Here is a 127,111-nt window from a genome sequence, read left to right on the forward strand (position 1 = left end):
GAGAAATGCACACAGCCTGTATTCAGAAACTGAGCCTTTAAACCAGCCATCAGGACTTCCTGTCACTTTGTGGTGTCACAACAAAGCAGTCACACCTGGACAACACCATCCATCAACAACTTTGCAGGATGTGGTTTCTCTGAGTGTTTTATTCCGAAATCTGCTGTTTTTTTTATTGGATCAGTCAGAAAACAGTCAACCAATCAGAAGAGAGGCTCAAAGGCTCTTCTTTTCTGATTGGCTGACAGCAACCTGTTAAGTAAAACACTAAGATGGTTTTCATTTCTTAAAACTACAAACATGTCTTTGGATCAATACTTCAGATAGATAATGTTTAAAACATGGGAATTTAAATCATTTGTATGTTGTTTTTAGCTTTTAACTCATTTCTTTTTTCATTTTCTATCGTCTCTCAACACAAAAAGTTTCATCCCCAGTTTACTGAGCTCTGAAGGACGAGTGCAGGTCACACATTTCATCGGTCCAATCAGTCTGTCAGACACCACTGATCCTCCTCTCCTCTGACTAAACTCATTTAGCTATTGACTATCGAAGGTAAGTCCTTATTAGCCTCTTTTATTAACCACTAATTATGCTTCAGACAGCATCCAGCTGTTGGCACGCTGCAGCTGTCCCCCCAGTTAGCGTCCGGGGCTGTTTATGTGAGTGTGTGTGGGGTGGGGTGGGGTGGGGGGGATTAAATGAGCTTGTTTGTCACCTGAGGGGGAGCTGACATGAAAACGTGCAGCTGAGAGTTTTCAGCTTGTCTCCTCATCAGTTTGTGCTCGGGGTGAGCGGTCGGAGCAGGACGACATCCCAACTGGATCTGAACTTAAAAAGAGAGGAGCAGTGTTTTTGTTTCCCCCGGCTTTGGGTTTTGGAGCGCACAACAGCGAGAGAGCAAAGTCCCGAGGCTGAGTCACTCTCTCCTCTTGGTTACGCCGCTTTGTGTTTTTGTTTGGATCCATGTGCGTCTCAAATTATACACCTGACCCTCCTCTTTTCCCCTGCAAAACGCACACCAGCGTTTGATGTGAGGCTCATTTAAGCTCTGACTGACCGGCACATGTTTTCTACATGACACAGCACAGGAAACCTCTTCCTGCTTCGCAAATCCAAAATTCCACCTCTGGCTTACAAGTCTAGCAGAAAATAACTTCTACAGCGAGCTGGTGAGCGGAAAACAACCACAAGCATCACGTATGTCGGCGTAATTTCAGTAAACTGCCCCCTCCTTTCTCTAAATCGGCTCTAAATTCGTCACCACCACCACCCAGCATGCTGTCTGTCTGTCTGTCTGCAGAGGAGCAGCCAGGTCTGCTCTGTTCATCACCCACCTGGTTAGCAGCAGCAGCAGCAGCAGCAGCACCCTCCCCCCCAAAATCACTAAAAAAAAACACCCACTAGTCTGCTCGCCACAGCAGGCTGCCAGGCCGCGGGCTGGGCCACAGGATGGAGAGGTGGAGGGAGGGAAGGAGGGAGGGGAGAGTGTTTGTTGGTGTTGATTAGAGGATCAGAGCCTCTAATGATGCCAGGTGGCAGTGGGAGGGCAGTCTCTTGACTCCGGTCCAAAGGCTTCGATTTGGAGGTGTGTGGCACACTTGGAAGTGCACACACACACACACACACACACATACACACACACACACACACATACACACACACCTACTGGTGAAGTGCATGGTGGGGAAGCTCCTCTGAAAGTCTAAGATACCTTTGATTGATTCAGTGATTGGCAGATTTCTCTTCAAGCAGCAGTTGCCCAGACTGCTGCGACAACGTTCAACTCTCATCCAAATGTTTCTGGAGGAAACTTTATACCACTACAGGCCACTAACCACTCCAGACAGACACACAGTTACACATTTTTTCTTTTTCTTCAGGCTATTTTAACATATAGCCTAGGCTAGTGTTGCAAAAAAAACGACGTAGACCCACAACCATACTGCTGCAACATGGACCCAAAAAAAGCAGCAGACAGACCAATAAAACACAGACTCTGTGATGCAAATGCAGTTGCACAATAACGCCATACCACTGCTAAACACACACTGGTCCAAAACCCCCACAAGAACATACTGTAATCTCAACATGCATATTTTTTTCCAACAGCAGGTATATCAGCCTGACGTTAAAAGATGTTGACAGCTGGAAATTTAAAATGTTAAAAATATCTTACCTTTAAGATGCAGGCCAGATGTTCCAACTGGTTATAATAATCCAAACAGGGGTTGTGGAAATAAGGTGCATCAAGGTGAGTTGTGTCTCTTTTTCTCTCTGGGTCTTCATGATGTGCAGCCATGTTGGTTTGGACGTTTCCCTCTGATGCGTCTTCATGTGACCAAAACACACAACCTGACCACTGTCCGCCAGGTAACGACGCCACTCCCGTTCACGTCTGAGAAAATCTTTCACAAAACATAAACTAAAACAAACTGTGATACTTTTTTTCTACCGTGATTTAAATTTTAAACTACTGGTAGCCTACGTATTGTATCAGTTAGCTTTCAATGCTACAACAGCAGGGAATCCCAGCTAGAAGTTGACATGACAACGCCCGCCCTACGAGGCCTCTGATTGGCTAGTAATCGCTGGTGGCGTTAATCGGATTGGTTAGTTAGGTAGGCACGAAGACTGACTGACAGCCGTTAGAGTTCAGATGCTTTTAACCTGCTTTAACGTGACATTTGGCCCCAGTTGAGCATTATTGAAAGTTTCGATCGAGAAAAAAAACAAAAAAAGCTCCATAGTCATAGCTTAGCCTACTTATCCTCCCTGTGTACTCCTCCATTTTGGCTCTTTCCCGCTTGGCTCCGCGCCAACTCAGCTGTGATTGCTCAACGTATCGCGGGATCTAGGTGGGACAACATCGGACTTTTTCCAAATCCAATCATTTACAGTGGCTCAGAGCTCCCTAAACTGCTCCCGGGGACTACTGCACGTCATCTAAAGCAAGTATACAACATTTTCAACATATTTATAAGTCCGAAAAGCTGGAAAAGCAACAGGTCCCCTGTGAACGGTCGTGAAACGCCGTGAAATCTCGCGAGAGTTTGTTGCGGCGACTGAACGCGCAGGCCACAAATGTTTTTGTCATGATATTTGGTTTATTTACGGCTCCGATATTAATTTTTGTGACTGTTGATCAAAGGCATGTGTTATAATCTAAAGGGGCGGGGCTGTGGCAAGATGCAGGAAGTGGTTTGAAATGTAGGAATCATCTTTATGTCCTCATGAAAACAACTCATTCTTTCTTCATAAAAGGAAAAGAGAAATGCTGTCCCTCAATTCCTTGCCACAAACAACATAAACAACCACACTGTGAAAAGAGTTTATTTACTGCAATAACCCTGCAGGAGAAATGTAAAAAAAAAAATCCCTTTGGCTTTTTATTAATGGATATTAATTTTTGTGACTGTTGATCAAAGGCATGCGTTATAATCTAAAGGGGCGGGGCTGTGGCAAGATACAGGAAGTGGTTTGAAATGTACAATCTTCTTTCCACAAATGGTTATCTTATCATTTATATCGTATGTCCTCCAGTATGAAAACACTCAAATCTTTCTTTATAAAAGGAAAAGAGAGCTGTTCCTCAATTCCTTACCACAAACAACATAAACAACCACACTGTGAAAAGAGTTTATTTACTGCAATAACCCTGCAGGAGGAATGTAAAAAAAACCACAAAAAAAACCCTTTGGCTTTTTATTAAGCGTGCAAAAATGTAAAATTGGTTTTTAGTTGATTCTTTTAATTCTCATTTTGACCCCAAGAGGCTAAAGTGCATTAGCACCTCAGTAATAAATAGGTCTAGAAACATTCATATTTTCTTCCAGGTGATTTTTAATTTCTCCAGACACATTAAGAAAATAAACCCAGCGAAAGAGAAGCCTGAAAAAAAATGTTCTCACTTGCCTCTCCGGGCTTCACAGATGAAAAAAAACAACTTCCGTAGTGAACAATTCAACGAGAAGAGTAAAGTTTCCAACAATAAATGAATCATGAATGAATAATTACTGGAGTTGAGAAGAGGCAGCTTCTTTCAAAGACTTTCTCCTATAATTAGTACCAGTTCAGATGGTTCGTTTTCCTAGGAAAATAAGTAGGAAATTATTACGACATTACAGATCCATAAAATAAATCAGGCTTTTTTTTCTTTCTTTCTGCAGTGTTTCATCCATCAACGTGTCTGACGGCTGCTCACTGCGCTATAGCTGTTTTCTATGTATTTCTTTATTAGCAAACCTCAGTGTAACACGTTTTTGTCAAAGGTGCTGTAGTGTTTTCCTTCTTCATTTTTCTGTGTACATTAAGACGGAGCTACTCCTGACATTTATATGTGAGAAGTCGACTGTTGAGTAAAGGTTAATTTGTCAAAAAAATATCATTAGTGGCAGGTCATACTTTCATCTTTCCATCTAAAAGTCAAAGTAGCTGCGGATGAAAAAGGTTAATTCCATCATAAAGCAGTGGAATAAAGTCTGAACTGGTGTACAGCTCATGCGGTAGTGTGTGGTCCCCGCTTTTCCCTCAAGCTGAGGAGATTCAGGTGGCACAGAGTCTCCATTCAGCTTTAAAAAACGACCGTCCGCCGGGTCCGAGTTGGACTGCGAACAGGAAAGACACAGCGAGCGAGCGAGCGAGGGGACCTGAGGCACGTGGCCGAGCTCCACATTGTATAAATCCACACCACTTTTATGGGCTCCATCAGGGTAGAGATCTAAATCTGGGTTAACAAGCATAGCTTACCACTAAAAGCCCAGGGCACCAGAAAAGAGAGAAAAAAGTTTTCTTTCTGAAATTCATTTCCCATAAATCATCTGGATTCGGTCTTTGAAGTGGCTTTCGTAGACGTTGGACAGGAAGTGTTGGGATTAGAGCTTTTTTTCCAACCTGGGGAGTAGGAGAAGAGGAAGGTGAGGAATCAAGCAGGAGAGGAGAGGAGAGGAGAGGAGAGGAGAGGAGAGGAGAGGAGAGGAGAGGAGAGGAGAGAGGAAGCCACGGTTCCTCTATTGTGATGCTGAGTGCAAGTGATAATCCACACATAAATAGAAACTCAGAACAAAAAGGAAACACAGCATGAAGAAGAATATGTGCTAAGCCTTATTTGGACTCTCATTGTTCGCTGCTTGTCATCTTCTGTGGATTGAGGAGAGGAGGAGAGGGGAGGAGGAGAGGAGAGGAGAGGAGGGGAGGAGTGCCGATGGGCAGGCACTCCGCCAAATGCAAATATTGTGGAATAAACGGTGCTAAAGCTCAACTGTGCCACTTCGCACCTAAGCCTGTGTTGAATTAACACCGTTATCATAAACAAAACATTATGTTAGTGTGGAAGTGGGCTGAGCGTCGGCAGATGGTTAAGAGCATTAGGGAGATACCTGCCAGCGGGCGCTTCTTCACCCCCGGTTCAGGCCTATTAGAATTCACAGGCGAGTCGTGGCTGCAACAGCACCGTGGCATATGGCCCAGTAAATATTGACTGATATTTTAATTACCCCCCTTGCATAATCTAATAATTAATCACAAAACATTACAGTTTCACCTTTTTCTCTCTGCTGCACCGACACAAAGGTGCAGAGCGTCAGGATGCCTCTTCTCTGTGGAGGCACCGTCACACATCCTGTTGTAATATTAAAGGTATTTGTTCTTTTTTTATTTATTAATATTATTAGTATTATTGTAACTGGTTGATATTTTAAGCAGGATGTTCTTGTTGCATCAGGATGAGACTTTTTTAAAGGTTCTGTAAAGGGTCGACATTTCCACTAGATGTCATGCAACACAACAGGAAGTGTTGCCAAGGACACAATTAGACTTAGACTTAGAAATACTTTATTGAGCCCAAAGGAAATTGAAGTAAATTCAAATAAATTTATTTTAATCATTATTAATTCAAATAAAGTGACGTACGTACAAGGCTAGGGGGCGCTGTGGTTCAAAGCTTCTTGACTTCTTGGGGTTGGACAATAAGCTGAGTTTGCTTAGTTTATTAGAACGTCAATATCACATAATTGACATATTATTGCTAAAATGAACTGTTGGCTTAGCATTATTCTTTAGCCAGGTCCGTCACTTTTTTGTGTCCCCCAGAAACACGGCTAACATTATCGTAGTTGCTTATTAATCAAAAATTCCTCAGGAAAACTTAATGCATGCATCATTTTCTACGCTTTCTGGGTAATTTTGGACAGATTAAAAGTTACTTTAGCTAAAGCAGCTCTGCAGACGTAAAGGTGTTATACAATGTGCAGTATAATCAGCTAATGGGAGCGGATATCAGACCAGAAACACTCAACAACTCAACTCAGCGTTAATATTCCAGACTGCTGCAGCAGATGAGGTGAAGATGAGGCTTCGCTCTTCATCTGTTGCTTATGGCTACGTCCAAGAATAAAGGAGAGTTGGGAGGAGATTAGAGTAACAGAGCTGGAGATGTGATCGATCACAGTTGAATGGGAGCCCAATTTTTTTTTTTTTTTTTTTTAACTTGGCTTTTATTCAAACTGGCAAAATATAAAACAATGTGTGAACAAATCTTTTATAAACATTATCAACCGCAAAGAGAGTGAGTTCTTTAACGTGGAACAAAAAATGCGGATTTAATGTTTTTGGAAAGAATCACATATACTCTATAAGATAAACACGATTTGTTTGGGGATGATACATAGATTTTAGAACAACCACATCTGTATTTTGACTTTTCTATTTGTGTATCAGCTAAAATTCAATAGATATATTGTTTAAAAAGCAGTTAATACAACAATCCAAAGGCTCAAATTGTTTAAAATGCAGAAACACATCACTTCTTCATCTATTTCTACATCTATTTCCAACTGAACCTTAAATAATGAGCACATGTTCATCTACCTGTGACTCTCTACACGTGTCACATATGAACAGGTAAATAAAAGTAGACTAGTAGCCTAAAAGTAAAGTTGGTTTATATAATCAGTAGAGTGTAGCTACAGGTGGCAGAGGAACTCTTTTCCTCTTTATTCTCTGGTCCACTAATTTTATTAAATGTGCTCGTACACCCTGAACTTCACTGCACGACTGTTTAACTGTGTTTTATGTGACACATTAAATTTTACAAGGAGGATTATTTAAATTATTTGAACCAAGTAATAACATTTCCCATCTCAGGAAATCGATGAAGAAAAGAAGAAAAGGCTTCTTTTTTTTCTTCTTTCTTTAATGCACTTTTCAACACTGCTGTAACAAAGTGATGCAGGTGTGTGTATAAGTGTGTGTGAGTGTGTTAGTGGAACATTTAGCCAATCAGGAGAAGAGGAGAGGAAGAGGAAGTCAAACACACACAGATCTGCTGCTCTTTGTTGTTTGTACGTCTGACCTTTCTGTTCTATTCTTGCAGCGCTTTCATTACATATCTGTGTATGTGTGTGTGTTTGTGTGTGTGTGTGTTAACAGATTGTTCTGCACAGGTGTGTGTTTGTATGTGTGTGTGTGTGTGTGTGTGTGTGTGTGTGTGTGTGTGTCATGGTGTTTTTGCATTCATGCCTTTGCATACTCTAAAAGGATTGTATCAAAAGAAAAGCTGGTTGGAGCTCGACACAGAAACTGGGCTCGGAGTCAAAAACGGGTTCAGAGATGCTGCACACACCTTACAGTTTGTGTGTGTGTATGTGTGTGTGTGTGTTGTGTGTATGTGTGCGTATGTGTGTATATGCTGTATGTGTGCGCGGCAGGGAAGTGAACGTCCTACTGTCTTCCTGGAGACAGAGAGAGTGGAGGGATGTTGGGAGAGGATTAGGGGAGGAGGAGAAGAGTTGGAGCTGCTTTGCACTGAGTGGGTGTGGAGGAGGGGAGAGAGGGGGAGAGAAGGGAGAGGGGAGAGGGGGGGGGGGCAGATACGCACCGTGTCGCACATCAAACTCCTCGCAGGCCAGAGGAGTTCAGTTCAGAGGAGGCATGTGTAACAGAATAATCCAGCACGGGCGCCGCATCCAACAACTTAGCATGCAAGAGAGGGCGAGCAGATGAGAAACAGCGAGAACCACGCAGCTCCTTGCCAACCTCCCTCTCTCCCTCTTTCCTCCCCCCTTCTCCTCCTCCTCTCTCCTCCTCCCTCTCTCCGCCGCCGCCGCTGCTGTTGGAGGGCAGGCTGTCAGCGAGGCTGTTAAAATGTTGAGCAACACTCGAGCAACAGTTGGATGGACAGAAACCTGCTGTGTATATTGTTCTACTGTGATTGCATGAAATTCCCCTCTAATTGCTCTTGTTCCTCAGCGCAGGCCAAAGGCTGATATTGAGAACATCTGAGAGCTTTCAGTGCTAGTGTGTGTGTGTATAAATGTGTGTGTGTGTGTGTCTAAATGTGTGTGTGAGGAGTTGGAGTGCGGCCTGGAAAAAGAGGCCGTGAGGTTTAACAGGTTGGATGGATGATTATAGCTTTCACCTGTGTGTGTGTGTTTAACTGCGTATATGTGTGCGACTTCACACAGGTAATTGAGCTTTTTAACCCTCCTGTTGTCCTCCTGGGTCAAGGAAGGAAGGAAGGATGAAGGGAAGGAAGGAAGGAAGGAAGGAAGGAAGGAAGGACAAAGGGAAAGATGGAAGGAAAGAAGGAAGGAAAAAAGGAAGGTAGCCTAAAACAGAAGGAGGGAGGGAACAGATTGGGTTAATTGGGTCAAAAAGGAAGGAAGGACAAAGGGAAGGAAGGAAGGAAGAAAGAAAGGGAGAGAAAAAGGAAGGAAAGAAAGATGGAGGGAGGGAAAAAGGAAGGAAAGAAAGATGGAGGGAGGGAACAGATTTGTTCAATGAAGGAAGAAAATGGAAGGAAGGGAACAGGTAAATTGGAAAAGAGGAAGAAAGTAAGCACAAAGGGAAGGAACGAAGGAGGGGAATAAGGATTGTGGAAAGAAGGAAGGGGAAAAGGAAGGAAAGAAAGATTCAGGGAGGGAGCAGATTCGTTCAAGGAAGGAAGAAGGGAAAGATGGAAGGGAAAAAGGAAGGAAAGAAAGATGGAGGGAGGGAACAGATCAGGTCAATTGGATCAAAAGAGGAAGGAAGGAAGGACGAAGGGGAGAAAGGAAGGAAGGAAGGGAATAAGGATTGTGGAAAGTAGGAAGGATGGGGGAGGGGAACATAAGGACAACAGGAGGGTCAAACCATCTGTAATCTTCTTGAGCTCACAGGCTTCAAACACCCCGAGGACGGAGGTGGAAACAGCAGCAACACCATCAACCAGCAACGTAAATGAGCAGTTCAGGTTCCAGAGAGACAGTGGGAATTTACATTTACTTGTCTCGTTTCCTGGCGGTGGCGGCAGCAGCAGTGGCGGTAGTGGCGGTAGTGGTGGGTCAGACCGGGGTCGACCTGCAGACGTCCTGCCAACACGGGAGCAGCCAGAGACACTTTGTTCCTTTACTGTTTCTTTCCACAGACACAGACAGAGATCACTGATGTAATTAATACAATTTCACTTCCATTTACTTCACTCTGGAGCCTCCATCACAGGTAGCTCCACTCACTCACTCAGTCCAGAGCCGCAGAGCTGTAACCGGATTAGTAACACCTGCTCTTCCCACCATGACAAAACCAAACTGTCTGCTTTGGGAGGAGGAGGAGGGAAAAAAACAACCTATAAATCAGATTCAATCAACTTTTATTCTCTCAACATGTTTTTTTTTTATTCCTTCCTGAGCAGGTGCAGCAGGCGTCCGGTCGGCAACAGAAATGAGATTTCAGAACTTTCTGCTTCAGGATTTATCTGAACTTTGCATCTTTCAGGTAAATGACGTCAGCATCAGCCCTGTTTGTACCGACTGACCTTCGATCTTTATCTTCATTCATACTGTTGATAGATGCTAGATTTTGTACTTTAATATGATCTGTACATGTTGCATAATTGACAATCAAGTTCATTTTGACTCTTGACTGAACTGCTGCTTTGTTTTGGTTTTGATCAAATACAGATTTGTTCTGTTTCATTCATACAGGAGAGATTAACACTAACCCACACTGAGGTTTTTATAAAGAGACATCATCATGATGTAAAAAAGCAGAAAGAATAGAAACATAATTCAGTTTAACATCTAAGACAAAGTTTATTTTTCTCTGCTTCATGTGTCTACTGTGACTCCAGACTGTTGATGGGTTTGAACCACAGGAGAAGAAAGTGGTTGATGTGTTAATTTGTCTTCAGAGAACTTGAACAAACAGTGTGTGTGTTTTCAGTGTTACTGATTCTGACTCTGATCTGAAATGACTGAAACATGACTGAGTGGAGCTGATGTTCTCCGTCTGCAGAAGTTGATGTTACACTGCCCTCTACTGGCTGACGGAAGTATTCACCATACAGACACTACTTATTTTAATCAGTAATTTATCAAATTGTATCCTTATTTTATTATAATTCAATACCATTTACATCTGCAATTTTATCTTTGTCTTGCTTTTTGCTTGTTACATGTGGTTTCTCTCTTGTGCTGCATTTCCTGAATGAAAAGTGCAGCACAAATAAAGTTTATTACCAACATGATTCAGTAGTTGAAAGCTGTGTAAATGAATTGGCACATTAAACTGTTCATTAAATAGAGACAAAAACCAGGCGACAGCAGGTTTCCACATATCCAACGTTCAGGGTTTATTTCTCTAACATCTCATCATATCACAAAAGTCTTCAAAATGCAGACTATGATCTGTATATAAACTGTACACAAAGCAAGGCACTATACACTGTGGGACTTTTAAAAATCACATTACATTTCACCATCGCTGCGTCTCTGCCTCTAATCCATCCAACCTGTTTTCCTTCCTCATTTCTTTCTCTATCTGTAAATATTAAACGACACTAAAGAAAAACTGTGGATGGCGAACGGTGAAATTGTACAGATCCAATCCAGTTCTGTATTTATCAACATATGACACAAACAAACCTCCTCAACGTTCATCATTTTACACTTTATTTATTTGTAGTTCAGTGAATATTTGTGAAGCTTTTAAAAAAAAAAATCCTATGTAGATTTGATATAAATATAAATTATCTGAACTGCATTAACATACATACATTACAAGAGTAGCAGAGAGTGGAGTGCAGCAGAGTGTGGACCAGTCTGAGCCACCGTTGTTGTCCTGTGTATTGTACATTATGTACAGAATGTGCAGCTCCATTAACACGGTCGCTCAGGTGCATCCGCCCACGTCCGACGCCAACACAACACGAAGATCTGGAGGAAATCTACGGCACGAGAAGCCGCCGCCGCCTCATCCACCGAGCGACGACTTCTAACAAACTCTTCTCGTCCGTCGTCGTCTCTTTCTTCTGTTCATTAACTCCAGATGGGGAGAAGCTGCACTTGAAGCCTCTGGGGCGTCCGGGCGTTAACAAAACAAAAAAAAAACGAAACAAAACAAAACATCCGTCCAAGTCCGTCTCAGAAAAGTCCTTTAGCTTTCTTCACGTTCACCTGTTTCCAGACGGGCAAACTCCCATAATCCTCTCTGCTCATCTCCAGGGCTTTCTGTGATGAAAAACAAACAATCAGCGTGAAGCACAAAAAAACGACCAAACCAGACTCAGTTCATCACACAAAAACCTCAAACCCACAAACTCCTGCAGCAGCTACGGTGAAGGATGAGAACACACTCATGCATCGGTGAGATTAAAAACACAAACACCTTTTTTTTATCACTGCAGTAAAAATTCTTTCTGCATCTCAAGTTTGATCATGGACTCATTTCTCCAGGTGTGAGTGCAGCGTCCACACCGACGCTCAGACTGGGAGTGAGCAGCATGCCGAGCAAAAAGACGACGTTTTTATAGATTCTTTCTTTTCTATAGTGAGTGAAGATGCTGTGCAACCAGTTCTGGGTCATCCATGCTCAGCTCAGACCACTCACCTTCCCATAAGCCCCCACACCCTGGAAGGAAGGGTGGAAGGAAGGAATAAAGTCGATGAGTTGACAGAGAGACGAGAGGACAGAGAGAAGACGGACGGACACAATGAAGGTGGAAAAGCAAAAGAAGGAGAAGAACAAACTGAACAGAGAGAATCTCGGAGCTCTGGTGCCAAAAAATACTCATTACTGCAACAACTGCATATCAATCCACTGCAGAAAATAGTCCCTAAACATTCATGATGCTTTTAAAGGGATAGTTCCACATTTTGGCAAATTATCCTATCGCCATAATCCCTATAGTCATAGCAGTAGGTTCATTACCTTTAATTAACGGTGCATGTTGTTTTGAGATCAGCGGGGCAGAAACGTGAGCTGCTCAGTGATCAAACTCATCAAATACACAATCCAACAACTCCAAAACGCTCTGGTGGACAAGTTGTGACCTGCACTTTCACCATGCTAGGAAATAATACAGTAATAATGTAACATTACGAGACAGAGTTGTTTTAGAGGCAAATGCAGCCGGAACTACATTCCAGACACGGCTGCTGGGCGGAGGGATTTCAAAAGCGCAAGTAGTTCCAAGTATTTGCTTCATGTGTCATAATGTTACATAATTATACATGATTATCTCTGAACTCTGAAATGCACCAATAATTAAAGGTGATGAACCTACTGCTATGACTGTAGGGATCATGGTGATAGGAGAACTTGCCAAAATGTTGAACTATCCCTTTAAAGAGTCACATCTCTAGTAGGAAGAAGTGAGTTTAAAGCTGTGACAGACGGAAAGGAAGGAAAGTCTGAGGCTGTCGACGAACATGTTGATGATATTTAGTTAATAATCTGCTCGTCAAAGTTTAAATAACAACGTTTTATCTGCAGCTTCAGGTTCTGTGGTGCAAGAAATTTGACTAAACTAAAGCTACACAATAAAATATTAAGTGAAGTGAATATCTATAATTAAAAAGAAAGAAAAGGTCAAATCATGGCATCTGGGAAAATTCAGAACCATTATCTCTTTATTATTTAGTTTCTATATGTTTTGTTTCTATTCATGTTTCTCTGGGCTCCTCTCACCTCAAAGTCGTCGTCCGTCAGGTAGACCTCGAGGCGAAGCGGGTCGACTCCCTCGGGCAGCGGCCGGGCCAGGAGGTCCGCCAGCGGGTAGGTGGTCTTACAGAGCCGCGCCAAGACGTCCTCCACCAGGATGATCTGGTTACACACCTCAGCCTCCTGACACACACACACACACACACAGATCAGAGATACTGCATGTATGACTAACGATGCAAAAAGGACCCAGAGAGTTGGAGATTAAGTAACAAATCTAATTAAGAAAATCAATGCGGGGTAATGGCCTCCACGGTGAGTGCATGTGTGCTTCATATCAGATGGTGTGTAGCAGCAGCAGCAGGCGGCGATCAGATCGACCCTCTCACCCGCTCGGTGATCTCAGCGATGTCCTCTCTGTGCTCCCAGCTGGGGAACATGTTGGTGAAGGTGAGCGGCTCCAGACCGGCGTGGATCAGGTACGACTTGGGAGGCTTCTTCTCGTTCTTCTCTGATGATGCAATAAAACACAGCAGCAGCAGCAGAAGGTGTTGAAGAAGAAGTGAGTCAGGATTTCATTTAAAGTGAAGTAAGGTTTTGGTTCTGCACATTCGCCAGTCTTTACCTCTGCAGTACTGCAGCACCGTCTCCATGGCGCACTTCCTGTCCGAGTCCCAGCGGATCCGGGCCGAGCCGGTGCTCTCGCTGTCCTGAGGCCACCAGCCCTGCCACAGGTAGACCTCATGGTGGTTGTCCACCAGGAACAGGCCTGGGCACACGAGAGACAGATCAAATGAGACAAATCCAGAGTCTGTTCAGCCATTTTTTTTATTTCACCATTTCATAAACTGAATATGTTTGTGTTCTGGACAGAATTAGCTGATGATATAAGGAACTGTCAGTCGTAGCCCTGGTGTGAGTGAAGATATGAACATACAGTGTTACAGGTTAAAAAGGATGAAATGCCTGAAAAAGTTTGTTTTTGAAAACATTTTAGCAGAACAACCGACTAAAACCCCTCGTTTTTCACTAGTTAACACTTTTAATTTGTTCAATTCAGTTCAGTTTTTATTCATATCCCGAGGGAAATTGGATTTGCAGCAAGCATTACAAACACAAGACAAAAAAACAGCATCCAAGACATCGACATGTCACTAGCCACAACATGCAGTAATACATTAAAAAAACAGTATGAATAATAAAAACATACTACTACTACTAATAAATTACCGTTGATGATAATAATACATAATGCTCTGCGCATAGTAAGAATGTAAACAGTCTACACAATGCATTAAAGTGCATAGTGCTGCAAAAATTGAAAAAAATAAAAAAATAAAATAAACAACACTTAAGTGCATTTAAGTGCAGAGGCCCGAGAGAATAGGCAAGCCTAGCCCAGGAGATTAAGGAGATTGTTGATTTTGTCTCACATTTGACCTCAAGATCTCACTACTACTCAGTATATCACATACAAATTAATATATTTTATGTTAAAATGAATGTTCTGCCCTTTAACGAGTGAAGTGGCCTATTTATCAAAACAACTCCTGTGTTTGTCCTTTAAAATTAAAACCAGGGTATTAAAAGGGTGTAGACGTGTGTGTGTGTGTGTGTGTGTGTGTGTGTGTGTGTGTGTGTGTGTGTGTGTGTGTGTGTGTGTGTGTGTGTGTGTGTGTGTGTGTGTGTGTGTGTGTGTGTGTGTGTACCCGGCTGTGAGGCTGCATACAGGTCCTCCTGCAGGAAGGGCATTGAGTTGACCTTCTTGGGGTCTCTGGCCGGGTACAGGAACTCCACGGCGGTGAACTCCCCCGAGCTGCTGCTCAGCTGGTAGAGCCGCGGCGTGAAGTTGAACCTGCCTGGATCTGAGGGTCAGACACACACACAAACACGTAAAACTGCTGCTGCACCACTCACACTCAGGTTTCATCTTCAGGTTTCACTCCTCCATCTTCATGCTCACCTTGCAGCATGCAGTCGTACGCCTTCCTGTCCCTCCTCCCCAGGGCTTCCCAGAATCCCGTGGGCTCCGCTCCCTCGTCACACTCCCTGATGGTCACCTTGCTGCTGCTGTGGAGGCCGGTCTCCAGAGGACAGCTGCACACACACACACACACACACACACACACAGAGTCACCAACGTTGTTTCACATCATCGTTTCTTCTTCGTCGGCTGCACTCTCCCCCACTTTGAATGAACTTTATAGCTCCCGCTGTCTCACAAAGGCAAAAAAAGATCCTCAAAAGACACAACACATCCTGGTCACTGGTCTGTTTGAGCTACTCCCCTCTGGCAGGAGATACAGGTTCAATCAAAACCACTACAAACAGATTAAAGAACAGTTTTTACCCTAAAGCACTAATTGCACTTAATGCTGAGTAAGGCTGTGGATGGTTCATGCCATGTGATGCAATGTTTTTATGAACTTTGCACTGCAGGAGATCCACTTTCAATTTCGTTGTTGTGAAAATGCCAATGACAATAAAAGTATCTATCTATCTATCTATCTATCTATCTATCTATCTATCTATCTATCTATCTATCTATCTATCTATCTACACTGCAAAAACTCAAAATCTTACCAAGAATATTTGTCTCATTTCTAGTCAAAATGTCATTTCTAGTCAAAATAAATCTGATTATACTTAAAATAAGACTCATCACATTTAAAAAGTAGCTTGTTTTTAGACACTTTTTACTTTTTTCAAGCAGAATTTCCACTTAGAATAAGTAGAAAAATCTGACAGTGGAGTAAGTTTTTCTTCCTTATTACAAGCACAAAAAATTTGCTTTCACTGGCAGATTTTTCTACTTATTTCAAGTGAAAATTTGTTTGAAACAAGTGAAAATGATGTAAAAACAAGTAAATTTTTAGGTGATGAGTCTTTTTTAAATTAGTTTTGACTAGAAATTAGACATTTTGACAAGAAATAAGACAAATATTCTTGGTAAGATTTTGAGTTTTTGCAGTGTTATCTTCATCATTGGTTTAAAATCAGAGTGTCGTTTCCACTCACTGCTCTTTGATCTTGTTGGCGGCGGTGCGTGCGACGTCCCGCGTGTGCGTCTGTGTCTTGCAGCCGTGCCACAGGTAGATGAGCGACTGGCTGACGCTCAGCAGCACCATGGAGACTCTGGAGCGCAGGCTGCTGCAGTGACAGGCCACCTCCAGCAGGAGGCCCTCCACCTCCACCTCCCCACGCACACAGTACAGACGCCAGTCGTCTGGACAGAGAAAACAACAGGAAACAACTTTTACAAAACAAATCAAGACAAAAATCCACACAACGTTTCATATTTTCTATGATTCTGGATAAACAGGGACGTAACCCGGGACTATTTTGAGTGGCGAAGGGATACGACTGTGAGCAGGTGGTTCTACACTGCAAAAACTCAAATATCTTACCAAGAATATTTGTCTTATTTCTAGTCAAAATGTCATTTCTAGTCAAAACAAATCTCATTCTACTTAAAATAAGACTCATCACATTTAAAAAGTAGCTTGTTTTTAGACAGAAAAATCTGATAGTGGAGCAAGTTTTTCTTCCTTATGACGAGCACAAAAAACTTGCTTTCACTGGCAGATTTTTCTACTTATTTCAAGTGAAAATTTTGATTGAAACAAGTGAAAATGATCTAAAAACAAGTTAATATTTAGGTGATGAGTCTTATTTTAAGTGGAAAGAGATTAGTTTGACTAGACATGAGACATTTTGACAAGAAATAAGACAAATATTCTTGGAAAGATTTTGAGTTTTTGCAATGTTCTTGTGTGTTGACTAGGGATGTCACAATTATAGATTTTCTTTGTACGATTATTGTCAGAGAAATAATCACGGTATTACGATTATTACGCATTAATTAATTTCACAACATATGAATGGGTAAAATCAAATACAGTCAAAATATAATTACATTACAAATTTTTACACTAAATATTTTAAGTATCTACTATTCATATGTAACCAATTATTAATCCTCCAGGGGAAGTGTTTTAAATATTCAAATCATTAATTGTCATCTATACCAAATGTTTAAGTTTATTTTAATTGTTTGTTTTTTATCACAAATGAGATGCTAACATTTAAATTTCTACCATGTTACGTTAGGTAAATTGACCAATATTTCTTACATTTACCTTAACTTTTGTGCAAATCTGCCTCTGTGTTTCCAAAATAATCTTTTTTGGAAAGTGACGGTATTTAAGAATCTTTACGATTAATTAATTGTGGCGTTTAATACCGCGATTAATTGTGAAAACAAGTAACTGTGACATCCCTAGTGTTGACAGTTTGAGTCGTTATCTTTTCTTACTCTGAGAGTTTTCCTCCTCCTCCTCTCTCTTCCCTGAGTGGACGACCATCCCTCCTCTGAAGCACTGTAGGAAACATGGCGGCTCTTTGCCCTGCTGCACCTGAACCTGCAGGAGGAGGAGGAGGAGGAAGAGGAGGGAGAGGAGTTAGAGAGAGAAAACACACACAAACACACACTGAAAAAACCCAAAATCTTTCCAAGAATATTTGTCTTATTTCTTGTCAAAATGTCTCATTTCTAGTCAAACTAATCTCTTTCCACTTTAAACAAGACTCATCACCTAAAAATTAACTTGTTTTTAGATCATTTTCACTTGTTTCAAACTAATTTTCACTTGAAATAAGTAGAAAAATCTGCCAGTGAAAGCAAGTTTTTTGTGCTTGTAATAAGAAAGAAAAACTTGCTCCACTATCAGATTTTTCTACTTATTTCAAGTGAAAATCTGCTTGAAAGAAGTAAAAAGTGTCTAAAACTAGGCTACTTTTTATGTGATGATTCTTATTTTAAGTAGAATGAGATTGTTTCGACTGGAAATAAGACAAATGTTCTTGGTAAGAGTTTGAGTTTTTGCAGTGTATACACACAGTGTAAAAACAAGCAGCACCTGAGCTCCTCGCTCTTCGTCCAGCTCCACCGTCATCAGCGCCGACGTTCCCTTCTCGCTCACGGTGGAGTTGCGTCCCTGCCAGAAGAAGTAGCAGCACTTCTCCTTCCCCGCTCCGGCCGTCCTCTGCTGCTCCGGGTTCTGTCTCTTCCCCACTGACACACAAATGATGCAAATTATATGATGCATGTTGCAGCCATGTTTGATAGAAGCAGAGTGTGACTTCGTTGTGTGAGACCGACCTGCGGCGCTGACCATGTACTTCCACTTCACCACGTAGGTGTCTCCCTCGTGGAACTGTCCGATGCTCTGGCGCGGCAGCCGGCTGTAGTCGAACTCCAGGATGTGCCAGACCTCGGCGGCCAGCGTGCTGACCTCGTAGCTGCGCCAGTCCTCCGCCTCCACCAGGCCGTAGCCGCGCCCCACGTTCAGCCCGTCCAGCTTGGTGCAGACCGCCGCCTGGTGCAGCGGCAGCATCAGGGAGGCGTCGTAGGCCCGGGGCGGATCGGCGCCGGAGGAGGACGACGACTGGTCCTGAGTCAGCGACAGAAAGATGAGTTAAATCCGCTCTGACAGCAGTAAGACTTAAAGGGATAGTTCGCTTTTTAACTCACAGTAATCATGTGCACATGCCATTTTGGCTTCTCTTAATATATGTAATCATGTGACAGTGTCTCTCCCTCCTTTTTAAAATCTTATTTTAGACCTTGCTGCTCTTATTCATTGACACAAGTTTCTAACGGGTTGTGCAATATTGTGTTATTGTGTATTTTTGTGCATGATGTGTGTTTGTGGTCTTGTGTTGTCTTCGGCTGCTGGTAACATTGTAATTTCCTGCGAAGGATTAATAAAGTATCTTTAACTTAACTTCACTCAAAATTGAAATTTCACTCATTATCTACTCACCCTCATGTGGACTAAGGGCTGAGAGAAGTTTCAGAGTCCTCCGTGGCTTCTCTGAGTTACAGCGGGGCTCCATGCAGCACTGCATGTCCATATGACGGTATCGAACGGAGCTCACTTTTCTTCGTCCAAAAAGACACACCAAAAAACATCCAAATAGCTCCATAGTGCTCGTCTGTAATGTCCGTCTTGTATTGAAGCCCCGACATGAGAAATTGTTCCAAAAAAAATTAAATAAGTCTATATTTTAAGCTTGTTTGTAGCGGAAGCTCCCAGTGTCTCAGTTCACTGCTTTGCCTGTGTCTGTGCAAATCTCGCACAATTTGCACAGACAGCCAGTTCACGGCTCCGCAAATCCCGCAAAATTCTGGCAGAGCAACACTGGGAGCTTCTGCTACAAACAAGCTTAAAATATAGACTTATTTAATTTTTTTCGGAACAATTTCTCATGTCGGGGCTTCAATACAAGAGGGACATTACATACGAGCAGCATGGAGGTATTTGGATGTTTTTTGGTGTGTCTTTTTGTTACGAAGACAGTTGGTATCCATTTGCAACCGTTATATGGACATGCACTGCTACGCCGAGACCCCCTGTAACTCAGAGAAGCCACGGAGGACTCTGAAACTTCTCCCAGCCCTTAGTCCACATGAGGGGGAGGAGATAATGAGTGAAATTTGAATTTTGGGTGAACTATAACTTTAACGCGATTAAAACAGGTCGACTGTTTACCTTCTGGTCAGCGACCTGGTCGTTGGTGGTTCTGGTGGGACTGGGAGTTTTCCTGGAGTCGCTCCAGTCCAGAAACTTCTCTTTGAACAGAGTCGTTTCATTGTGTTGAGTCAGGCGACCGAACACGGCCCAGTCCGGTCGACCCTGACCTTTCCTACCGGAGGAGACGATACAACAACTCTTAATACAATAACAATAATCACTAATACTAAGACCATCAAGTCAAAACTAAACCACAATCTATTTGTTGATTCAGCAGCTTCTTCACCTGCTGATTCAGTTCCTCATTTATTCATCAATCCAAGTGTATTTCTATGTAGTTTTTTATTCTTTTATCATTATAAAAGGTGCAATTAATTAAGTGCTCTGGATTTACTTAAAATTAATTATATGATATATTAACATCCTGATTCTGCAAATATGACAAATTGCACTGAAGATTTTACAAACCTTATGAAACTGACAAACCTCTACCATCTCATATTTCAACATTAGATACAAACACAATGCTGCAGCTGTTGCTTTCTAATATTTTTGCAACATTAAGATCTTCTGTATTTACCAGGAATTTTTAAACATTTGAACCTTTTATGTCTTTGTTTACTATTTCAAAGACACCTTTTGAATAAAATTGTGTGTGTTTCCATACTTGGGTATGAGCTGGTTACACTCTCCGGGGTCCAGCGGGTTGATGTCACAGTTTGTGTAGTCGAAGGTGCCGTTCCACAGGTGCTTGGCGAGTTGAAACGCCACCTTCCTCTGCGCCAGCGTCACCTCCTTCCCGTGCCAAATGTACATCTCACTGCCGAAGTCGAACACCAAAACCTGCAGGAGAGAGGCATGTGAGTGTGTGTTTTCTGTCTTTTCTAATGACCACCACTGGGGGGAACCAAAGTTAAACATTTTAAAGTGCTGCTTCATTTACATCTTGATGTGTTTGTGTATTTGTATAAATGACTGGACTGCAGGGAGCAGCTTCAGCTCGTCTCACCTCTTTGGGGTTGAGGAGGGAACATCGAGGCATCTTGGCCCAAAAATCGTCATCGGGGACGAGTTTATCGTCCATCAGACGGTAAATACAGTTGGTCTCCACGATGGCGCCTTCGTACAGCTCGTCTTCATCTGGAGTTCCTGCAGCTGCACACGAAGAGGGCGAAGGTCATCAGTGCAGTAACTTTTCATATCTTTTATTATAAATGATCTCCACTAGTAATGGTACATATTTTAAAGTTGAATGGCCCTCGCCATCTAACAGGCGTGATAGACACTGGATTTTACTTATTTTTAAAGCTCTCACTGGCCTCTTACCATCCCATATTAACTCTTTAGTATCTTTTAATGCAAGTCTCTATCATACACGGTGAAAGGACTGGCTCACACTGCAGGTTCCCTCTGTTAATACTGAATTTGGAAAGTCCAGTTTTTCTTACTGTTGCACCTGCAACCTGGAACAATCTGCAAAACCATCTGAAACTTACCTCACTTTTATCAGTAGGACAGTTTAAATCCACAACTGCATCTTATTTTACCTCCAACTGCTCCTTCTCTGTTTTCAATTTATCTTTGTCACTTTACTTTTTGTTATTTCGGATTTCGGATATGCTTGTATGCTTCAAACGTTTTGTGTTATGTCTTGTCCTCAAATGCTTTGTCTTTTGTCTCGGCTACAGTATATTGCAAATTAGGTTGCTCCTCAATATATTTCTGAGTTTAAATAAAGGTTATAATAATAATAATAATAATAATAATAATAATAATAATAATAATAATAATAATAATAATAAAAATCAGTATTTATTATGTGTTATATCTTTATTCCCCTTGTTTAAAATGTGCAGCATCTCATTTATAGGCGACTCTGAGCTGCAGGGAAACACTCACACTGATAAGTCGCCTGTCCTCCCAGAATCTTCCAGAACTCCTTGGAGGCGTGGCTGTTGGTGCCGACGCCTTCCTCCACCACCTGGACGTAGTTCGCCCGACAGCCCAGGTCTCTCTTGCTCTGGATGAAGTTGGCCAACTCTGACGCCTGAAGGAGGAACGATATTATGCAAAAAAGTGAATTTAGATGAAATCAAAGGAGGAAAACGTTGGTTCAATGCTCCTGAAGATACAAAGAAGAGTTTGTTTAAAGTTTCATAATGAACTGAACTACGCTGTCAGTGTTTGTCAGATCGAGGTCAAAGCTCTGCTCAGTCAATCACAGGTCAGCAGGCGGTCTGAGTCTGGGCTTTGAACAATAGCCTCGTTTCCTACACACACACACACACACACACACACACACACACACACACACACACACACACACACACACACACACACACACACACACACACACACACACACACACACACACACACACACACACACACACACACACACACACACACACACACACACACACACACACACACCGTTTCACTCTGTCCTCTCTTTCTTTCCCTTTACTTCCTCTCTCTGCCGTGTTTACATCCTGCACGTGAAGCTCAACAACATCCTCCTCCTCCTCCTCCTCCTCCTCCTCCTCCTCCTCCTCCTCCTCCTCCTCCTCCTCCTCCTCCTCCTCCTCCGTTTCTCTCCGTGTTAAGCTCAAACCGACCTTGTTCCTCTCGATGACGTTGGCGAACTCTCCGGTCCAGACGAAGCAGTGATGCGGCGCGATGAGCAGGAAGCAGTCGCCGCTGTTCAGAGACGACGCTCTGGGCTCCACCAGCCGGGTCTGGACGTGACGTCGGCCTGGACAAACACACACACACATTTTTAAAAACAAAATGAAGACCTACCTTTTTAGTCTGGTGTTTAATGGGATTGTATTATTTGAAAGGGATAGTTCAACATTTTGGCAAATTGGCCCATTGCCATAATCCCTAAAGTCATAGCAGTAGGTTTGTTACCTTTAATTGTCGGTGCAAGCTATTTTAAGAACGGCGGAGCAGAGCCGTGAGCTGCTCAGAGCTACGCTACGGAGGCTCATTATGGGATTTCTTGGTTTCCCTCATCAAACTCATCAAATACACAATCCAACAACTCCACAACGCTCTGGTGGACAAGTTGTGACCTGCACATTCACCACGCTATGAGATAATAACACAACGTTACCAGACAGAGTTGTTTTAGAGGGAAATGCAGAGACTGCTTGCCTAAAAAACTGCCCCCGACGGGAACGTGCATCAGCGGTTTTGCATGGATTTACCTCTAAAACAATGGCAATGGGCCAATTTGCTAAAATGTTGAACTATCCCTTTAAGATTTATAGCACTATTCATTGTTTTATTAGCTCTAAACTTTGATTTTGTGCAGTACTTCCATTTTTAGTCCTTTGAATTATTAGTCTATTTCACCTATTTACATATTTTATTTTATTTTATTCTCTTCAACTATTTTTTGTTAGTTTTTATCCACTCTGTATTCCCCACTGCAAAGTACAAATTGTCGAGTGTAAGATAGCGTTTCCTCAGTATTTTAATTTCTATTTGTGTAAGTGTCCTCTTTGTTTTTATTTTTATCATGTAAAGCGCTTTGAGCTGCTTCCTGGATGAAAAGTGCTCTTACAAATAATGAAGTTTGGTTTGAGTTTGATCCACCCGACCCTGATTATCACTGTCAGTGTGTCTCGGTCGTCATGGCTGCAGTCACCTTTTGACCCCTGCACATGTGTGTGTTCATGCATCTCCCACACACGACACGCGGGGGGCCGTTCGGGGGGGCCGCTGACCGACTCTGACCAGTTTGACCTGTTGACAAAGTGTTTCCCCCCCGTGTGGTGGATTTGCTGTGGATTACACACCGTGGGGTTTGGAGGAGCGGATCAGCCCAGGATAGCGTGAGGTGACCCGGGGAGAGTGATTTAGAGCCACAGCTGTCACCAGCCGGCCCGTGGAGGAGGAGGAGGAGGAGGAGGAGGAGGAGGAGGAGGTGCCGCCACACCGAAATAGACCGACTCTCGTCTCCTATTATAGATATCCTCCAGAACGGAGAGGAGGAGGAGAGAGGACGGCATCCTCCACCGCTCCGTGTCAAACACTCACCAGTTGTTTTTCCATCCACTCGAGAGACTGAGTGAGAGATTTATCTCCTCGGCGTGACGTCGCACATGACTCCACAACACAAAGGAGTTTAATTTAACAGATGAGGAGAAGGTGGACAGACGTTTTTTTTTTTTACTTTTCTGCTCAAATAAACTGAAACATTAAGTTTATGGTTGTTCAGAGAGAGAGGGGGATTAAACAGAGGATTTTAAGAGAAACTGTTTCTTGGATTTGAGTGTTATTTCTCACTGTTGTTCAACTTCCTGCTCTTCCTCCTTTTACCATGTTTTCTTTCTTAAACCAGGTTAAATTAAGAATAAAGCTTCATTAGGTCCTGGGTTCAGATGCATCAACATTAAATAAATAGACTTTAATTTAATGTCTAATGTGTGGATGCCAATCTGTGTGCAGAGGCCGACAGGTGCATCATGAATTTACTGAATGTGGACAAATCATTTGCAAAAAAAAAGAAACATTTTAGTGAAAAAACATAATAATTTAAATAATCAAACAATATATTTATGTTATATGGTGAGAAAAAGGCCCCATATCTTACACTGCTTTGTTGTGACATCACAAAGTCACAGGAAGTCCTGCCACTACAAAAACTCAAATATCTCACCAAGAATATTTGTCTTATTTCTAGTCAAAATGTCATTTCTAGTAAAAACAAATCTCATTATACTTAAAATAAGACTCATTACATAAAAAGTAGCTTGTTTTTAGACACTTTTTACTTCTTTCAAGCATATTTCACTTGAAATAAGTAGAAAAATCTGACTTCCTTATTCCAAGCACAAAAACCCTGCTTTCTTTTTTTCTACATATTTCAAGTGAAAATTAATTTGAAACAAGTGAAAATGATCTAAAAACAAGTTAATTTTTAGGTGATGAGTCTTATTTAAAGTGGAAAGAGATTAGTTTTGACTAGAAATGAGACATTTTGACAAGACACTAGACAAATATTCTTGGAAAGATTTTGAGTTTTTGCAGTTCAGGTGTTTTTTTTACAGTAAAGCTCAGTTTCTGAATACATGGAGCTTTAATATAATCGTGTGCAGGTGAAGACGCCTCTGTTGGACTGACCTTTGACCTGCAGCAGCATGAGCTTCTTGTACGGCACGGCGCTGTTGTTGGACATCTGCTCGGAGATGTTGACGCTGCGCAGGTTCACGCTGCTGAAGTTCTCCTTGCTGGCGAGTCCGGCCAGCGCCACCTCGGAGAAACCCGAGTTCTTATTCACTGCAGAGGAACAGAAGCAGCGACGGGTCAGAGAAAACAAAACAGCAACTCGTCGTCGGCCACTGGACGACAGCTACAGATTCCCCCAGAGACAGAGACAGACAGATGTTATTTCTGTCAGAGCAGCCGGAGGAGGAAACTTCATGACTTTGACTCTGCAGCTTCTTCCTGACATCACTCTCACCACGTGCACTCTGAGAGTCTCAGTTCTGTTCTGCACAATAACAGGAAGCTGAGTCCAGCTCCAGATGTGGGTCAGACACAGACCCGGAGCATCTGGAGCACAAAGAGTCTATTTATATTTATAACCTGATCAGTGATGCTGAGTTTAGAGTCTGAGTATTGTATTGTATTTATGACTATTCATCTTAGTTTTAGTTCCCAAACATCTTCAATTTCTTTGATTTATTTATATAATCCTTATTTTATTCCCATATTTTCAAAATGTTTTATCTGTTTCTATTGTTTTCATTTTTCATTTACTTTATCTCCTTATTTTATTTCTCTTAAATTCAACTGCTCTGATCTGTTCCTTCCTTCCTTTCTTTATGTTGTTTTGGTGCTTAAACCTCCTTTTTTAAATTACTTTTAACTCCTTTGATTGTTTACTGTACATCAGTGGTTCTCAAACTTTTTTACACCAAAGACCCCTAAATGACACAAATTAGACCACGGACCCCCATTGGACAACATTTTTAAGCAAACTCCAGAAACACACAAATATTTGAGCGAAGAATGTTACTCTTTTAGTCAATGTACGTTCAAATGAGGGCAAATGGCGTGAATTTTGGTAAATATTATAGAGAAATTTCTGGATTTTTTAAATTTATTTACAATTTCTAGACCAAACATTTCTAGAACAAGTGGTAAAAATTCGCCCAAAAAATATATTTTTAGAAAATTCTAGAAAAAAAGTGGTAAGACAATTCTAACTTCTTAATAAAGTTTTTTTTTTTTTAATTCTAGAAAACATGGTAGAAATGTCTTTAAAAAAGAAATAGAAAATAATAATGAAAAAAAAAAAAAGGAACATTTCTCAAAAAACTTTAAAAATTCTAGGGGAACCACTGGTTTACATCATTTATGTTACTGGTCTCAGTCAGTTTTGTTGGGTTCTGGTGTTCTTAGATGTTTATATGTGACTGTTACGTCCAAGCACTTTGTAAACCCTTGTTTTTTAAAAGTGCTACTGTATCAAAAAAGGAAGGAAAGGCTGTTTATGGTTCCACAGCTCATCATGAGGAGGCAGAGATGTTTCTGTGTTTCTGCTGCATGACATCGATGAAAGCTCAGTTATTTTCCACGTTGAGCCACTTTTCACAGCATGAAGAGGAAAACAAGATCACAGAGACACAGTCACTGCACATTCCCTTTGGACTGGATATGACTGGTTATTGATTATTGAGAAGAATTTGCACTCCACTTAATCCACTTAAAAGAAATTACAATGTGCAAATCTCAGCGTGTAACATCTTGGTCTCACTCACTCTTCTCCGCCTTCATCCTCTTGCTCTCCAGCAGACCGATGTTCAGCCTCTGCTCCGTGTACTCGTGTCTGATGTCCTGTCTGGCCGCCAGCATCTTCAGCGGGTTCCTGGACGCCTGGACGTTACGCGTCGGCCGCACCGCTCGCTTGTGCTGCACCATCTCCGAGGTCAACCTGACAGGAGAGCAGAGGTCACAGGGTCAACAGGGAGGAGTCTCGTCTCATCTCTGATACAGATGGAGGAGGTTAAAGGGATAGTAGCATTTTTTTAAAGTGGGGTTGTACGATCTACAAATAGCCCCTAAGTACTTTAATTGCAGTAGAAGACTCTCTGCTGCCCAGAGATTTACAACATACATTGTTGTGAATGGACCCAAAGAAACGGCCTATTTTCGTGGCCTAAAATAGGTTTTACGTGAAAAAAAATACACAGTTCCATTGTTCGCTGTAATATAATTTTTTCCAGCCCTTCAAAGTGCAGGAAAAACACAGTTTTTATTTGGAACAATGGAACTGTGTATTTTTTTTCAGGTAAAACCTCTTTTAGGCCACAAAAATAGGCCGTTTCTTTGGGTCCATTCACAACAATGTATGTTGTAAATCTCTGGGCAGGGCTATTATGGGCTGGTGTTGCTAACGGGAGGAGTGTAGAGAGTCTTCTACTGCAATTAAAGTACTTAGGGGCTATTTGTAGATCATACAACCCCACTTTAAAAAAATGCTGCTATCCCTTTAAAAAAAAAAAACGAGGTCTGGCAGTGAGATCTTACTTTGGCAGTTGGGGACCGAAGATGGCGTCGAAGTCGTCGTCGATCTCCAGCCTGTTGGTGACGGACGGCAGCTCGTCCACCTGACGGTAGAACTTGGAGAAGGTTTCGTCCTCGAGGGTCATCACCTCCTTCACCTTCTTCTCCGTCACGGTGATGGTCGCCTCAGGCAGCCCGTACACTGGGAGGAGGAGGGGGAGGAGACGAGACACGTCAGAGTTTATGACATATAAGAGAAAAACTTAGAGACTTAGAGATACTTGATTGATCTTTACTAAAGTATCCAGTAGCGCAATAACATAACACATAACACATAAAAGAGATAAAAATAAAAAAAACACATTATATACATCTAGACAAATTTCTGCTACCCTTTGGGGCAGACAATAAAGTATCTATCTATCTATCTATCTATCTATCTATCTATCTATCTAATGTTATGAGATAAAATGCTGTATTAGAATAAATAGAAACTGAAAAAAGTGTTGATATAAAAGAAAATAAACACTTTAAAGGTCCTGTATGCTTCACTGTGTTGTTGTGACATCACAAATTAATTAATGAGGAACATTTCCTATAACGTTAAATGTTTTAAAAATAGCCACTGCCATCTGAACAAGTGTGGACAAGAGACAAAGTTGTGACTCTTTAGATTATTCACTTCACAACTTCACACTGCCTGGTTTATAAACTAATTATTTTTCTGTTTCAAGAGAGAGAAATAATTTATTGTTTGTGACAAGTCATGAGCAAGACATTTAATCTGTGCACGGCTTTAATTCAAACTTTGATGTGATGTGTTCACATGTGTTATTTACGTAAATCTCTCTGTCATCAGCAGAAATCAACCAGAACAGACACAAACAGTAAAAATGCAGCACTAATAGACGGACTAATCTCTCTTCTCTAAGTCCAGTGTCCTTCAGTTCATTGATTCATTGATGTATCCACTTTGGTCTCAGTTTAACATCAGATAAGAATGAGATGCTCTTGTGTGAATCTATATTTAATTACACACTGATAATAATACTGTGTCGCCATCTTTCATGTTATCGAACATGAGTGTGACAGCTCTGATTTACTGTCAGGGGTAGACAATAAGGGAAATTTGCCAAAGCCCCTCTGGCCCAGTGGCTTTTGAAGATCACTGGCCCCACCATTCTAACCACTGGCCCAGGACAATAGGTATCGATCCCCATATTAACGAAAAACAACATATCCCAGCCAATTCCTGCGGTCTCGCCATCGAGGCTGGAACTTTCTGATACCATTACTAGTCAATTTCCAACATTCTTGATACTTATTCAATACCACGATCTTGTAGTTTCTTGAGATTTTGGGGGATTATTTTGTTATATGTATTTTAGTGATTATGTATGAGTTGGTATATTTGTGTTTAATTTTTGTATGTTGTTATTTATTTGAGTCTGATGTAAAGGATTTATATCCTGTATCAGATATTTTTCATTCAATTTCATTAAAGAAGGTCAAAAAAAGTGCTTTTAAATTCATCAGGCTACTTTATTTAATAAATAAATAACTGTTTCACATATTTAGCCTCCACTGTGGTTTAACAATGAAGTAAAAACAGAGTTAAAATGGTAAATATGCCTCAACACAAACATGAAGTTATGTAGTCATTACTTTTATCCTCCAAGTAGTTCAGTGATATAACTGTTGTTCTCATTCATTCACGTTTAGGCTGTTTCCACAGATTGGTGCAAAACTGACTCATTGTTTCATTTTCAGCTCAGTTTTGCGTTTACACACGTTTTTTTGTTGTTGTTATTATGGTCTAAATGTCACGTGACGTGCCACCGCTGTGGCGCACACCGAACAGCTGGCGCCCCAGCACGAGCTCTGGCCCGTGTGTAACGTTCGCCTCGGTCCCGACAGGACTCGACCCGACGCGCTGAGGAGGAGGGAAGTTTCATGGTTAAGAAAAAGGTTTTTATCGGTTCTTGTGACGACCTTCTATCAGCAGCAGTGAGTGAGCTGGAGCTGCAGCTGCAGCTGCTTGCAGATGGTGCTGACGTGCCAGGGCACAGCGCTGGCTGCGCACAGAAAGTAGATGTCTCTGTCGTTGATCGGGTCGGGATCTCTTAGCACTAATTACCGAGACGATTTGACAGTTATCATTTCAAACCACAGGGATTTAATGTGAAATTAGATTTATTTATTTACTTGTTATATTTTTTTCAAGGCATTATTTTCACTGGCCCCACCGGGCCAGTGTTTGGAGCGTTCTGGTGGCCCTGACGGTTTGAAAAGTACGTCCGGGCCATTTATATTGTCGACCCCTGACTGTAAAAGGACCGACCTTTACTGTTGAGCTTTCCCAGGAACGACTCCAGGTTATCCAACTTCCTGTCCGACTCCAGGTTCAGATCTGGTACGGCCTTGATCTCTGCACACACACACAAACACACACACAGCTGTTAGAGTCATACATTTACATCAGGTTTGACTCTAACATAAATCTCAGGCTGTTTATAGTCATTGATGTCGATGTTGGCATTCCACCAATGACTGAGCAGCACGATGTAACAGTCACAATGACGTTTAATGTGAACACGATCACAATCACAGGCACTGGTACAGTACGACTTCTCTTTCTGCATATTCAGACTCATGCACATTGATCTACATGAGTCTACACAGCTTTGTGGTTCAGCTTCTATCAGGCTTTGTGGCCTAATAGAAATCTCACTAGCGCCGATGATGTCGGTGGTTTTGGTGAAAATGGTGAAAAATAAAAAAAAACACAGAGAAAAAGTAGAGAAACACCTTCGATATCAGACTCCTCCTCCTCCTCGTCTTTTGAAAGAGAAGCAGAGTGAATCAGTTACACGTGAGGCAATTTAAAAGAAATAAAATACAAAAAAACTTGTGAATTTAACACCTCAACTTAACAACTCAGATTATACAACAAAAGGAATCCAGGAATCCAGCTGAGGGTCTAACGAAGTCATGTCGTTAAGTCTAAATCAGATTGGCTCTAAACTCTAAATGAACTAAACGGCTCTACGTGATAACAGGTGATCGACGCGTCAAAGAGACTTAAAATAGAGCGTGTGTTGTGTGTTGTAGAAGAGAGAGAGAAACAACAGAGCCGACCTTCCTGCGGTTTGGAGATCGCCACGCTGCCGCTGTTCTTCGGTTTGGACAGAACCGGAGACTGGAGCGCCGTGGGCGAGGCCAGACCTGAGGGGGAGGGGCAGAGATTCAGATACATGGTCACAATGTGGTGGGTCCTCACAGCAAATCTTTCCAAGAATATTTGTCTCATTTCTAGTCAAAACTAATCTCTTTCCACTTAAAATAAGACTCGTCACATTAAAAAGTAGCTTGTTTTTAGAGACTTTTTACTTCTTTCAAGCATATTTTCACTTGAAATAAGTAGAAAAATCTGCCAGTGAAAGCAGGTTTTTTGTGCTCGTAATAAGGAAGAAAAACTTGCTCCACTATCAGATTTTTCTACTTATTTCAAGTGAAAATATGCTTGAAAGAAGTAAAAAGTGTCTAAAAACAAGCTACTTTTTATGTGATGAGTCTTATTTTAGGTAGAATGAGATTTGTTTTGACTAGAAATTAAATTTTGACTAGAAATAAGACAAATAGTCTTGGTAAGATTTTGAGTTTTTGCAGTGATGTTATATAGAGTCACATCTGCTAATAGATAAAACTACAGGAGCCTGGAGGAGCCAAAATCAAAGCCTGGTGCCTCTTTACCACCTGTTAACTTCCCCCATAAACCTACATTAATTGATATTTAATACAGCAATTCTAGGTTGCTATAAAAATAAATTATAATGTGGCAAATGGTTGTTTAGCTGCAGCAACATAAGAGTCCTGTTCTGTTTCTAAAACAACCCTTGGTGACTTGTGTGTGTGGAGCAGGTTGGTGCACAGGGAGCTTTTCTTGGCGAGAAATCGCCGCCCGCTGAGGCCAAGAAAAAGAAACTGACACTGAATTAAAAAAACACTGAAGTTGTAGTTGTAAAACCACAGAGAGCTGCTGAGACGCTGAAAAAACTTCCACAGAGCTCAGGAGAAGTCAAAGTCAAGTCATTGCTCCTTTTAAGAGTGAAATCTTACATATTCTAGCTATTTAAACTATTAATTACATTAAAATACACAGAAATGATTAACGACAAACAGCAGCGGCCGAGGAGTTTTGCAGCTAAACAGTGATAAACTGTGGCTGGGACTTGTTATAAGGAATTTGCAATAATCCAGATTTATGTAAATATATATAAACCCATTAAACCAGTTCCTGCCTGCAGCTCCTGCAGCTGGTGTGTGTACAGTATGTGTGTGTGTGTGTGTGTGTGTGTGTGTGTGTGTGTGTGTGTGTGTGTGTGTGTGTGTGTGTGTGTGTTGAGTTTGTCCTCTGACCTTTCTTCACCATGCGCGCGGCCACCGTGAACTGGGTGGAGTCGTTGGCGGCTCCGTGGCCTTTGGTCTTCCAGGCCTCCTCCTGGGCCACGATCAGCTGCTTCCTCTCCTGGATGGACATGTGAGCTTCGATCCGCTGGCTCTCCATCTCCGCCTCCGCCATCCTCTGAGAACAGAGAGAAAGAGAGAGAAGGAGGAGAAAGAGGAGAAAGAGGAAGAGGAGGAGACGATGAAAACTGGAGGAAAAGTTCAGGGAAATAAATCCACCATCAGGATATATTGTGATCAATTTAATCCAGGATCCACGATGTGAGTAGGCGATGGAGTAAACGTATACACACACACACACACACACACACATTCAGCAGACCACAGTTCACACACACACAACGTAGCCAAGCCAAACAAGGACACAAGAGGAAGGAACATGAAGCACAGTCATCCTACACTACAGTGACACTGTCGGATGCACATGACTGTCAACTTTTAAATGCATTTCAGCGTCTCATGAATAAATTCTTCCTTTTTGCAACTCATTTGCTCAGTGTTTGTTTGTGCAAAAGCTGCTACCCTAAAGGAGCAGGAGCAGGAGGGGGAGTTTGGGGTAATGGGGGGTGGGTTGGGGGGTGTGGGATCGGGTATTTTTGCAATAGCAGAAGCATTTGCATAGTTGACAGGACAGGATCGAGTCACCTTCCGTCTCCAGGGGTGTTTCTCATCCACCTGCATGGGTCTGGGAGATCTGGTGGCCTTCACAACCAGAGGAGGGTAAGAGAGGAAGAGGATCAAGAGGTAAGGATGGAGTAGAAATAATAATTTTAAAAAAAACAAGACAGCAGCTGTGCAAATCCACAAGCTAGAAGCTGCAGGGGCAAAGTGAAGAAGCTGTGGGACGAGGCGGGGCAGCAGGAGGAGCATAATTGTGCTTTTGTAAATTAGCAAAAATGAAAGATGATGATATAAAACTGTGAAATTTGCTCCATGTAGGTGGTGTTTTGCAGAGTTAACATCAAATAATAAAATCTGCCAGTTACAATAGTGAGCTACACTGCAAAAACTCAAAATCTTTACAAGGATATTTGTCTTATTTCTTGTCAAAATGTCTAATTTCTAGTCAAAACTTATCTCTTTCCACTCAAAATAAGACTCATCACCTAAAAATTATGATCATTTTCACTTGTTTCAAACACATTTTCACTTGAAATAAGTAGAAAAATCTGCCAGTGAAAGCAAGTTTTTTGTGCTCGTAATAAGAAAGAAAAACTTGCTCCACTATCAGATTTTTCTACTTATTTCAAGTGAAAATATGCTTGAAAGAAGTAAAAAGTGTCTAAAAAGAAGCTACTTTTTGATGTGATGAGTCTTATTTTAGGTATAATTAGATTTGTTTTGACTAGATATGACATTTTGACTAGAAATAGGACAAATATTCTTGGTAAGATTTTGAGTTTTTGCAGTGTATGTGTGATTTGTGCATGGATTTGGTGTGTGTGTGTAGGGAGCGGGGCAAAGCGATGCAGGCAGGAAGCTCAGGTGCAGGCAGCATCGTACCTGACTGGCCGAGTCATCGGGGGAAGAGGTTTGGAAATGAGGCTCAGAGGCAGCAGAGAAAGTAGAAGCAAAGACTGGATCCTGTATCATAGACCCGCAGATAGGAGGGGACACACACACACACACACACACACACACACACACACACACACAAAAAGACACACAAAGACACACACACACACACACAAAGACACACACACACACACACACACACTATCAGGAAAGTCTGATGAAAGAACATGTCAGGTTTTCAGTCTGAACCGGGGGAGAGGAGTTGGAGAGACGTGGGTGTCGACCAGCAGCAGGGTCTCATCAAAGACACCATTCAGTTTTAATAACCCAAGTGTAATGTCCATTGTTTTTGAAGTCTGACACATACGAGGGAGTGAAAAGTCAAGATGAACTCGGCTGTGCTGCTCCCATTTCAGTTATTTTTTTTTATTTTTTTTATCTAGTTCCCAGCAACAAAAAGCACTCAAATACCTCGTCCAAAACAAGAGGGCTCCAGACTAACTTTTTTTTTACTAAGAGCACAGTGACCCCTAAATTAAAATTTAAGGAGCACAAGCCGAAGATTTAGGGGCAAAAAGCAAATATTCACATTTCCTTTTCATGATTCATGATCCTCATACACCTTCGTCTGACACCTGTGACAGATTTTAAAAAAAAACAACAGCAAATTTACTGGCTGCACAAGTGCAAGTAGATGAAAGATTTACTTGCACTGGCTCAAATTTTAGGGACAAAAGCCCCATTTATTTAATCTAAATCTTATTGTCATAACATAATAAATAGACCCTGACATGTGTCTCATTTGAGGAAAGCAAAACTACTGTAGCTCCAGGTTATTTAGCAGCTAAATGATCCACTATGTTCATTATTAGCTCTCTGTTAGCTAACGTATTTGACTTATTTGAGATAAGTAATTCGTTTATTTTTCAACATAGTGTCTTCCTCTTACCATTTAAAAATATTAATTCTGTCTTTAGCTCAATTTAATTTGTCCACTAGTATTACTCTAATCATGTGCTCGCTAGCTGTTAGCTCGCTGTTAGCCAACTTAGCTAATTGAGGCTATTGGTATTTGTCACTCTACTTTCCACTCTTAGCTAGTTAATTACAGTATTACTAGTTAATTATTAATTTATTCATATTTTTTATTTTTAATGTGTGTTCTTTCTATTCATTTTTACTTTTATCTCTTAGCTATTTAGCCGCTAAATGCTCCAATATGTTCAATAGATTGGCTAACAGTTTTTAGCTAATCTGATTTTCTAATCTGTTTTTCTCACCAACAAAGACCAAGTAGACTCTGTTTTAATAAATCATCATGTCTAATATGTGTGTCAAACTGGCTGTGGTGACTGAGGGTTAGAGGAGCAAAGTTTGTGCCTGGAAAGTCGCCAGTTTGATTCCCACACTGGCAGGAATAACGCCCTCATCAATACCGCTGCTAATGCCCTTAATCCACCTGCTGTGTGGATGTGAAACTGTCCTGAATGAATAAAAGGTTTAGGAACAAACTCTTCTTCATGCCATGATTAAACCATGCGGTTACAGAACAAACCTCAATTAGATTTCACACACACACACACACACACAGCTCAGATTACCATTAAATATCTGTGGCAATTATACAATAATGGATCAACACGGAAAACATCTGGGAGGCTGCAGTGATCACATGTGAGGAGAATTAGAGAAGAACACGCCATGAACACATAAACGCCACCAACTGTGAATATAAAGGGAAACACCCACAAACACACACACAAGCCACCACCACCATTAACACCACGTGCACACAGACACACACACACACACACACACACACATAACAATGGTGTTTTTATCAAGACAGTGTGTTAAGACAGTTTTAGATCACTAATCCAATTCAAATGCACTTGATAAATACCACCACAGTGTGTGTATGCGTGTGTGTGTGTGTGTGTGTGATTCTGGCCTTGAACAGCGGCCTTACCCACAGCTGGTCGGACATGGCCAACTCATCGATCATCATCATCATCTCTTCTTCATCATCATCCTACAGACAAGTAACCGCAGGTGAGAAGGGACATGTTTCCTAAAGTCTGTGGTGTCCCAAGCAGATAAACCAAAACCTCCCTAAAAGAGCCTTTTTTAAACTTTTTGGTAAGACTTTACTTGACACCTATCTCTATAACGAATTACAGTATAACCATAATGAGTTGTAATGCAATTATAACTCATTACAATACATAAAGGAGCGTTTAAAAAAAAATTGGTAACACTTTACTTGACGCCTAGCTCTATAACGCATTATAACCATGTACGACTATAGTTATAAACACTCATAAATGATTCATCAATGGTTCATTAATAAAGTATATCAGCAGAGTCTTATCAGTGTGCGGTGGCCGTCTTTTTCTATTGACTCATAAATGATCATTAAGATTTATAACAATAATCAAAACACAGTATAAAGCATTTTATCATGACTTATAAGGTCGGGTATTATAATACGTTAAAATTGTTAGTAACTCGCTGACAATGCCCACATCGATAATACATTATAAATATAGTTATAATGTGTTATAATTGGCTTATTAACATATATAACTATCATTATAAACACTCATTAATCATCATAAGGCTTTATAACAGGGTTATTATGATACTTGGCCTTATAAGTCATGATAAAATGCTTTATAGTGTGTTATGATTATTGTTATAAAGCATTATGATCATTTATGAGTGTTTATACCTATAGTTATACATGGTTATAATGTGTTATAGAGATAGGCGTCAAGTAATTTTTTTTTTTTTTTTAAATGCTCCTTTATGTATTTAGTGTCACGACTTGTGCTTTGTATTTGTGACATCTTTAGCTCTGCTTTAATCCACAACAGGAACAGAACTGAACTGTGTCGACTGGGTCGGATGAAAACACGTCCGTCCTGGTCTCCATTAGTGATCTCATGAAAAGTATTCATTTTTCCTGATTAAATTAAAACGTCATGTGTTTTGTTGAGGGAAAAAAAAAAAAAAAAACATAATTCAAAAAGGGCAACAGAGCAGATCGAGGCAAAGCAAAACGCTCTTCCTGACCTTCGACGACCTGAAACCAGAGTTTGGGACAAACAGCTGAACAAACCCTGATAAGCAGCTGGAAACAAAAACAGCTGTGGTGAATAAATCTAAACAGAGAGGTGCATGTACCGTCCACCACCACCTGACCCCACCTGAACTCCACCCCGCCCTTCAAAAACAAAAACACAGCGATGAGGTCGACACAGAAACACACTCAACGTGCAGAAGAAGAAATGAAATTTATTTTTAAAGTTAAAGTGAAGGACATGCAGGAAGAGACAAAGGCAAACAGAAGAATGAATGAAAGGTTACATGCAACATGCAGTTTGAAGCCATGCATGAGAATAAAACACAGAGGCTACACTGGTTACACTGGACACAACGGATATAAGACTTTTACATTTCAATATTTGTGTATAATTTAGGCAAAATCAGAGTTTTAAATTCTGATTTACTGACTCTAATTATTCTGATCTGATAACAAAATACTGATATTCAAGAGAAAACCAAGTACGAACAGTTTGTATTTGTGTAGAAGTCAGAAGCTGCCACTATTAGAATAAAATAATTGAATCAACTGTAAATTAAATTCACATGCTGGGTAAATGTCATGGACGAATGAATCTTAAATTATGATTAAAATCACATTGTCCACATTTGCCCAGTCACAATTTATTATAATATTAACTTATAAAAAGTTATATTAAAAAAAAATTAAAATTTGGAAATAAACACATCAAAATGTAATACATTTGTAATATCTTTAAATTTAAAATCATTGTTTTCATTATTTTTTGTGCATTTAAACCCATTACAGCAGTGGTGATCTCAGAATCTATTAATTTTCCTTTGCAAAAGTTATTTTTATTTATTAATTTTCATTCATTTACTTACTTTCGACTTATTATTTCCTTAAACTGTCATATCAATGGCACTTAAAATTAAATATTTGATATTTTTTACTATATTTTATTTATGTTCAATGAAATTTCCATGAAATGACTTTAATATTGATTGAATTATTTCATGAAACAGTGGCAGCCATGACTGTTTAAGTCTATGGAATAAGAAGAGTGTGTACCATGAGAACAGATGAGTGAATGACCCACATGCTACAGATAGAAACATGCAAGAAAAAAACAGAAGAAAGAGACAAAGACACAAACACGGACGATACACAACCTCTCTGTTTAGAGATATTCTCCTCGACTGTTACTGTACCACGGGTTTATTTATTTAACAGCTCTGAGCCGCGATGCAGCTTCACTCACGTCAGAAGAACGAGATAAAAGACGGACGAGGATCTGACTTCAGAGGGCCACACAGGAAATACTCCAAATCAATTAACTGAAACTTCAATGGCCGTTTCATCCGTGATGCATTCAAGTGTCATGGGCTTATAAAGTGATGAGTGACAGTTAAAGAGCGAGCTGCTTCCTGAAGGAGTTGATGTGTTTGAAGTTACTTGATGAAGCACCATGATGGGACTCTGAATGAGTGAGACACTTTGATTCTTTTAATGTGACATAATCCGTCCGTCAGAGGTGCAGAGTGTGCAGGTCAGGTGGTTACCTTCTTCTTCAGGCTCTGCTCCATCTCCAAGAGCTCAGCGTGCTGCTGCTCGTCGCCGCCCACAGCCGCCGCCTTCGCCACATCCTGCTTCTTATTGATCCTGTTCCTCCAGTCCTGCTCGCCGCTCTTCTTCAGCAAGGCCACTCTAAAGGGAACACAGCGAGGAAACGTTAAATCGAGTGAAATCAAAAAAACTAAAGGCGGTTTCTAGTTTTGTATTTTTATCGTGGAGCCAACATGAACTTCCCTGCACGGAAAATAAAGTTTATTCTGCTTGTACACTGCAAAAACTCAAAATATCTTACCAAGAATATTTGTCTTATTTCTAGTCAAAACAGATCTCATTATACTTAAAATAAGACTCATCACATTAAAAAGTAGCTTGTTTTTAGACACTTTTTACTTCTTTCAAGCAGATTTTCACTTGAAATAAGTAGAAAAATCTGATAGTGGAGCAAGTTTTATTACAAGCACAAAAAACCTGCTTTCACTGGCAGATTTTTCTACTTATTTCAAGCGATAATTTGTTTAAAACAAGTGAAAATGATCTAAAAACAAGTTCATTTTTAGGTGGTGAGTCTTATCTAAAGTGGAAAGAGGTTAGTTTTGACCAGAAATGAGACATTTTGACAAGAAATAAGACAAATATTCTTGGTAAGATCTTGAGTTTTTGCAGTGTAGAAACGTGAAGAGCAGTTTGATGCCGCTCTGATGTCTGATGTCTTATGTATAGTTGTGAGGGTTTTCTACAGCGGGAACGAGAATAAAGAGTCGGTTATTGCGCCGGCGTGCAGCAGACGATCTGTGAGGGAGGGGCTCGGGGTGTTGGCGGTGCCCTCTGCCCCTCGGACAGCACAACTGCCCCCACTGTGACGTCCTGTTCTGCCCCGGGGGGCTTTTCACACACATGAAAGTAACAGTGGAGAGATGTCAACAGCTGCAACTGGGAGAGAGATTTTTTTTTTTAAAGAAAGAAAGAAAGAAACGCTCTGAAACGGAAACAACATAAAACTAGACACACAAACTCTCTCTCACGTAGGTTTACACGTAATTCCATTATGTCATCAATCAATCTGCAGTGTGGTCGGTGTGAGCGGAGCTGCCTGTGATGTAACTGGACTTATGTAATAGTGAAAGAATCCGATACGGAGCTTCAGTTACAAGTTCATTCAGGAAAATACAAACAAAAAACACAATAATATGAATAACACTGAACAATATATTCATTTATTTCCAACACTTTTTGTTTTTAGTGTGAATGCTAGTACTTATTTTTCTGTTTGTACATTACTGTATGTCATCTTTATTGTTCTATTTATGCTTAAACTTTTATTTCTTATACTGCTGATCGATGTTCTTTATTCTCTTAGTGTTTTTATTTCTCTTTTACATATGTATAGCATTATTTGAGAACTTTTCATTCATTTTTTAAAAACTCTTTAGTATTTTAACTATTGATATTTGTGCATTAGTCTGTAAAACTAAGTCCATATTTGATTTTTCATTCAGTCGCTTGCAAAGAACTTTAAATTACATCTTCACTTGTATGAAAGAAGCTAAATTAAGATTGACTGATTGGTGTTTGATTTGTTTTTTTGTTACTATTACAGTTGTTATTGGGATCAATAATGAAGCCACAGAGCTCCACTTTCTTGACTTAACACACCGACACACACACACGCTCCAGGAAATAATCTTTGGTGAACCAAATGTGTATCAACTGGTAAATACAGCTGAATGACAAACCATCACACTGCTAATTCTGGGGTTTCATAAGATTTGTGGACAACAGAGGAAAAAAACAAACTCTTTAGCATTTAATTAGCTTTAGTTTTAATGAGCTACAGAGGATATCTACTTATCTCATTAAATTAGCTTCTGTCTCATGCTCTAAAGTTTAATCCATCCACTCTGTGTCCAGCATTCAGCTCGTTCTGGAGCAGCAGCTGAAAATAAAACACTCTAATAACCCACTAACTCACTCTGTTGTGTCCTCATGATCTCATTTTCTGTCTCCATCTGACCCACAGAGGACGAGGAGGACGAGGAGGAGGAGGAGGAGGAAACTTCTCTTCCTCCATCCCTTCGGGGGTTTTTAACTGAGCTAATGATGCAGAGGAGGAGGATTGTAAAAGCTCACCTCTCCTTGATGGACATGTGTCTGGCCGACATCATGTCGCTCAGCTCGTCTGCGTCCTGGTCGAGATGAACCGGGCCGTCGTCGACGTGTTCGTCCTGACACACAGAACCAGATACTGTTGTTGTGGACGTTACCACGGCGTCCAGCAGCTCTGTGGGTCAGAACAGGGTGGATCAATAACCAACATCACTGATACAATACAGCATGAAAACCAGTTCAAAGCTCCATACGGTATAAAGGTAGATGTTTGTATTAAAGCTCCTTCAAAATAAAGGTAGATGTTTGTGTTAAAGCTCCTTCAAAATAAAGGTAGATGTTTGTGTTAAAGCTCCTTCAAAATAAAGGTAGATGTTTGTATTAAAGCTCCTTCAAAATAAAGGTAGATGTTTGTGTTAAAGCTCCTTCAAAATAAAGGTAGATGTTTGTGTTAAAGCTCCTTCAAAATAAGGGTAGATGTTTGTGTTAAAGCTCCTTCAAAATAAAGGTAGATGTTTGTGTTAAAGCTCCTTCAAAATAAGGGTAGATGTTTGTGTTAAAGCTCCATACAGTATAAAGGTAGATGTTTGTATTAAAGCTCCTTCAAAATAAAGGTAGATGTTTGTATTAAAGCTCCTTCAAAATAAAGGTAGATGTTTGTGTTAAAGCTCCTTCAAAATAAAGGTAGATGTTTGTGTTAAAGCTCCTTCAAAATAAGGGTAGATGTTTGTGTTAAAGCTCCATACAGTATAAAGGTAGATGTTTGTGTTAAAGCTCCATACAGTATAAAGGTAGATGTTTGTGTTAAAGCTCCATACAGTATAAAGGTAGATGTTTGTGTTAAAGCTCCTTCAAAATAAAGGTAGATGTTTGTGTTAAAGCTCCTTCAAAATAAAGGTAGATGTTTGTGTTAAAGCTCCTTCAAAATAAAGGTAGATGTTTGTGTTAAAGCTCCTTCAAAATAAAGGTAGATGTTTGTATTAAAGCTCCTTCAAAATAAAGGTAGATGTTTGTGTTAAAGCTCCATACAGTATAAAGGTAGATGTTTGTGTTAAAGCTCCATACAGTATAAAGGTAGATGTTTGTATTAAAGCTCCATACAGTATAAAGGTAGATGTTTGTGTTAAAGCACCATACAGTATAAAGGTAGATGTTTGTATTAAAGCTCCTTCAAAATAAAGGTAGATGTTTGTATTAAAGCTCCATACAGTATAAAGGTAGATGTTTGTATTAAAGCTCCATACAGTATAAAGGTAGATGTTTGTATTAAAGCTCCATACAGTATAAAGGTAGATGTTTGTGTTAAAGCTCCATACAGTATAAAGGTAGATGTTTGTGTTAAAGCTCCATACAGTATAAAGGTAGATGTTTGTATTAAAGCTCCATACAGTATAAAGGTAGATGTTTGTGTTAAAGCTCCATACAGTATAAAGGTAGATGTTTGTGTTAAAGCTCCATACAGTATAAAGGTAGATGTTTGTATTAAAGCTCCATACAGTATAAAGGTAGATGTTTGTGTTAAAGCTCCATACAGTATAAAGGTAGATGTTTGTGTTAAAGCTCCATACAGTATAAAGGTAGATGTTTGTATTAAAGCTCCATACAGTATAAAGGTAGATGTCCATGTGTAGTGTGATTATAAAGCAGCTCTAGGTTCTATATTAATACTGTGAAAGTATCAAAGCCTCAGTCCACAGAGAAATGCACACAGCCTGTATTCAGAAACTGAGCCTTAAAAAAAAACAGCCGTCAGGACTTCCTGTCACTTTGTGATGTCACAACAAAGCTATCACGATAAGCCCCGCCCCCCACGTGGGCACACCATTCAACACTTGAAGCATTTGGTTTCTCTGAGTGCTTTATTTTGAAATCTGAAATCTGCTCTGTTTTCTTTTTATTCGATCGCTCAGAAAACAGTCGGCCAATCAGGAGAGACGCTCAGAGCCACCTCTCTTCTGATTGGCTGTTACCGACCTGTTGTTAAATGAAATCCAGAAAGAAGCCTGAGAGAGGACCAAGATAATTTTTTTTTCTTCTTAAAACCACAAATCTCTCTTTCTGTGGTTTAACACTTCAAATAAAACATTGCAAACTTGTAAAACTTAGCATATTAAAAAAAAAGTCAACAGGATTTTTGCATAAAAACACAGTGTTTTAGTCTCAGAGTGCAGACTCAGCAGTGAAAGCAGCGTGGGAACGAACATGTTTCTCTCTTACCAGGACGCTCTCATCGATGAAAAGCAGCGCAGACACTTTTCACAGCTCAAATCAAATCACCCACGCTGCTCTGCTGCCGACTCACTACAGACTGATCTGTGTGTGTGTCCACGCTCTGCTCTTATCTCTCTCTCTCTCCTCTCTCTCTTCTCTCTCTGCTCTCTCTGCTCTCCACCAACGGACCGCGTCGTGACATGAAACTGGATTTCTACGCTGTCTGATCAGCTCCACACCGAGACAAACACAAATCAACGTCTGGTGCAGCTCAGACGAAACGGAAACTTGAAAACCACAAACCTGAACGTAAACCTTTCACACACACACACACACACAAGCAGAGGAAACACAGCTGGCATGAGAAACCGTTGTTGACTAAAACTGACACCACGGTTTATTCAGACCGACAATTTGCCGTTTTAAATATTTAAAATCTCACTTCAACTCTGGTGGAAAACATCAATTTGGTTGTTTTTGTTTTGTCTTTAACCTCTTTTCAACAAAAAACAAGTAAAACTTTGTGCATAAAAGACACAAAAAACTGATTTCTGCAGTAAAAACTGAGACTTTCTTTCGATTTTATCTGTACACAGGAGAAAAAAGTTGTGACCTGCCAAGGGACTACAGATGCAAATTAGCTTAAAGCTACAATCTGGTATAGTGCATCAAATGGCAACATTTATGTTTTAACTGTACATTGTCCTTTTTAAATAAATTAAAATTGAATCAAATTGAAAAAGGGCTTATTTCCTAAGATTCATTTCACAGTACAGTATGATCACTGCAAAAACTCAAAATCTTTCCAAGAATATTTGTCTTATTTATTGTCAAAATGTCTCAGTTTTAGTCAAAACTAATCTCTTTCCACTTACAATAAGACTCATCACCTAAAAATTAACTTGTTTTTAGATCATTTTCAAACTAATTTTCACTGCAAAAAAGTAGAAAAATCTGCCAGTGAAAGCAAGTTTTTTGTGCTCGTATATAGTATTTCCAGTGAAAATATCCTTGAAAGAAGTAAAAAGTGTCTAAAACAAGCTGCTTTTTAATGTGATGAGTCTTATTTTAAGTATAATGAGATTTGTTTTGACTAGAAGTGACATTTTGACTAGAAATGAGACTAATATTCTTGTTGAGATATTTGAGTTTTTGCAGCGATGTGGGAGAGCGCCGACATGTTTCTCAATCGGATAAAGTTGACAGGAGCAAATAAAGAGGAGCAGATGTGGTCCTCACCTCCTCCTCCTCCTCCTCGGACAGCGCTGCTCCTCTGGACGTCCTGGTTCTGCCCGTCCTCCCTCTGTTGCCCCCTCTGCTGCTCCCTCTGCTGCTCCCTCTGTTGCCCCCTCTGATGCCCCCGCTGCTGCTCCAGCCGCTCCAGCAGCATGTGGCTCTCTGCGCTCAGCACGGCGTCGTCCTCGCCCCTCCCTCTGGACATCCACCGCTCCAGCTCCACCTCCACCTCCACATCCACATCCAACTCCTCCTCCTCTTTCTCCTCTTTCTCCTCCTCCCTTTCCCTCCTCCTCCTCTCTCTTCCAGTCTGGGGCTGGGGCAAGGCCGGCTGCCGGACCGACCCCTCCGGAGAGGGCAACTTCCTCTTCCCCCCACCGCCAACATCAGCCCTGTCATCGTCTCTCTGCAGTAAGTTGCGGTATCTCTGCTGGTCCACAACACCGCTGTCCTGTTGCTGCTGCTGCTGCTGCTGGGACGTCCAGACCGGGCCGGGGGCAGGAAGAAGAGAGGAAGGAGGGGGCAACAGCGGCCTGTTGTCTGAGCTGGGAGGGAGGGGGGCTTTTTCTTTTTCCGGCGCTCTGCTGCTGCTGCTGATGTGAATGTCTCCTGCGTGGTCGGTGGACACTGTGGTGCCGCCGCCGCCGTTCCTCAGCGCCGAGGTGGACGATGAAGACGGGAGAAGCCGAGAGCCGTTATGCCCGTTCTGGAGCTGGAAGAGGAGGAGAAGAAGGGAAGAGAGGGGGCAAAGGGGGGTGAAAATAAAAACAAAAAAGACGTGGGTGAGTTTTCCACAGAGGCTGAGAAACAGAAACAGGTCGACAAAGTGCACACGCGCACAAAAACACAGAGAGGAGAATCACGCTGACTAATCACCGCCTGCCTGACTCACTGCACTTCCTGAGGCATCAAAGGGCGGCTCTATCTCGCCGGTCAGTCGCAGCCCACATCACAAAGCCATGCCAGCAAAACCCCTCTCCACACACACACACACACACACACACACACACACACACACACACACACTCTCTCTCTCTCCCTATGCACAATGCAACCAGCTTCAGCCCAAAGACACACTGACTCTCTCTCCTCCAACCATCAGCAGCTCCAACAAACCTGAGCAGCGAATGAGCAACAACAGTAAACAGCCATGTGACCACACGGAACGTAAACACACAAAGTCCTGTCGCTTCTTTCTTTCTTTCTCCTTCTTCGTCTTCTCCACTTTCCTCTGGTCTCGAGCCGTCGACGACAACAAACAAACGAACGCACACTTTGAGCTCGTGAAGGAGAAGCTGAGCTGCTTCTTGTTTCTCTCTCTCCGACTGGACAAAGGCTGCGTCTGTGTTTCAAACGTTCGGCTTCATCCGTGCAAGTTGCAACGATGATGACGTTGATGATGAAGAGCTGAGTCAGAACTTTTTCTGAGAAGCTTCTTCGGCCGCATGCGGCTGCACATTCACCATGACGTCACACACAGAGAGCGGCCAAAACACAAAAACAAAACTCAAAATCTTACCGAGAATATTTGTCTTATTTCTAGTCAAAATGTAATTTTCAAAACAAATGTCATTATACTTAAAATAAGACTCACATACATTAAAAAGTAGCTTGTTTTTAGACACTTTTTTTACTTCTTTCAAGCATATTTCACTTGAAATAAGTAGAAAAATCTGATAATGGAGCAAGTTTTTCTTCCTTATTAGTACGAGCACTTATTTCAAGTGAAAATTAGTTTGAAACAAGTGAAAATGATCTAAAAACAAGTTAATTTTTAGGTGATGAGTCTTATTTTAAGTGGAAAGAGGTCAGTTTTGACTAGAGATTAGACATTTTGACAAGAAATAAGACAAATATTCTTGGAAAGATTTTGAGTTTTTGCAGTGCACACACACAGTACAGAGCGAACGGTCACAGAAATGTCCGGACATTTCTGAGCAGAGCTGCGTCGGCCTCGGGTGCACAGTGATTGATCGGTGATTGATCATTGATTGGTTGATCGGGGTCTTACTTGTAGCAGCTCGACTGGACTGTGACTCGACTCGTCGTCCCTCAGGTCTAAGTCTGAGTCCTGGAGCAGAGACACGCACACGCTGCAACACACCTGCTTCATGTGTTTTCTATCTCATTAAACCACAACTTTCTCCTTATTAATTAAACTTCCACTGAAATTGGATTATATTCATTAACTCTTCATTTATCAATCCCTGTGCTGATGTTTTTATCTGCATCTGGAAACACTCTCTGGTTCTAATGGATGGAAATAAATCAAAAAAGACAGTTATAATAAGAAATCAAATTGCCTGGAGCTGGTTCAATATGACAACAACATAGATTCCTCATCAGTACCAGGAAGGAACCTCCACAGAGCACACTCACTACTAAACCTCCCACTGACTATTCATCTCTGGAAAAGTGCAAAATAAGCAAAGCAGATAAGAAAATGACTGTTTCTTGCTGATTACTGGAAAAAAACAGAGAAAAATCTTGGAAACATGTTACAGGACAAAGTTTAAAAGACGATTAAACACTCTCAAACTCATCTTTATGATTAAATATTACATTTTCGATGAGATATCTTGACTGGTATCTCCTATGGATCTTGAATTGGAAGAAGCTTCACTGTGTATCTACTATTTGCATCTTGTCCTATGTTCTTTGCTTGTGATGTAATTCCTAAATTTTGTGAAAAAATCAATAAATACATCTGTTAAAAGTTCTTAATTTATGGTCTAAACACAGAGGACACTTGTGAGTCGTTACAAAAATGAGATATTCTGTATTTAAAAGCCTGTGTTAAGTGAAATTTAATTAGATTTTAAGCATGTTAGTTAGTGTCTGTGTTTTCCTCTCCTACCTGCTCCATGTCTCCCAGTGTGATGGGCTGCGTCTGGTAGCGGCTGTTGGACCGGCGCTGGCGCGTGTCTCCTCGGGTTCGAGTCACTCTGGACGGAGGTTGAGCCAGACGGTTGAACAGCGCCATCTTCTCCGCCAGGCTGAGGGTGCACAGGTCGGGCTCCTCCGGACCCTGAAGCTGGTTCTGGTTCTTGTTCTGACTCTGACTCTTGTTCTGACTCTGATTCTGGTCTTTACTCTCCATCATTGACACGGGTTTCGATTTGTGGACTTCCTGTCGGTCCTGGACCAGCCGTGCCTCCCTCGCCTGCTCCTGTGCGGCGGCGGCGGCTGCAGCTGCTGCGGCGGCGGCGGCGGCGTTCTGCTGTGACGAGGCCTGCAGGCTGAGGGAGGACGACACTTCTAGTTAGTTAAACTGGATGATGCTGAGCTGATAAAAGTTGCATGTTACACTGCAGAGATTTTCAAACAACGAGCAAACTCAGGCAGAGTGAGTCAAACATGAATAAAACAAAAACTATTTTAGTCTGAATCATCGTGAGTCGTGTAGTTTCCTGCGGTCACACAGGAGGGAGCCAACGCCTTAGAAACACTATACATCACTCAGAAGTTAAGATCCAGTTCCTGTGAACACTGAGGTGAGTGAGCAGCAAACACACACACTGCAAAAACTTAACATCTTTCTAAGAATATTTATCTTATTTCTTGTCAAAATGTCTCATTTCTAGTCAAAACTAATCTCTTTCCACTTCATCACCTAAAAATTAACTTCTTTAGATCATTTTCACTTGTTTCAAACTAATTTTCACTTGAAATAAGTAGAAAAATCTGCAAGCGAAAGCAAGTTTTTTGTGCTCGTACTAATAAGGAAGAAAAACTTGCTCCACTATCAGATTTTTCAACTTATTCAAGTGAAAATATGCTTTAACGAAGTAAAAAGTGTCTAAAAATAAGCTACTTTTTATGTGAGGAGTCTTATTTTAAGTATAATGAGATTTGTTTTGACTAGAAATGATATTTTAGACTAGAAATAAGACAAATATTCTTGGTAAGATATTTGAGTTTTTGCAGTGCACACAGTCTCACACACACACACACTGTGAGTTGGCATTCAGCCCCGTGCACTCGTGCCTTCGTGCACCATGTACCTGTACACTAGCGTGGGACTGGGGAGTCGAGCTACAGCAGTGTGAACGCTCACTGTCTGTGGCGCGTGGGAGGGGGCGCTACAGCGGTGAAGGAGAGACACAGGGGAGAGAGGGATGAACCAGGTGGAGGAGGAGAAGTGAGGAAGAAGAAGAAGAGGAGTTTACAGAAGGATGAAGAGGAGACAGATGGAGACTCGGAGCAAAATTTCATTTCAGTGTTTTGCAATGAATGAAATTTTGAATCTTGTGCACAAAAGAAAATGTGACAGAGGAAATAAATAAGAACTTAAAGGGATAGTTCAACATTTTGGCAAATTGGCCCATTGCCATAATCCCTATAGTCATAGCAGTAGGTTCGTTACCTTTAATTGTTGGTGTAAGCTGTTTTTAGAACGGCGGAGCAGAGCCGTGAGCTGCTCAGAGCTACGCTTTGGAGGCTAAAGGAATTTCTTGGTTTCCCTCATCAAACTCATCAAATACACAATCCAACAACTCCAAAACGCTCCGGTGGACAAGTTGTGACCTGCACATTCACCACGCTATGAGATAATAACACAACGTTACCAGACAGAGTTGTTTTAGAGGGAAATGCAGAGACTGCTTGATGAAAAACTGTCCCTGAAGGCAACGCGCATCAGTGGTTTTGCATGAATTTCCCTCTGAAACAACTCTGTGTGGTAACGTTGTGTTATTATCTCATAGTGTGGTGAATGTGCAGGTCACAACTTGTCCACCAGAGCGTTGTGGAGTTGTTGGATTGTGTATTTGATGAGTTTGATGAGGGAAACCAAGAAATCCCATGAGCCTCCGTAGCGTAGCTCTGAGCAGCTCACGGCTCTGCTCCGCCGTTCTAAAAATAGCTTGCACCGACAATTAAAGGTAACGGACCTACTGCTATGACTATAGGGATTATGGCAATGGGCCAATTTGCCAAAATGTTGAACTATCCCTTTAAAAGATGGCGATCTCTGGAAACGTAGACGTAAGCTTTAGCTGTTTGGATCAAGTTCTCCAGCTGAGTTCACTTTGGACAAGTCAGACACGTACGTGGCGGCGATGACGACTTCCTCTGTGGTGACGGGCTGAGTCCTGGATCGGTCCTGGGTCCGCCTCAGTCTCCGGTCCACCGCCGTGTTCCTGGATCGCAGCTTCGGAGCGCCGCCATCGATGCTCTTCTCCAGCTCCTGCACGGAAACACTGAAGAGTCTTTACAAGGTCCAGGGAAATGTTCAGCTTGTTAAAACACGAGCTGCTGCCAAACACACACACACACTGCACACACACACAGAGGAACATCTGCATTTAAAGTGACAAGAAATCAACACAACAGTGACTGAAGACGACAAATGAGCTCATTAAGATCCATTCAACACTGCAAAAACTCAAAATCTTACCAAGAATATTTGTCTTATTTCTAGTCAAAACAAATCTCATTCTACTTAAAATAAGACTCATCACATTAAAAGTAGCTTGTTTTTAGACACTTTTTACTTCTTTCAAGGATATTTTCACTTGAAATAAGTAGAAAAATCTGATAGTGGAGCAAGTTTTTCTTTCTTATTATTACAAGCACAAAAAACGTCCTTCCACTGGCAGATTCTTCTACTTATTTCAAGTGAAAATTTGTTTGAAACAAATTAAAATGATCTAAAAACAAGTTCATTTTTAGGTGATGAGTCTTATTCTAAGTGAAAAGAGATTAGTTTTGACTAGAAATGAGACATTTTGACAAGAAATAAGACAAATATTCTTGGAAAGATTTTGAGTTTTTGCAGTGAAAGCTCTCAGGAGGTTTGAGCTCCTCCATTAAAACGCTGCTTCTGGTCTGATCCCAGCTGGAGATGAAGCTCAATCATCTCAGCTATTTACAAGGTTTCTGAACCAGGACCAGGACTAAAACCAGAACCAGGACCAGGACCTATAGAGGAGAGAGGACACAGGAAGCTGAATCTCACCCTGAAGAGAGAGCGCTTGGCTGCGACGCTCAACTTGGCTCGTTCATCCAACTTCTCCTCATCGGCTGCAGAGAGAGAGAGAGAGAAGAGACGGAGACAAGAGAGGACGAGTGGACATTAGAAACTTCTCCAATACAAAAAAAAAAAAGTTTCAGGACACTAATAAAAGCTGTTTTTTAATGTCAACATCATATAGTTTCAGTCATAAGCCGGAACGAGTCACAATAACATCATATAGAGAGATAGATTTTATATATTCATCTATCTATTTCTTCTTTCTATAATATTTTGTGCACATACAGTAGTTGTTGTAAACTGTTTGAATTCTTATCATATTGTTGCAATTTTCCTTTTCTATTCATCTTCCTGCTCTGTTTACGGTTGAAAATCTACTTGACAAAAAATAAAACCAGATCCAGATTCTGTCAAAGGAGAAATACAACTTTACAACTTTAAGCTCCAACGATTTTATTCAAGCTGTTTAACCACTCACATCCCATAAAACATTGATGAAAACAAATGCAATGACGAAGAATTTAGAAAAAGAAAAAACATCCTCACTGACGACCACTTTATAGATGATGTCGTTATTGTGACCATGTGGTTTTATCAGAAATCCACTCAGGGGACAGGAGATTTAATGTAGGCGATGCTTCAGTGTTTGTTGCATTATGGGAAATGTAGTCCACAAAAGTGTAAATACTAAATCTGGAGACTTTTTTTTAACCTTTAAGACTTTTTAAAATACTTTTGGAGTCATGAGCAGTGGAGGAACTTAAATCTGACAATGTGATTCACTTCAGCTGAGTGAAATGAAATGAAAAACTCAACATTACCAATAAAATGAGTAAAGATTGTGAGCAGTAACTCAACACAAACTCCACACTGCAAAAACTCAAATATCTTACCAAGAATATTTGTCTTATTTCTAGTCAAATCAAATCTCATTATACTTAAAATAAGACTCACATACATAAAAAGTAGCTTGTTTTTAGACACTTTTTACTTCTTTCAAGCATTTTTTCACTTGAAATAATTAGAAAAATCTGATAGTGGAGCAAGTTTTTCTTTCTTATTACAAGCACAAAAAAACTTTCACTGGCAGATTTTTCTACTTATTTCAAGTGAAAATTTGTTTGAAACAAGTGAAAATGATCTAAAAACAAGTTAATTTTTAGGTGATGAGTCTTATTTTAAGTGGAAAGAGATTAGTTTTGACTAGAAATTAGACATTTTGACAAGAAATAAGACAAATATTCTTGGAAAGATTTTTAGTTTTTTGCAGTGCATGTATATAAACTGTATAAATAATGTGAAGATTAACATGTGAAACAAAGAGTCAGAGTCGCTCTTCTCTGCACTACAAATAATATTTCATGTAAAAACCTTGATATCCAAGAAACTAAAGACATGAAAAGTGGAAAACCGATCACACACTGTCACGAAATATGATACAAGGCTGAACGTCAACAACATCATCATCATCATCATCATCATCATCGTCGTCGTCAGCTGCTGCAGCATTTGGCTTCATCACTGGGAGCAAAGATAAACCACTAAACCTGCGACTGACGACACCGAGCGAGACCGAGTGGAACTGGACAGGTGTGTGAGACTCTGCTGCACACACACACACACACACAGACACACACACACACACACACACACACTAACACACACACTAACACACACACCGAGTCTCTGCAGGACACATGACATGACCTCAGTGAACAACTATTCCTCTCTGCTGCCTCTGATCCTCCGTCCGTCCCGGCTCGGCTCGGGGTTTCGTCTTTATGAGAAGCAGATGAGCAGGTTCTGCTCTCGGTTCTGTTCCGCTACCGTGAGCTCAGTAACGTAACAACTCTATAAAACTATCTCTGAGCTTCTCCTGCCTTAAAGGGATAGTTCACCCAAAATGGAAATTTCACTCATTATCTCCTCCCCCTCATGTGGACTAAGGGCTGGGAGAAGTTTCAGAGTCCTCCGTGGCTTCTCTGAGTTACAGGGGGTCTCGGCGTAGCAGTGCATGTCCATATAACGGTTGCAGATGGATACCAACTGTCTTCGTAACAAAAAGACACACCAAAAAACATCCAAATATCCATCCATGCTGCTCGTATGTAATGTCCGTCTTGTATTGAAGCCCCGAAATGCGAAATTGTCCTGAAAAAAATTAAATAAGTCTATTTTTCAAGCTGGTTTGTAGCGGAAGCTCCTCTTCCCGGTTTGTCAAATTCGGACGAACCGGGAAGAGGAGCTTCCGCTACAAACAAGCTTGAAATATAGACTTATTTAATTTTTTTCGGGACAATTTCGCATTTCGGGGCTTCAATACAAGACGGACATTACATACGAGCAGCATGGAGGTATTTGGATGTTTTTTGGTGTGTCTTTTTATTACGAAGACAGTTGGTATCCATTTGCAACCGTTACATGGACATGCACTGCTAACTGTAACTCAGAGAAGGCACGGAGGACTCTGAAACTTCTCCCAGCCCTTAGTCCACATGAGGGTGAGTAGATAATGAGTGAAATTTCCATTTTGGGTGAACTATCTCTTTAAAAATCAAACCTTTAAAAACAACAAGAACAAAAAACCCACTCATCCTGCAGCGTCTCATCTGTTTTCAGGTCTTTTGATACGACGTCACATTCAGATAATCACATCAGCTGCATCGTCTCCGCTGACAGATGTAAAAACACGTCACGTTTTTAACACCATTAACGCTCAGGACTGAGAAGTGAGAGGCGCTCAGCTGATGCTTCAACTTAAAAATGGGTGTTTTTCACATCAGCATAATCTCATCATCTCGTCTCGTCTCGGCTCCTCCACCCGAGACAAAAGAAAAGACTGATGAAATTCAATTTGCTCAGACGAGATGAGCCAAGACGGCGTGACATCCTTTTAAAAGAATATGTAACAAATATAACCTTAATGATTATTATTGTTTCTGGTGGATTAATTAAGTCTAAATGAAGCTACGCAGCTAGAAAATGATGCATGAAAAAGTCCCAGTCAGACAATGACACATACTGATGATTAAACGCTGATTATTCCACTTAAAGCCGCCGTATTTAATCAATAACATGAGTGCAGAAGTCACAGTCGACAACATATTATAGTAAATGCTCAAAGAAAAAGAAAAAAAACGACTCACCCTCAGCTGAAGCAAAATCCGAGCTCACACACGACCTTTAACAGCAAAGGAAGGAAAAAAAACAAGAATAACAAAGTCAGTAAAATCTCTTTAAACATCCACGCAACACAGTGAAGATCAACAAGAGCTCAGAGATGAGGTGAGTCGGACACGGGAAGAGGAAAAGTTAGGTTAAGTAGGCACATAGGAGGGAGCGAGGAGCTGCGGAGAACCGGTCGGTAGGTCGGTCGGTCGTTTTCTGGTGAGCGTTAAGAAGCAAGAAATGAAACGAGTGCAGAAAAGAAAAAAAAAAAAGGCTAAGTCGCAGAATTAAGCAGCATTACGAGAGTCTGTCCGGCTCCATGGTCTCACACAGTGATTATCAACAAAGGCCAATTCATGCTCCTCTGTGTGGTCACATGTGAAGGCCACTGCCAAGGCCCAATCACAGAGACCTTTGGCCTTTAAGCTTCACTGTTTGCTAATGTTGTTAGAAGGAGGGGGCAAAATCAAAGTGTGTGTGTGTGTGTGTGTGTGTGTTGTTAATGTGCTTAAAGGGATAGTTCAACATTGTGGCAAATTGGCCCATTGCCATAATCGCTACAGTCATAGCAGTAGGTTTGTTACCTTTAATTGTCGGTGCAAGATGTTTTTAGAACGGCGGAGCAGAGCCGTGAGTCTAATGGGATTTCTTGGTTTACCATCATCAAACTCATCAAATACACAATCCAACAACTCCACAACGCTCTGGTGGACAAGTTGTGACCTGCACATTCACCACGCTATGAGATAATAACACAACGTTACCACACAGAGTTGTTTTAGAGGGAAATACAGAGACTGCTTGATGAAAACTGTCCCTGAAGGCAACATGCATCAGCGGTTTTGCATGAATTTTCCTCTAAAACAACTCTGTGTGGTAACGTTGTGTTATTATCTCATAGCGTGGTGAATGTGCAGGTAACAACTTGTCCACCAGAGCGTTGTGGAGTTGTTGGATTGTGTATTTGATGAGTTTGATGAGGGAAACCAAGAAATCCCATGAGCCTCCGTAGCGTAGCTCTGAGCAGCTCACAGCTCTGCTCCGCCGTTCTAAAAATAGCTTGCACCGACAATTAAAGGTAACGAACCTACTGCTATGACTATAGGGATCATGGCAATGGGCCAATTTGCCAAAACTTTGCTGCACACTATAGAAACATCTGTTGTCCGTGTTTCAAAGGCAAAAAACAAAAACATCTCATGATTTCTTAAAAACGTGCATGATCTTATGGACATTTCCCAGCATGCCTCAGTCACTCCGCAGCCATGCAGTACCTATCGGTCTCCAGGCGCTCAGCGGATGTGATGGGCTGAGTCCTGAACCTCTCTGAGGTCTTTCTACTCTCCCCGGGACAGATGTACTGCCGGGGCCTGCGCTCCCCTCTCCACGGGGCCTCGTAGCCCGCGGGGGGGGCCCAGTCCCCTTCCACCTCGCTGCTGCAGCCACCCGAGGAGGTTTGGGGGGGGCCCGACAGATATAGAGTACCCAGAAGAAAGAGGAGATACAGTACAGTGAGGGAGAGATAGAGAGGGACGAAGCAGCAACACTGGATTCAAAGCGGAGGAGGTTTTAATGGAGGTTGATATCGATGCGAGGCCATGCAGCATGCACATTGCACACGCCCGTCAGACCCGAGGAATCCAGAGAGAAACTACTGCAGCAGCTTTGGAGTGTTAGTTGGTTAATGCATGAGCGGTGCTGACTCATCGTGCTTCGGCGTTTAACTCCACACCACCGGACTCAGCAGCTTGTTAGTGCCTCAGTGTTAGGTAACAAGCATCAGGTCAGTGTGTGTGAGGCAGTAGCAGCAGCAGCAGCAGCAGCAGCAGCATCACGTTCGGGTTCGGCCACCTACAGCTCGTTCCTTCGCCGGGCCGGCGGCGTGGTGGTGGTGCTCTCCATGTAGGAGTGACGCAGCTGGGCCACCGACACCCGCGAGTCCTGCTGGTGCTGGTGACTCTCTCCGTTACTGGTCACATCGTTGTGGCTGCGATGCTGCTGCGGCGGCGGCTGTGGGACTCTGGGCTGGGACGACGAGGAGCTTCTGGGCTGCTGGACTTTGTGGACGTTGTACGACGTTGCGGACGTGTGAGCCGGATTCTCCCGCTCTCTGGGCCGGCTCTCTCGACAGGCGAGGTCCGGCTCGTCCCACCTGGTTCTGCTCCTGCTGCGGTGTCTCTCCTCCGCCGCCTCGGCCTCTCTGCTCGGCCTCAGGCTCTGCTGCTGCTGCTGCTGCACGCGGGGCGACGCCAGCAGCAGCTCGTCGTCTCCTCTTCCTCCTCTGCGCGGATCCTCGGTGCTGCGCTCCCTACGGCGGATCTCTGAGGGCAGCACGGCCTTCCTGCTCTTCAGGAGACCTTCTGTCTTCACGTCCACATCCTCTGTCTCCTCTGTCTCTTCCTCCTCCTGTTGCTGCTGTTGTTGGGGGACTGGTCTGGATGTGGGGCCAGAGGTCATGGAGAGGTAGCTGGGGTAACCAACGCCCTCTTGTGCCCCCGGCCGGGCCAGCTGAGCCTGAGCCGGGGTGTGTTGGGGATGTTGGGGATGGGGATGGGTCTGGTGCTGGAAGTGTCTGCGGTACACCGGGGCTTCGGTGACGACGTGGCCCAGCTCGGGGCTCCTCTGGCGGCCCTCGTCCTGGGCCAGACGCTCCCTAACTCTGATTCTTCAAGGAAACAAAGCGCTGGTTAACAATCAGGCGACAAAGAGAAAGAGAAGACACACATTGCAAAAACTCAAAATCTTACCAAGAATATTTGTCTTATTTTTAGTCAAAATGTCATTTCTAGTCCAAACAAATCTCATTATACTTGTTTTTAGACACCTTTTACTTCTTTCAAGCACATTTTCACTTGAAATAAGTAGAAAAGTCTGCCAGTGAAAGCAAGTTTGAGGAAAAACTTACTCCACTATCAGATGTTTCTACTTATTTCAAGTGAAAATGTGCTTGAAAGAAGTAAAACATGTCTAAAAACAAGTATAATGAGATTTGTTTTGACTACAAATGACATTTTGACTAAAAATAAGACAAATATTCTTGGTAAGATATTGAGTTTTTGCAGTGCACAGTCTGTTAAAGTCCAACACAGACACAAACACAGCAGCACTCACAGAGACGAAACCTCCTCCTGCGTATTAGAACCAAACCTGGACGTTGTTAAAGAGCCACAGCTGCAGTTTTATTTGTCGTCGAGCTGCTAAAACATTAAAATGCTCAAACACTAAAAAGTTTACAGTTTTGTCGAGACACAAAAACACATTTTTATTCTTTAAAGTTTAAGTATTTTTGCACCTAATGACTTTATTACCTGATGGTTTTCTTCATTTTCATTCCCTTTATTTACAGGATAATTACTTACAACTTAGAAACTCCATCAGGCTGCATGTGGAGTCAAAATCCTTATTGGACAGTTCACATAAAATCAAAATGAAGCCTTTTATTATCCAACATGTTGTAATCATCTTCTCTATTTGTGATAATCACATTTTTGTCTCAGGGGTGATGGGGGGTGAGGTGGGGGTGGGGGGCAGCTGGAGTTAAAATGGAGCCATGGAGTCATTAAAGTGGCCGTGGGCTGCACATAAAGTCTATATTTGTTTACACGGTACATTAGCACCATTAAAACTGAGCCAAATCAGCTATTATCAATTAGGATTTGTAATTTACCCGTGGACGTAGAGACGAATATGACTTCATTACTGTGAAACTGCAGGAATCTGAAACTCTGAGAATCGATTTGTCTCGTTTTTTAAGCACATTTATGCACAACGATTCTCATGATAATATAATAATATAATAAAAATGATAATATAATAATATAATAAAGATCTCAGCTGTTCCTGTTAAGAAGAAAACTGAAGAGAGGAGCAGATGTGGAGGATGCAAACTGCAAACACAGGCCCCAGACCTGCTGATGCTGCAGCTTCTCCACCCAGTGTTTGATCCTTCATTAGTAAAAACGATCCTCCAGCATTTGTTTACACATGAGTATTAAACCAAACACAGCAACATGAGCATGAGACATGAAGTTATGGTCCAAAGCGAATAAGGCAAAAGGGAGGAGGAGGAAGAGGAGGAGGAGGAGGAGGAGGAGGAGGAGGAGGATGGATGATGTTGTGTCAGCTAAAATGGATTCACTCTTTTAAAAAAAAAAAAAAAAAAAAAAAAAAAAAGGTCTTTGGTTTTAGTTTTAAAGAAGCGCTGCTCGTAATGAGTTGATGGGGTTTGTTTGGGGTCAGTTAAGTCTCAGCCTGGTTTGTACCTCGACGGCCAGTTGATGAGGGAGTGGGTCTCGCCCTCAGCGTCAGTCTGCAGGAACCAATCAGTGCTCGGTATCATCTCTGCACTGTGCCGACGGAAACCCAGCAGGAGACGAGATGAGAGTGAGCGGGGAAGAGACTAAATAATCTAATAGTCATCTGACCAACCTGCAGGATCTTACCACCAATAAGTTTCAGCCTTTTAGCACCACAAACACACATAAACCATATAATGTATGCTATTGCTACGTAGCCACCGTTAGCATCAGCTGTTCAGAATCAAACTTTATTTCCTCTTGTTGGACGATCTGAATTTCCCTCTTGGGGATTAATAAAGTATTTTCTATTCTATTATATTCAACAATCAATGTTGGAAAACAACCTTCATCCTGTCACTGCTAGCACTGTTAGCCTAGCTCGTCATTTTAGTCACTGCAGCATCCAGTCTGTCCTGAAGTTGATCAACTACTACTCTGTTTTTCTAGGTGTCGGCTGTTTTAGAGAAACAATATTTCACTTCATTGTGTCGATCAAAATGATAATTAAAGGAAATCAAAACCTCTTACAAAATGCAAACATGGTTGAAGCTCCAGTTGCGCCGAAAGCTGTTAATGCTAATGTTAGCTACGTAGCAACATATAGCTCCTTTAAACGTTTGGTGAATGAAGATCAACTTGTTTTCTGATCGACTACTTATCGATGGATCATTACTGCAGCGGACATTCAGAGAAAAATGTCAGCTCGCTCCACCAGAGCCGATGAGACCAGATGAGTCAACTCCAATACTGACCAACAGGACCAATGAGACAAAGACTTAGTGGATATCTGATGGGAAACTAAAAAGGGTGGGACCACGGTGCAGTATTATCAAAATACTTGAGTCACAATATGATGTAATTGTAATAACATCATATTGTGATGAACTGAAATGTAATAATGCCTGTTTCCAGCTTTCTCTTGTCTTATTTCCTGTCTGTTGCTGCCCTGTCCTCCAAATATCTTTATAATTATGATAACGATGATTAACAATAATAACAATACCATTGTGTTGCTGCAATCAGGCCTAGTTCTGATTCTCTCTCTGGTTATTTAAGCTCAATGGGTCGAGGAGGTGCAGCATGTGTTCCCGTTGGATCGGGTCCAGAGTGTAAATCTGTCTCCAGTTTCTGTTTTCGTTGCTTTAGTTGTAAAAATATCAGATTCTATGAACTGCTGTCTAAACAGAGACACTCCTTATGTGTGTAAAATGTAAAACAAAACATTTTCTGTGCAAGAAATGTCACTTTTTTTCCTTCTAAAAACATTTAATTCCAACTAAATTAAAATGATAAATCAGAGAAGAGAAAAGCTTTATCTTTAGATAACGTTGCTCTAGTTAAGTATTTTTCATATTATAAGGAATAAATGGCCAGAAATACAATTAGGAGTGATATTTGGCCTCATTGATGATTGACAGCGTCTTAACAGGCCGTTTCTAGGCAACGTTAAGTCACGAATGAACTTTCAAACTCAGAGTCGTTTCATTTTTTTTTTTTTTTTTTTTAAAGATACGACCTCTGATGTTTAACAGCTGACGTCAGACTCGACTGGGAGGTGAAGAGGACGCGGCTCCGATCCACTGATCAAGCCCAGCTGTGGGTCAGAGTCACACTGAGCCGCCCAGTAACACAACACCCCACTCAACACCTCACACACACACACACACACACACACCCTGGGTCAAGTTTTAAACCTCAGAGAGCGACTGAGGAACGAGGAGGAGACGAATCATCATCAGTTATTATCAGCAGCAGCGAGTCCGTCGGCCTCAGAGCTCAGGATTAGAAACATTTGGTGTAAAATTTGACTTTTTGTTTTTGTTTGGATCTTATTTTTCTAGTTCAGTTCAGGTAACATCCCATAATGCATACAGGTGACATCATTATAGCAAAGTAGTGAAGCGTGGTGCACCTGCAGTTTGGACTTAGCTACAGTAACTGGACAATGCACCAGATGAACCTGTACGACCACATGGGCAGAGGAAGTATAAATTTGGCTTAATCTCTCACTGCACAGGAAGCTGAGTCTGTGTGTGTGTGTGTGTGTGTGTGTGTGTGTGTGTGTGTGTGTGTGTGTGTGTGTGTGTGTGTGTGTGTGTGTGTGTGTGTGTGTGTGTGTGTGTGTGTGTGTGTGTGTGTGTGTTTGTGTGCCAGCTTTGAATTAACACAGCAGGTTGCAAAGAGGCAGAAAACAACCTCAGGTCACTGTGAGCTTCATTTTACACTGAGGTAACAGGCACCTTGCAAAAAAATAGCATCAACTAAAGTATAAAAATAGGTTTTAAGGAAGTTCCCAGTTCAGTTTTATTGTGTTTCCTGGTTTCTAATGGTAATTTAATGACCACACCGACGACTCTGAGCTGTTTCAATGCAGCGCAGCAGGTCAGAGGTGAACCAGGAAGTTGTCCTACATATAAACTCTGTGTAACAATAATCAATGAGTCTCTGTCTGCACCAAGGGAATCTTTTAGGGATGAACTCGATGTTCAGCTCAGCAGGAAGCAGTTTAAATGCCGGAGTCGACATTATTCTGAGAGGATTTTCTGAGTTTTTTGCTCAAAGATCAAACCAGGACGACCTTGGACAGGTGTGGATGAGAAGAAGGACGGAGACAGATCGAGAGAGAGAGAGATGGATGAGGCTGTCGGAGCAGATCCAGCAGTTAAAGGGATAGTTCACCCAAAATTCAAATTTCACTCATTATCTACTCACCCTCATGTCGACTAAGAGCTGTGAGAAGTGAGAGTCCTCCGTGGCTTCTCTGAGTTACAGGGGGGTCCGCGCAGCAGTATTTGTCCATATAATGGTTGTCAATGGATACCAACTTTCTTCGTAACAAAAAGACACACCAAGAAAAACATCCAAATACCTCCATGCTGCTCGTCTGTAATGTCTGTCTTGTATTGAAGCCCCGACATGAGAAATTGTTCCGAAAAAAATTTAATAAGTCTATATTGTAAGCTTGTTTGTAGCGGAAGCTCCCAGTGTCTCGGTTCACTGCTCTGCCTGTGTCAGTGCGGCGGAACAATTTCTCATGTCGGGGCTTCAATACAAGACGGACATTACATACGAGCAGCATGGAGGTATTTGGATGTTTTTTGGTGTGTCTTTTTGTTACGAAGACAGTTGGTATCCATTGACAACCATTATATGGACAAATACTGCAGCGCGGACGCCTCCGTAACTCAGAGAAGCCACGGAGGACTCTGAAAATTCTCACAGCTCTTGTTGACATGAGGGTGAGTAGATAATGAGTGAAATTTGAATTTTGGGTGAACTATCCCTTTAAAGAGGATGACTCAGCAGCTTCCTGCAGACGGAGCTCGGACCCGGTGGACTCACCCCTGTCTGCTGAGGACGCCGTGCGCCTGCTGCTCGATGAACTGGTCTCCCGGCAACGCTCCGTGTTTGGGCGACGACAGCGACCGGCTCAGTTTGGGCGAGCTGGGCGGCATCCCAGAGACGGCGGCGTAGTCGCGGGCCGGCGCCCTGGCAACGGAGGACAGGGATGACGTCACATCCATGTAGGAGGAGGAGGAGGAGGAGGGGGCCGGCGGCTCCACGGCGGCGGCTCGGCGCTGGTTCTCCAGGTTCATCAGCCGCTCCCTCTCGGAGATCGAGTCCACTCTAGAGCGGCTCGGCTCGTACGCCGGCTCAACGTGGCCGTGGTACGTCAGGGTGATGTCTCTCCCGTCCTGATGCCGCTCCGAGTCCGACTCCCGCCGGGCGCGGGCGTGGCGCGGGGGGGGAACGTCCACGTCCGGCTCCTATAGGGATCAGTGGTGTAGTCAATGTGATACTCAGGTTTACTCAGTACAACAAAACTATCTAGCTAAAGTAAATGTCAATGGTTCTCAAAGTGGGAGGGTTGAGTCCCCAACTTTTTCTTTAGATTTTACCACTTTTCCTAGAATTTTGTTGAGAAATTTTACCAGTTTCTTCTCAATTTTTCTGTTCTACTATTTACTTAAAAAAAAAAAAATTGTACCCCTTTTTGTATTATTGTTTGCCCCCCCCTTTTTGAGAAATTTTAACAAATTTTTCTATGATTTTTTGAAAATTTTTACCACTTTTTCTAGAATTCTTGAGTAATTTTACCAGTTTCTTCTCAATTAAAAAAAAAAACTATACTATTATTAATTGTACCACTTTTTTTTATTATTGTTTGACTTTTTTTTTTTTTTTTTTAAATTTGACCACTTTTTCTGAGAAATTTTACCAGATTAAAAAAAAAAAAAGAAAAAACTTTTTTCTAAATTTTTTAAAAACTTTTTTGTGAGAATTTTTACCATTTTTTTCTAGAAATATTTCAACTTTTTTGGTCTATGTGATACAAGAAGTGTACAGTTTACCCACCTAAAAAGCAGTATACCCACTACAAAAAATTAGACTACACCACTGCTAGGGATGTCACGATTATAGATGTTGTTGGTCCGATTATTGTCAGAGAAATAATCACGGTACTAAGATTGTCACGACTATTGTGCATCAATAAATTTCACGACACTATTAATGAGTAAAATCACATACAGTCAAAATATAATTACATTACTAATCTCTTAATATAGGACCAGTTATTAATCCCCCGGGGGAAGTGTTTGAAATTATTAAGTCATTGTCATCTATTGTTTAAGTTTATTTAAATCATTTTTTTAAATTACAAATGACATGCTAACATTTAAAATTCCCACCAATTCAGTGTTACGTTAGATAAATGGACCAGTATCTGTGCATTTACCTTTACTTTGGCGCCACATCTGCCGATATGGTTCCCGAATCCCGACATAATCTTTTTCGGAAAGTGACGGTATTTAGGAATCTTTACGATCAATTAATTGCGGTGTTTAATACCACAATTAATTGTGAAAACAAGTAAATTGTGACATGATCCCTACCGGCTCCTGATCCAGGGAGATGCCGTAGCGCTCGGCCAGCTGCCGGCGTCGCTCCGCCTTGTAGCGGGCGATCCGCTCCGCCTTGGACTCCAGCTCCAGGCCGCCGGTGTTGGAGCCGGAGCTGAAGGCCGGCTCGGTGTGGACGGACGACGGAGCCTCGGGGCGGCAGCGAGCTCTGGACTGGCGCTCCGGAGGCGGCAGCGGCACGTCTGGACTGTCGTATCCCTCCACGCCGTAACGCTGCACCGTGACTGGACGGACAGAGAACCAATCAGGTCAGTGCTGCTTCAGGATGTATACAGGAATCTTGAAGTTAATTTTCATACATTTTTAAAGACGTTTTCAAGACCTTCTCAACATTTTTTAACACCTCATCGCCGCTTCAAACTGTAACCATTTACATCAGTGACACTTTTAACGTAACAGTTTTAGTTTGTGTGATAAAGACTATCCACCTTTTTCCAAACGTAAAAAAACGTAGCCTGTTTTGCCGGTTTTGCTCTTCCGGTGGAATTTTATTTTATGGAATTTTTATGCATGGATTTTTTTTTTTCCCCCAATGAAAATCTGTAAAACGCATGGATCATCACAGCAGCTTTTAACAATGGATATCACACAAATTGACATCCGTGTTAAAAGCCAGCGTTAATAGATCCATGCGTTTACCGCAACTATGACAACGACTGAAAACCATGGAAACGTAAACGTACAATTCCACCAAACCGGCAAAACTGGCTTCCGGTTTTGACCATAGATGACGTTCGGAAACTTGTGGATAGACCACTATGATACAACAGAATTCAAAAAAGGCTGGGATAATAAATTAAAGGCAAAGTTTATCAAAAAAAAAAACATTGCTCCACTCTCAAAAAAAAAAAAAAAAAATCTTCTTTTCTTTTTCATGAACCGGTTCATCTTTGTTTTTTTAATAAAACGAAAAAAATTCACACACTTCCACGATGTTTTTTACGACTCAAACTCTTGGACAGCTAATTCAGAAAAAGTACCTTCAAAATTTAAGACTTTATTAAGTTGTGAAAAAACTTTTTAATACTTTTTAAGGGTCTGAATTTTTCCAAAATTGATTGATCACCTTTTAATACTTTTCAAGACCCCGCGGATACCCTGTGTTTCCTTTACAAGAAAAAAATAAAACACACACACACACACAGAAACTGGTCTCACCCCCACAGGGTTCACAGGGGTCGGAGGCTCGGGTGTATCTGGGCGTGTCCTCCTCCAGCAGCCGATTGGCCACCAGGCTCGGCAGCGGCAGCAGCGACGGGTGAACCTCGCCCTCGATGCCCTCCAACCGCCGGGCGATTCGCTCCTTCCTGCACACACACACGGACAGGAAGGAGGAAGTTTAACATGCACTTTACTCAACATTGTCATTATTTCATCATCATCATCATCACCTCCTTCTTACCTGTTCATTTCCCAGTCACTCGCGCTTGTGGTGATGCCTTCAAATCGTTTTCTCAGCTCAGACACTGGAGGAGGAAGAAAAGAGTTGTTCGTTCGTCGTTGTGAACCATTGGATGTATGTGCAACAAACATCAACACAGCCACTAGGAGCTACTGCTACAACAAGGCTAAAAACAGAGATCAAATTAATTCTCTCCGAACAACTTTTCCATGTGGCGGCTTCAGGACACTTGGGTCAGTACAGACGAGCAGTATGGAGGTATCTGGATGTTTTATAGTGTGCGTTTTGGACGATTCAAAAGTGAAATCCGTTTGCATCATTCATTCATGTATGTATTTTCCCTTATTCACTGTATAATCACTAACTTTTTCTACTTATTTTTTCGTATCATTTAATTATTCCTCATTTTCTTGGAACAAATTTGGTTTTTGAATATGTTCTTCATGGGTGAGGTTTTTCATATAAGCCCTTTTGGATTTCATACCTCCCCTTCGCACATCCCAATCCCAATGATTGTTCATACTATTTTAAATGATATGTTCATGCAAAATAAATAATAAAATAAAAAAAAAAAGAAAATTGGTGAATTGATCGATTTTGGGTGAAGTATCCCTTTAATACACAGCTTCAAAAATCATCAGAAATGGAAGCAGCATCCTTCAATGTGACCGTTACACAGTTACACAGTCTCTTTATAACTTATATTTTCTCTTGAATGGACCCTGTGGAGGAAAACAGTGGTTCTCATTGTGAGAGCCGCGCTCCTAGAAAAACTGGTTTTAGACAAATCTTGACTTGAGTCCACTTGGCAACGAGCTGCCTGCAGTTGCACAACAGCGACTGGGAAAGTTGACATTGTGAGGGTTTGTTCTTTTGCAAAGCAGGGCAGGAAGAAAAAAAAAACCTTACTCACCTTTGGGGAGATTGGCCAAGAGACTAACATCTATATCTTTGGTGCTTTTGGCCGGGTCGTCTTTTTCCTCAAAGGAGAATTCCTTCTGGAAGCTGAGGGGTGCAGGAAAAATACCAACGTGTTATTGAATCAGGGCTGAGCTGTGGGAAAGTGGATTTGTTTAGAGACAAGAGGGGGATGAATGTGAATCTGATCAAACGCTGTACGTCGTCGCAGACACATTATGCACAGAGAACAGAAACAAACTGAGCAACAAGATGCATCGCTCTTTTGTTTTTAATCCAGAAGTTATGAGAGTTTTTTTTGTTTTTAAACCCCCGGCCGTCACACGGACTGGCAGCTGACTTCTCTCTCACGCTGCTGAAGTCATTTATGGATCTGACTCCAAAACCACAAAGTTGCAACACAGCTACAGAAGAACTGGCTGCAGATGATCGATATGAAGAAACACTGAGAGAACATGACTTTGTGGTTTTGGATGTTTGGACACGCCCACTCAGCTGCTGCGTCCTCTACACTCAGGTTTTTTTGTCACCGAGCCAACGACACGATGCAGAGAAATGCTGCAGCAGAGCTTTAACACTCTGAGCTCCATCCAAACTGTGTGACAAACACAAACTCATCATCATCATCATCATCATCTCTGTTTGTTTCTACGGTGACACAGAAACACAGAGGAGACAGAGATCCTCCGGCCGCCTCGGGGTTAAACAGGGTCAGAGCTAATCTCTCTCTCTCTGTAGGAGGTCGACCTTAAAGTCAAACAGCATCTTTGCAAGAAGTAATGAATTTTCTTTTCTTTTTTTTCCACATGCAAAATGACTCAGCAATTCTCAAGGTAACAGTAATTAATGTGTGATATTTCAGAATAATAAGTAACATCTGTTCTGTTTGACTTTTCCCCAAAGGATGAGGGATCAATGTCATCATATTGTTACGACCTCATCCTTTACATCTTATACCGTATTTATTGTGACATAATAATCATAAATACTTGTGCAGATTGTAATGCATGTGATACAATAACATATTATTGTAGAAAATGCCTTCAACATAAGATCAAGTAATATAATTTGCAATAATATCTTATAACACAATATTTAGGTTGGACTGTATCAAGACAATAGCCTAAATAAATTAAATTTAAGATATCACCATGTCTTAATTATGTGAGAACTTTCATTGTTCTAACAATAAAAATAATAATACAATAAAGATAATTCAATCACCATCCTTGGTATTTTCAGACAATTACATGAAAGAAAATCTAAATCTGATTCTGATGTGAAAAACAAAAACATCTGAGGACAAGAGGAGGATTAATTACTTGGGAACTTGAGGGTGTTTTTGTGGAACTGCTTCTATTTTAAGGAGCTTGTGAGAAAAATATTAACTAAGGTGTTTTTTTTTTAAAGAAACAAAGAGAATAGAAAAGAAGATGAATGTGTCAACAAACATAAGAAGCTGTTGAACATAAATTACCTCAGCGCTCTCTTCTGCAGCAGCCTGGGATTGCTTAGTTTTATTGGGGTCTCACTCCCGAGTCCTGTGAAGAAGAAGGAGAAGAAGGATGAGCATTAATCATGTAGCTCTGTTCATCGACGGCTGCACCTTCAGTTTCTTTTTTTTACAGTATGTTTTACTGATCAGACACTAGAGGTGGCCACGCTCAGGTGACGCAGCAGCAGCAGCAGCAGCAGCAGCAGCAGCTCGTTGGCTCAGACCCACGTTCGTTAAGTGGACTTCCACAGAGAAAACAAACCATGTGGAAAACAATAATCTGCTGCTCGACTGAATCACATCCAACAACAAGCGACCTGCACACCGCCGCGGCCTTCATCCTCCTCCTCCTCCTCCTCCTCCTCCTCCTCCACACAAACACACATCATCATCAGCACCACATCCGGAGAGCGTCTCCATCATAAGTACGAGTCTGTTTGATAGAGGTTTAGTTGCTGTTGTAAAAGTCTCTGGTCACATGTGAAGGTTGCAGCAGCTCGGTGGAGGAGCTGGGTCGGTGCCAGAGGCCGAGCTCTGAATACAGATGGAGGACATGAGGACACAGAGAGAGAGAGAGTGACACGACAAAAAGCTGAAGCTCAGTTAGATGCTCGAGCTTTAAAGGGATAGTTCAATAAAAACTCCAAAACGCTCTGGTGGACAAGTTGTGACCTGCACATTCATCACACTATGAGATAATAACACAACGTTACCAGACAGAGTTGTTTTAGAGGGAAATGCAGAGACTGCTTGCTGAAAAACTGCCCCCGATGGGAGCGCGCATCAGCAGTTTTGCATGAATTTCCCTCTAAAACAACTCTGTCTGGTAACGTTGTGTTATTATCTCATAGCGTGGTGAATGTGCAGGTCACAACTTGTCCACTTGTCTTGTTTGATGAGTTTGATGAGGGAAACCAAGAAATCCCATGAGCCTCCGTAGCGTAGCTCTGAGCAGCTCGCGGCTCTGCTCCGCCGTTCTAAAAATAGCTTGCACCGACAATTAAAGGTAACGAACCTACTGCTATGACTATAGGGATTACGGCAATGGGCCAATCTGCCAAAATGTTGAACTATCCCTTTAAAGGAGACATATTATGCCTCTTTTACATAAATTAAAATAGCTCGCACGTGTCTTAAAGAGGTGTCTGTGACATGCTGCTGTCAAGTCCCTTTGCTTCAGTGTCTGTCCCTTTAAATGCAAATAATCTCACCAGGCTCCACCCCCTCTACCTGTACTCACAGGTAGGGGTGGTATTATGCAAATTTGAAAACTAATTACATCATTGTCAGACAACCGAGGGAACAGCTTGTAAAACCAAGTGGATTTCAACCCAAGGAGCCTGTAAATTACATATTAATTTGTCAATTCTCACATTTTGGCAGCAGGAAGCCAAGTTAAACACCCAAATATATGTTAAAGAGCCTTCAAAAAGTGATATTTCCATAATATGTCCCCTTTAAAATGAGAGCTGGTTGTGACATAAAGACCTGGTGGATGCAGAGAAACACGAGCAGGTTTCTAAACATCACGAAGTCTCGAGAGGAATTTAAGTTTTGCGAAGCGTCCGTCCGTCCACGGCGGCGTGGAGGAATGTCGACGCCCCACTGACTTCGCTGGATCCAAACCTCAGAACGTGCGGTTTTGGCGCCCTGCGGACCCCCAGGACAAACATGTGGTCCCACTTCCATCCCCTCCGAGTTCACCTCAGGGCCGCATGACACCCCCAACACACACACACACACACACACTTACTTCCATCACAGCTCCACCCAAACCTCTAACCTCTCCCTCGAGGCCACACACCCCTCTAACCCCCCCCCCACCACCGCTCTGGTTTCCAAGCCTGTTAGTCCTTATTAAGGATGTTTGGGTTGATGCTTTAAATCCCTCCTACTTAAGCAAAACATCACTCTGGAGGAATGGAGGCTTATTTGTGGAGGGCAGCGTGCCTGGACGCCGAGTATTGTTTCAGCTGGGGGGAGAAAACACAACACACCCCGAGTCAGAAACGTTCAGTTAGAGCATCTTTATTAAAAATATAACTGCAGCTGCTGAGATTTGGGGATGAGTCATGATTTTTCAATATTTTAAAAGTCATTGGATTTGAATTATGCAACATTATACGACCCTATAAAGCTCAATCTTATACTTTAAATGTTGTACTTGACTGGTGTTGTAGCTACAGTATCACGTTATTATCGCCACCAGACTCCTGGTTCCTGGTTCGTGAGTCATGTCCTATTTCAGAGGCTGACTGCATCAAAACGAACCAACATATCCCAGGATGCATTGCAAACTGGTCATGAAAACATATAACAATGATAAGAGACTATCATGGTTCAGCTCACGGAGGCACCTCACAGCTTTGTAGACCACGTCCTCTGGAAGATGGAGCTTGTAATGTGGGTTTAAAGTAGGTAGGCCACTTCCTTAAAGGGATAGTTCAACATTTTTGGCAAATTGGCCCATTGCCATATTCCCTATAGTCATAGCAGTAGGTTCGTTACCTTTATTTGTCGGTGCAAGCTATTTTTAGAACGGCGGAGCAGAGCCACGAGCTGCTCAGAGCTACGCTACGGAGGCTCATTATGGGATTTCTTGGTTTCCCTCATCAAACTCATCAAATACACAATCCAACAACTCCAAACGCTCTGGTGGACAAGTTGTGACCTGCACATTCACCACGCTATGAGATAATAACACAACGTTACCAGACAGAGTTGTTTTAGAGGTAAATTCATGCAAAACCACTGATGCACGTTGCCTTCAGGGACAGTTTTTCAGCAAGAGGTCTCTGAATTTCCCTCTAAAACAACTCTGTTGTGTTATTATCTCATAGTGTGGTGAATGTGCAGGTCACAACTTGTCCACCAGAGCGTTGTGGAGTTGTTGGATTGTGTATTTGATGAAGTTGATGAGGGAAACCAAGAAATCCCATGAGCCTCAGTAGCGTAGCTCTCGCTAAAATCTGAATCTGGACACAGCGAAGGATGGTTGGAGTGGCAGTTCCTGAGTTTGACAGAGAAGGCGACATAGTGAAGAGTTTGAGAGTGAAGCATCCAGCACTGGACAGGCCGGTGGGAGTTTAAAGGGTTAAAATCTCCTCTTTACTGGAAACATTTTAGATTATAGTCATAAAGTTAAAAAAAAATATTAAAGAACAAGTGTGAAACAAATCCAGATGTCAACGTACAGTAAAAGGTTAATTAGCTGTTAGCTTGAAACAATAAAAACCTCCGACCCTCAGGGCGGCTCTGTCTATCGTCTGGTCTGTACAGTCTGTAACGTATAGAGGCATGTGAGCTGTCACCGTGTACACACCCTCCTCTCCTCTTCTCTTCCAGACATCAACATAACCTTCCCCGCCCTGCCCCGCCCCGACAACAACAACAACAACGATCACAGATGTGACGGAGCCTTTGATGCTACAGAAACACTACGGCTGCTGCCTATAGCACCAGGAATTCCTCCGAGGCTGTAAAAGCGTCTTGCTGGCTCGCCGGCCGCTGATAAAACACGGGGATGAAATGATTTCATGACTCAGCGGAGTGTCACTGACTGAAGCAAAAGCCTTTTATGTGAAGGTATCAAAGGTATGGAGCTACAGAGAGAGGGAGAACAACACAACAAGCTCGTCTTCTTTGGGAACGCTGCTCGACGACGATGTGACTTTAACCCCGAGGCCGAGGTCAAACTGCAGCTTTAACACGTTACACAGGAACAGAAAGGGAGGGAGGGGGGGGAGAGGCAGTCAGTGGAAACCTGGAGGACGAGGTGTCAATCAAAACATGACGATTACATCATGTCTTAGAATAGAACATAGAATAAAAAACGGCAAAGAGGCATCAGGGAGCGTATGAGCGTATGTCCAAGTTGAGACACAGGATTAACTTCGATTCCTGGGATTACAGCGCGCTCCAAAAGGAAGCGTGTCACTCTTTAAACGTCTGCATTACATCACGCTGCATGTGTGTGCATGCAAGTGGGAGTCTTTAACACACACACAGACACACACACACACACACAGCCGTCTGCCAGCCAGTCGCCCAGTTCACCCAACCTGCTGGGAGGAGATTAAGAGGCAAAGCATTAAACAAAAACAAACAGATGGAGAATCAGAAATGAGCCGAGACGTGACAATAAGCCACTTATGTCTTTAAAACTAATAACTAACAATGAGCAAACAAGCAGCTCAACCTCGCATTTAATTGCCAAGATGTAACAGAGGACCCCCCCCTCCTCATTCCCTACAATACACACCCATACACACACACACATACACACACACACTCCCCCCTTTTCCACTCCCTAAAACCAGACTCCATGCTCGCCTGTTGTCGGCCACCTGTTGTGGATTCCCGGCCAGTTAAGCACAGAGAAGCCAGTTCTCAACACTCAGCTCTCACTCACAGAGAATTACAGAGGACGCTGGGAATGAGAAGCACTCACACACACAGACACACACACACACACACACACACAGACAGAGGCTGGATAATGTCGTCTATACGTTTCCCAGGCGACAGTAAAATTTAATCATAAATCTTGTTACAGTCTGTGATGTGATGTCTTTTTCTTCTTGTTCTTCTTTCTCACGCTGACTCATGTTTGGTCTGACAGACAGAAGGTGACACAGCAGAATCAGGCAACGGGGTTTGAGTTGTTTCTAAGTGTTGTCGTCACCTCGTTAACTCGTAGCTACACTCGTAAATGACAAAGCTAATAAAGGTATATTTCTCAGAGTCCTATTTATACCATGATGGAGCAGTTAATACATTTGGACTCTCCGGCTTTCCATCCACTATGAATGAATCATCTAGGTGGCCTGCTATTGGTTGATGGTGCAATTTAGCATCTTTACCCCACCAACATGCAGGATTTGGGATTTTTACATAACATAACATAACATAACATAAAATAATGTTGCATCATGTTATTTTATGCTTTGTCATGTTATATTATCACGTCAAATGCTGTAATATGACATGACATAAAATAACGTTAGAAAATGAGATGACAAAGCTAAAAAAATACAACATTACCCTGCATGACATGACATAAAACAACCTGACTGTGACTTTACATCTAACATAATATAAAATAACATGATAGCACCTTTTGTAATTGTTATAGATTCATATTTTGACATGAGGATGAATTATTTGATTATCACCCTGATCGGATTTTAGATCTTTTATATTTAACTGCAAAGTTTTGTCGTGTGTCACAGCGACTGTGTTGTTGCACTTTGGGAGTCGACCGTCTGGATGAACTGGTTCGATCAGCAGATATTTTTGTTACTTGCACTTGTTGAAAATTGCAGTGACAGTGAATTTAGGTCATTGAGCAGCAACATATGAGGCACGACTCGAGTCGACTGCTGCGGGACCTGAACCTCTGGGTCCCGACGGGCTGCTGCTGCTGTGCTGCTGCTGCTGCACAGAAACAGAAATAGCAGTGAAGTGTCCCCTTATCTGTGCTGCTACGTCGCTACGTCGCCGTGTCCTTGGAGGCTACAGCTGCAGTGTGAGGAGGACAGCTGGCTGCAGAGCAGAGCAGGACACGGCGAGCACAGAGGAGCAATAGGAGGAGGAGGAGGAGGAGGAATAGGAAGAAGAGGAGGAATAGGAGGAGGAGGAAGAGGAGGAAGAGAGTCTGCAGTTTGCTGCCTGCCAACTTCCAACAGCTCAGATTCCCAGATCCACAACCAGAGTTAACCTGTCCCCGAGCTCCAGATCTCTGCTCTCTGAACCCCTCTCTCCCCATCACACACACACTAACACACACACACATACTCTAACACACAAGTCGTTTTCTTACCTTGGCTGCAAAACTTGACATGAGTCAGGTAATTCGAGATCCACGGGTTACGGTACATTTTGGCAACAAAGTGAAAGGGAGCGAGGGTAAGAAAGAAGAACAAGAAGATGATGAAGTGCAGGAGTAGAAAGACAGAAAGACAGAAAGAAAGAGGGGGCAGCTGCTTAAAAGATGATGCAGCTACAAAAACAGTCTGTCAGTGCTCCGGGACAGAGAGAGAGAGAAGGAGAGGAGGGAGAGAGGAGGGAGGCAGGTAGTGTTAGAGAAGGAGGGAGGGAGGGAGGGAGGGAGGAGAGAGAGAGAGATGTCCCAGCCGCAGTGAGCAGAGGTGCTGCTGGTCCTGGAGGTAAACACAGCTCTGCTTCCTCCCGCTAACCACCGAGCCGCTCGCTGCCCACAACTACAACTACAACAACTACAATAACAACAACTATAACTATAACAACAACAACGACCAACGAGCTGCAGCCGGGCTGAAAGCTGCTCAGCACGCGGCTCTAAGCTCATTAGAGAAGCAAATCAGGCCCCATCCTCCTTTACTTTACTACAGAGCGTCTAGTGCTGCTGCTGCAAGGAGAAGACCAGGTTATAGGACAGTTAGAGGAGTGTCCCAGGAGAGAGAGAAAGAGAGCGCTCGCTGCCGTCCGTCCTGCCCGTCGTCCCCCCTTTGGCTCGCACACTGGAGCGGGATGCCAAAGAAACCGGTGCAGAGCGTCACAGAGAGAGGGAGGGGAGAGGAGGAGAGGAGAGGGGAGGGTGGAAGTGAAGAGGAGAAAGTTAAAATCAGCCTCTCAGCCAGATGAGAAATTCCAGTCATCTCTCTCAGCAGGGACGAAATGAAAGAGGGAGGAGGGAGGTAGGGAGGAAGGAGAGGGGGAGTCGGACAAAGTGAGGAAGAGAAAGACGATAATGAGGTTCATTCATGTTCTGGAGGCACTAAAAAAGGTGCAATCCCATAATTCACCGTTGCACAGTGCACACACTCCTCAGAAGTGTGTCTGTCTGTGTGTGTGTGTGTTTGAGAGCTACTTCCTGGTGTGATAATGAAAGCAAAGCACACACACATCTATACATCAATGTGACGATGACGTGCTTATCTTTGCACTGAGAGGGGCCGGGCGCTCGCTGCAGGGAGGCTGGCACCGAGCCCAGCAGAGCAGCGCTTTTTTGGGGGGCTCTGCTGGGAAAACAGAGTCGTATCTTATCTCACTGTTGCATCCAGAGTCGGTGTCAAACATGAAGCGAGATCTGAACTGTGCATCATTTCTAAAACTCAAAAAAAATCTAAAAACGAAAAATCTAATCCAGGTTTGTTGCAGGACGTTTCAAAAGGCGCCGACACACAAGAACAGAACAGAACAGAACAGGTTTATTTATCGTGTTTTGTCAAATCCTCCATAAATCTGCCCCAGTGAGCGACGTCTACTCTGCACAGGTGCGTGGAGACGACGGAGGTTGTGTGAAGCTCAGAGCTCAGAGGAGGTGGAGGTGGCATGTTTGGATTCCTCTCTGGGATGAGCTCATCTGACCCAGCAGCATGTGAACTGTTACTGCGCACACACACACACACACGCACATACATCATAAACCTGCCACTTCACACTTGGGCTGAGGAGATGGGAGGAGTTTTTCTTCTACCTGCACCCAACATTAACTCAGCGTTCGCCCTCAGGCTCCAACAGTCTGCGGTGAAGAATGACGACTCTGTGTGTTTGAATTTCTGCAGAAGTGCAAATGTTTAAATATACAAATTAAATGTTATTTCATCTCCTTTCATCTCCGTCTACCTTCTACCTGCAGGACACCTCTGCACCACCCTCCACCACCTGGCTCGAATACGTAATGTTTTGTTTCTGTGGCTCATCTGCTACATAACAGGGATGACATCACATTCCCACTAAAAACGACCTCCTCTGTCATTAGTAACGACGATAACGACCTCGCTGCCAAGAAGATCGGGCAAGACGGTGCAGGTCTGTGCAGTGATGCAACCGCTCCCCTTGTTCTCTAATCTTTGTGGTGGATTGTGGGATGGATCACGACAGAGGAGAGGCATGCACATAAACACACAAAAGCACATACAGAAGCAGAAGCATGCAGTGAGAAAATAATGGCACTTATTTTTCTTGCTCAGCCCTGTGTTTCCTTATTAAGTGATTCTGAGGAACGACTCGGCATCACAGCCAAGTGTGAGTCAAAGGGGAAACTACAGTTCACACAAATCTGATTTGGTGGCGTTTGGTTATGAAGACGTCTCTTTTTAACTATTTATAGTCATTTACATCTCATTAGAACGAGACAAACCTTCACAGGAAGTTTGGAAACTGTGGGAACAGATTTAAGTTTCTGTAAAAGTTTTTTAGATTTACTAAATGTGAATAAAGACGTAGCACTGTACCGAGTGAGATGTTTTTGAAGCTTTGAAGTGGTAGTAGAAATGAAAGTATTGTGAAATCACGTAATAGTTACATCTAACCTGAGAGGTGTCCTGCAGGTAGAAGGCAGACGGAGATGAAATAACATCTAATTTGTGTATTTAAACATTAAAACAGCTTAAGTGACATCATTGGAAGAAGCTGAAATTCAGGTGTTTCAGGTGTAAAATCCTACTGATGGACTCAGTTTGCATTGAATTTACAGGTTGAGAAGTGAAAGCAGTTGAAGTGTCAGCTACAGTTTGAGAAGGGAACTGGACTTTGAGATATAAAAGCAAATTTATTTTAGGTTTCAGTTAAAACTTGCACACTGAAAGCAGCTAAATAGTTGGTTAAAGTGTCATAAAAGAGAATAATAGAGACCTGTAGCAACTGAAGTGTTAGTTTGTCTGTAGTTAAACAATAAGAGATGACCAGCACTGATAATAACTGAACCGCCCCATAGTGTGACACCGGTTTAAAATGTGTAATTGTTAATAAATACAGTTAATTATAATAACAATGTCGCTGTCAGGCTGATTTACTGCCAAGCTAACGTGTAAAAAGCCACTTGAGGATCCTGAAATGTAACAGCACCGCGAGCGCAGCGGATTGTTTAACATCATAATAATAACAGAGCCACACCTCTCCACTAATCATCCCCCCAGATGTTCAGTCAGAGGGGGGTGGTGGGGGGTAAAAGAGGGGTATCGCTATTTCAGCCTGGACAAGCTCACATGTGCAGCCAGTCAGTGGGTCATTATTAGATAAACACTTCCAGACAGTCCGTGTTTGCACTTAAAATGACCTCCAGCGTACGGAGGCATCCTGACACGTCTGCTGGAGGAGAGGAGGAGAGGAGGAAGAGGAGGAGGAAGAGGAGTCCTGAACGGCTGCTTCACCTTCACGGTCGGAAAAAAATCTCCCGAGCAAAGAAGCAACACTGAGAAATAAGTATTAACAAGGTCTCGTCTGCTGCTCTGGGCTTTTTCTCCTTCTCTCCTTCTCTCTCAGCTCTCTTAGAAATAAAAGTCCAGATTTATGGCGTCCCCCAGGAAAGATATCCGTCTTGTCTGGCGGGAGAGCGATGCAGGGATCCAGCACGCGCAGCGAAGTCGTCTCCGCAGACACATAACAGAGCCGGAGCCTCTGCAGCACGGCCATAAATTAAGACCGAGGGGGGGGGGGGGGGGTGCAGAGAGGGAGAGGTAAAGATATTCATATGCACACATAAAGGGAGGCAGACGGAGGCTCAAACTCCATTCGCTGTGTTGTTTGATGTCCTTTACAACTAAGGCATGATGGGATTTCAGTATGAAGCAAACAGATTTTTCTACAGTGCGTGACCTTTGACCTTGATGGAGTACGTTATAGGAGAGTTAAACGTTCTCCGTCATGACGCTTTGAACTTGAGTCGTTTGGGTTTTTAATCTGGGAACTGAAAATGATTCATGGTTTCGACTCCACTGACTCAACATGTGGAGTTTCTTTCAGATCTGTTTAGGTTCAGATGCAGCGTGAAAACAGCAGAGCAGATCCTGTTTGTTTCTTTGCTGTACAGCTGCAGGAATCTATGATGCCACAAGTACGTATGAATTCATAAGCCACATGACATGTGTATGAACTACAAAAACATGCACATGAGCGGGAAGATGGTACCAATGCAACCAGTTTGTGTTGTGATGCACGTCATCAAATAAAAGCAAAAATGTCTTGAAAAGTAAATCGCTGATACAGCATGAAAACAATTTAACTCTGATTTAACTAAGTGATGACAAACAGTGTCCACAGATCTCATGGATGATGCTGGATGATGATGTCCAATGAGTTGGTCCATATAGATGTATATTTACACCTGTTTGTTCTTCTTTTCAGAACAGACAACCACTAAAGGATAACTGAATATCGAATTTGTTCCTAACCAAACTACAGGTGTGAACATGACCTTGAAGAAGTAAAACTTAAAGAGCGCAGCCATTTTGAAACCTGCTCGGGATGGTTTGTCCGTCCATAAACGTTAACAGAGTTATAGCTTGTCAGCTGAAACCTCATTGTGTGTGTTAGTGTGTGTGTGTCTGTCTGACCTTAGAGGTCCTGCAGGGATCACAGCTCAGACCCGACGGGCCTCAAACTCCCCGAGACGCTTCTGGACAAGATCCTCAGACCTCATTATCAACTCCTTGTTAACGACCTCCAGTCTTTGAAACTTTACAGTCGCACTGGAAATAGACTCAGCAGGACAACGCTGACCTTCCGTGGCCGCTGCACAGTGTATTAACACACACACACACACACATATAAGTCGGTATGGTTTTCCAAAATAAAACCGATAAGAGGTGTTAAGTAGGGGACTTGAAGACTGTGTGGACTGCTCCAAGAGGTCCGTGGTGTGTTCAATGACTCGCAGGACTGAAACAGCTCAGAAAATGAAAAGAATTTTCCCCCCAAAGTCTTTTGGGACTTTGTGGAAGTCGAACTCATGTTTGATGATAAGCTGACAAATCGTTGGCTTTTTAAAAAAATGTATTATTGCATTCAGATCGACTGAGGCAGCTGCTCTCTGGCGGCTCTTTGTCCAATTTGTTCCCGTTTGAACGCGGCGTGTTGGCGAAAACTAGTGGGAAGAAAATCTTCGCTATGTGACACTTGCTGTTACAGATTTCTTTCATCAACGCTGCTGAGAACATTTCAAGTAAAGTCACGTCGTCCCACTTTTCTCCACTAAGCCCCAGGAATGAAAAAGTTCCGCAACAACAAAACAGATGAAAAAAAAAAAATGCAGGGCGCAATTCCCAAAACCATTTGTCACACTGATTTTTATAGCTTTTTCTTTATTATTCTTTACGTCTTTTATGACCTTTCCTCTTCCTGCTCCTGAATAGGTGTTTAACTAAAGCGCTAACAGTGATCGGTCTGCACACTTTCCATAAACATAATGTAATCATGATTAATTGGCAATTGTGGAAGCTAATACAGCACCATCTGTTCCTCCGCGATGATATGACCCTCGAGGCATGTGATGCACCTGAAACACATCTGCACGATCTGATTCAAGCTAAGCCCCGAGGAAATGAACGCACACACACACACACACTTAGAGAGCCCTCAGCTGTGCGTGCTTCAATGCAATACACACAGCACATCTGGTCAGGAGCAAACGCTGCTACAGCACCAGAATTCCTCATCGATTCCAGTTTGCCAGGGAATGTGTTTCCATCCCCGGGCGCCGCGGACAACTTCCCAAGAACTGTCATTCTGCAGGACGGGAACACTTACAGTGAGAGAAACAGAGAGAGACGCTAGTGGAAAGCTCATCTCTCCCCTCAGAGTGGATGTAGTTGTGAGCCGAGCCAGCGGAGTAAAGGCTGCCACCGGTGAACTAAACCAAATGTAGCTGCAGTGATCAGCGCCTGGCAGGATGCACCTATTTCCACAGTCAGTAAGAGCTGGGAAGGAACTCGGTGAACTATGAGCTCCACCGTGCAGATCTGCAGGTCCTGAATAAACCCCATCAATGGCTGAGGTACTGATCCATCATGGCTGATCGGTTAAGAGCTGTTGTAACATCAATACAACTGATGAAGCTCTAGGGGCCTTTTTTTATCTGCTCCATGCACATGTCCAGACAGTAAACAACTGTTTCTTCCATCATGCATCTGCTGCAGCTTCTTCCCATCGACCTGCAGCTTCAGCCTCCGTCAAGTATCGTATCACATATTTAACCAATCCAGTGCAGTGCACATTTAAAAGACCTTTTAAAAAAGGGGCCGAGTCCAGTTCTGCTCATGGTTTCCACGTCTTAAAATCAGGTTTTTCCACCTTTCTCAACACTGTCGCCAAGTCCTCGCTCACAGTGGGAACTGGTCTCTGTAAATAATATTATAAAGAATACAAACTAGACCTGCTCTATTTGAAAAATGCCAGAATTAATTTGTAAAAATGTACTTAAAAACAACAATTTAGCAGCAAATTGTAGGATATCATCAAATGTATTATCTGTTTTGTGACTGTTTTGATCCCATTAGCCCTTTAAAAGTCCAACATGGGACTTGAGTCATGAATTAGTAACAGCTATAAACACTTTGTGCAACACGTGAGTTTCATATCCCGTTGAGAAACCATGTTAAATTGCACTGTCCCCATCGAAATAAAACAAAGCTACAAACTTTTTAAACAACTCATGAGCTGGTTTTCGTGTGACTTCAGTGAAAACAATGTTCAGCAGCTGTTAAGTTTTATAAGAATTTCAAAGGTATATTTGCATGTGATTATGTGACCATCTTTCTTCTCTGATTTACAGATTTTCTTTGGACATTTTCTTCACCGAGCAATTCAGAACCATAATGACTTCTCCTTTCCACAGTTACATCCTATCCAGGGCTGTATTAATTGCTCGAGAGTCCCTCTACAAAAGACTCGTTGACAGGTTGTCAACATGGAGTTGGCAGCACCGTCTCACAGAGGTGGTCTCTACTCTCATCTCCTCTTCTGTCCTTTTCTCCTCTGGCTACTTTTAAACCACTCAGCCCAACAATGAAGCTCAGATCAACCGACACATGAACAGAAAATAGCTGCAAAGTCCAGCCAGACTTGCAAAATAGATGCCAAAGCAATACAAGGGAGGGTCCAAAAAGCCTGCAGCCTACTGGTTTGGAGAACATCACATAGGTCTATAACCAAGACCCAGGGGATTCTGGGTAGATGAAAGAGGAAAAGTATTAGTCTCATTTTCCTTTGTGTTTTGGACCTATGCACAGTCTATAATGCATCTCTCAGCTGAGTGTCAGAGCTCAGGTCTGAGGTCAACGCCACGGGCAGAGACCCCAGCTCAGAGTCCTGTGTTTGTGCTATTAGCGGCTCGTCATAAATCACCGCTAATTAGATTTTGAACTGGGACTTGTGGGTTTAAAATAAAGGAAAGGCTGTCATGGAGGAGTAAATAGGTGCGCGCTTAAGACCCACCGCGTAAGACCACCAGGAATAAGCCTCCAGTCCTGCAGGAAGCTACCATAGAGCCCAGGCCAGGGTAACATTTGCTGTATTTCCCCAATATTCATACAGTCTATTGCACAGATGAAGCCATATTCTTGTAGCATATCTTTTTGTGCATCAGTTTAAACTGTGCTAATCAATTTTTAACAGTAGATCAATGCCAAAAGGGCTGCTGGTGAGCACCCAAACAAGCAATTATCACCTACTTTGTGAATTACTGTAGCTAATGTTTTGTTGAACTTTTCTTTTTGCACGCATCTCAAATGTTAGCTAGCCTGTGAACACAACAGAGCATTAAGCAGCTAAAAATGAAGATATTTTTTGACAAGAATTGACAAAAAACAAATCACAGCTAATCTCGGAGAGGAACGTTTTGATTTGAACTCTCTAAATTAAGGCTAATGTTCCCTTAGCTTTTGTTAATACGCGCGTTTGCTCTAACTTGAGGTTATTAAACAAGTTTACAACTTCTGCTGCCTTGAGTGGCCATAAACAGTTCAACACAAATGTTTTTAGGAATTTAAAGAGACAACATCAACTGAAATATAGCGCCTCAAAATTTGAAGATAACATGACCACATACTGTATGTTTACAGCCATGCTAGTAGCTCTGTGAGGCTTTGGTAGCCTAGTGCTTTGAGCTAAATGCTAATGCCAACGCGCTAACATGTTTAAAACGTAGCTAAACACTGATGTTAAGCAGAATATTGTAGAATATGACAACATTTAACGTGAGCTACTTAAGCACAAAGCCAGAGAGTAGGCTATTAGAGTTTCAGGCTACTCATCGTTGTAAATATGTGTTAGCTCGGTGTTGTAGCTACAACTGAGGTTAAATTAAAGGGAGAGTTTATGGTCTATCTATGGTGACAGGCAGCAACAGAAAAACAAAACAAAGTCTTGACTCTTCTTCAGCCTTTTGTTAAGTCGACCCTGAGTGTTGACGAGACGATGATGAGGGATTGAGCAGCAGCGTGAGACATGTTTAGTCACAGTGCTTCTATCACTAAGACATTAATCCACATACAACAGGCCCATGGACACGACGCTGCTGCTGCTGAACGTCCTCCATCTATTTTTACAGGTGAATAAACCATCAGAGGTTAAAGCTCCTCGAATCATCACCTGGACCAGACACAACACAGACACACTGATACTCTGACACGCGAACACACTGACTGCACTTCCTCAGTAGTAAAGGATTAGTTTGCTTTGGATGTGAGCCAATCAAATCACAGCGATCCACAACCACCACGACAAAACAGCTGAGGAAAGTGACAGCGACACGACCTGAGTGACAAGTCGAACACATCACAATGTGAAACGCAAGACAGTCACAACAGCTTCACCTCCTCGTCCTGCAGCGGAAACCAGATCAGACGGCGGCCAATTAAGTAACTGTGAACTAGGGCTCGGGTATATTTGGAGCAGAGGGTAAAAATAAACCGACAGCTCAGGGCGTCATGATTAAATGATGCGTACAGCAGCATGAATCTGGAGTTATTCTAGACACTTAAACAACAGCATTACATCCTGTTCTGCTGTTTTTTATCCTTAATAATTAGAATAAAACAACTTTCCACATAGTAACTGCAGGCTACGGGGTAATATTATAGCTTTCTGGGTGTCCACAAACATACATGGACATGAGCAATGATTAAAGACGAGGCTTTTATAAATGGAAAAACATGTGTAAAATGTTGTGTGTGTGTGTGTTAGTGTGTGTGTGTGTGTTGCCCTGTTAGGCAGCGCTCTATTTCTGTCTTGTGTCCTGACAGAGAGACAGCAGGTGCAGCACAATGAACAACTGTAGTCTTCACTGCTGAATGGATCGCACACATGGAGAAGAAGCTCAGCAGCCCACTGTAGAAAGCCTATAAACTCTAACTCTCTGTCAGGCCATTCATTTCTTCAGCAAAGACACACATACATAGATGTACAAGTATGAATATCCAGTGATTGAGACTGGACCAAACTCATAGTTGGACATAAACAACATACTGACAAGTTTGCTGAAGAGGAAAATGTAGAAATCCAGACACACTGAAATTAACCAGACTATAATTAAACCCTCATATACCAATGATCCAGGATGGATTTGTACCAAAACACATTAAAAAAAGTTCATTTTCCGCTACTTTTCTTAAATGTTTTCTTAACATTTGTGTTTGAAACAGAATAAATCATTTGCGGTCACTCCTAAACCAGCCAACATTTACTCTAATTCATACAAAAACTATAAAAAAGGAACATTAAAAGCACAAAATTTCACCTCCAGCAATATCTAGAACTGTCATCAGTCAATAAATGAAGGCCACAAACCTTCTGGGTGTGGGGGTGTTTCTTCTCACAGAGCCATTGAGTCTTCAGGTGGAAGTGTTTCAGGTAATAAGTTAATCAAAAAAAAAGTCTCTCCTGTTTTTTTTTCTCCAGTCTCCTGGTTCTACAGTCCTCTGGAAGGTCAGAGCTCTGGGGGCTTGTGGGACAGGACTACTGAGACATAAAGATAGACGACAGGTCCACAGGCCCCCCCACCCCACACCTCCCCACCTCCCCACTCCCACCTCCCACCCACTTTCTATCTACAACCCTCCTTTAGCCCATGTGTTGTGGTGGCTAGATCCACAGCAGGCATGGGCCCGGGTGGGGGGGGGGGGGGGGGGGGGGTAGGTGTCCGATAAATTTAGAACGGTGCTTTCCCACTCACATCAGCGCCCAGGCCAGATCAATCAAACGACAAAAAGTCACAAGTGGCCGTCAAACATTGAAGAGTGGGAGGCCGAGATCAAGGAGGGTAGAAAAGTTAATTAGAATTCACAGTTCAAAGTAATGAATGGTGGAATTACAACCATTAATTAAAGGCTTGTGCTTGACCCACGCAGGAGCTACGGCCAAGTCATTCAGGATCATACTGCTGGTACCTTAGGTCTGTGCTCAAATGGAAAACTGATCAACAACTGTTGTTTTAGAGGTAAATTCATGCAAAATCGCTGATGCATGTTCCCGTTGGGCAAGTTTTTCATCCTCAAAAACAATTCCCCATCTCGTAACGTTGTGTTATTATCTCATAGTGTGGTGAATGTGCAGGTCACAACTTGTCCACCAGAGCGTTGTGGAGTTGTTGGATTGTGTATTTGATGAGTTTGATGAGGGGAAACCAAGAAATCCCATGAGCCTCCGTAGCGTAGCTCTGAGCAGCTCACGGCTCTGCTCTGCCGTTCTAAAAATAGCTTGCACCGACAATTAAAGGTAACGAACCTACTGCTAAAACTATAGGGATTATGGCAATGGGCCAATTTGCCAAAATGTTGAACTATCCCTTTAATGTAAATATTAAGGAAGTGAACAGTAAGTTCTAATGTGTTTTTTTGTTCTTCATTGAAAAACTATTGAAAAAAACAACAGAAAAATCTTGATTCTGAACCAAAACCTACCTAAGTCGGTCCACAACTGTCAGTTAAATCCATGCTTTTATTGTTGTAAACATGACAACAAAGGTCTGGTACGCAGACACAACAACCAAACAACGAACGACCTGTGTGGTTGTTGAGGTTGGAACCAAAACACTGGAGCTCTCACAGCTGTTACACACATGGTACAAAAACCCAACAACGCTCCTCCACCTCCTCCCTAGCTGGTACCATCTGGGGTTACGCTGCCAAAAAAAAAAAAAAAAAAAGCAACCAGGACAAATCTACAGTACGTAGAACGGTCAGTCCAACACTCAACATGAGGCAAACCTCTCATTCATCTTCACAAGCAAAAAAAAAGAAAAAGGAGGACAGCACTGGACAGATGGAGAGGAAGGAAGGGAATCAAACACACGGACAAAGACCCAAAGATACAGACAGGGCTCTGGTTCAGCTGGCTGATGAACAAAGGACACACCACCAGGCAGAGGAGGAGAGGAGAGGAGGGACGACACCGGGACATTTGGACTCAGTCAAGACATGAAGGACGAGGTGGTGGACTCTTCATTATGAAATCTGTGGGCGACGGGCGGCGTCATTAGAGGAAACTGGCATGTTCTCAATAATATCATTAGGGACAAAAATCCACCTTCTACTTTTGGTTTTGGAGCTTCAAGGCAAACAGCACCATCTAGTGTTCACGATGCGGTACTACAGCCACAGAGCCACAGTATTCATGATATCACAGCAGCTGATTTTGTTAAAGACCGTGTGAAAAAGGTATAAACACTACGACGAGTCATCCCTGATTCTTTATTTTAAATCTTTCTATCTCTGGGCGTGAAGCCGAGCTCGGAGCATCAAACACAACACGGTCCATCCACCCCGGGGCCAATTAGCAGAGGAGAAACATTACCAGCTCTCCCAAAATCCAGATGAGAAACACTGTGAGCAAATGTGATTTCAATTTAGTCCCCTTGTTAAGCCCAGAGCTCGATGTTGATTGCAAACATGCCCCAAACCAACCAACCACCACACTGATCTGTCAGCACAACACAAGAGCAGTGAGGGTGAAGAAACCCGCCTCCTGTTTTCCCATAAACAGCTGCAGATAAACCACAACAATGTCCTGGGATGCAGAAAAAATGGAAATATGTGCATCATTAAACCCCCCCTCACCCCCCCTTTGCTTTGCTTTGCTTTGATGGCCGTCAGACATGCAGGATGAACGCTCACACTCAGCAGCTCCAGTTAAACGAGGATTCAGCCCATGAATGCAACAATGAAAAAGAGAGAGAAGACGACGACGGCGACGACTCCTGAGAGCAGCAGACGGGACCAGACTGGGCCCGTTCAGGCCTGAAATCGTCCCCGCGCAGCATGGGGACGCCATTCACACGGAGCGACGAGCATGAAACACCAGCGCCAATTAAACTGAGACACAATAAAAAGTCTGTTTAAAGTGTAACAGACAGGAAAACAGATGAGAGAGAGAGAGCGCGACAAAAGAACAGGTTGAAAAGGGAACAGTATTTTATTTCCAACACATTCTCTAAAGCTTTTATTCATGTTTTTTAATAACTTCAAGACATCACGCTATCTTAGCAAAGACAATAGAGGTTGGTGAGTTTCTCAGGCTTGCGATGTGTTCAAGGTCGGACTATTTTTATGCATTCACAGTCCCACTAAATGATTGTACATCAGTGCAAAAAGCCGTTTCCTGTTCACATGATTCTCCTTTATCTGACAGCTTTTGTTGCTGCTGCTACCTAAAAAAAAAAACACACACAAAAAAAACCTGAATGTTTCTTTGCAATATGTAAAATTAAGATTTGGTTTGTAAGAAGCAATAAAAAACAAGCAATAAACTACTTGTTTGGTTCTCATGTGTAAATCCAGGCTGTAAATAACTCATAAAACATGCCTCAAATGTGCAAGAGGCTTCCAATCATGGATTTCAATTATAAACTGGCATCCAAAAAAAAAAAAAAAAAAAGAAACCTCCCGTCCTCGACTTTCCCACTGTTTCACTTCCAACAGAGCTGATTCATTCAAGCTGCACTCTCACAAACTGCTTGGTGAGCTTCCAGATGTGCACAGTGGTTTTTCATCAAAGCTCCACCCGCCCCTTGCCCCCCCTCGAACAAACTCCTCTTTGCACCTCTGACGCATGAACCTGAGGACCGCACACACAAGACAAGACAAGACAAGACCTCGAGGGAGGAAAGGGGGGGAAGTTTACCCATGAGCACCTTTTAGCGCAGAGATTTGGAGGTGTCGCTGAAGTAGCCACAAATAGCGCAGATAAGAGCTTGAAAGAAAGAGGGCAGGTCGAGGTCAACGGTCGATGGAAAGAGTGGGGGAAAAGATACGCAGACGGAGAAACAAGTGTGATAAAAGCTTCAGAAAATAAGAGTGAAGAGAAGGAGACAAAGATAAGATGAGAGAAAGTGGACTTTTCCCTCAAACCGAAGCTGCACTTTCATAACAAGACCTTTATCTATCTGGACAGCAAGCCGTCGATGACAGCTCTGCTCCCTCCATCCTGCTATAGTATACCATGACCTACATGGAAGACTCAATTGCTGCCGTTACACAAACCAGACCCACTTCTCTTCTCCACCAAAGCATGCCGCCCAGGCCGCCCAGGCCGCCCATGCAGGCCGCTGGCAGACGAGGCTTTCAAAGCACATTAAGGGAGCGGATATGTCCAATAACGAGAGGCTGAAATGAATGTCAGGCTGAAATGAAATTGAGAGGACAGAGAGAGAAGATGGACCAGAATAATCGAATAGAAGCTGGAGAAGAGGAGAGGAGAAGTCGTACCTTTCATGGCTCCTCAGATTTTCCAGTTAGATCACCAGTTAAAGTCAGTATCCACAGTCCAAACACAGCAGGGAAGGAAGAGACAGCAGCAGCAGGGACATAGTAGAGACAGAGAGGAGTGAGACTGCTGGAGGGGTAGGGAGTGGAAGGACTATCGGAGTCACATGATCGGACTGGGAGCAACTGGCAGTTGTCACAAAACCACAGGGTGGGTTTTGGCGGCGACACCGGCGTTGGCCCAGTTAGGCAGCAGCAGCAGCGATAGAAGAGCCGTTGCATTGGCCGGGCATCTGGCAGCAGGACCGCCGCCAACAGACGTAGCCTACACCTGGAGTGTGTTGTCTGATGGTGCTAACGGACATTATTATGACCACCAACCAACCAACCGATGAATAGAAATGGGAATCGGCCCTAACGAGCTCCGACGAGGGGGTCGGGCTAGTGAGTCGCCCAGCGGAGATAGGAATGGGAGGAATCCCTTTTTGTTCCTTCCAGCGGCCCTGATGAGTCGAACAGAGGGACAGACAGTAAACCCAGAAAAAGCACCAGCGAGGGAGCGAGGGAACCGCTTTCCCACATGGCTGCAGATCAACGGCCGTAACTGACAAACACACACACACAACAAACACACACAAACATGAGTCCAGTTCCTGTGTCGCTCCCTCCGACAGGCCTCAACCTCCAGGTCAACGGCTACATCCACTGATTTGCCTCCATGCCACATGATGCTGCTTCACTGACACCAGAGGAGAAAGTCTGAGCCTCAAAGATCAATATCGTTAAGACCCCCTCAAGTTTTATGACCATGGGAAAACTCATAAACTTGTCTTTAGACAACGGGACGCTACAGCACAAGTCTCGGCTGAAACCAGCGCTAATTAAAGTTTGCAGCTCTGCTCCTCAAGCCAACTCGTCCTGCTGCAGCTGCACAGAAAAAAAAAAAAATCTGCCTCAAATTCAAACTCTAACTCTAATTCACTAAAACACATAAACGCTGCATTTATTGATCATTTTTGGCATTTCTGAGCACAAAACAAACAGAAAACATCTGATATGATATATCATCATCCTGTAAAAGTGCAGAGGAACTGGGTTGTGAAACTTGTCACAATTTGAAATATTTGGTCATTAAAAATGCAAAAAATATATAAAAGGATATAAAAGTCTTCAGTGAACCTAGATTCATTTTTCAATAGATGGAGAGTTGAGTTGGTAATTATATTTCCAGGCTTAATGTTTTATACTTTTTTACAAAACTTAGTATTTCATCTGGTTGCAATCCAGGAAATTATGGTTTGAATCTTTGACAATTCATAATTACAAGGCGCAGCTGGGTTGAATCAACAACTGTCGGTTTGACACCACAGTGATGGCGGCGCAGCTACAGAGCAGCAACACACACACACACACACACACACACACACACACACACACAGTGAAATGAGCCAGTGGATTAGTATGTAATACAAGACGAACATGTGAGCAAACAGTTGCTTATTTACACACAACTCAGAAACAAGCATTGGTATTAGCAGAGTGGTGTTGCATTAGTTATAGTATCTCCGTCTCTTTAGCTGCTAAATGCTCCATTATATCCAGTAGCTGAAGGCGCTAACTGTGTTCGATGCCGGGCAGGTGGCTCCTCTTCCAGCAGGACTTAGCACCTGGACACTGAGCCAGAACCGCTCCTAGAACTGGTTTAATATTACCGGTACTCTGAGAGTCTTTGGCTAATTGTCAACAACACAGACTGATCGCCTCCACACCACAGCATGCAGCGATCAATGATTGTTGCACTTTGCAGCCACTTCATGTTCTGTATATCTCAGGTCAGGGAGGGAACAGTGATACTTAGGACCCCTAAATGACACAAATTAGACCACAGACCCCCATTGGACAAGATTTTTAAGCAAACTCCAGAAACACACAAATATTTGAGTGAAGAATGTTACTTTTTTAGTCAATGTACGTTCAAATGAGGGCAAATGGTGTGAATTTGGGGAAATATTATCGTGAAATTTCTGGGGGGAAAAAAATTGTACAATTTCTCCAAAAACATTTAAACATTTCTAGAACAAGTGGTAAAAATTCTCCTCAAAAAATATATATTTTTTGAAAATTCTAGAAAAAAAAGTGGTAAGACTTCGAAAAAAAGTTAAAGATTTCCTAAAAAATAGTGGTAAAAATTCTCAAAAACAATTCTAGAAAAAAGTGGTAAAACTTCTCAATAAAGTTTTTTTTCAATTCTAGAAAACATGGTAGAAATGTCTTTTAAAAAAGAAGTAGAAAATAAATAATAATAATTAAAAAAATTTGGAAAATTTTTCAAAAAACTTTAAAAATTCTAGTAAAAAGTGGTAAAATTTCAAGAAAAAGTTGGGGAGAACCACTGACTTAAAGCAGAAGTAAGCGATCCGGTCATTTTATATAAGCGATTGCTGTCGGAAGATATAACTATTTACGACTTATATTAACACAAATATTCCGCTGACTTCTGCTTTAAATAACCTGTACTGAGCACATGTGGCAGAAAAAAACAAACTGAAACGAGTCTCAGTTATTTAGAGAACTTCAGACAAAGTGTTTATTGTGAGTGAAAATCAGTTTCAGACTAAGACTAAGCCACCCGGTGGTCCCATGCGGAGAGAGACCCGGGGTTTAAGCCAGCGTGGAACAGAGGAAGTAAACGTGCCAGGGACAAGTTAAAAAGGGGCCAAAAAGATCAATACAATTTTACACACAAAGCTGAGTTTTCAGCGGCCGAGTCCGAGCTACTTAGCTACCATTGATCTGTGTAGTCGTGTTCACAGGGCCAAGACTATGTATTGTCCGGCCCCTTGCTGCAGGAAACGCTTTAACTAGAGTCGCTGAGGTAATGAGAGGTATTCAGAGGCTCTGTCATTGAGCATCGATGTTATTCAACACGCAGAAACATGTGCACACACACACACACACACACTCCCACCATGCCGGGCCAAGCTCCTGTGCGAATGCTTTCCTATAAAAGGCAAAGTGGCTCCGGCGTGGCATCGGACCAGGGACAATGACGAGCAGCACCAGGTGCAGGTGAGTGTGTTGTTCTGTCTCGTCTGTCACCTCCACACAGTCACACACACACACACACACACACACAGCGCTTCACGATGACTCCTCTTCAAGTCATCGCCCAGCTCTGGTCTGTGCTAACTGACTAGACATGAGGAGGGAGGAGGGGAGGAGGAGGAGGAGGCAGCACCTGGAGCTACCTGACAACATCATGACCTCACACACTCGGCGATGTCAGCGACGTCTCTCTTGTTTCAATCAGACACGGGTCAAATGTATTTTTATTGGATGATTAAACCCATGTGCAGCAGCAGCAGCAGATGGGGGCGGAGTTTCAGGGCTAATGGCATCATGCTGCCAATCAGACGTGACTTCACATAAATGAACTTCAGCAGCTCAGATTGATTCGGTCGCTGTGAGTATCTGCTTTCAGCATGAGTCACGCACGACGAGAAAACTTCATGAGGAGGCAGCAGCTACGGTGACACACACTCCTCAGTGTTTATGTGTGAGTCACAGCAGGACTCATCATTACACGTCTATCTCTCTGCTGCAACGTGAAGTGTTGACCTTTAAAGGACAATTTCACATTTCACTAGCTCAGTGAGGTCTAGAAACACAATCTAGATGAATGTTTTATTTATATAAATCTAGGTCCAATAATTTACACATGTTGATCCATAAGAAGATATATTTGTGGTTTTATGCACCAATAAACCATCTAAGTGTAGTTTTACATTACTTTTTCCTCAGATCGGTGTCAGCCAATCAGAAGAGAGGAGGCTCTGAGCCTCTCTTCTGACCGATCCAATTAAAAATTTCAGAATAAAACACTCAGAGAAACTAAATCCTGCAAGTTGTTGGATGGATGGTGGGTCCAGGGGGTGAGGGGGCGGGGCTTAGTGTGACTGCTTTGTTGTGACATCACAAAGTGACAGGAAGTCCTGACGGCTGTTTTTTAAAGGCTCAGTTTCTGAATACAGGCTGTGTGCATTTCTCTGTGGACTGAGGCTTTGATACTTTCACAGTATTAATATAGAACCTAGAGCTGCTTTATAATCACACTACACATGGACATCTACCTTTATACTGTATGGAGCTTTAATAAACATCTACCTTTATACTGGATGGAGCTTTAACACAAACATCTACCTTTATACTGTATGGAGCTTTAATAAACATCTACCTTTATACTGGATGGAGCTTTAATACAAACATCTACCTTTATACTGTATGAAGCTTTAACACAAACATCTACCTTTATACTGTATGGAGCTTTAACACAAACATCTACCTTTATACTGTATGGAGCTTTAACACAAACATCTACCTTTATACTGTATGGAGCTTTAACACAAACTAAAGCTGGAAAGTTCTGATAAAAACAAAACATACAGTACTATTGTGAGTATGGAAGTTGAGCATTGACCCCAGTTTTGTGTTTGTAGCTTTGTTTTCTTCAACATAAGTTTGGCTAACTGGAGCTTACACAACCCTATTACCACAGAGAATGTTGTAAACCCCTGATTCATTTTAATGACAATGTTTTTTTTATGTTTAAATCCAATTTTTTTTTCTTCACTTCATACTAGCCAACATCTGTGCACGACAGCTACAGTGTGGTTGTGATTAGAAAAATTATGTGGTTCAGATTTCGATCTTTAAAGTGGTTACAATCAACAACAGTGGTTTGGAAAACTGATGCAAAACGACTGTGAAAGTGGATTTAATGCTCGGGGTTTTGGCTCGTTGTGCAGCCCCACAGCTTTCACCGCAGCTCTGATGGCGTCGTAGGAATCCAATGCACACTACCTGCAGGCAGACACAGCTGGATTCACTGCAGCTACTGAACACAGCCGAGCAGCTGCTTGTTTGTCTCTGTAGTAGATGGAGGAGACCAAAAACAGAGCTAAAAGTGGAGCGAATGTTGGACTTTCATTGATCATGTGACCTGTATCTTTAACTTAAAGGATGTAAATGTGTTCACAACATGCTGACACTGCCACCAAGAGGCCAAAAGAGGAACAGTTATGGCACAGTTTCATAGTTTTCCTGAATTACTAAATGCTTTGTTTTCCTAGAAGTTCACTATTATCCAAGAACATGCAGTGTCATAATTACACACAGGAATAATGATGATGTCATAAAGGGGGGTGGTCCTGCTGGTATATACACAAGGTTGCTTTTAACTATGGAAATAAAAAATATATAGGCTATTTATAGAATATAGAGTTAGTCCAAACAAAAGAGGAGTCAGTCACACTGCAAAAACTCAAATATCTTACCAAGAATATTTGTCATTTCTAGTCAAAACAAATCTCATTATACTTAAAACAAGACTCGTCACATAAAAAGTAGCTTGTTTTTAGACACTTTTTACTTCTTTCAAGGATATTTTCAAGGATAATTAGTTTTGACTAGAAATGAGACATTTTGACAAGAAATAAGACAAATATTCTTGGAAAGATTTTGAGTTTTTGCAGTGTAAACTCAGGTAATCGCTCCAGAGAAGAGGTCACCTGTGCAGGCATCTCACTCACTTCCTCTTTCTTAACTCATTGAGTGCCATTGACGTATATATACGTCAATCAAAATCCAACGCTTGAGTGCCATTGACGTATATATACGTCAAATGCAGTTTTCTGCGGCTGGTAAATGGGGACGCTGTTGCGCACACTGTGAGTAATTTTGGGGCTTCTGGGATTTGTAGAACGAAGAAGACTGTAGATCAGAGCAAGAAGTGAAGAGGAAGGAGAAGACGAGTGCGATCGGTACAGAGATAAAAAAAGTTGGGAAAAGTTTCTATTTCTAGAGGAAAACGACGGGCAGAGCCTGGAACAAGTGTAACGTGGAGCTGGAGGAAAGCTTTGCCACGGATGCTATTAGCATAGCTCCAGCATGAAGTGATCGGAGGAGGCAGGAAAGGTAAACTGATCTAGATGATCAGCACCGAAATGCCGAAGCGAAAGCGGATCGCGGAGTCAGTTTCACCAGTTGCTGTAAACCGACGTCGTGACGACGAACCGAGAGATCAGCGCGGTGCGTCGCTGCCGCGGCCGCGTCCAGCACAGAGGCTGAAGACGCCATGACGTCTCCCTCCCTCCTTCAGAGACGAGGCGAAGCAGCAGCAGGAGGAGAAGTAGGAGAGGGGAGGGGCAGAGAGGGGGTGAGGGGAGGGGGGGGGAGAGGGTGAGGGGGCAGCAACTGCAGGAGGAGTAGGAGAGCAGGCATCACTCTGCAGAGTAGGACTCCTACTTGTTGTATTTTTTATTTTTTATTTTTTTTTGTACAATGAAAAAACATGTGAAATGAAATTTTCAGACGTCTTACATGTTTTTGAAGCCAAAATTAAAACGGATAAATCACTGTTTTTCTTGAGAGACTCTCTTTCACAAAAATGCATTTTTCTCAGCTTTCTAGAAAAAAAGTGGTCTTTTTGGTGCAACCAGGCTCTATTCAACTTAAGCTAAATTAAGAATGGAACAAGGTACAAACAAATGGTTTTTCCCTAGTTAAATAGAGAGTCTCCTCTTTCCTTTGAGCTATTTTGTGTTTTCAGAGTCATAATACAAAATATTCTCTTGGTCTTAAAATATTACTCAAAATGCCCCGAAACGCTGGCACATGGCACTGACCATTTTATAAAAGGGCTGGCACTCAATGAGTTAATAATGTCAATATTGATTTTGTTGACAATATAAACACTAAAAGAAAAAGAAAGAAATCAGACACACTGATAGAAACGGCTCTAAAAAGCGTTGGTGGTGAATCGGATGTTAGCGAAGTAGAAATAAACATGTTTACGGGCCCATTAGTGTCTCTGCTGCAGCACTCGGACTCACACTCACTGACACAATGAGGCCACTCAAGCCTGTGTGTGTGTGTCAGTGTGTGTCAGTGTGTGTGTTTGGCAACACACTACCTATTGTGTCAACACAACAGCTGTTGCGGTCTAATCTTTCTAACATCTCAAAAGACTCGCAACACAAACAGCGGAAAGTTTTTGTCCATCAGAGCCAGAGAGGGTGTCGGGTCATTAATATTAGAAGATTGTATCATCAGTGTCAAGTGTCTCCATTACATTATACTGCCTCCGTTTATGCAACACATGTAATAATTCAGTTCATTTACACCACAAAAAACCAGGGGGAGACTCACTACAACAGCGCCCAGGTATCGGTGTGTAGACAGGAGGTGACGGGTGGTGTTCGTTGTGTTGAACTCCCCTCAACACAACACAAAGCAACGACAAAGACAAACAAACTGCACTTCCTCCATGTTGTTACAAACAGGAGACGAAGGGGGAAACTAATAAGCACTTAAGATTAAAGATACAGCAGCTTATGCTTGTTCATGTCCTTTTGGGACATGTTCAAAATAAAGTCTTCATTCACAGTTATAGATATATTATGTTTAAAAGGAATAGTTCATTAAAAATGTCCTAAATGACGTTGTTTCCAGTAAACTCTGGACTATATCCCTTCAGGACACTTGGATTGCAGTGGACTAGCAGTGTGGAGGAATATTAAATGGTTTTTGTGTAGTTTTATGGACGTTTTTGTGTCGGGCCCTATTAATCTCATATAATATAAAGTTTTGGTTGGACTACGAACCGGCCTCCCGGGTCTCCAGATGCACTTTGAGGAATAAAAAACTACTCCGGAGTATCAGCATGAGGGTGAGCCACTAATGACTGAATTTAATTTTTTGGTGAACTATTCCTTTAATGTGAGACTAAAGCCAGGCCTGATCATCTATGGAGGCTCGAAGGTGTGCAAAAAAGTGCTATATATTACAAAATAAGTGAGTTTAAACACTTTAAACATGAATAACTGAAAATTCTTCCAATTATTTATCTCGTTTTATCCTGTGATTAATCATCTCAGACCTGAGAATCGATTCATTATATAAATCAAAACCAGTTTTTCTTTCTTTAGATACTTTTCATATATTTACTGATAATTTAAAGTGCACTGTTTGGCGGCCATGTTGGCTCATTTAGACGACGACGACGACATCACCTCTGTGCAGCTTTAAATATACGACCTGGTGCAGGTTTCAAGCAGCGAGATAATAAAAAACACAAATTTTATGCTTTGTATATAAACAAAATAAAGTCATATAATCAGTGGACAATATGGAAATACAGGCTGGTTTACAGAAACAAGAGCACTATTGTAAAGAGACGTTACAACCTGAGCTCTGAGTAACCGTATATTGTAAAAATACACTACTCCTACTGAATTCACTGAGACGACAATAGAGGCATAAAGTTTGGAGAAGTAATGACATGAAAACCCCCCAAAAATGGCAGCTTAAAATAACAAACTAATACAAAAACCAATAACTACTACGTCTGTAACCACAAGCAACACACGCACGCACACACCAACCAAACAAGAGGCTGTTGCCATGGTGAGGAGTGTAAAGTTTGGCCTCTCCTGCACAGCGCTGCATGGTCTGTTGTTGATTCACCTCATCATCATCACCGCACATGATGTCACTGACAAATGTATGAACCATCTAAAGGCTAAAGGTCACCGACCCCGGGAAAAGGAGGATCACATCTCCTCCTTCCTTCCTGCTGCGATCAATGATGTACGGTGTGTGTGTGTGTTCTTGGCTTCAGCCACAGAATCTGTTCTTATGAGAGAAACAAATGGACTCGAATGATGATGATGATGATGATGTACTTACAAGACGTAACATGGAGACAGTAGAGCTCCACTTTCTTATTTCCTCCGGTGGCCCAGGCCCCTGAACGCCTCACGTCACGGTCCTGAAAACAAATCATTAACTTCTTGGTCACTAGAGTTTTCAATGGGATCTCAAATCTGCGGTTTACCTCAAATAATTCAAGATATTGGCAAAAAAAAAAGAGAAAGAAAGCGAAAAGTGCATCAAACTGAATTTACAAAATGACAATGAAAATATGTGGTTCATGCAAACAAATTTAAAGGGATAGTTCAACATTTTTGGCAAAAGTCATAGCAGTAGGTTTGTTACCTTTAATTGTCGGTGCAAGCTGTTTTTAGAATGGCGGAGCAGAGCCGTGAGCTGCTCAGAGCTACGCTACGGAGGCTCATTATGGGATTTCTTGGTTCCCCTCATCAAACACACAATCCAACAACTCCAAAACGCTCTGGTGGACAAGTTGTGACCTGCACATTCACCACGCTATGAGATAATAACAGAACGTTACCAGACAGAGTTGTAGAGGGAAATACAGAGACTGCTTGATGAAAAACTGTCCCTGAAGGCAACGTGCATCAGCGGTTTTGCATGAATTTCCCTCTAAAACAACTCTGTCTGGTAACGTTCTGTTATTATCTCATAGCGTGGTGAATGTGCAGGTCACAACTTGTCCACCAGAGCGTTGTGGAGTTGTTGGATTGTGTATTTGATGAGTTTGATGAGGGAAACCAAGAAATCCCATGAGCCTCCGTAGCGTAGCTCTGAGCAGCTCACCGCTCTGCTCCGCCGTTCTAAAAACAGCTTGCACCGACAATTAAAGGTAACGAACCTACTCCTAAAACTATAGGGATTACGGCAATGGGCCAATTTGCCAAAAATGTTGAACTATCCCTTTAAACTTGTGAACAATTAGGTCAACGACTACCCACTGAAAAAGTGTAAATCTGAACCTTCACAGAGACTATTCATATATCAGATGCCCGTCAATTAGATGCAACAGTGGAGCATTGTGTGTGTGTGTGTGTGTGTGTGTGTGTGTGTGTGTGTGTGTGTGTGTGTGACCTACATTGGCCTTTATCCAGCCCACATTCTCCTACAGTACGTCAGGTCTGTGAACCCACTGTCCCACTGACATATCACAACGCTTGTCCCCCTTTTACACTTTCTTAGTGTGTTGGCGATTTGTTTGAGATTATAATCTAGTTGTTCGAGGGACGTTTCTTAAATTTCCTCAGGTTTTTAAATTGACAAATGGGTTTGATTTTCATCTATAAACAAGTTTCCAACAAGTGTTTTCCTTGTTGTTGGACATCCGGATGTTATCAGAGCTGAAACAATGGGTCAGAGTAGATGACGACTGCAGGAGGAGCTGGAGTTGATTAATTGCCTCAAGTACTTTCACAGCGTTGGTCAGAGGAGTGAGTTTGCAGATCTGGACGCGAATACTTTTTTTTAGATTTGGAAACATGCTCTACAGCCAAAACTCAGCGGCCTCGACCTTGTTCCCTGACCTGGTGACTTTGGGTCGGGAGCGCAGTGTGATGTTTCAGGAAAAAAAAGAATTGGATTTGGGTTTAAAAAATCACGAGGTTAAAAGAAACAAACGCCGACTGTGGATTTGAAACAGGAAACAAACAGTCGGCTCGTGCGATGAAGTCCATTGTTCTGTCGACCCATCCACCCCGACCTCCTCTTTCCTAACGGCGACGTCGTGGCTCTCTGCCCCTCACCTCACTTCCTCCCACAGCCGATACAGGGACTCATCATGTCAACATAATAAAAATGTCCTTTTGGGGGGATTTTACACGTTTGTTCTGTCTATTGAAAAAAGGTGGACACAGTGAATGTGAAGTAGATTTCAATATTTCAGATTCCTGTTTGTGGGAGGTAAACTGGCCAGGCCATGGTGATGGTGGTGGTGTGTTTTAAAGACAAAAGAAACACACAATAACAAAACACAATATCCGCCATGGGAATAACGTTTAGTAGGCTATGCAACACACACACAATACTCCATTAGGAAAATTACATTTTAAAACCTTTTTTTGTTCAATTTAACTGCTACAGAAGAAACAGGAAGTAAATAAATGGCTTTTAAAAAAGTCATTAAAGTCTTCTGGTTAATTCGGCATTAAAATGATCGATCAGGCTGCAGCTCAATTTAAAGTACGCCGATAACAGGCGCACTAAAGCAGGTAGCGTGCTGAAGGATAACTGGAGAAAAGTCAACTTTACGCTTGAGTTAACACACTATAGTATTTTATATCAATGCCAATGAAGCCAACTATATGCTAGTGGATGCACGAGTGTCTCAAATACATTTTTCCTCAATTTCATAGAGGAAACTCATGGAAACTTTAAATCTCAAAGTGTTTGTTTTGTCTACTGAAAAAGGTGGACACAGTAGATACATAGTAGATTTCAATATTTCAGATTCCTGTTTGTGGGAGGTAAACTGATGAGAAAATATTGTAAATCAATAAAATACATTATATATAGTGATAACAGCGTATTATCATCATTATTCTGATCTTTCTGTGGCCCAGTGAGACTGATGTGGTGGGGGGAACTGTACTAGAGAGCTGTAATGTTGTTGTAGTTCCTCTGAACGGCCAACAGAGGATGATAAAAGGAATAAAAAAACCTCCTTTTTGTCTTTATTAGACAGTTCAAAGATGAGTGCAGACTGTTGTACAGACTGACTCTCAGTGCGTTCATGTCTGTGGAGACGTATAGAGGAGAGATAGATCCTGATTGGGGGCGGGGGGGCGGACTCACTCAGCTTGTTTTCAAAAACCTAGTGATCTGGAACATAACATGGGTCCAGATCCAAGAGGACTCGCAGCCACTTAAAAGCCTCGCTGTTCCAGCCCAGTTAGTTTATGTGCTCATGGTTTTTACTCCCCGACATGTTTGTCCTCATGTTGCAGAACTGAAAAAAAATAACCATAATGTAAAAACCATCGACGGCTGAAGCCTCTGGATGTAACGTTTAGGGGCCGTCGAGTACAAACCAACTCTGACCCGCAAGTCAACATGTTTTATTATATTATTATATTTTTGTTTTATTTATGCTTTATGTTTTTTGTTTTTTTTAAGAGGTAGGGGCTGGTTTAGCGGAACAACAAAGGAGGCGGGGTCGTCCTGAGGATTATAGAGCTATAAATCATTCCTGTATTGCATGTTTTCCCCCTTTGATGTCATGGCAACCGAGCCCACCCAAATCATCACGTCAACCGCAGAGAGAGAGAGAAAGAAGCTCGTCGTCTACGTTACAGGTGGAGCCTCGTTTCATCACCGAGCATCTGCTTCCAATAGCCCCCCTAACCCCACTCCCCTCTTACCCCCACCCCCGGTCCACTGAGGGGGTCTCGGGCTACACAACCAGTCGGACTCATCTGAACCCCACATCCTCCCCCACATAACACCCCCACCCCACCCAACCCCAGAGCCCCGAGCCCCCCACAACAATGATGTAACACCCAACAGGCTTATGTAACTAACCTCCGCTGGAAGTTTCTCACTCTGAAGGTGGAGACCCTGGGAACACGCACAACAAATAAAAGAACCACACACATTAGGGGTGGGTATCTTCTCGCAATTCGATTCGATTCTGATTTTTGGGGGCTATATGATTCGATTTAAAAACGATTTGATTCATAATGATTTCTGCTTCAGTCTATCGGTATATGCAAAGGATCTGCTTTGCAAGACAGAATGACTAAAGTGTCTTTTTCACATTTATTGAGTTTTAAACATTTATCCATGCTTAAATGGAATTGTTGAAACTGTTGCATAAAAGCAATATCACATATTGCTTAAGTAACAAAATTAAAAGTGCCTCTATATTTTAAAAAAAATAGTGCAGTTCAACATGCTGCCTTTTAAATTCTAAGGAAATGGAGGCCGACAGCCAACAGATGCGATTTTGGGACATTTTATATCGATTCTGAATCATATTAAATGAGAATTGCGATTCTTATGTGAATCGATTTTTTGGCACACCCCTAGCACACATGCACTTACACTTGGTGCAAAAGAGAAACTAACCCAAACCTGAACCCTCCTATGTCCGGCCTTTCAGATGCATGAAGACGTCTCACTGGAGAGATAATGTGCACCCACGGCTCAGCTCAGCTCGTCACCACGACAATTACAAAAGTCCTGCAGCAGCAGCAGCAGCAGCTGACGACAGGTTGAAGGATTAATCATCACTTTGATCCAACAACATTATTTTCACTGGCGATTTTCTTTTTTCCTACTCAGCGAGCTTGTTGTGTTCTGGTTTTGAAGGCTCAGGCTGTGAGGGGGCTGAGGGGGCTGAGGGGTCGGGGGCTGATAGGCCGACCTTCAACTTCCACTTGGAAAAGGAAGCGCGTCTGTTTTCACATCCCAGAAGATTAGAACACCCAATTCTTGCTAAATGTTGATATAACCCAGTTGCCAAGTTAAAAGAGAGTTAAAATTTTGTGTTATAAGGTCATAGAGAATCCCAAAAAAATGCAGGTGAGGTGTGTTTATCAATTCTAAAGCCAAGTCGTAGTGATTAGTCAGATCATGCACGAGGTCCTCAAGTGTTGTCATAATCCCTGCTGAGTTCACTGACCCCACATCTGAAGAGGTTTGATGGAGGGTAATGGCTGCTAATTGGCTTCTCTGTGCACTTCCATGTGTGGAGAGAAAAAACAATGAAGCAGCGCAGCAGCCCTCCTAACTACGTACACACACACACCCACACAGGTTATTTATGTTGGCGACTTACAATCACCAGCAGCAGCAGCAGCAGCAGCTACCTGCCAAATGACAAGGAAGGGAAAACACTCTGAAAAGAAAGAAAGAAAGAAAGAAAGAAGTGCCCCACTGTGTGTATGAGTGTGTGTGTGTGTGTGTGTTAACTAAAATTTGCTTATTCTATACCGGCTGCTGTGCAAACAGTGCCATGACGTGTTTGTCAGACACTGCTCCAGGCCATGGTGATGGTGGTGGTGTGTTTTAAAGACAAAAGAAACACACAATAACAAAACACAATATCCGCCATGGGAATAATAGTAGTATGCAACACACACACAATACTCCATAAGGAAAACTACATTTTAAAACCTTTTTTTGTTCAATTTAACTGCTACAGAAGACACATGGAGTAAATAAAGGGCTTTAAAAGGTCATTACAGTCTTCTGGTTAATTCGGCATTAAAATTATCGATCAGGCTGCAGCTCAATTTAAAATATTGATCAATTTAAGCACCGATAACAGGCGGATAACAGGCGCACTAAAGCAGGTAACGTGCCGAAGGATAACTGGAGAAAAGTCAACTTTACGCTTGAGTTAACACACTATAGTATTTCATATCAACGCCGAATTAAAGCCAACTATATGCTAGTGGATGCACGAGTGTCTCAAATGCATTTTTCCTCAATTTCATGGAGGAAACTCGTGGAAACTTTACATCTCAAAGTGTCTGGACGCAGTTTGTCTCCTCAGTCAGACCTCAGCCCCCCTGTTGTCCCCGCTGCTCTGGTGTTGGATGTCATGAACTGTGAAACTTAATACAGCTCGTGTCTTGATAAAATAGTCTATTGTTGCGTTTAGGTTCAGACTCATTACCCCACCTTTTACTTTCCCGTGGCTAATATGATGGTGTCACACACATACACTCCCCACCTGTCCGAGGATGGACTCACCTGGATCCACTGAGGGATTAGCAAACACACTATTTCTGCAGGGAGTTTAAAATTCCCCTTTAGGATAATTTGACCGCGAACGTCGCACCTGGATTCTGCAAACTGGGCTCATTGCGGGACATCAGACATTTAAAAACTTCTCCAAATTGCTCTTTTTTTTCCGCCTTTGAGCCAATAAAATACAAAAACCACACACACACATGCACATTGCACACACCCCGGGCTGACGACACGTTCAAGTCCCTCTCTGTCTGAACGCAGCTTCAGTTTCAAACACGGAGTCGGATCCACTCACCGGTTCTGTTCTGTTGTGTTGTCCCGCAGGAAACCACTTGTTCCTAAATGTCTCGTCCTCCACCTGGTTACACGGCTAATATCCCGCCGACACACACACAAGCGAGCACACACACTTTCACTCACACACATAGCCTACACACACTCATGCAGCCGACTGTCATTCACACACAGACCCGCTGCTGCTGCTGCTGCTGCTGCTGCAAAACTTCTTCACTTCAGTTCAGTCACTGCCCACACACACAGACTGGGGTTTTCAAAATAAAAGTCTTGACGGAAGTAATGCTGGGCCCAAAATTTACCTTTTTTTCTGTCTTTCTTTTTTTTTAACAGCTTGTTCCTGTTCGTCATATTATCTTATCTGTGTATATCTGCACATATCATATGCAAAAAAAAAAAAAAAAAAAAAAAGCACATATCATATGCTCACACTTGTTTATGCTCTTATTTTGTATGAGTGTAAATTAACATTTCAACACACTTTATATTGAGTTTTTTTTAATTATTTTTTTATATTATGTGTTTGAACACATTGCAACTTAAAAAAATAAAATATATATATACTAATGCACTACAAATTCAGAAAACAACATTGAAAAAACTCAAAAGACAACAGAAGTGTTTCTGGGGACACAATAAATAGACGGACCAGGCAAGTTTAAAGCTTCTTGGCTTGAGAAGTTGTGCAGACCACCTGTTGGTCAATGACGTTTATTCTAACGTCATATTATTGTTAATCTTATCTTAGCATTAGTCTTTTGCCTGAATTTGTAGCATGTTTGTGTCTTAAGTTACAGTGTTGAGATCTCAGGGTCACTGTATAATTAGCTTTTCAACATGAATGTCCCTTTATTCAGGTTTTTACAAAGTTACTTTTACCCTTTGGAAACAGGTGACAGAACAGTGGCAGATGTGTGCAGCCTAAATGCAGTGGATTTAAATGTAGTTAATGATCATTTCATAAGGGAGCATGATATGACTCACAGACAGCAGACCAACTCTCTCTCTCTCTCTGCATGCAAAAGGCTTGTCTTGTTTTTCCAGTGAGTCATTACAGGCTTTTATTTTGATGGGAGAACAACATTAACATTAGCGTTAACATTTAGCACTCAGATCTGTCTTCCATCTCTTCATCCACATATTGTACGTTTCATTTTCTCTACATAATAAATAAAACTTCACATGTTGCAGCTCCCTTTCCCCCACATTCCTGCTTTTATCACTTTGCACTTTACTATCTATTAATACTCCGCACCCTCAGTGACACACATGTTTGTTTTTTGTTTTTTTGCTGCAGTGACACATGAGGTCAACCTCAGTGCAACGGACAATCAATTCCCAGTCTGCTCTAATGGCATGGAGTTAACAGGCCACATATCCTGTCCATTAAAAACAAGAGACACAGATAAACACTGCGCTTGCTTGGGCCATCCATGCACAGTCGGAGCTGCTCCTATCTTCTGTGACTGCTGCAGCGCTTGATTGGCTTGTAAAATGCAAAACACTATGGAGGTGAATAGATCCCTCTCTCTTGCCGTAGGAAGAGGAAGACTATTATTTGGAGGCTCAAGTAGATGTGCCTGTGTGCGTGTGTGTGTAGTCACCTCTGTGCTCTTTGTTCACTTTGAATACGTCTCCACAGTGAGGAGCTTGAAGACATGTTGCCACGGGAACCAGGCCGACGGCAAACAAATGATCCCCGACCACAGTCAGACTGGCTGATGAGCCATGAACATGAAACTCACCAGCAGCCATATGGAAAACACAGGGAGGAGGAGGAGGAGGAGGAGGAGGTGGTGGTGGTGGTGGTCTTCTCCTCTGTGATGATGATGATGATGATGATGATGATATTCTAACTTATGCAACTTATTGTGGTTGCAAATAGGGATGTCACGATTATAAATTTTTTTGGTACGATTATTGTCAGAGAAATAATCACGGTACTCCGATTATCACGATTAATATTATGCATTAATTAAAGCAGAAGTTAGCGATCCGGTCGTTTTGGCTAATGCTGCGTTCCAGGCAGGCTTTTGAAACCGTAAATTACAGCTTCAAGTCACAACTTACGACTTTGTAGCGTTCCAGGCAACCCACTCGTGTTTTTCCGACCTGTTTTACCTGTGAAAGTCACTATAACGGCCACTCGTAACTTCCGACCCGTGAACTCGTACCAGATCGAACTGGTACCACTTCACAGGTCGGAAAAAAAAAAAGAATACGAGAAAAGTTTTCTCCTCGGCTCAGAGCAGAGCAGAGGGACTGACAGACCCGTGTTTCGGTCCAAACACTCTATGTAAGTGATTGCTGTCGGAAGATATAACTATTTAAGACTTATATTAACACACAAATATCGCTTACTTCTGCTTTAATTAATTTCACAACACTATGAATGTGTAAAATCAAATTTAGGCCTAGTCAAAATATAATTACTCATGTTTACACAAAATATTTCAAGTATCTATATTAATATATGACCAATTCTTAATCCCCAGGGGAAGTGTTTGAAATATTCAGGTCATAAATTGTTATCTATACCAAATGTTTGCGTTGATTTTAATAGTTTTTTGTTTTGTTTTGCTTTTTTTTTTAATTAAAAATGACACACTAACATTTACATTCCTAACCATTCAGTGTTACCTTAGATAAATGGACCAGTATCTGTGCATTTACCCATATTTTTGCGCGTTTAATACCACGATTAATTGTGAAAACAAGTAATCGTGACATCCCTAGTTGCAAATGTATTCGCTATTTGCCTGGTATCTAAATCATGTGTGTGTGTGTGTTAACCACGAGAGATAAAGGACTCTTTGTTGACACAGCAGGAACCTTATACATGACGCTTTTGTTGCGAATACCTCTCACACTGCACGAGGAGGACGACAGCCATTGTTCGACTGTCAGAGAGTACGTTCCACAGATGCCAGAGGCTAAATATGAAAAGTTGTAACTCAGACACAAACACAGAAAGAGAGAGAGAGAGAGGAGGCAGCTCTGTCAGTGAACACACATCAGCATAAACATGCAGGAAATATTTTGAATATTTATTTAGAACAAAAGTAAATAAAAATCTTGTATATGCAGGTCGATAGTTTATCAACAGTTGCCGTTGTTGTGTCGATACAAAACACTGAGTCACATCAGCCTCATGATTAAATTTGAATTTATTTCAGAAACAGAAATTCCTGCAACAGCCAACAAGAGCGAGCAAACCAGAAAGTGTCACCAATCAGATATTGTTTTTGTTTTTACAGCTCACAACAGAGAAGATGGTGGAGTCATGGCAACATCTCACGGCAAAAGAGGCCGACCATATAAGTAAAATCGGGTCGTCCTCCATGTTTTCTTTTTCTTTTAAGGTCCTATTTTTATCACGCGACTTTCTGTGAGATTTTGTGTCTGGTGAATCTCCACTCTGAAGTCGTTAAACGACAGGTGTGTCTGGTTTAATTGTCTCGTCAGAAGATTATAATGTTTAAAATGTGTTGAAACTGTCCTCATGTTTGTTGTCTCACACATTTTTTAAAAATTGGTTAAGATTAGAAAATTGGTTAAGATGAGAAAATTGGTTAAGATGAGAAAATTGTCCAGTGTGTAGTAGCCTCATGTGCATATCCTTGGACTTGGAAGCTGGAAAACCAGGACAAAACTCCACATAGCAAAACCGCACGTTTGGGTTTTGATCCCAGAATCCTATAAACTTTGTTCTTACTAAATTTACCTGCAGCTTTACTGACTGACAAGTCCAGTTCACTGTCCACTTCCAGCGTAGGACAACTGAACGCTGACATCCCGTTACACATCACACCACTCCACCGGCCTTAACCATCACTTAGGTAAAGTGGATGATGTATTTCTACATTAAGGAACAGAAAGCATCACATAGACTGTCTCTGTCTGCTTTAATTATTTAATGTAAGATAATAGAGAATAAATCCTAACAAAAATTAACGTCATCTTCCGCTTTGTCAGCTGGTTTCAGCTTTTACTCTGTTCTCTTTTCCTCTACTTCACTGTTCACATACTGTTTTTTTGTTTTTAATTAATGTTAGATAATTGAAATACAGCAGAATTTATAGTAGAGAGTTACCTTTTAACCAACTGTTCTGACCCAGGTTGATGGAATAGAAGAGTTTAGGTCTGTTAGACATCCCATAACGTCTTCTTGGATAAAAGCTGGTTATGTTAATTTCACTTTCTTGACTGTGTGTATGGGGGCAGAATCATCAGATCCACATTGTTGCTCTGACTGAAGCCTCCTCTTCTAAACAGGACCAGGCTCTGCAGCAGCGATGCACATCTGGCTCCAGCAGCAGCAGCTCTTTGAGGTTGTGATGTCATCACACACACATGCGTTTGGCGTCTTTGGAACGAGCACGGGTCGATCAAACATCACAGGAAACAGACGGACCGAGTGAAAACCACGTGAAAAACGTCTTCATCTGCATCAAAGCCGACGAGGTCGACGAGTCGGTCTGGGATAGAAACGTCTCCAGAGACAATCTCCATTTGATGCATCGGTTAATTTAAACTTTTCAAGATTGTGTTTGAAACTGTGAGTGTGAGTATGTGAGTGTCATTACAAATATCCTGCTGTTTTCTTTCTTAAAGGATAGTTCACCTAAAATTCAAATTTCACTCATTATCTACTCACCCTCATGTCGACTAAGGGCTGGGAGAAGTTTCAGAGTCCATCGTGCCTTCTCTGAGTTACGGGGGGGGGGGAGCTTCCGCTACAAACAAGCTTAAAATATAGACGTATTTAATTTTTATTCGGAACAATTTCTCATGTCGGGGCTTCAATACAAGACGGACATTACAGACGAGCACTATGGAGGTATTTGGATGTTTTTTGGTGTGTCTTTTTGGACGAAGAAAAGTGAGCCCTTAGTCGACATGAGGGTGAGTAGATAATGAATGAAATTTGAATTTTGGGTGAACTATCCCTTTAAACAAACTTATCTAAAGTAATCAATAACCTAAAAACCCTGCCAGTGGCCCCTGCAGGCTTCCATAGTCTCACTGCTCCACCACCGTATCCATCAACCAACCAGGAAACACATGCTCACACTCTCTTCTTCCTGAGCAGAACATTATGATGTCACACTGAAGCTGACCTTTGACCTTTTGGATATAAAACTGTCATCACCTCATTTTTATCCTGTCAGACGTTTGATTTCTGTTGTGTCCTAATCAGCGTGTGAATCTGTGAGTTATGGGTGAGAACATGTTTTTTAACCTTTGACTGATTTGACTGTTTCTAATCAGTTTCATCCTTGAGTCCAAGTTTGATGAAGCTCCTTCAGTTTATTTATATAAATGGCTAAATTTGTCATTTCTTACAGCGCACGTTGTCAACAGAGTTCACATGTTTTCATTTATTTGTTTGTTGAAACATAAAAAGCTTCATTCTCCCCCTCTCCCCCTCAGCGGGAAGTTTTCCTCTCTGGCTCCTCTGATGTTATGTAATAACAGTTGACAGTAAAACTTTTACACAACGTGATGTCCGAAGTTAGAGGGATCGTTCAACATTTTGGCAAATTGGTCCATTGCCATAATCCCTATAGTCATAGCAGTAGGTTCCTTTAATTGTCGGTGCAAGTTATTTTTAGAACGGTGGAGCAGAGCCGTGAGCTGCTCAGAGCTACGCTACGGAGGATCATGGGATTTCTTGGTTTCCCTCATCAAACTCATCAAATACACAATCCAACAACTCCAAAACGCTCTGGTGGACAAGTTGTGACCTGCACATTCACCACACTATGAGATAATAACACAACGTTACCAGACAGAGTTGTTTTAGAGCTAAATACAGAATCTGCTTGCTGAAAAACTGCCCCCGACGGGAACGCGCATCAGCGTTTTTGCATGAATTTACCTCTAAAACAACTCTGTCTGGTAACGTTGTGTTATTATCTCATAGCGTGGTGAATGTGCAGGTCACAACTTGTCCACCAGAGCGTTGTGGAGTTGTTGGAAAACCATGAAATCCCATGAGCCTCCGTAGCGTAGCTCTGAGCAGCTCGCGGCTCTGCTCCGCCGTTCTAAAAATAGCTTGCACCAACAATTAAAGGTAACGAACCTACTGCTATGACTACAGGGATTATGGCAATGGGCCAATTTGCCAAAATGTTGAACTATCTCTTTAAGTTTAACCTGTTGCTTTGGTAAAAAAAACATCCACGTGGATGATGCAGCTGTTAACGATGATGTCAGATAAAGACTGTGAACGTGAATCCTCCATCTGCATCATGTTTAAAGGCACCCGGCCCGTCGGGTTCGTGTGTGTCCGTCTCGCTGCCGAAAGCCAAATGAGTTGTGGATTCTTGGCATGAGGCTGCGACTGTGGAGGGCATTTAACTGCGCCGCTCCGCCCCTCGTCCGCTCTGTGACTAGTCTGAGCCGCGGTAATGAGGTCAAACTAGCAGTGTACCCTGGCAGCACTAACAAGCGCCCCTTTTATTCCTTTTGTTTTATATATCTCTGGACACACTGGACCGGAGCTGCTTGTTTCTGTGCTGCTGATACTGTGGAGCTCTTCCTGCCATTACTTTTAATTGCTTCTTCTTTTTTTTTTGTATCAGTATTGATTGTGAGTTGAGCAGCGTCTTTTGTTTCTGTTGATGAGGGGGATGCGCTGCGTGCCAGTCTAAGTGCTCGTAATGGGAAATCTGAGAGAAACAGACACGAGAAACAGGTTGTAGAGAAAAGAAAAGCCTCTCTTCATCACCCGCGAGTCTAATGATGGAGTGAGTCCATCAGCAGGAAATGACCTGAGAGAGAAACTCTGGCTGCTGGAAATTGCAGACTTGTCGACAAAGCACCATTGAAGTGCAAGAGCATCCTCCTCCTTCGCCCACTGCAATCTATATCTCCTGTTTTAATTACAGTGGGCGCCCAGGGAAGCTAAATGAGACGTTGGACTCTAATGAGTATAATTCTGGACATCAGAAAGGATTTGATTGCACAGCGATGTGAACTTTGTGATGAAGGCCAGCTGAGGTTTCTTTATGTTTCACAAGAAGAAGCGAGAGAAGGAGGAGGAGGAGGAGGAGGAGGAGGAGGAGGAGGAGAGTTCAGTTTGGACCAATCATAAACCTCTCTGTCTCACCATAACTGAGAGAATCTGAGCAGTGTAGTGTTTCCCTGAACAAACACACACACTCTCTCAGGTGAACTTTGACTCAGATCCACACTTTAATGGGTTTTAAACTGGTGCATGTGCTATAAAAACACGATTTAAAGTGAGTTTAGCCTCAGAAAAACCAGAAATATCATCTGCTAAATCGAAATGTGTGCAGTCATGGAGCTGCTTTCTGTTGGCATTTCACTCTCAGGAGTGTGTGCAATGACCTATTGCAAGATGGATGTAACATTTAATTCCAGACTGACCCCATAAATTTCTCCCACATATTAAATCCTTTGCTAATTGCAAGTGCATGCCTTCAGCAGCCTGGGGTAACAGGAAAACACTGGAGCTGACTTTGTCATTCACGCCTCAGCAAGGTGGAGTTATTCAACTTGTCTCCATGGTAAATTACAGTAAAAGTCATACGGTCACTTCACTGGATTCATTTGCGGACAAACCTGCTTTAAAAATGAAGACACAAAACTCAGTGTTAAACCTGTGAGCAACCTTTTTGATTTGGGTGTTTTCCCTCCAGTTTATTTTATGTTTCACTATCATTACATCTTCTATATTCAGCTGCAGTCAGATGCAGAAATGAGAAACAGGTGAACAAATTGCATGGTATTGAATTAAATATAAAAAAAATGGGGTTGTGTTTTTCTAAGATCAGTGGGACCTGAGATGAGGCCGGCCACATGTTCACATCTGCAACTGATTGTAAAATAACAACAAATGATAGGAGACAGTTTGGACTCAGGCCAGGTAGCACAGTCATTTCTGTTTTTTTTTTTTTTACTAAAAGTGAGGGCAAAGGTTGTGGATACTTATGGAGTCTTTGTGCAGCGATTGTGGCAGAAAACAAAAACTCATTCCTCTGAGATGTTAATGCATCTTAAAACTATGTGAGGCACGTTTACAGTAAACCAGGGTGGATAAAAACAACAACCTTTTGCTGTGAGAAAATTGAGTTATATTTTGTCTCTAAACAACTTTGACACTAATGTGATGCAGCTGGATTTACTTTACTGTAAGTCTGATCTAATGTAAATGGGTGTATGGCATCACTTAACTGTGCCATTTTCTGCTTCATACACAACCTCCTCCTGGTGTAGTATCACTATACCTTTCTATCACATGGAGAAATGGACAATGTTTGCCGGTTTGCACGTGTCTCTGCAGCACAAAGGAAGAATAATGACAAACAGATAAATAATGCAACAACTCGGCCGCCTGTGAAGATTAGAGACAGGAACTGAGAACAGTCTGCTCGTTGCTTACACGTCCGACTTGTGTTGTTGATTGTGTTGAATGTGAGAGACAGAAACATGAAAGGTTGGAGAGGGTAACAAGGGGAGAACAGGAAAAGAGGAAACGAGAGATGAATGCCTGAGCTCATCATCAGCACAGTGTGTGTTTGTGTGCGTGTGTTTTCTGTTGTTTCTATGACTGTGGGAACCAAATCTGAGATTAGACAAATTAAAAGTTTCCAAAAGGTTAAAGGTTAAAGTTTAGCCAGAGAAGCAGTGAGTTGATAGGTTATAATCATAGTAATGGTATTAAAAATCGTAAAACCCTCCACACTAAAATTTAAACAGGAAATTATTTGATGTAAAAAGAGAGGGTTTTTTTGGGTTGAGGATTACACACTTTCTGTGGTTGGTGGCTAAGAAGATACATGAGGAGTTCGCTGTTGTCATGGTAACCTAATTGATACCTAGCCAGCCCATAATGGCCCGGACACAGGAAAACATCTGAATCTTTCAACAGCTGGTTGGAAAGATGATGAAAGCATATAGAAAAGAAAAACATTATTCCTGGCTCTTGATTTTTTCCTACACACCCTGAATGCATCGTGTTAGAGCGATTTGAGTGTTTTCAGGTTTGTATCTTCTAACCTTTATTTAACTGAGGTTGGTTTTACACACACACACACGGAGCGTCGCAGCGTGGCAGCGGAGGTGCTTCCAGCAGCTCCCGGTGTTTGGAGTTGTTTTGTAAAGTGCAGCAGACGGGAACGAACGGGTCACATGACCAACCTGAGGACGGCTCAGACTGTCAACCCAGTTATTGGCCAGTTATGTGGAAAGAAGAAGTCAAGTTAAATGACCACACGGCCACAAACTGGAGGAATTCACTTGTGGTCGGCGCAGCGTCTGTCTCTCAGCGTGCACACACACACACACAGACACACACACAACCCACAGCAGCAGCAGCAGTAGTCTACTGTACTTGCTGTACATGCAGGAATTCCTCTGAATTAATTCAATGTCCAAGCAGCAGACTGTTGGTCTGAGGGGGCAGAGACTTGAGGGGGGTGTAGAGGTCGACTTAAATAACTCTGTTCAGCATGAATCAACGCTGAGGGTAAATATGGACATCCAGAGGTTTTCTAAAAGGTTATTTCATCATCTTGATATATTTCATACCGTAATTATATATGGATTCAACATGTCGTTCTGCACTTTGATGACCAGGCCAACAGAGTCATACTGTTTGATCTGGTCACATTTGGTTTCATGTGCCTTGAAAATACTTCAATAAATAGACACAGATGAAAATGTCCTTCAGTTTTTCCATGATATATAGGCCTAACATTAGTTCATATTGTGATAAATCTTATAGGGATGGACATGGACAAGTGAAAATATGGTCCAAGATATGTTTTAATTTATTTCCTTCGATCATCTTTGAAATTAGTCATTTGCTCTGCATATGTTTAATCTTATTCCACCATTGATTATTGATCTGCAAATTATCTGTGCTTCACTCTCAGATAAGCAAACATTTGTTTTTGTGGATTTGTGATACGGCAGCTTTTATTGGCAGTGTTGCACTACACGCCACATCTTGGCGACCAGTCACCGTGTGTAAATGTTGACTGATCAAGTTCGACACAAAAATTAACACAATGTGCAGTTGTCGTGGCCGAGTGGTTAAGGCGATGGACTAGAAATCCATTGGGGTCTCCCCGCGCAGGTTCGAATCCTGCCGACAACGACTGGTACTTTTTCCATGTGCCCAGTGGGTCTTCACTCTCAAGCTCTTCCTGGGTGCTAGGCCTACTTCCAATGGGTCTTCTGATCTGAACTGTAGACAGGAAGTATCTCACACTTCATAGAGGATAAAGGATAAAGGATAGTCCAGAAAGCTGATCACCTTCTTGGCTTTTATACTGAAGGATTGCACAAACAACATCCTTCACATTTATTACAAGAAGCAGCATTTTAACAGTTGGCCCTGTGGTGTTTCACTGTCAGCTGAGTGTACAAAGTGTGTTGCATTTGTTTGTTCAGTCTCTTTATCATCGGTTCAAATCTATCTGCAAATATAATCAAGGTGTGCTTCTACAGATAATACTATATGTGCACACAAATTGTGCTACAGATGGCTGGAAGTGTGTTGTCGTGGCCGAGTGGTTAAGGCGATGGACTAGAAATCCATTGGGGTCTCCCCGCGCAGGTTCGAATCCTGCCGACAACGTCAAGGAGTTTTGAGGGATGTTTGTCCAGATGTTGACAAGCTTCCCGTGCTCCTGGATGCATGAAGTGTGGGAGTGTTTGTTGTATAAGTTGAAGAATATGGCACCAGGAAGTGAAAGGTCATACGTGAAAAGTGGGGAAGTTGTTGCCGATGTGTTGTTCAGGAGAATGATAATCATCATTTATGAAGTGGCAAACAGCAACAAGGTTACTCTTTGTTTTCTGACTTGTCAGGTCTCCATGGTTCCTTGTCCTGAGCTTGTTGCTTCGGTTCTCATCACCAGCCTTTCCAAATTGATCCCACATTAATAAATCCCTGTCATCTCCAGCAGACTTTATGTTGACAAATTGACTGCAGCAACACCTCACTTGTTAAATATACACCAATATGTCAAATCATGCATGTGACACTGTGACAACAGATTTGTCAGGGACAGGTTGTCGTGGCCGAGTGGTTAAGGCGATGGACTAGAAATCTCCCCGCGTAGGTTCGAATCCTGCCGACAACGTCTAGGAGTTTTGAGGGATGTTTGTCCAGATGTGACAAGCTTACCATGCTCCTGGGCTGCATGAAGTTTGTAGAAGAGTAAGTAGTAGAGTGTTTGTTGCACAAGTTAAAGAATATGGCACCAGAAAGTGAAAAGTCTTACTTGAGAAGTGGTGATGTGTTGCTCAGTAGAATGATAATCGTCATTTGTGAACTGTCAAACAGCAACAAGGCCACTTTTTGTTTTCTGACTTGTCAGGTCTCCATGGTTTAGTTCCTTGTCCTGAGCTTGTTGCTTCGGTTCTCACCACCAGCCTTTCCAAATTCATCCCACATTAATCAATCCCTGTCATCTCCAGCAGACTATGTTGACAACTTGTACTGCACTTGTTAAATATACTTGTTGTTGTGACACTGTGACAACAGATATGACATGCACAGGTTGTCGTGGCCGAGTGGTTAAGGCGATGGACTAGAAATCCATTGGGGTCTCCCCGCGCAGGTTCGAATCCTGCCGACAACGGTTGGAAGTTTTCACATTCTGTGTTAGACAACAATCGTGGGAAAGAACCCAGCTGATCCTGATGACCCTTCTGTAAAACTGCATATCCGATTCTGATGATGAAATGATCTTCAAGTAGGAGCGGTAGTAGAAGTAGTTTGAATCTGCCGACAATGGTGGGAACTTTTGAGAGGGAGCACAGTTGAGGTGAAGTGACAACATTTGTCAGAGTTTACACTGCACCTTCCTCAGTGAACAGCATTGTAACTGTAGCAATCGCAAAGGCCACAGGTTTCACTGACCAGTGGAAAACACACAACCCATCTCTAAAACCTACAAGATGTGAACTCTGCTGCTGCAGCTTCACATGACACAAACACAATAAGTTGAGTTTCTCTTTCCAAACTCCAGCAAACTCTGGTGTGGTTTTGGGAGGATGTGCAGAATGAGAAAAGCAGCTTACATTCATTTATACAGCGATGACTTATGTTGTATTTTCTTTATAACCTAAACCGACTCTGCCGCTGCTGAGGTTTTCCCAGTTCATCCATAATCCATGGCTGAGCCCTGCGCTGAAAGGCTGGGAGGCCGTGTGCTGTTTGTGGCCGACTGCTAGCCAAGTTGAATAATTAAAGACAGAAGTTTTGCTCTGCGTGGCCGTACAGCATGTACTGCCGTAATTTACATATTGAGTGAAGGGAAGGGTCTTATGAAATAACGGCTGGACTTTTTTTCTTCCCTGAGAGCGTGGCAGCCAGCGTGTGTTGGTACACAATATGTTATATAAAGTTCCTGTGCTGTTGCTCATCTGGGCGTACTTTCCCTAAGTGAGGTAATGTTTTTCAATCCGACTCTCCCAAAACTCTCAGAGCAAATAATTTTGCAATGTCATTTCAAGTGGGTTCTTTTTTTTTCTTTCTTTTTTCTTTTAGTGAGTTTTCATTCCAGAAAATCACAACAACTCTGTCATTCATTTTCCTCGTGTGATCCGTGCCAGATGTTGCCCTCACTCTGCAGTTTCTCCAGCTAATAAAGCTGCTGGCTCACCACGGCAACAGGCTCGGTGCGGTGCTGCGTTGCTTAGCCGTGATAGAGACCAAACAAAAACAAGTTCTCTTGATTTTTGGCCACATGTGAGAAAAAGGGTGGAGAAGGGGACGATGATGATGATGATGATGGTGATGATGTCAGTTACAGAGGCCCTTGACCCTTCTCTCTCTGAGCCGCTGGAAACACTCTGTCAAATTCCTCCACAGCTGGATCGCTGTGGTCAGCTGACACACACACTTGTGGACAGACAGATCCCCCAACACTGAAGCAGACAGACAACATGTGTGTTCACAGCTTGGGTCATGTGGCTGACACCAGCAGAGTCGGGCGGGTGTGTGGAGCTCGTCTTTTCTTTTTTCTTTTGTTTTATGAGTGTTTCAAGAGGAGACGTCACTGTTTATTAACACAAACCTCTGCAGAGTGGAGCTTGATTGCGCTCCGAGATGAGAGGTTAAGATAATTTCTACCTCGGTGTTTTAAAGTTCCTCATAAATTGAAATTAGAGGGTGTAATTCTTGCCTCGTTACGGTGTTTATTTAGACAGGATAAACAGTTTACACATCTGTTTGTGGAGGCAGCTGCTGGGTTTAATGAACAACAGACAGAGGTGAAGTTTCTACAGAGATCTGACTAGTGGAGGAGATTTTCTGTTTCTATTGTAAAATCCAACCTTGACCGTCAGCCGATCTATCAGGAGGTGAACTGCTGCCATCTAGTGGTCATTTTTATGTATAAACCTTCTATACTGTATACTTCAGATATACTACTGTTTCTTATGTTCAGCTTTATTGCAGATTGTTGATGTGTGTCAACAGATTGTCCAGAATTTGATACCTTATTTTATGTATTTATTATTTAATTGCTCTGTGTTTTACCATATCATATACACCAGAGGGGATGTAGCTCAGTGGTAGAGCGCATGCTTTGCATGTATGAGGCCCCGGGTTCAATCCCCGGCATCTCCAACTGACTTTATGATGATAGCTATCTCAATACAGTGTAAAGGTCATTGTCATTGTCATGCTCCACTCAAGACCCCTCGAATATGGCCAAGTCCAAGAAACCCCAATGAAGGAAACCCTCCTTAGAACAAAGTGTGTTGTCGCTGAGTGGATTAGCTCTTTAAATCTATTTACCCTAACAGGTTTGAATCCTGTTACACTGAGGAACATCTCATGGACAAACACTGACTGTTAACATGTTTGTCGAATGAGTGTTTAGCCTGAGTCCAGTCAGATCTACACAGCAGTGACTGGTGGTTCAGAGCAGCATCAGCTCCTTATACAGTTTTCCACGCGCGTCCTCTCACAGTCAAATTCCTCCACTTCTGTAAACAGCTGAGTTAGCAACCAGATGTGCGATGGTGGTATAGTGGTGAGCATAGCTGCCTTCCAAGCAGTTGACCCGGGTTCGATTCCCGGCCATCGCAGTTGCTATTTGCTGCAAACTTCCGTCCTATTATACAGCAAGATTTGTAAATGTTGACTAATCCAGTTCAAAATGAAAACAGAGCGGTGTACAGTTGTCGTGGCCGAGTGGTTAAGGCGATGGACTAGAAATCCATTGGGGTCTCCCCGCGCAGGTTCGAATCCTGCCGACAACGTTAGCTGTGTTTTGACAGGTAGCAGAGATAACACAATGTCTGAGTCGCCATTGGATGAAATGTGACAGTTCCTTGGCCTGGACCTAGTGAGCTCGTTGCTCCGGTGACCTGTTGTTGGCCTTTCCGCATTGAGCCTACATCAATCAATCCGTGTCGTTTGCAGCAGGACTAAAAATTCCATTGTGGTCTCGCCGGGCAGGTTCGAATCCTGCTGACAACAGGAAGTTTCATGTTCAGTGGAGTAGATGTTGTAGAACCTGTTCCATTACAATATGTAATCACTTGGTTTTTCCTGTCTTGCTTTGAGCATAACGGCCTTCCAAGCAGTTGACCTGGGTTCGATTCCCGGCCAGCACAAGTTCCTCAGTTAGTCATTATCTGTTTATCAATAGAGTTCCTTCAGGACATGTACTGGAACTCATCACTTTGATCACCAGAAACTACAATTTACATGTGAAAACAAGCCGTGACAACAGAAACACTCTTGATTGTGGACCATGGACTCATCCTGTTTATAACTTAACAAGTTCTGCAAATTTAGTCTGAGATGTTGTTCTTCTGTAGTTTTCCCAGGACTAATATAGTCTTCAGCCTGATTTCAGTGATTTCAGGCTGCTGTAAAACCTCCACGATTCCTTGGCCTCGACCAACGAGTTTGGCCAGGTTCTGAACTCTGTTCTGACGACGGGTGAAGGTGCAGGGTTAGAAGAGTTGTGCCAAGGCATCGTCACTCGCTACAAGAATGCGGGCCAAGCTGAACCTGAGGTCATCTATGTCGACGGGGACTGCTGCAGCCAGTCAGGTGGGTTAAAATTGCTTTTTAAAAAAAAATCAAATATACGTCTGAAAAACTGGGTGCCACACACATACACATTCACACTGTTGAGCCATTTGTATTAAATGTGTTTATTTGCATTTTGGGGGGAGTTGGGGGAGTAGTAGTACTGGCAATTGGGCAGCACCCGAGTCTTACTGTAATCAATGTGTAACCACACACAGGTGTTGTGATCTATGTAATTATCAGTGGTTGTTTTTCACAGGTGTGTCTTCAGTGAACACTTGTGGACCATGGACTCATCCTGTTTATAAGTTAACAAGTGAGCTTTTTGCGTCAGTGACTTGTTGTCTTGTCCTTTCCAAATTGATCCTACATCAATCAATCTCTGTCATCTCCAGCAGCCTTTATGTTTACAATTAGACTGCAGCAACACGGCACCAGTTAAACATTCATCACTATGTAAACTCATGCATGTGACACTGTGACAACAAGAGTTTTATGAACAGGTTGTCGTGGCCGAGTGGTTAAGGCGATGGACTAGAAATCCATTGGGGTCTCCCCGCGCAGGTTCGAATCCTGCCGACAACGGGAAGTTTTCATGTTCACAGTTGGAGAACAGTTGTGGGAATGACCCAGCTGATCCTGATGACACATTTACAACCCTCTGTTACATTGCATGTAGCTCAATAGTAGGGTGCATGCTTTGTATGTATGAGGCCCTGGATTCAATCTCCAATATCTTCATGTTGGACCTAAATCCACCACATGCACACTTTCATTTGTCCACTAAAAGGAACAAGCACAGACAACTGGCTCCATGAAAGAAAAACTCCTTATTACTGAACAAATTCTGGGCTTACTGTACTTGTAGATGTGTCTGAGAAGAAGCTTTGATGCCTAGGAAATAGTGGTGTGAAGTCGTTGTGACTTGGGGGGTAAAGGCCATGTGCTTGAAATCTTGTAGTTTCACTCAACTCCACCAAAAAAAGTTGCAGTTTTGTTTTGAATAATTAAAAATCAAAGGGAAATTTAAAATGTTGAAATGTCACAAAATAATGTGAGGTCCTCTTATACCAGCAATTTTCCACTTGTTAAGAAAGGCACACAACAATTACAGAGAGTTGAAAGTTGTTTTACTTATAATTAAAATGTCTCTTTAAAAATGGTGGCAAAACAACTGTTTTAAAATGCCAATAAAACTGTCCAGTCATTTGTAATAAAAAAAAGGGAGAGTGGCTACTCAAGTCCAGGGTCAGGGCCTTAGGATGGGGGAAGGGGATCCTGGCCGCTGGCTGCTCCACTCTGGCCCTGCGGTGGCGTACTGGATTCTCCCTCGGCGAGTGCTGCGGGGGATACAGGCTCAGGCGTTCGACCAGGACAACTCACACACTCAACGCGTTCGACTCAGCTCGCGTTCCTTTACTTATCACTTTGTGCACATTGTATCAAGTTTATTGCTGTCAGCCCAGCCACGCCGTTCCTCCGGTGATTGTACAAAATTGCAAGATCGCACAAATTCACAGGGATTGGTTGAATTTGCGTTAATTGTTGCGATCGTGAATTCCTGGAGGGACTGATTATACATCAAGATTTGTATGTTGACTAATCCAATTCAGAACAAAAACCACATGATGTACAGTTGTTGTGGCCGTACCCGCCAGTTTCTGGACTTCCTCTGAGGTCCAAAACTAGTAGTGTAGGATTCTCTTTTTGTACTTCCCCCCGGCTGGCTCCAGTGAGGCAGGAGAATTTGAGATGGAGGCAGGGCCAGTCTCAGTCAGCACAGAGGCAGGGAGAGGAGACACAGAGACAAGGAGAGGAGACACAGAGGCCGGAGCATCAGTGGCAGGGAGTGCAGTGCTACAAGTGCAATGAGCTTGTGGAGGGAGAAAATTTTTCTGAACACCTCTCTGACCACCATACAGAGGAGATGTGTGACACCTGTGGGGCCAAGGTGCAGGGCACTGTTGGTCTTTTGAACCATATCCAACTGGCTCACTATTCGGCATTCATCACGTCATCACCATGGAAACCAACACCATCACCACAAAGGCCAAAACTACCACCACTGAAGCCAACGCCATCTCTGCTTCCTTTTTCCAAGTAGCTCTGCCACACCACACCACACCACACCACACCACACTGCAACTCCACGTAAACCTTCTCCAATTAATTGGAAAGGTTTTCTTCCTGAACAGTTCCACAAGGTAATCCAGGAAGCCGATCAGGTGTGGATAGCTAAGTGCCTCTATGAGCCTACAGGCCAGCTGAAACAAAAGATCACAGCCTGCTGGTTTCACCCACCACTGGAGCCCAAACCATCTCCTCCTCAGCCTGGGTGGTACTACCAGCAGAGAATGTTCATCTAGGCACCAATGAGGATGTGGGGGATTCCTCTTAAATGCCCTCAGTGTTCCTGCAAAATGAACAGCTCCGGCATTGATGTGGATAGCTGCTATTATCTAGTGGGAGGGGACTATCCACGTTGCAGCAAGTGCTCTCAGCCGGTCTGTCCATGGAGCCAGGATATCCTCTCCCAGCTGGATGTGGCACACAGGAGCCTGTTCCCCATTGGGGTCTCCCCGCGCAGGTTCGAATCCTGCCGACAACGGCAAGTTTTCATGTTCATTGTTAGAGAACAATTGTGTGAGAGAATCCTGATGACACATTTACAACCTTCTGTAACATTGCACATCCCATTCTGATGATGATATTGTTATCGTGTAGGAGGGGATGTAGCTCAGTGGTAGAGCGCATGCTTTGCATGTATGAGGCCCTGGGTTCAATCCCCAGCATCTCCAATATCTTCATGTTGAGCTTAAATCCACCACAAGCACACTTCTGTTTGTCCTCTACAAGAAAACAGTTGCTTCTCTGAATTCTCGGCTCACTGCAATGGAGAAGCTGATGATGCCTAGGAAAAAGTGTTGTGACTTGTGCTTGAAATCGCACAGATTTGAATCCTGTTACAATGAGGAACATCTCATGGACAAACACTGACTGGTTAACATGTTTGTTAATGAGTCTTTAGCCTGATGACTGATGGTTCAGAGCAGCAGCAGCTATTCATACAGCTTTTCACTCTCCTCCTCTCCCAGTCAAATTCCTATACTGCTGTAAACTGCTGAGTTGGCAGCAAGATGTGCGATGGTGGTATAGTGGTGAGCATAGCTGCCTTCCAAGCAGTTGACCCGGGTTCGATTCCCGGCCATCGCAGTTACCTTTTTCCAGGTAATTAAATACTTCCTAAGAAATACTGTGCTGTTTCAGAACTGCAGTGTCTTCGTTCTCACGTTGTATTTGTATATTTTCCTTCTGCTTCCACTTCCAAAGCCTCATTCTCTGGACAGGGCTGTGAATGAGTTACTAACTTTCTTGGAGACATCATGATGAATGAACAGATTTGTTTCCAAGGCAGTTGTAGGTGTGAAGTGACCAATCAGCTGTATTGTATAACCACAGTAACCCCTGTCACTCAGTCATTTCTGTTGCATGTTTATCAATAGAACCGATGAACTGGAACTCATCACTTTGGTCACCTGAAACTAGGGCTGGGCGATATGAGAAAAAATCCTATCACGATAATCTTTTTCATATCAGTCGATATCGATATATATTACGATATGACTCAAGTCACTATTTTTGTCAAGCCTAAATGTTCCATTATACACACAAGTGAGATTTGAAGATATCAGAAGGTTATTTCTGATTTAAATATTTATTTTCTGTCAAAAAACTGAACATGCAGATGTAATGATGAACATATAATAAAAGCAATGAGTAATTTCAGATAAATAAAACTGGTATATATATTTATACAACAGTAATTTGATTGGACAGGACAGGAGACATTCCATGATATACAGTAGGCCTATAACAGCACTGGGACTTTTACAGACATTATCACTCCACTGTTCAGGCGTTCTTTAACATCACATCAGGCAGGAGTTAAGTCAGAGCCACACTCCCCTTACAGGAGCTGCTCCATCTCTCTGCTGCTGCTACAGTTATAAATGGACGTGAAAATTAAAACCTGGACCTGACGTGGCCCGTCTAATTAGCGATCATTCTCAGCATAAACCCGGCGGAAAAAGAAAAAGGAAGAGTAACCGCCGCTGTTAGCGCTTGCTTCGCCAGGTCAGTGTTTAGGTCGGCACAGTTGAGGTGCGTCTGTCAGTGTGAACACAACATCAGCAGCAGCAGCAGCAGAGCGGCCACGCCGTGACTTCGCTCCCTTTGATGTGTGACGGTAGTCGGAGCTCGACCCGCTCCGACTGCCTGCTGTCTCCGTGGTTAAAGTTTAGCGTTGTTTACAGTAGCTACTGCATCTCGGGGTTAATGTAAACATGACGTACCACGCGTCCGTCACTCGTCCAAGTTCTCCTTCATTTTTTCTTTCGAGGCAACACTCATCCTCTCTCTTTTTTTCCCCCGCATGTCCCGCTGCTGACGCGCACAGCTGCAGCAGCCCAAACATTACCACATGTTGTTGTGTTGTCTTGAATGTCCTCCTGTGCTGTGTCAACCTAACCTGCTGGCTCAGCCATTGGTCCAGCGCGGCGCAACTCTCGTTTTAATTGGCTGTTTGTGTTTTCTGTCAAAAACATGAATGAATGAAAACTATCGACTTTCTATCGACCACGTTTCATATTGCTATTGAGTAAAGTTATATCGCGATATATATCGTTATCGTTTTATCGCCCAGCCCTATCTGAAACCAAGTGAAAATGAGCCGTGGTCCATGGACTCATCCTGTTTATAACTTAACAAATTCTGCGTTTTTAGTCTGAGATTAGTCTGACCTTTTTGGTTCTGGAGCCGAAAAGTTCTGGGTGTTTTTTGGTTGAAATGTGCCTCAACTCCATCTTTCATGTGAAAAATGTTCTCCTACCTTCCAGATTGACGTCTGACAATGTAAAGACACGTTCAGCTGTAGGTAACCTGACCGTCAGTGACCCTGTGTAACACCAACATGTTCGGCTTCTCCTCTGTGAAGGTGTTTATGACTTGAGCTTTATGCAGCATCAGCTCTTGTGTAAATAATCCTGGTACTTAAACACACGACTGTAAAACAGCTGCTGTGTCACAAAGAGCACGGTCTGATTCCTCTGCTCAGTGAAGCAGAGGTTGGACGTATACCACATGTGATATTTTTAACATTTATAGAGGTTTACTTTGTTCCTCCCTCCCCCTCTCTTCTCCTCCTTTCAGCCTCCTCCCCCTCTCCCAGTCAGACTCTCACACTGACGTAGCACAGTGCACACTGCTGAGTTGGCAGTCAAATTCTCACTATTTCTGTGCGATGGTGGTATAGTGGTGAGCATAGCTGCCTTCCAAGCAGTTGACCCGGGTTCGATTCCCGGCCATCGCAAATCCTCTTTTCCGTCAAACTGGATTTGCTCAGTGGGGATGGAAAAACCTTTTTTTATCAACCCTCTTTTAGCTGTTACAGTCAAGTGGTATGGTCTCAGTTCAACACATAGATCAAAGCATGAGTGTAGTTGTCGTGGCCGAGTGGTTAAGGCGATGGACTAGAAATCCATTGGGGTCTCCCCGCGCAGGTTCGAATCCTGCCGACAACGTCTGGAAGTTTTGAGAGATAGGGAAGGTAAAGTATGTCCAGGTCTCTCTTCTCCACCCTGCGTCGTATAAAGTTGTAAAACCTCTTTCATTACTGAGGGGTTTGAATCCCACCAACGATGGGAAGTTAAAAGGTTTGAATCCTGTGCTGTTGTAGTTTAGCCTCGTAAACCAGCCTCTCGCGGAAGTGCATTTCATTTCATTCCGAGGGAGAGTCTGGCCTCATCCCCATTCTAAGCGTTTGGACTGAAACCCTCAGAAGGCCGAGCCAATCAGCGTCGCCCGCTGTGATTGACACAGCACGTTGGCCAATCAGGGACCGACTGGTGCAAAGCCCCGTCACTACACCAACTTGCTGATTGGCTGAATGGGGTTGTCTGTCAATGCTACTACCAAAGATATTAAACCGTCTTTGCTACTACTCCCGCCCAGCTCCCGCCCACCCCAAACGCTTGCAGGGGGGATGAGGCCAGACTCTCCCGAGAAATGAAATGAAATGCATTTCCGCGAGAGGCTGGTTTACGAGGCTAGCTGTAGTTGGGTGTCTGAAAGAAGAACTCTGGATCTTCATCATGGCTTCAATCCAGACATCTCCAAAGGAACCTGAATCCAACTTGTGTCCTCCATGTAATGTTGAAGTTTTCTCTCTGCGGACGTTCACGTGTGCTGCCCAAAAATCTTTCACCAGTAAAATGGCCTTGGGGGTTGTTTGGCCGAGAGGAGGCTTAACAGATCCATGTTGTAATGAACCTGTCAGACTGTTGAAATGTCTGTGTGCACTGTGATGCAACCACAAGCACTCAAGTATAATTTCAACCACTGCTGCACAACAGGGGGGAAAAAAATCAGATAAGTCATCAAAATATAAGTAGAATAGAGGGGATGTAGCTCAGTGGTAGAGCGCATGCTTTGCATGTATGAGGCCCCGGGTTCAATCCCCGGCATCTCCACTTCCTTTATGCTCCACTCAAGACTTCTTGTGCAGGTTCAAGTCCTAAAGTGGCTGGATGCACAGTTGTCTACAACAATACACACAGGACAGCCACACAGTCAGCCGGTTTGACTATGGAGGTATTACTGAGTGAACTGTGACCTTGGCAAATCAGCTTATCACGCAAAAAAGTCCCAACAAACAGATTTTGCACAATGGTTTGCACAGATAAGTCTTAAAATGTGTGCAACACCTTCTCATCACAATCCACGCCATCTACACAGTTATCATTAGCTGTTATTAAAACCCAACTCATCAATAACAGGACTGCGATATTGGACCACCGCTCACATTACACAATAAACCGTTAGGCTAACAATTAATCCACAATCAAACCAAAGCAACAACAATGTTAACTGTACTCAACAAGCTATTATTACAAGGTTTAGAACAAATATGACAGACAACCTGGGCTGTGTGTGTGTGCGTGCGTGCGTGCGTGCGTGTGTAACAAAGAGAGGGAGAGGGAGAGAGAGAGAAAAAGTAGGTAAAACCTGCTAGCTGTTAGCAACCGTAGCTCGGGTGTTGGTCTCCCGTCAGGTAAAAGCTGCCGTTTATTCCTCAAATGAAGCTCATGAAGTTGTTGAGCCTCTCCGGTACAGTTATCAATCACTGCAGTTGAATTAGCCGCTAAACTGCTGGACGCAAAAACCGAGGGGCCGTCTGTTTGTTTACAATTCACGAAAGCAACGTGAACGTACGTGCCGCTCACATTTAGTAGAGTTACGCAATGAGGCAGCGTAGCCTCTGCCTCACTTGCCGTACATGTAAGTCTATGGGGGAACAAACTGCGCATGCGCAAACAGCCACAGAGCAGCTCTGTGCTTCTTCTCTGAAATACAATACACCAAATGCTGCTGACACATTTAAACCTGTGGTAATGTTATCTGAAATTAAAAAAATACTTAAACCTTAGATTAACTAAATAATGTAATTATTCCTGATAGCCTCGGTGAGGCACTGCCTCCCCTGATTGCACGTCTCTGGTTCACACCAGACGCGCCGCAGCGTGCACCTCCCATTTCGGCGTCTGGTCTATTTTATGCGCGAGCCGCGAGCGATAGTGTCAAGCCGGGCAAGAAGTCAAACAAAGAAACGCGAGAGAATCGGGTCAATTTTAAAAATTAAAACATTTTTTTAAATAAAAATGTGCGTTTGCAGCCTGTTTGTGTTTATTTAATCTAAACAGAGCGCGAGAGAGATGAACACACACACACACACACACCTGTATGTAGACACACACACACAGCTGAGGGGCAGAATCGTCAATACGATATGTGTGCGTTTGTAGCTTATTTGTGTTTATTTATCTAAACAGAGAGCGAGAGAGATGAACACACACACAAAGCTGAGGGGCAGAAGCGCTTGTCGACCGGCGCAGTAGAACTATACGACATTCAGTATCCCACTTAGTACTATATATCACTAAGAATATTAAGTGTTAATCAAATAAAATTTCAGACTAAAAATAGATGGGTAAAACATGCCAGGCTAGGATCCTTAAGGCCCCCCACATAGTTGGGTGTACTGTACGCGTACTGTGAGCTGCGCGGACTCTGCGCCCACTGTCCACGGACGTTTGAGGTTTAGTCGAGTGTATAGTATCACATTTAAAACAGGTCGATGTGTGCGAGTATCAAGAATTAAAAGGAAAAGTGAATATTTGGTTTGCAAGTCGATTTCAGGCCCCCACAGAGTCGGGCATACTGTGCGCGTACTGTGAGCGGTGCGGACTCCGTGCACACTGTCCGCGGACGTTTGAGGTTTCATAGTCGAGCGTACGGTGTCACATTTAAAACAGGTCAATGTGAAGATTTCCCGCCGAGCAGTCTATTGTGTGACATTGAGGACGCGTCCGCGGAGTCTGCGTGGTAGTAAAAATTGAGCTTTGCACGGACGGGTATGTGGGGGCCTTTACAGTGTGTGCCCCTAAATTTTCTGGTTGTGCTCCTAAAATTAGTTTGGGGCCACCTTGCTCCTAGTAAGAAAAGTTAGTCTGGAGCCCTGGCCTTAATTTGTGTTTTTTCTTAGGGCCGGCCCTGCTCTCACACAGTATGATATGCTTGAAGATAACTTTATCATGAAGCTACACGGTCCAAATGGGGATGCACTACAACTCCAACTGCTCCAACTACCATCTACCAAATGCCCCTGATAAAACAATATACAACAACACAACAACTGCCCTGACAGAGGAGATATCGCTGCTGCGAGTAAATAAGCTGGGACTTACCTTTTTGGAAAAGAAGCTCTCACATCGACGGACTTCCTGGGATGCTAACATGTTTATCACCATGGAGTCTGGTGATTTTCGGATGAACTCCCGCTCGACAGACCGACACACAGCCGGTGAGTACAGAAAGTAGTAGAGATAATCCACCTGGTTCATGTTAGCAAGGCCGGTTTGCAGTAGGCTAAGTATCTTTGATGCTAGCGCCGCCGTTTTCTGCATTCTCCCTCCCACAACAACACAACTTTCTCCTCGGTTCCTTATCATTGGTCTGAAAACAGCGAAGTTTGGCTTTAAAAAACAAAAAAAACAAAAACAAAAAACGTAATTTAGTAGGCTAATCAAGATTACTTTCATCACCAAACCATCAAAACTTAGTCTGTGCTCAAAATCAAACTCTGTTTTCTTATCAGATAATTCAGAAAAAAAAGAAGAAAAAAAAAGATTTAATCAAATTGTTTAAAGAATTAATAAATTTTCCACCGTTTTCACGAGCCAATATTATTTTGACAGGCTCTGGTGTTGCGTCACTTCCGTTATAGGGCACCAGTTGTCGTGGCCGAGTGGTTAAGGCGATGGACTAGAAATCCATTGGGGTCTCCCCGCGCAGGTTCGAATCCTGCCGACAACGAATCGTTTTTATAGATCTAATCAAATATTGTGCGTATTCTTTCATAAAAACACACATGTTAACAGTTCATGCATGGGGTATGTAGTTTTTTTCTTCTCTTCTCTCCTCTCTCTTCTCCCTTGCTCCTCCTCTCATTCCATCCAGCTGCTTCACTCCTCCAGATCTCACTGTGCGGGCATGAGGGGAATTCCCCAGATGTGCGTCGCGATGGTGGTATAGTGGTGAGCATAGCTGCCTTCCAAGCAGTTGACCCGGGTTCGATTCCCGGCCATCGCAAACTTATTTTTCCGCCCTGTCTTTAAGTCGCTGCTGCCGGTTTGTTGACGCTTTATCTTGATCTCAGCAGCTGCTTTTTTTTAATTTTTTTTATGCACGGATGAGTGGTCACAGTGACTGAGCCATGCGCTTTTACCATAGACTGGCTATTACGCATTAGTCATAAACGTTCACGCACGGATCAGTCATCACACGCACATTTAATGTGTTAAAGTTTGTGAAACGGCGTCTTATAGTTTAATTCACCAGTAATCAGTCACAGTTGAGCATCACAGACAAGGAAAGCAGCTGCACAGGTTGATCTGATAGCCTATGTGTATTTGTAATGTTTATGTTTCGATACGGATCGATAATAAATATCAACGAAACTGCTCTTTCTCTTCAGTTAAGATGTTAATTCGTGGAACTAAATATTATATTATTATAAGATTATTGCGATGGCCGGGAATCGAACCCGGGTCAACTGCTTGGAAGGCAGCTATGCTCACCACTATACCACCATCGCTTGACGTTCGTGTGTGTGAACCGGAAACAGCAGTTCTTTCAACATAAAAGGCCTTAAATACTTTTCTAGGTCAATACTTTCTATTGCAAAAATCACTCACAACTGGTTATTGAACAAAGCATCTCCGTCCGGTTCATCAGACTTCCGGTTGTGTTGTGTAGCTTTGCAGAAGATGTATTTGTCAAATTATGCTGCGCTTTTGTATAGGCCATTTACTTGTGTGTTTTCTTACAATAAGTTGCATTGTGTTGAGTCCTGAGGGCCACCGTACCGTACACATTTGACAAAGGCAAGATGACTTGTTTGGTTGTCAAGCTCTTCTATTGCAATACTTACATTGACCAGTAGAGGGCAGCACGCTCATTTTCTATCCACTCTATGTTCATGGAAATTAATTAGCCTATCACTATGTAAAAGATCTTAATTACAGTTTAATTATGTAATTTATTGTGTTTCCTGTACTGTAAATAAGACTGTAAAGATTGGATTTGTGTACATCACTCAGATTGTGATCAGATGATAAAACACAGTTAAATCACTCACACATCCACATGAACTCTGAATTACAGTGCAGCCGCGTAGAAGTAAATGTGCTTTAATGCAAATTAAAATCTAAATCAAACGTCCAGCTGCACATTGAACGTCTGCATCACAGTCATTATTCACATTTTAATGCACTTGAGTGCTGGGCTGCAGCCAGGAGCCGGAGAACGAGCCGGCATCTGTCTTTTAAATCATCATTTCATTTACAGACCCTGTGTTTTATATACATATTTATATATATAGAGATTAATTCTTCACCCTACTGCTTGATGTAAACCATAGAAAATTGCTTGTTTCTTTGTGTGGACACAGTCAATACATCAATAAAAGTTTGGCATCAGACACTTGTACGGTTTTATATTTTTATATTTTACATTTACATTAACTCATTCACTGTTATGATGTTTTCCCACAACACTGCACTGGTGAACAGGTTTTATTTCCTGCGACTGTGGGCAACCACTGCAGGGTTAAAGATTAAAATGATAATTTTGTTCATTTTAGACTGATTCATTTATGTTTTAATGACATCTTAGGCAGAATTACTGTGTTAGACGCTGTGTGGAATCACTTTTATTACTCAAAATACAACATTTTATGTTATATGCTGGTGCATCTCAGCTGAGATAAAGTCACAGGGACCCAAAATCTATTCTTATCTAACTATTTAGGGAATAAATTAAAGACAACTGACTGAACTCAAGAATAAACTAATGTTTTTTAAGTCTAAAATTAACTTAAAAGCTCAAATGGATCTCTTCGGTTTATATTCTACTCAAATGGCGAATGTTCCTGAGTCATATTTGATCATAAATTATTGTTTTATTTTGTGTTACTGTAATTTTATGTAACATGACACAAGAGTTTCCATCAGGATTAAATGTATCTTATCTTTTCTTGTCTTTAAAGAAAACACAATATCTCTGTGTTTTTCACCATCATTAATAATAAATATGTGCATATCTGGAACTTGTAATGGCATCAAACAATGTGCAACATTAATAATGAAGAGGCAGCATGTTTCATGCAAAGACTTTTATTTATGAATAGTCTGCAGCACTGTACAACAGCACACACTTGTCTCTATTTATGACCATTTTAATGATCATAGCAAATATAGACAAATATTGTGCCTTCAAAAACAGTTCCCTTTTCACAATAATCTAAAAATACCTTGTTCTGTTTAAATATGTAGCTTAACTTTGGAAAATAAAATATACATTATATGAAATATAACACTTGTTTATTGGATAGACTATATAGTACCAAATGCAATTATATGCAAATACACCTTCTCTCTCTCGCTCTCTGTGACGTCTTACGCATTTCATGCACAAAAAAACAAGAAAAACAAAAAAAAAGATGCCGCGCATACAAAAGAAGCTGTACATACTTCTGTATGAAAATAGAAAATATCAAAGCAAGATGTGCACCAATAGTCTCCTATATTATGTTACAAAGAAGTTGCAGTACAAAAAAGACCTACTGTATACGAGAATGACCAGATAACACAGTTTTTACCTGGAACACAGAGGTACGGGTACTCGGGGCCGGTTAACGGGACAAAGACAACACCTCCTCCTCCACCACACACGACGACAACCACAACCACGTCCGACAGGTTCAACATCAAACACAGCTGGATCGAAGAGTGAGTGACAGGGTCGAAGAAGCAGAACCAGGACCAGGAGTTACAACAGTTTGAGCTTTGAATTTTGGTGCTTGAACCCAGTGAATGTTGATGTCCAATGCATAGCATAAAGTTTGGTTTGGTATGGGTTTTTTTTTTTGTCATATTTTTTTATTTTTTATTATTCCTTGTAT

General features: G+C 42.3%; 1 protein-coding gene across 1 annotated transcript; it reads right to left on the reverse strand.

The window, feature by feature from the left end:
* Window positions 1–10,627: 10,627 nt before the first annotated feature.
* svila (supervillin a) lies at window positions 10,628–71,201 on the reverse strand (the record flags this gene model as incomplete). Its single annotated transcript, XM_083995242.1, has 41 exons — window positions 10,628–11,483; window positions 11,863–11,883; window positions 12,943–13,098; window positions 13,305–13,426; window positions 13,541–13,684; window positions 14,625–14,780; window positions 14,879–15,012; window positions 15,934–16,141; window positions 17,231–17,336; window positions 17,835–17,989; window positions 18,077–18,368; window positions 19,470–19,623; window positions 20,119–20,294; window positions 20,461–20,606; window positions 21,351–21,498; window positions 22,069–22,205; window positions 24,584–24,739; window positions 26,227–26,399; window positions 26,996–27,173; window positions 29,313–29,399; window positions 30,110–30,196; window positions 31,391–31,556; window positions 32,084–32,140; window positions 32,942–33,022; window positions 34,923–34,985; window positions 37,583–37,727; window positions 39,723–39,873; window positions 43,149–43,857; window positions 46,003–46,384; window positions 48,197–48,333; window positions 49,105–49,169; window positions 52,266–52,300; window positions 53,562–53,720; window positions 54,143–54,952; window positions 59,928–60,352; window positions 61,481–61,731; window positions 62,666–62,814; window positions 62,910–62,973; window positions 63,823–63,914; window positions 65,305–65,368; window positions 71,144–71,201. 41 exons carry the CDS (start codon window positions 71,199–71,201, stop codon window positions 11,397–11,399), a joined length of 7,086 nt encoding a protein of 2,361 aa, XP_083851368.1. The 3' UTR covers window positions 10,628–11,396.
* Window positions 71,202–127,111: the final 55,910 nt, after the last annotated feature.

This window comes from Trachurus trachurus, assembly GCF_905171665.1.
Source record: "Trachurus trachurus genome assembly, chromosome: 20".
NCBI classification, from domain to species: Eukaryota; Metazoa; Chordata; class Actinopteri; order Carangiformes; family Carangidae; genus Trachurus; species Trachurus trachurus.